The 139,894-nt window shown below is 49.5% G+C and overlaps 6 protein-coding genes and 1 long non-coding RNA gene across 38 annotated transcripts; 6 read left to right on the top strand and 1 right to left on the bottom strand.

The window, feature by feature from the left end:
• Window positions 1-31,485: 31,485 nt before the first annotated feature.
• On the top strand, window positions 31,486-33,901 carry LOC135982719 (maestro heat-like repeat family member 5). Its single transcript, XM_065590920.1, has 4 exons — window positions 31,486-31,659; window positions 32,049-32,144; window positions 32,850-32,954; window positions 33,280-33,901. The coding sequence occupies exons 1-4, from the start codon at window positions 31,624-31,626 to the stop codon at window positions 33,577-33,579; spliced, it is 537 nt and encodes a 178-aa protein (XP_065446992.1). The 5' UTR covers window positions 31,486-31,623; the 3' UTR covers window positions 33,580-33,901.
• A 960-nt stretch (window positions 33,902-34,861) lies between these two features.
• Window positions 34,862-38,866, top strand: LOC112061409 (uncharacterized). Its single transcript, XR_010600407.1, has 3 exons — window positions 34,862-36,047; window positions 36,419-36,581; window positions 37,195-38,866. It is a non-coding gene; the product is annotated as an uncharacterized LOC112061409 (long non-coding RNA).
• A 12,386-nt stretch (window positions 38,867-51,252) lies between these two features.
• LOC135982919 (kinesin-like protein KIF21B) lies at window positions 51,253-67,541 on the top strand. Of its 2 annotated transcripts, XM_065591642.1 has the most exons (7): window positions 51,253-51,956; window positions 53,255-53,323; window positions 54,036-54,264; window positions 54,549-54,696; window positions 54,827-55,016; window positions 57,346-57,447; window positions 67,413-67,541. In XM_065591642.1, the coding sequence occupies exons 1-5, from the start codon at window positions 51,512-51,514 to the stop codon at window positions 54,923-54,925; spliced, it is 990 nt and encodes a 329-aa protein (XP_065447714.1). In that variant the 5' UTR covers window positions 51,253-51,511; the 3' UTR covers window positions 54,926-55,016; window positions 57,346-57,447; window positions 67,413-67,541. The 2 variants fall into 2 exon arrangements, with proteins under 2 accessions (XP_065447714.1, XP_065447715.1); XM_065591643.1 differs by lacking the exons at window positions 54,827-55,016; window positions 57,346-57,447; window positions 67,413-67,541 and having other exon boundaries at window positions 51,253-51,706; window positions 51,849-51,956; window positions 54,549-54,687.
• Window positions 67,542-68,847: 1,306 nt separating this feature from the next.
• OARD1 (O-acyl-ADP-ribose deacylase 1) lies at window positions 68,848-116,248 on the bottom strand. Of its 12 annotated transcripts, none has more exons than XM_024110345.3 (7): window positions 116,111-116,241; window positions 115,380-115,448; window positions 113,603-113,747; window positions 112,256-112,314; window positions 97,233-97,345; window positions 80,153-80,273; window positions 68,848-71,038 (listed from the first exon to the last, which is right to left on the bottom strand). In XM_024110345.3, the coding sequence occupies exons 2-6, from the start codon at window positions 115,413-115,415 to the stop codon at window positions 80,159-80,161; spliced, it is 468 nt and encodes a 155-aa protein (XP_023966113.2). In that variant the 5' UTR covers window positions 115,416-115,448; window positions 116,111-116,241; the 3' UTR covers window positions 68,848-71,038; window positions 80,153-80,158. The 12 variants fall into 12 exon arrangements, with proteins under 12 accessions (XP_023966113.2, XP_005308377.2, XP_023966112.2 ...); XM_005308320.5 differs by having other exon boundaries at window positions 116,030-116,168; XM_024110344.3 differs by lacking the exon at window positions 116,111-116,241 and adding an exon at window positions 115,909-116,046.
• TSPO2 (translocator protein 2) lies at window positions 69,351-77,509 on the top strand. Its single transcript, XM_008173782.4, has 3 exons — window positions 69,351-69,523; window positions 70,246-70,384; window positions 70,885-77,509. Exons 1-3 carry the CDS (start codon window positions 69,351-69,353, stop codon window positions 71,065-71,067), a joined length of 495 nt encoding a protein of 164 aa, XP_008172004.1. The 3' UTR covers window positions 71,068-77,509.
• On the top strand, window positions 80,301-94,635 carry APOBEC2 (apolipoprotein B mRNA editing enzyme catalytic subunit 2). Its single transcript, XM_005308317.5, has 3 exons — window positions 80,301-82,358; window positions 90,636-91,184; window positions 91,767-94,635. The coding sequence occupies exons 1-2, from the start codon at window positions 82,234-82,236 to the stop codon at window positions 91,171-91,173; spliced, it is 663 nt and encodes a 220-aa protein (XP_005308374.2). The 5' UTR covers window positions 80,301-82,233; the 3' UTR covers window positions 91,174-91,184; window positions 91,767-94,635.
• A 22-nt stretch (window positions 116,249-116,270) lies between the features above and the next one.
• NFYA (nuclear transcription factor Y subunit alpha) lies at window positions 116,271-136,896 on the top strand. 20 transcript variants are annotated; one of them, XM_042849083.2, is made up of 10 exons: window positions 116,271-116,421; window positions 120,108-120,229; window positions 122,480-122,560; window positions 124,989-125,135; window positions 127,576-127,707; window positions 128,525-128,630; window positions 129,515-129,681; window positions 131,018-131,191; window positions 131,620-131,712; window positions 133,339-136,896. In XM_042849083.2, exons 2-10 carry the CDS (start codon window positions 120,155-120,157, stop codon window positions 133,390-133,392), a joined length of 1,029 nt encoding a protein of 342 aa, XP_042705017.1. In that variant the 5' UTR covers window positions 116,271-116,421; window positions 120,108-120,154; the 3' UTR covers window positions 133,393-136,896. The 20 variants fall into 20 exon arrangements, with proteins under 20 accessions (XP_042705017.1, XP_008171998.1, XP_008171997.1 ...); XM_008173776.4 differs by having other exon boundaries at window positions 122,480-122,563; XM_008173775.4 differs by having other exon boundaries at window positions 122,477-122,560.
• The last annotated feature ends 2,998 nt before the right edge of the window (window positions 136,897-139,894 follow it).

Raw genomic sequence — 139,894 nt, 5'->3', positions numbered from 1 at the left:
CATCCTACAAGCTTTGTGTCCTTCCCCTGTGGTCTCTGCTCCTACCCCTGCCCTCATGATGGGCTCTTTCCCTCCATGTCTCTCAATAGCTCTGTTCCTGTCCCCTCACGAGCTGGCTGCCCTGTGGGTGGGCTATTTCCCTGGGCTGGCGACAGAGCCGGGCTCTGAAATAAAGCAGCCAATTTCCCTGGCACTTTCACACTCATCTCCCTAATTCAGAGAGAGGGGAAGAGAAAGAGTCATCATCTAAGGTGGGATTGGTCTCAGAGGAGGGGGCTTCTTTCTGTAGGGTTCCATTGCCCAGCAGAGGGAGTCTCAAAGGAGGGGCCTTGTTACTATTGGGGTTCCTCTTCCCTGCTACAGTGGGTCTAAACAGAGAGGCCTTAGTCCTCTAGGCGTCCCAATGGCCAGCTGGAGCTAGTCTCCGAGAGGCTTGTTTCCATGGGGTCCCATTGCCCAGCTGGGTTCTTACCCCTCTTCTGCACCAGGAGCCTGTGCAGCCAATATATCCCACCCCTGGCTTGCCGGCTGATGTCCTCGGCTGGGTGGGCTACATGGAGACCCAGCTGCAGCACAAAGTCGCCTGCCATGGAGAAGTCGGAGGAGGTCTGGTGGAAGGAGGAGGAGAGGGGAATCCATCAACCTTCTCCCTTCAGCTCTCCAGTGCCCCTGGGCCAGAGCTCTGCTCCCACCCCTCTGTAGGAGGCGCTGGGCGAGAGGAGCGAGAGCTCTCTGCCCCCAAGGGAGCTTGGAGCAAAGGGACCAGGGCAAAGGCCCTCTATGAGCACTTACTGCCTAGCTGCTCCAGAATAGCAAGGGCCCTGAGGCCAGGCACAAATCTGCCAGCCCGTGGCCTATGGAACGCAGTCCCTTGCGGACCCAGGGGGGACCAATTAGCCACGGGATGAGGAACTTGACTCAAGCCCTGACTCTGCAGGATGCTGGGGTCAAAGGTCACTTACGTCAAATCCAGGCAGGGAGGTGGCGAATTCGAGCAGGGCAGCGCTGCTCTGTATGGCCCTAGCTCTCTCCAGGGCCCTTTTTGATTGGATCCAAACATGGATGTGCTGCGGGAGAAGGAGGCAGGGGAGGGTCAGTGGGCAGGCGTACATGCTCTACAAACGAGCCTCTCCCGGTCCCCATGGGGCTTACACCTTGCGCTCAGGGTGGAACAGCTGACCCCGGGTCGCAGAGCTTGAAAAGGGGGTCCATGACACTGCCCACGTCTTACTGAGCACAAGCTCATCGTCTCTCCAGGCTGGGACAATGGTCAGTCTTAGGGCTGGTCCGTTTGCCCTGAACCCCTGATCCATGAACAGCACGTCAGGATCAAGGCACATGCCCTGGACCCCAGACCCCAGCTGCAAGGGCCTTGGTAGGATGGATGGAACGGCCGTGAGGACAATCCCTCCGGGAACTGCAGTGTCCCTAGGACAGAAGAGCTGATTCCCTGAGGCTCCTCCTGTATCTCAGGGTCTCCCTAGAAAGGAGCCAGAGACTTTTCTCAGAGGCCCATGTCCTGCATCTCACAGGGGTTTCAGTCTCTCAGTCCCCAGCCAGGCCTGCTGCTCACTGTTAGTGCTTAATGCAATCGGGCAGAGCGCTGGCTGACAGTCCCAGCTCCTTCCCCCTGCACTGGCAGCTCTGGGAAAGTGTGGCCGGCTGGGTCCAAGCTGGAAGGACACAATGGAAATGTGGCTCTTCTAATCTCTCGTTTGCTGCCCTCCCACAGGGTTCAGGGGCAATTCCACCCCAGACCGTCCCATTCTACTCACCTCCAAGAGGTGCTGCAGCTTCTCCAAGCTGGGGGTCTCGCTCAGCAGGCCCCTGAGCATGCTGTCCAGGCTCTGCAAATAGCTCTTGTGGAGGGCCTGCAAGAGGAGGGAGCACCCGCCAGTCAAGGGACATGGGGCCACACCAGTCAGGGGACAATTAGGAGGATTCTCTAGGAGCCCTGGCAAGACTCAAAAGGCACATCCTGGCCTCTCCCATTCACATCACTCCAGAGAGACTAAGCAAAAGTTCATGGCCGGATGCCTGCTGCCTCTTCAATCCTTGCTCTTAGCAGTTCTCTGCACAGCGCCTGGTACCCAGCAGACTATGGAACAGCCAAACTGCAGTGGGTGGGAAGTAAGATCCCCGGGAGAGTCCAGGCAGCAGAGCACAGAATGAGGAGAGGAGGGAAGGCTGGGATCAGCCACAGAGGGGTAATGCAATCCCCTCTGGAGGGAAGGGGCCCCCACGGCCAGTTTCTTGCGGGCCTGTTCCCAGCTCTGCTCACCCCTCCCCTATTCTCAGCAGCTCTATCAAAGTGAGGGAGCAGGGACCAGAGCCTGCTCCTGCTCCGGGGACAGAGAAGTAGGATCAGGACCTACCTGGAAGTGGGTGGTGTCGTTCCCAGTGCCCATGGTGAAGATCTGGTGGAGGAGCGCGCTCAGGAGGCGAGATTCCAGCTCCAGGGACAGTGGTGGCTTCAGTTTGCTGGCAGAAGAGAGGACCCTGTCGTACACTTTGCAGCACCAGCATGGTGCTGGCACTGGCATGGACATCACCCCCTCCCCCACAGTGATCCCCTCCCCACGGCCACTGTAACGTTCCTGGAGTGAAATCCACCCCCCAGCCAGGAAAGAGGGGACGTTCCCGCCTCCTCTGCTGGGGGATGGGAACAGCCACAGCTGGGGGTAACCTAGGCTGAGGAGGATCTGTGACTCCCAGCTCTGGGCCCGATCAGCACCAGGGTTAGGGCAGCTGGACGGGAGGGTCCTGATACCTGAGGCTGCAAACCACGTCCATGGAGCTGGAAATGATGGAGCTCGGCTCTGACACCACAGGGAGAATTTCAATCAGCTCCTGGGAGACCCCAAGGAAACAAAACCATGTGTGAGACCAGGCCTCGCAGACCCAGAGGCACTTCCCAGGGTGGAGGCCAAAGTGCTCTGCAGAAACAGCCAGTGTCACCCCCACCCCCAACCAGCTGGGCCCCCCCATTCCTCCCATCCATCAAACTTCCTTCCCCCTCTCCCACCCAATTCCCCCCTCCCCTCCCCTCCTTTCCCCTCCGGGCTTACAATTCCCCACTGCCAGCTCCTGATCAGTGTCACAATTATCCCCTTCCCTGCTCCCCAGCCCTCACCCCAGGAACCCCTGTCCTCTGCTTCCCCCTCCAACCCAACTAACGCTTCCTCCCATGTCTGGCTCCCTCGCCCCAGGGGCCGGGCACGGGGTCCCACTCACCGCAATGCTCTCCACAAGGGCCGCTTTGGAAATATAGGGCTCCAGGGTGTCCCACCCCTGCTGCTGTGCCAAGACACACAGACTCAGCACAGCGTCGAGGAAGCGGAGCTGATGGGCCCTGTTCCCCATCAGCTAGGAGTGGGGTGGGGGGAGAGAGAGAGAGCCTGTTACATAGGGACCTCCCCGCCCAACCCAAACCAACTCCAGGGCTCAGGACCTCCATGGGGTTGGACAGGGAAAGCCGCCCCTTCCTGAAACCAGTGTTGCCCGGCACAGACCGGGGTTGTAACTTGGACAGTGTCTGCGGGGAGCGGAAACCTTGGCCTGTGTGGGACAAATGTCCCCACTTTGGGGTGCCAGAGAACAGAGGAGACGTGTCCCCCCATTGGGGGTGAGGGATTCTCTTCGACAAAACTCCCCTGCCTGGGTGGAGATGGAACAAGGGGCAGGACGGACTCGGTGGCAGTGCAGCTGGGGGATTTTTGTACCTTATCTCTGCCCTGGAGATACTGCTGGATCTCTGTGATGATGTCTTGTTCCAGGGACACATCTTCCTCCTCCTCCTCTTCCTCTTTCTCATGGGCACTGGGGGGCTCTGCACCAGGGAGGGAAGGAGAAAGTATAATCCCTTCTGCTGCTGGGGGGATGCAGTGGACAGAGAAGGCTCCATGTTTCCCCCTTCTCTGTAAGAAGCCCCATGGCAGCGCGGGCCCCACCCTGCCCCTGCGAGAGACGCCCTCAGCCCCATGAGCCTCAGGGCCCCGTGGCAGTCGCCCCCCCCCCAACATGATCAGGGGAGGCTGGAGATCCCCAATTCCACCCAGCATCCCCTGCCGCGGGGTGTGGCTGTGCCCCCCCCCACTAGTGTTAGTGGGGCTCACATGGGTCAGTCCCGGCACCTTGGCGAGCCGATGGGCACAGGGGGTTACTAGTCCCCCACCGCCCCAGTCCTCCTCCCTTTCCCCTGGGTCTCCCCTCACCTGCAAAGAGGGAGCATTCATCCGCACGCCTGTCAGACCATGCAGAGGAGCTGCTGGCCCCTCGGGAGTACGAGAAGCTGCTGGTGTTTGTCCCAGAGTCGCTCAGCTCCTCCTCCTGGCTGGCGGGGGGCTCCTCAGGGACCAGGGTGGGGCTGGCGCAGGGCTCCTCAGGGGCCAGGGTGGGGCTGGCGGGGGGCTCCTCAGTGGCCAGGGTGGGGCTGGCGCAGGGCTCCACAGTTGCCAGGGTGGTGGGTGGCTCCTGCTGGGCCCTGGGGTGCAGCTCCTGGCTCCTTGGCTTCCTGTGAAGGAAGCCCCAGAGCTGCCTTGCCCGGCTCCTGCCCTCTCCTGGCTCCCTCCTCCGTAGCTGTACCCGGGGCCACCTCCATTTGGGCCCAGAAGGTGCCTCAGGGTCAGCTAGGGGAGCTGGTGTCATCCACTTCCTGCAGCATGCCAGGCAGCTCCTCTGTTTATGCTGGCCACCAGCCTCTTCCCCGCCCGTGGGGCCAGAGGGGCCGCTTTCCTCCTCAGAAAGCCGGATGTTCTTTCCCTCTGGCTCTGGAGCCACCTGCCTGGCCTTCCTCCTGAGCATCTGCCTCAGCCGCTCCATCCTGGAACTGAGTGGGGAGCAGCCGTGAGTCTGGGTTCAAGGCAGCCTCTCATTAATGGGGCCTGCCTGCTCCCCTGCCCACCTCCCCTCCGCTGAGGCAATTCCTCCTCCCCACACATCCCACCCCAGGGCACAGGAACCCTCATCCTGGGGAACAAACTCTGCCAAGGGACGGGCTGGGAGCCCTATTGGTGGGATATTTCCACCACACTGGGGATGGCTCTAGAGAACTCCACTTACTTACTCTAGATGGGATGGAGCTGGATGGCAGATGCTTGCTGTTGGTCCTTCCTTTACCCTCCTCCTCGATCCTCTGCACCCAGGTGGCCTAGAAGGGGTGCTGCAGAATCCCCTGCCAGCAGGGCAGGGGGTAGAAGTGGGGAGATCGAAAGTGACTGTGAAAACAAGACAATGTTTTATTGCCAGGGGATGGATAAACTCAGGCGAGCAGCCAGGGATTCACAACACTGACCGACGAACAGAAGGACACCTCCCATCTCAAGGTCTCCTAGTATCTCACGCACATTCCTGAAATGTGAGGGCCCAAGGGCGCTAGGGGAGTGTCTCCAGCCCCACTGTTGGAAACAGAGGCCTTGGCAGGAAAAGCCACTGCCTCAGGGTTGCACTGGGAGTCAGGGATAGAGCCGAGGATGTAGCCCAGGAGTCCTTTGTCCAGGCTCCCGCACTAACCGCTAGAGGAACACTCCCTTCCAGAGCTGGGAAGTGCTAGTCTCCCTGGCTCCGAGGGTGACCTGTTGTAGTGACTGACGCATTTGCTACTTGTCCCCCATCCAAAGCCAATAACACATCTCTGTGTTGACAATCATGAGTTAGACCTTCTCAGCACCCCTCTGTCTCCCGCAGCTGTCAGGTATTCCTTGGATTATGGAGGCTTGGATGCTAACAGGACTGGAATTTGTTACTGGCTCCCTGGGTGGTTCTAGCCAATGAGGGTCTCAGTCTAGCCTCAGAGGCCCACACCCCAGACACTAAAGATCAAGGTGGATTGATTTCATTCCAAATGATTTGTATTTGTATTTTTGAGTGATTTTCCTAATGAAAGATTGATTCTCATGAAATTCTAAGTGGTGGCCGATGACAGAACAAGGAGCAATGGTCTCAAGTTGCAGTGGGGGAGGTCTAGGTTGGATATTAGGAAAAACTTTTTCACTAGGAGGGTGGTTAAGCACAGGAATGGGTTACCTAGGGAGGTGGTAGAATCTCCATCCTTACAAGTTTTTAAAGGTCAGCTTGACAAAGCCCTGGCTGGGATGATTAAGTTGGGGTTGGTCCTGCTTTGAGCCGGGGGGTTGGACTAGAGACCTCCTGAGGTCTGTTCCAGCCCTAGTCTTCTAGGATTCTATGAATAGGTAACCATTAAAACATGCTGGTTTTGCAGGATACATAAGAACAAAAAGGTTAACTGAAACATTTTTTTTCATTTCAAACACACTGAGGTAAAGAAGTATCTCTAGTTCGTGCATTGAGCTGATTGTTCCTGGTCATAAACCTCCTTCCAGATTTTAGAGGTAGTAGCTCACATCTCCTCCTCTCTAGCGTTTATTCATATATTACAAGAGGAAAAGAAGCCTTCATTCTTTTTCAACTCCCAATCAGTTTCTTAAATTGGAATGAAGTAGCTGCATCAACTGAAATGAAGAAAATAGTCTTTTTGCACCTGCAGAAGAGGCTATTGCTGCCGAAATCTGGCTGAGTATTTCAACAACTTCTGCACCCCCAGGTGCTTAGGCCATGACTTCCAACAGTTCAGTGGTTTGACTTCCTCTGAAACTTGGCAGCAAACATGGACTTCTTCATAGATGTATTTATTTAAATGACTTTCCTAGGCTAGAGCAACTATAGGCCTTAACATAGCTTGTCATAGTTTCAAATTTTATACTTGATAGGTTTGTTTAAAAAAAAAACCTTTTTAAATTTAAATTTAAAAAATCCAGTTTAAATTTCAAAAAAAAATCTCTTTGGGGGGGTTTTCGTTCTGAAAAAGCCATTGATTGGTATTCCCCTTGATTTTAGAAGAACTACGTCATTTGAGAGAATCATAAACTGCTCATATTCTCTTAAAGGAGAGGAGGCAACAAAATTCATCATATCATAATTTGTTGCACCTTATTTGCTCAGTCTTAAACAAACAAGTGTCCAAAACTCTAGTTAGTCTCTTTTATGTAGGCCCAGCTAAGAGGTGGTAGGGGGGCAGGAATGCTGTCTCCGTCCCTGAACCAGTATTAATTGCACAGGATATTGCCACAAAACCTCCATTTTACTGCCAAATTGTCTAAGCCATTCCTCTTCTGCGCTTCCTGGTTTATACGTTTCAAATCTACAAAACCTTCCCCTTGACCGTCCCTGCCCAGGCGGTGCAGCAGGCAGAGGAACCCGAGCAGTAACACTGTGACCCCACAGGTAACTCAGCCCCCCTGTCACTCACTGACTCCACTAACCCTGAGCATCAACCCGAAGCCTGCGGCCTGCCTTGAGCATCGCTCCCATGGAAACCTGCAGGCTCATTTACTGACTTATGCAAATCACCTGTGGAGAGTTAGCTCTGACTGTCTGAATTCACTCTAAAGCAGTGGTTCCCAAATTTTAACAGCCTGTGGACCCCTTTCACTAAAATGTCAAGTCTCATGAACCCCATCCCAAAAATGAATATTTCCAGGGATTTTCAACTTTACCTGAGTATAAATTAGAAAAGAAGTGATCTTGGAAATATACAATTTGTTTTTATGACATGCTTATTACACACTATTCATTATTAATTATTATTTATCATTACAGTATTCTTATTACATTATGAAAACGGCAACACTCTTCCAAGATCTCACTTTCGTAGCTTGTATCACTTGGAATAAGCCTGTTATAAGACAAGGCTCCTATGTTTCATCAAGGAGTATCAGATGTGAAACAAGCATAAAGGTATTTAAGAAGCCAACTTAAAGAGTTCCTCCTACACAAGCATTCAGGTCTTGAGCAGTCCAGGCAAACAACGCACATTACAACAAAGTTTAAACTTGTTCTTCATAATAATTGTAAAAACAATCCTAGCTGCCTATTTCATTTTAAAAACAGCCAAAAATATCTACCTCCCTTTCCATTTCTTATAAGGAGTCTTGAAATTTAAATCTCTTCAGTGTGATAGATATGCTTGCTTTGATCTGCTTACCTCTTGGAAGTCCAGGGGCTCTGGGCTGCTGGCCCCATGGTGCCTGGGGTCCCTAGGGGCAGCTCTGTCCGCCATTAGGGAATTTTTTCCCGAGAACCCCCTGTAACATTTCGCGAACCCCCAGGGGTTCATGAACCTCAGTTTGGGAACCACTGCTCTAAAGTCACAATGCCCTTCAGCTTACAACACCAATGTAAGGGACAAGAGGGAAGGAGGAAGAGGGAAGCAAAATGATCAAATTCCAAACACCCCCAGCGAGTCACAGATTCATAAATTCCAAGCCCAGAAGAAACCACTGCAGTCTGACTTTCTGTTTTGCTTCGGCCATAGAACATCCCTCAAAATAATTCCCATAGGAATTAGAGCAGATTTTTTAGTAAAACACCCAATCTTGATTTTAAAACAGGCAAGTTGTGGAAAATCCAGCACAAGCCTCAGTGAATTGCTCCAAACTCTGATGTTTAAAATGCTCGCCTTTTTTCCAGTGTGTATTGGTCTAGCTTCAACTTCCAGCCATTGTCTGCTCATAACCTTTATCTGGTAAAGTGAAGAGCCCATTAGTAAATATTTGTTCCCATAGGCTCACCGCTTAACCTTCTCTTAGATTGAGCTCCTGTAGTCTGTCACCACAGGGCAGGTTTTCTAATCCTTTCATCATTCTTGTGGCTCTTCTGTGAACCGTCTCTGATTTATCAGCATCTGTCTCAAATTGTGGACACCAGAAATGGACACAATATTCCAGGAGTGGTTGCACCAGTGCCCAGTACAGAGATATCGAACCTCTATACCTCTACTTGAGAATCTGCTAGGACAGAGTCCCCTATCTTGTCCTTAGAGCCTATATTTTTTCTTACCTTCTACACAGATGATGATTTCTTTCAAAAAAATCCACACCGATATGAAAAAAAATTCCTCAGAATGTCCTCCACAACAACCGTCTCTTGGTCCTCTGAGAGAACCGCGAGATGGAGACTTGCTGCAGCAAGGCTACAGGGGGTCTCTGAGGTCCCCCCTGCCCTGCATCCCTGTCCTGCCTGGCTGTTGTCAAGGGAGCTCTGTGAGGTCACAGACGCCTCATCATCTTTGCCCAATAGGCTGAGTTCCTGCCTAAGGCCTTTGTGAAGTCACTGCCACACTCACCATTCCCTGGCAGCCTGATGCCTGCCCCTGGCCAGCCTGGTTGGATGTTTGAGCTGCACCCTGGATCTCCCCACTTGCTCATTATTGATTCTGGGGAGCAACCAGGCCACCTGGTAAAACAGCAGAGTCTGTTCCTCACCCCACACTGAGTTTTTCATAGAGGCCCAGATTGTGAAACAATTCAATCTCCTAATCTGGCCTCTATATCACGGGCTATGAAATTTCAGACTCTCAGCACCCTATTAAGCCCAATTGCTTGTAATTAACTAAAAGGACCCTTCCAGAATGAAAGGCAGTTGTGATGTGAGGACACCAGGAAACAGAGACTTCACCTCTCCCCTGGGTAATTTGTTCCAGTGGCTTGTCTCCCTCGCTGTCAGAATTAAACGTGAAATTGACAACCTTTGATAAGGGCAAAATTTATGACAATCTTTTAAATAATTTAAATAGAAGAGAAAAAAGAACATTAAGTGGAATATGTTCACTGCCAAGTTTTTCAGACAGTCGCACCACTGATGTGGTAGCTAAGGCCCTGGAAGGAAAGTTAGCTGAAATGCTAGCCTAGCTTTGGACAGCAATAACTTCCTTGAAAGGTGCAGAAAATATTGTCTTCATTTCAGTTTATTCAAATAGTTCAGTTCAATCGACTAGTTCGTTGAAATTCAAGAAAGCCATTGGGAGTTCACAAAACAGGCAAACTTGTTTTCCTCCCTCAATCTATGGATAAAAACTACGTGTGAAGGGATGGATCTACTGGTTCATCAATCTAGAAACACGTGGAGACCAGAATGTATCATTTCAGTTCACTAACCACACATCAAATTTCCTTGGTTTAAGAAATCAGTTAGTTTTAAAAGCAAAACATTTTGATACAACTTTTTTCTTATGCTTCTCTTTCTAGCTCTGGCATAACCTTGATGTGTGACCAAAGAGAGGTCACTTCTTTTCTTTTTCCCTCTGTATCATGGGGATGGAGAAAATTCTCTAAGTCCTAGCAGGAGAGAGATTTGAGCATGTCAGGCGTGTTAGGGCCCTTGTGCTCTAAAGGACAATGGATGATTGTTGTTTGGGACAAGAATCCCGACGGATTTGATACTTGTCCCCCAACCAAAGTCAATAGCACATCTCTGTATTTTCAATCATGAGTTAGACATTCTCAGCACCCCTCTGTCTCCCGCAGCCCTCAGGTGTTCCTTGGATTATGGAGGCTAAGAGAACTGGAATTTTTTACTGGCTTCCTGGGTGTTACTAGCCAATGAGGGTCTCAGTCTGGCCTCCGAGGCCCACACCCCCAGCCACTAAAGATCAGGATGGATTGATTTCACTCAAAGTTTTTTGTATTTGTATTTTTGAATTATTTTCCTAATGAAAGATTGATTCTCATGGAATTCTTAGAGCTGGCAGATGACAGAACAAGGAGCAATGACCTCAAGTTGCAGTGTGGAAGGCTTGGATATTCGGAAAAACTTTTTCACTAGGAGGGTGGTGATGCCTTTGAATCTGCTAGGATAGAGTCCCCTATCTTGTACTTAGAGCCTATATTTTTTCTTACCTTCTACACAGATGACGATTTCTTTCAAAAAAATCCAGTCCGATATGAAAAAAAAAACGCACAGAATGTCCTCCACAACAACGGTCTCTTGGTACTCTGAGAGAACCACGAGATGGAGACTTGCTGCAGCAAGGCTACAGGGGGTCTCTGAGGTTCCCCCTGCCCTGCATCCCTGTCCTGCCTGGCTGTTGTCAAGGGAGCTCTGTGAGGTCACAGACGCCTCATCACCTTTGCCCAATAGGCTGAGTTCCTGCCAAAGGCCTTTGTGAAGTCACTGCCACACTCACCTTTCCCTTGCAGGCCTGATGCCTGCCCCTGGCCAGCCTGGTTGGATGTTTGAGCTGCACCCTGGATCTCCCCACTTGCTCATTATTGATTCTGGGGAGCAACCAGGCCACCTGGTAAAACAGCAGAGTCTGTTCCTCACCCCACACTGAGTTTTTCATAGAGGCCCAGATTGTGATACAATTCCATCTCCTAATGTGGTCTCTATTTCCAGGGCTATGAAATGTCACACACTTTGCACCATATTAAGCCCAATTCTTGTTGTGCCTTTCTTGGCTAGATCGAATTAGCCCTGCCCCATGATATCCGATCTCCCCGTCCTGCTGGGAGCCCCCGAGCCAGGAGCACCCCAGTAGGGGCCTCCTTGCTGTTTGTCTGCCGGGCTGGTGACAGGACTTCCTCTGCGTGGGAATATCAGATGCACCTCCAGAGGCAGTGCAGAAGTGAGTGCACTGCATCAGCCCAGCGTTGGGCTCAGGGCTTTGGCCTTGGCAGCTTCTGCTCCAGTCACGTCTCTGGGTGCCCGGACTCAGAGCTTCTGGCCCCCTGTGGCTGCAGCCAGTGCTGGGGAACTGGGCTCAGGACTTTCATGCCCCTCCCCACTCCTGCTGGCACTCTGGGTGTCCGGGCTCGGGTCTTCTGCCAGGCATCTGCAGCTGGGGCTCGGGGCTTCCCTTGCCGTTCCTTCTGGGGCTCAGGTGTCTATTTTTCTAGATGTCCCAAAAATGGTAGGAGCTGAGGTGCTCCCAAGTAGTAGGTAGGAGCTGAGGTGCTCCCAACAGCAGGAACCCTCCTGCACATCTGGGAACCTCCTCTAGCTTCAGAAAGGTTGCTGGCTGCTGCCCTTGGAGCCCAGGTCTGAAGGCACCACACACGTGAGGGTGGCCATGCTGTGACCCCTACAACAACCGCTGAACTCCCCTATTCTCCTATTTTGGTCAGGACCCCCATGGTTACAATACCATGACATTTCAGATGGAAACATTGGTCAATTTCAAGGCCAGAGGGTTTTTAAATTAGTCAAACTGAGCCCTGAATTTGGTAGGGACCTGGCTATTATGGAAGTCCTAGCAGGTTTGCACTCCCGGTTCTCCTGAAAGGCCATTGAGAATTCATGCTGCCTGAGAAACTTCCCAGAATAAGCTACCAGGACTGGGGGGGGATGAAGGAAACCAATACACACCTCACATCCACCTAGACAGTCACAATGAGACACATTGGGAAGTGCTGGTCAGACTGAAAAAGACTTTGGGGTCATGGGGGATAATCAGCTGACTATGAGCTCCCATCGTCTTGTTTTCACAGCCACTTTCGATCTCCTGGTTTCCACCTCCTGTCCTGCTGGTAGGGCATTGTGCAGCACCCTTTCCAGCCCACCTGGGTGCAGGAGATCGAGAAGGAGGACAAGGGACGGTCCATCAGTGAGCATCTGCCACCCAGCTCGATCCCATCTAGAGCAAGTGAGTGGCATGTGAGCATTTTCTCAGAGGCTTCCCTGTTCCGCTTGGGGAGGGGCAGAAATGGGGGGAATCTCCTCTTAATGAGACTAGATTTCCTAACACAGACCCCTGCAGCCCTTCGCTCAGCCTGGGCAGCCTGTTTCTTGCAGGGTGGTCTCCGGAGCCATCCCCAGTGTGGTGGGAATGGCCCAGCAATAGGGCTCCCAGCCCTTCCCTTGTAGGAGATTGTTCCTGACATCGAGAGTCTTTGGGGAGGGCAGAACCCGCCAAGTGCTGAACACCCACACCCCAATCAGTGAAATCAGTGGGAACTGAGGGCGACACCTCCCTCATAGGATTGGCACCTTGTGAACTTTCGCTGGGGACTATCCGGGTTCTGCTCTTTCTCTGGCCTGGGAGGAAGCGGGGCCTACTGGGCTGGAGGGAGCTGCTTGACCAAACTAACGGAGAGCACTGCTCTGAAAGCAAGAGATTCCCCTGGTGTCACAGGGCCCCGGTGGTGAGGGGGAACATTGGGAGCAGCCTGTGCTGTGAGTTGCTGACAGTGTGTGTGGACGGCAGCCTCCATGGCCTGGGGCGGGGTGTGCGATGTGGGGGAGTTGCCTCAGCGGAGGGGAGGTGGGCTGGGGAGCAGGCAGGCCCGTTAATGAGAGGCTGCCTTGAACCCAGACTCACGGCTGCTCCACACTCAGTTCCAGGATGGAGCGGCTGAAGCAGATGCTCAGGAGGAAGGCCGGGCAGGTGGCTCCAGAGCCAGAGGGAAGGAACATCCGGCTTGCCCAGAAGGAGAGCGGCCCCTCTGTCCCCACGGGCGGGGAAGAGGCTTGTGGCCTGGCAAACAGGAGGAGCTCCCTGGCATTCTGGAGGAGGAGGAAGACACCAGCTCCCAGAGGAGGCCCTGAGGCACCTTCTGGGCCCAAATGGAGGTGGCCCCGGGTACAGCTATGCAGGAGGGACACAGGAGAGGGCGGGAGCCGGGCAAGGCGGCTCTGGGGCTTCCTTTACAGGAAGCAGAGGAGCCAGGAGCCCAGCCTCAGGGCCCAGCAGGAGCCATCCACCAGCCTGGACACTGAGGAGCCCCCAGCCGGCCCAGAGCAGGAGATGGGCGACTCTGGCACCAGCACCAGCAGCTCCACCTACTCGCAAGGGGCCAGCAGCCCCTCAGTGGCGTCTGACAGCCCTGAGGCTGAAGGCTCCCTCTTTGCAGGTGAGGGGAGACCCAAGGGAAAGGGAGGAGGACTGGGGCAGTGGGGGACTAACAACACCCAGTGCCCATTGACTCGCCAAGGCGCCAGGACTGACCCACGTGAGCCCCACTAACACCAGTGTGGGTGGCACAGCAACGCCCTGCAGCAGGGGATGCTGGACGGAGTCAGGGGAGGTCCAGTCTCCCCTGATTGTGTGCGGAGGGGGGCTGACTGCCACAGGGCCCTGAGCCTGATGGGGCTGAGGGTGTCTCTGGGAGGGGCAGGGTGGGGCCCTCCCTGCCATGGGGCTCCTTGCAGAGGAGGGGGAACTTTAAGCCTTCTCTCTCCACTGCATCCCCCTAGCAGCAGGGGGAATTATCCTTTCTCCTTCTTTCCCTGGTGCAGAGCCCCCCAGTGCCCAGCTGGGGGGGGTGGAGGAGGCGGAGGATGTGCCCCCAGAACAAGCCACCATCAGGGTCATCCAGCAGCACCTCCAGGGCAGAGATGAGGTACAAAAATCCCCTAGCTGCGCTGCCACTGAGTCTGTCCTGCCCATTGTTCCATCGCCACCCATACAGGGGGGACTTGTCCCAGAGAATCCATCACCCCTAATGAGGGGCACTTCTCCTCTGTTATCTGGCACCCCAAAGTGGGGGTGTTTGTCCCACACAGGCCAAAGTGTCCTCTCCCCACAGACACTGTCCCAGTTACAACCTGTGTCTGTGCAGGGCGACACTCTGGTTTCAGGAAGTGGGGGGAGGCTTTCCCTGCCCAGCCCCATGAAGGTCCTGAGCCCTGGAGCTGTTTGGGTGGGGCAGGGAGGTCCCTACCTAACAGGCTCTCTCTTTCTCTTCCCCAACCCCCCTCCTAGTGGGTGGAGGACAGGGCCAAACAGCGCTGCTTCCTCCATGCTGTCCTAAGTCTGTGCTTCTCGGCACAGCAGCAGGGGCGGGACACCCTGGAGCCCCACTTCTCCAAAGCAGCCCTCGTGGAGATCATTGCGGTGAGTGGGACCCCGTGCCCGGCCCCTGGGGTGAGGGAGCCAGACATGGGAGGAAGAGTTCGTGGGGCTGGAGGGGGAAGAAAAGGACAGGGGTTCCTGGGGCTGGGGAACAGGGAAGGGAGAAATTCTGACACTGATGGGGAGCTGGCAGTTGGGGAATTGTAAGGCCGGAGGGGCAGCTGAGTCTGAGGGGAGGGGGGAATTGGGTGGGAGAGGGGGAAGGCAGGAGTAAATTTGATGGATGGGAGGAATGGGGGGGCCCAGCCGGCTGGGGTGGGAGTGACACTGGCTGTTTCTGAAGAACACTTTGGCCTCCTCCCTGGGAAGCGCCTGTGGGTCTGCGGGGCCTGTTCTCACACACGGTTTTGTTTCCTTGGGGTCTCCCAGGAGCTGATTGAAAATCTCCCTGAGGTGTCAGAGACAAACTCCATCGTGTCCAGCTCCATGGCCGCGGTTTACAATCTCAGGTATCAGGACCCTCCCGTCCAGCTGCCCTAACCCTGGTGCTGATCGGGCCCAGAGCCGGAAGTCACAGATCCTCCCCCGCCTAGGTTACCCCCAGCTGTGGCTGTTCCCATCCCCCAGCAGAGGAGGCAGGAACGTCCCCTCTTTCCTGGCTGGGGGGTGGATTTCACTCCAGGAACGTTACAGTGGCCGTAGGGAGGGGATCGCTGCGTGGGAGGAGGTGATGTCCATGCCAGTGCCAGCACCACGCTGGTGCTGCAAAGTGTACGACAGGCTCCTCTCTTCTGCCAGCAAACTGAAGCCACCACTGTCCCTGGAGCTGGAATCTCGCCTCCTGAGCGCGCTTCTGCATCAGATCTTCACCATGGGCACTGGGAACGACACCACCCACTTCCAGGTAGGTCCTGATCCTACTTCTCTGTCCCCGGAGCAGGCTCTGGTCCCTGCTCCCTCGCTTTGATAGAGCTGCTGAGAATAGGGGAGGGGTGAGCAGAGCTGGGAACAGGCCCTGGCTGGGACACAATCTGGCAGGGAGGCCCCCTTCCCTCCAGAGGGGATTGCGTTACCCCTCTGTGGTTGATCCCAGCCTTCCCTCCTCTCCTCATTCTGTGCTCTGCTGCCTGGACTCTCCCGGGGATCCTACTTCCCACCCACTGCAGTTTGGCTGTTCCATAGTCTGCTGGGTACTAGGCCCTGTGCAGAGAACTGCTAAGAGCAAGGATTGAAGAGGCAGCAGGTGTCCAGCCATGAATTCTTGCTAAGTGTCCCTGGAGTGATGTGAATGGGAGAGGCCAGGATGTGCCTTTTGGCTCTTGCCAGGGCTCCCTGGAGAACCCCCTAATTGTCCCCTGACTGGTGTAGCCCCATGTCCCATGACTGACGGGTGCTCCTTCTTCTTGCAGGCTTTGCACAAGAGCTATTCGCAGAGCCTGGACACCATGCTCAGGGGCCTGCTGACAGAGATCCCCACCACAGACAAGCTGCAGCACCTCTTGAAGGTGAGTAGAATGGGACGGTCTGGGGTGGAATTGCCCCTGAACCCTGGGGGAGGGCAGCAAAGGAGAGACTAGAAGAGCCAAGTTTCCATTGTGTCCTCCCAGCTTGGACCCAGCCGGCCACACTTTCCCAGAGCTGTCAGTGCAGGGGGAAGGAGCTGGGACTGTCAGCCAGAGCTCTGCACGTTTGCATTCAGCACTAACAGTGAGCACCAGGCCTGGCTGGGGACTTAGAGACTGAAACCCCTGTGAGATGCAGGACATGGGCCTCTGAGAAAAGTCTCTGGCTCCTTTCTAGGGAGACCCTGAGATACAGGAGCCTCAGGGAATCAGCTCTTCTGTCCTAGGGACACTGCAGTTCCCGGAGGGATTGTCCTCACGGCCGTTCCATCCATCCTACCAAGGCTCTTGCAGCTGGGGTCTGGGGTCCAGGGCATGAGCCTGGATCGTGATGTGGTGTTCATGGATCAGGGGTTCAGAGCAAATAGACCAGCCCCAAGACCGAACATTGTCCCAGCCTGGAGAGACCATGAGCTTGTGCCCAGCAAGACGTGGGCCGTGTCATGAGCCCCCTTTTCAAGCTCTGCGACCAGGGGTCAGCTATTCCACCTAAGCACAAGGTCTAAGCCCCATTGGGAGGGGGAGAGTCTCGTTTGTAGAGCATGTACGCCTGCCCACTAACCCTCACCTGCCTCCTTCTCCCACAGCACATCCATTTCTGGCTCCAATCTAAAAAGATCAAGGAGAGAGCAAGGGCCATACAGAGCAGCACTGCCCTGCTCGAATTTGCCACCATCCTGCCTGGATTTGACGTAAGTGACCTTTGACCCCAGCATCCTGCAGAGTCAGGGCTTGAGTCAAGTTCCTCATCCTCTGACTAATTGGTCCCCCGCTGGGTCCGCAAGGGACTGAGTTCCATAGGCCACTGGTTGGCAGATTTGTGCCTGGCCTCAGGGCCCGTGTTATTCTGGAGCAACTAGGCAGCGAGCGCTCACAGAGGGCCCTTGCCCTGGTCCCTTTGCTCCAAGGTCCCCCAGCGCCTCCTACAGAGGGGTGGGAGCAGAGCTCTGGCCCAGGGGCGCTAGAGAGCTGAAGGGAGAATGTTGATGGATTCCCCTCTCCTCCTCCTTCCAACAGACCTCCTCCGACTTCTCCATGGCAGGCGACTTTGTGCTGCAGCTGGGTCTCCATGTATCCCACCCAGCCGACGACATCAGCCGGCACGCCAGGGGTGGGATATATTGGCTGCACAGGCTCCTGCTCGTGCTGACATATTCCATCCTGGGGGAAGCCGGCCAGCTGATAGGGGACGAGGTAACCAAAGAGGGATCAACTGGGGAGGGAACCCCAGACCCTTTCACCTCCAGGCCATTGAAAATCACTCCCATCCCATCCCCATGCGCTGACCTGGGAGCAAGGAGAGGATGAACCCAGGCAGGTGCCATTGGTAGGTGCCAGCTTGTCCCCTGAGCAGCTCAAAGCAGGGCAGACCCAGCTCTCCAGCAAGGCTATTTCCTAACAGGCATCACATCAACACGACACGCTGCCATTGCTCATGCTAGGGGCTGCCAACTCCCCTAGCCACCTCTGTGAGCCTTTCATCCCCTCCGGGCCTCAGGCCGGTTCCTAGTGCTCTGGGATCATGTTATCCCAGCAACCACCTGCTCTGGGAGAGCTGGAGGAGTCAGTCAGCGGAGGCTGCTTAAGTGCCCCATTCCCCAGAGCTACTGTCCATGGCATCATGTTAAGGATGGGGGATCCCTTGGGGAAAGGTGTCCACTTCCTCTCACCCCCCGGCACTACTGCCCAAAGCCTCCCAGCCCCGCAGCTGGAGGGGGCGAGGGCAGCTGAGGGGATTCTGGGGAGCGGAGCTTTATCCCCAGCTGGGTTGGGAGGTAGAACAGCTCTCGGGGGGACTGAGAGGAGTGGGGGCAAGAGTTCATTCCCCAATGGTGGGAGAGGGGATGGGAGTCACTGGAGAAGAGACGAGATTTTGTCTCGGGGGTTGGGTGGGGGAATCCGTCCCTCAGACATGGGGGGGGGGTGTTTGCTGGCTCCCGGTGCCGTTAATCCCCTTTGTTCTTGTGGGTGTCCGAGTCTCTGATTGATCCTGGTTCCCTTGCAGCAGGAGGACGTTACTGCGAAGGTCATGGCCCAGCTATTTACCATCAGGTGCTTGCACCAGGTGTCCAAAGCACTGCAGGGGCTGCGCTCCGTGGGACACCCTTGAAGGGCCCCCCCTTCACATGACCAGAAACTCCCACGCCCTGCCGCAGGTACTGCTCTGTCTCACTGTGGCTGGGGGGCAAGGGCTGGGGGGGAGTGGCCATAGAGCCCACAGCACTGAGAGAACCCCAGGCTGAGCACCTCGTTCTCACCACCCTGCCCCACCCCGACCCTGGAGCTAGGGCCAGACCAGATACTGTCCCTGCCCTCAGGCCCAGAGGCCAGTATGTGTGGATGGCAGCCCCCGTGCCCTGGGGTGGGGGGTGGGAAAGTTGCCTCAGCAGAGGGGACGTGGGCAGGGGGGCAGGCAGGCCCGTTAATGAGAGGCTGCCTTGAACCCCGACTCACGGCTGCTCCCCACTCAGTTCCAGGATGGAGCGGCTGAAGCAGATGCTCAGGAGGAAGGCCGGGCAGGTGGCTCCGGAGCCAGTGGGAAGCAGCAGCCGGCTTGCACAGGAGGAGAGCGGCCCCTCTGTCCCCGCGGGCGGGGAAGAGGCTTGTGGCCTGGCAAACAGGAGGAGCTCCCTGAACTGCTGGAGGAAGAGGAAAACATCAGCTCCCATTGCAGGCCCTGAGACACCTTCTGGGCCCAAATGGACGTGGCCCAGGGTGATGCTATGTCAGAGGGAGCCAGGAGAGGGCGGGAGCCGGGCAAGGCAGCTCTGGGGCTTCCTTCACAGGAACCAGAGGAGCCAGGAGCCCAGCCCCAGGGCCCAGCAGGAGCCATCCACCAGCCTGGACACTGAGGAGCCCCCAGCCAACCCAGAGTAGGAAATAGGCGACTCTGGCACCAGCACCAGCAGCTCCTCCGCGGGGTCTGACAGGCCTGTGGATGAAGGCTCCCTCTTTGCAGGTGAGGGGAGACCCAGGGGAAAGGGAGGAGGACTGGGGCAGTGGGGGACTAACAACACCCAGTGCCCACTGACTCGCCAAGGCGCCAGGACTGACCCACGTGAGCCCCACTAACACCAGTGTGGGTGGCACAGCAACGCCCTGCAGCAGGGGATGCTGGATGGAGTCAGGGGAGGTCCAGTCTCCCCTGATTGTGTGCGGAGGGGGGCTGACTGCCACAGGGCCCTGAGGCTGATGGGGCTGAGGGCGTCTCTGGGAGGGGCAGAGTGGGGCCCTCCCTGCCATGGGGCTCCTTGCAGAGGAGGGGGGAACTTTAAGCCTTTGCTCTCCACTGCATCCCCCCAGTAGCAGCAGGAATTATCCTTTCTCCTTCCCTCCCTGGTGCAGAGCCCCCCAGTGCCCAGTTGGGGGGTGGGGCATGGAGGAGGAGGATGTGTCCCCAGAACAAGCCACCATCAGGGTCATCCAGTAGCACCTCCAGGGCAGAGATGAGGTACAAAAATCCCCTAGCTGCGCTGCCACCGTGTCTCTCCTATCCCTTGTTCCATCCCCACCCACGCTGGGGGGTCTTGTCCCAGAGAAACCACTACTCCTATTGGGGGGCACTTGGCACCCCAAAGTGGGAGTGTTTGACAAGCACAAGCCAAGGTGTCCTCCCCCCACAGACACTGTCCCAGTTACAACCCCTGTCTGTGCAGGGCGACACTGGTTTCAGGAAGGGGCAGCTTTCCCTGTCCAACCCCATGGAGGTCCTGAGCCCTGGAGGTGCTTTGGGTGGAGCAGGGAGGTCCCTTCCTAACACGCTCTCTCTCTCTCTCTCTCTCTCCTCCCACCCCACTCCTAGTGGGTGGAGGACAGGGCCAAACAACTCTGCTTCCTCCATGCTGTTCCGAGTCTGTGCTTCTCGGCACAGAAGCAGGTGCAGGACACCCTGGAGCCCCACTTCTCAAGAGTGGCCTTTGTGGAGAGCATTGCAGTGAGTGGGACCCCGTGCCGGGCCCCTTGGGTGAGGGATCCAAACATAGGAGGAAGAGTTAGTGGAGCCGGAGGAGGAAGCAGCAGACAGGGGTTCCTGGGGCTGACGGCTGGGGAGCAGGGAAGGGGGAAATTCTGACCCTTAATGGGGAGCTGGCAGTGGGGGAATTGTAAGGCCAGAGGGGCAGCTGAGTCTGAGGGGAGGGGGGAATTGGGTGGGAAAGGGGGAAGGAAGGAGTAAATTTGATGGATGGAAGGAATGGAGGGCCCAGCTGGTTGCGGGTAGGGGTGACACTGGCTGTTTCTGAAGAGCACTTTGGCCTCCTCCCTGAGAAGCACCTGTGGGTCTGTGGGGCCTGAATCTCACATGCGGTTTTGTCTCCTTGGGGTTTCCCAGAAGCTGATTGAAAATCTCCCCATGGTGTCCAAACCGAGCTCCATGGTGTCCAGCTCCATGGCCGCAGTTTGCAGCCTCAGGTACCAGGACCCTCCTGTCCAGCTGCCCTAACCCTGGTGCTGATCGGACCCAGAGCCGGGAGTCACAGATCCTCCTCCGTCTAGGTTACCCCCAGCTGTGGCTGTTCGCTTCCCCAGCAGAGGAGGCGGGAACGTCCCCTCTTTCCTGGCTGGGGGGTTGATTTCACTCCAGGAACGTTAGAGTGGCCGTAGGGAGGGGATCACTGTGGGGGAGGGGGTCATGTCCATGGCAGTGCCAACACCACTCCGGTGCTGCAAAGTGTAGCACGGGCTCCTCTCTGCTGCCAGCTTGTCCTGGAGCTGGAATCACGCCTCCTGCGGGTTCTTCTTTACACCATATTCACCATGGGCACTGGGCAGGACACCACCCACTTCCGGGTAGGTCCTGATCCTACTTCTTTGTAGCAGGAGCAGGAGCAAAGGGGAGAGGCTCGTTTGTACAGCATGTACTCCTGCCCGTTCACCCTCCCCTGCCTACGTCTCCCGCAGCACGTCCATTTCTGGCTCCGCTCCAGAGAGACCCAGGAGAGAGCTAGGGTAATACAGAGCAGCGCTAAGGCCTCTCCTTTTAGACCCACTGTAGCGGGGCAGAGGGACCCCAATAGAAACAAGGCCCCTGTTTTGGGGGCCTCCCTTGCTGGGCAATGGGACCCTACAGAATGAAGCCCCCTCCTCTGAGACGGACTCCAGCTTAGATGCTGATTCACACTCCTCTCCCTACTTCAGGGAGGGGGAAGAGAAAGTAAGTTCCAGGGCAATTGGCTGCTGTAGCCTGGCTCTGTCCTGCACCCCAGGGAAATCAGCCCACCCAGGGGGCAGCCAGCTAGTGAGGGGACGGGAATGGAGCTATTGAGACATGTGGAGAGAAAGAGCCCATCATGAGGACAGGGGCAGGAGCAGGGACCACAGGGGAAGGACACAAAGCTTGTAGGATGTCACCAGTTTGATAGCGAGGGCCAGATCCTAACTTCAGTGGGTGTGGAGGGTTCTCAGTATTAGACGCCACCGTCTGCTCCATCAGAGCTATTGGAGGCCTCAGTGCCTGCAACCTCTTACTGAAGGGGGTTCCTGGGTCCATGGGACCGCAAAAGTTGGTTCCCCCAGGACTCTTCTCCACCTTGTGAGCCACTACAGGGATTTGGAGCCTGGTTCTGGGCAATTGTCAAGGGCTCTGGTGCTGTTGGTTTTAGGTCTTTGGAGAGATCGTCACAGAAGGCCAAACAAGAACTTTCCTCCAGGTGGCGCTTCTGGCCATACACGACCCCCAGCTGCGTGTCAGCCAAGCTGGGCTGGTGCTGACATATTCCATCCTGGGGGAAGCCGGACAGCTGATGGGGGACAAGGTAACCAAAGAAGGATCAATTGGGGAGGGACCCCCAGGGCCTTTCACTTCCCAGCCATTGACAGTCACTCCCATCCCATCCCCATGTGCTGGGAGCAAGGTGAGGATGAACCAAGGCAGGTGCCATTGGTCGGTGCCACCTTGTCCCCTGAGCAGCTCAAAGCAGGGCTGACCCAGCTCTCCAGCAAGGCTATTGCCTACCAGGCATCACATCAACACGACACGCTGCCATTGCTCATGCTAGGGGCTGCCAACTCCCCAAGCCACTTCTGTGAGCTTCTCATACCCCTCTGGGCGCCAGGCCGGTTCCTAGTACTCTGGGATCATGTTATCTCAGCCCCCACCTGCTCTGGGAGAGCTGGAGGAGTCAGTCAGCAGAGGCTGCTTAAGTGCCCCATTCACCACAGATACTGTCCATGGCATCACCTTAAGGACGGAGGTGGTGGGGGGTGTCCCTTGCGGAAAGGTGTCCACTTCCTCTCACCCCCCGGTACTACTGCCCAAAGCCTCCCAGCCCCTCAGCTGGAGGGGGAAAGGGTGGCTGAGGGGATTCTGGGGAGCGGAGCTGAATCCCCAGCTGGGTTGGGAGGTAGAACAGCTCTCACGCGGGGACTGAGAGGAGTGGGGGCAGGAGTTCATTCCACAATGGTGGGAGAGGGTTTGGAGGTCATTAGCGAGGAGACGAGATTTCGTCTCGGGGGTTGGGTGGGGGAACCGTCCCCCAGACGTGGGGAGGGGGGAGGACATTTTGCTGGCTCCCGGTGCCATTAATCCCCTTCGTTACCATGGGTGTCCGAGTCTCTGACTGATCCTAGTTCCCGTGCAGCAGGTGGACGTTACAGCGAAGGTCATGGCCCAGCTATTTACCATCAGGTGCTTGCACCAGGTGCCCAAAGCACTGCAGGGGCTGCGCTCCGTGGGACACTCTTGAAGGGCCCCCCCTTCACATGACCAGAAACTCCCACTCCCTGCCACAGGTACTGCTCTGTCTCACTGTGCCTGGGGGGGGGAAGGGCTGGGGGGAGCAGCCATAGAGCCCACAGCACTGAGAGAACCCCAGGCTGAGCACCTCGTTCTCACCACCCTGCCCCACCCCGACCCCTGGAGCTAGGGCCAGGCCAGTTACTGTCCCTGCCCCCAGGCCCATAGGCCAGTGTGTATGGATGGCAGCCCCCGTGCCCTGGGGTGGGGAGTGGGGAAGTTGCCTCAGCAGAGGGGACATGGGCAGGAGGGAAGGCAGGCCCCTTAATGAGAGGCTGCCTTGAACCCCGACTCATGGCTGCTCCCCACTCAGTTCCAGGATGGAGCGGCTGAAGCAGATGCTCAGGAGGAAGGCCGGGCAGGTGGCTCCAGAGCCAGTGGGAAGCAGCAGCTGGCTTGCCCAGAAGGAGAGCGGCCCCTCTGTCCCCACGGGCGGGGAAGAGGCTTGTGGCCAGGCAAAGCAGAGAAGCTCCCTGGCATTCTGGAGGAGGAGGAAGACACCAGCTCCCATTGCAGGCCCTGAGGCACCTTCTGGGCCCAAATGGAGGTGGCCCCGGGTACAGCTATGCAGGAGGGACCCAGGAGAGGGCAGGAGCTGGGCAAGGCGGCTCTGGGGCTTCCTTTACAGGAAGCAGAGGAGCCAGGAGCCACGCCCCAGGGCCCAGCAGGAGCCATCCGCCACCCTGGCCACTGAGGAGCCCCCAACCGGCCCAGAGAGGACATGGGCAACTCTGGCACCAGCACCTGCAGCTCCACCTACTCCCGAGGGGCCAGCAGCTCCTCCATGGGGTCTGACAGACCTGGGGCCGAAGGGTCCCTCTTTGCAGGTGAGGGGAGACCCAGGGGAAAGGGAGGAGGACTTGGGCGGTGGGGGACTAGTAACACCCGGTGCCCATCGGCTCACCAAGGCGCCAGGACTGACCCACGTGAGCCCCACTGGCCCAGTGGGGATGGCACAGCCACGCCCTGCAGCAAGAGATGCTGGGCGGAGTCGGGGGAGGTCCAGCCTCCCCTGATTTTGTGCAGGGGGGGAGCTGACTACCATGGGGCCCTGAGGCTGATGGGGCTGAGGGCGTCTCTGGGAGGGGCAGGGTGGGGCCCTCTCTGCCATGGGGCTCCTTGCAGAGGAGGGGGGAACTTTAAGCCTTCGCTCTCCACTGCATCCCCCCAGCAGCAGCAGGAATTATCCTTTCTCCTTCTTTCCCAGGTGCAGAGCCCCCAGTGCCCAGCTGTGGGGGATGGAGGAGGAGGAGGATGTGTCCCCAGAACAAGCCACCATCAGGGTCATCCAGCAGCACCTCCAAGGCAGAGATGAGGTACAAAAATGCCCGAGCTGTGCTGCCACCAAATCTGTCCTGCCCCTTGATCCATCCCCACCCACGTAGGGGGGTCTTGTCCCAGAGAAATCATCACCCCTAATGGGGGCACTTGGCACCCCAAAGTGGGGGTGTTTGCCATGCACGGGCCAAGGTGTCCTCTCCCCGCAGACACTGTCCCAGTTACAACCCCTGTCTGTGCAGGGCGACACTGGTTTCAGGAAGCGGCGGCTTTCCGTGTCCAACCCCGTGAAGGTCCTGAGGTCTGGAGCTGTTTTGGGTTGGGCGGGTAGGTCCCAAAGTAACAGGTTCTCTCTCTCTCTCTCTCCCCCCCCACCCCACTCCTAGTGGGTGGAGGACAGGGCCAAACAGCTCCAATTCCTCCACGTTGTCCCGAGTCTGTGTTTCTCGGCACAGCAGCAGGGGCGGGACACTCTGGAGCCCCACTTCTCCAAAGCGGCCCTTGTGGAGAGCATTGCGGTGAGTGGGACCCCGTGCTGGGCCCCTGGGGTGAGGGATCCAAACATAGGAGGAAGAGTTAGTGGAGCCGGAGGAGGAAGCAGCAGACAGGGGTTCCTGGGGCTGACGGCTGGGGAGCAGGGAAGGGGGAAATTCTGACCCTTAATGGGGAGCTGGCAGTGGGGGAATTGTAAGGCCAGAGGGGCAGCTGAGTCTGAGGGGAGGGGGGAATTGGGTGGGAAAGGGGGAAGGAAGGAGTAAATTTGATGGATGGGAGGAATGGGGGGGCCCAGCTGGTTGCAGGTAGGGGTGACACTGGCTGTTTCTGAAGAGCACTTTGGCCTCCTCCCTGAGAAGCACCTGTGGGTCTGTGGGGCCTGAATCTCACATGCGGTTTTGTCTCCTTGGGGTTTCCCAGAAGCTGATTGAAAATCTCCCCATGGTGTCCGAACCGAGCTCCATGGTGTCCAGCTCCGTGGCTGCAGTTTGCAACCTCAGGTACCAGGACCCTCCTGTCCAGCTGCCCTAACCCTGGTGCTGATCGGACCCAGAGCCGGGAGTCACAGATCCTCCTCCGTCTAGGTTACCCCCAGCTGTGGCTGTTCGCTTCCCCAGCAGAGGAGGCGGGAACGTCCCCTCTTTCCTGGCTGGGGGGTTGATTTCACTCCAGGAACGTTAGAGTGGCCGTAGGGAGGGGATCACTGTGGGGGAGGGGGTCATGTCCATGGCAGTGCCAACACCACTCCGGTGCTGCAAAGTGTAGCACGGGCTCCTCTCTGCTGCCAGCTTGTCCTGGAGCTGGAATCACGCCTCCTGCGGGTTCTTCTTTACACCATATTCACCATGGGCACTGGGCAGGACACCACCCACTTCCGGGTAGGTCCTGATCCTACTTCTTTGTAGCAGGAGCAGGAGCGAAGGGGAGAGGCTCGTTTGTACAGCATGTACTCCTGCCCGTTCACCCTCCCCTGCCTACGTCTCCCGCAGCACGTCCATTTCTGGCTCCACTCCAGAGAGACCCAGGAGAGAGCTAGGGTAATACAGAGCAGCGCTAAGGCCTCTCCTTTTAGACCCACTGTAGCGGGGCAGAGGGACCCCAATAGAAACAAGGCCCCTGTTTTGGGGGCCTCCCTTGCTGGGCAATGGGACCCTACAGAATGAAGCCCCCTCCTCTGAGACGGACTCCAGCTTAGATGCTGATTCACACTCCTCTCCCTACTTCAGGGAGGGGGAAGAGAAAGTAAGTTCCAGGGCAATTGGCTGCTGTAGCCTGGCTCTGTCCTGCACCCCAGGGAAATCAGCCCACCCAGGGGGCAGCCAGCTAGTGAGGGGACAGGAATGGAGCTATTGAGACATGTGGAGAGAAAGAGCCCATCATGAGGACAGGGGCAATAGCAGGGACCACAGGGGAAGGACACAAAGCTTGTAGGATGTCACCAGTTGGGTAGCTAGGGCCAGATCCTGACTTCAGAGGGTGTGGAGGATTCTCAGTATTAGATGCCACCATCTGCTCCATCAGAGCTTTTTGAGGCCTCAGTGCCTGCAACCTTTCTGAAGGGGGTTCCTTGGTCCATGGGACCGCAAAGGTTGGCTCTCCCAGGACTCTTCTCCACCTTGTGAGCCACTAGAGGGATTTGGAGCCTGGTTCTGAGCCATTGCAAGGGCTCTGGTTCTGTTGGTTTTAGGTCTTTGGTGAGATATTCACTGAAGATCAGAAAAGAACTTTTGCTGCAGGCCAAACACCACCCCCTGCTCCATGTCAGCCAGGCTGGGCTGCTGCTCACCTACTCCATCCTGGGGGAAGCCGGACAGCTGCTAGGGGACGAGGTAACCAAAGAGGGATCAACTGGGGAGGGAACCCCAGACCCTTTCACCTCCAGGCCATTGACAGTCACTCCCATCCCATCCCCATGCGCTGACCTGGGAGCAAGGAGAGGATGAACCCAGGCAGGTGCCATTGGTAGGTGCCGGCTTGTCCCCTGAGCAGCTCAAAGCCGTGAAGGTCCTGAGCTCTGGAGCTGTTTTGGGTTGGGCAGGTAGGTCCCAAAGTAACAGGTTCTCTCTCTCGCTCTCTCTCTCTCCCCCCACCCCACTCCTAGTGGGTGGAGGACAGGGCCAAACAGCTCCAATTCCTCCATGTTGTCCCGAGTCTGTGTTTCTCGGCACAGCAGCAGGGGCGGGACACTCTGGAGCCCCGCTTCTCCAAAGCGACCCTTGTGGAGAGCATTGCGGTGAGTGGGACAGCTTTCCCTGTCCAACCCCATGGAGGTCCTGAGCCCTGGAGCTGCTTTGGGTGGAGCAGGGAGGTCCCTTCCTAACACGCTCTCTCTCTCTCTCTCTCCTCCCACCCCACTCCTGGTGGGTGGAGGACAGGGCCAAACAGCTGGTTGGGGGTGGATGGGAGGAATGGGGGGCCCAGCTGGTTGGGGGTGGGGGTGACACTGGCTGTTTCTGAAGGGCACTTTGGCCTCCTCTCTGGGAAGCGCCTGTGGGTCTGCAGGGCCTGAATCTCACATGCAGTTTTGTCTCCTTGGGGTTTCCCAGAAGCTGATTGAAAATCTCCCCATGTTGTCCAAGCCAAGCTCCATCGTTTCCAGCTCCATGGCCGCGGTTTGCAGCCTCAGGTACCAGGACCCTCCTGTCCAGCTGCCCGAACCCTGGTACTGATCGGACCCAGAGCTGGGAGTCACAGATCCTCCTCCAGCTAGGTTACCCCCAGCTGTGGCTGTTCCCATCCCCCAGCAGAGGAGGCGGGAACGTCCCCTCTTTCCTGGCTGGGGGGTTGATTTCACTCCAGGAACATTACAGTGGCCGTGGGGAGGGGATCACTGTCGGGGAGGACGGTCATGTCCGCGGCAGTGCTAGCACCACTCTGGTGCTGCAAAGTGTAGCACGGGCTCCTCTCTTCTGCCAGCAAACTGAAGCCGCTGCTTGCCCTGGAGCTGGAGTCACGCCTCCTGCGGGCGCTTCTTTACACCATATTCACCATGGGCACTGGGCAGGACACCACCCACTTCCGGGTAGGTCCTGATCCTACTACTCTGTCCCAGGAGGGAAGGGGAGAGGCTCGTTTGTACAGCATGTACTCCTGCCCGTTGACCCTCCCCTGCCTCCTTCTCCTGCAGCACGTCCATTTCTGGCTCCACTCCAGAGAGACCCAGGAGAGAGCTAGGGTAATACAGAGCAGCGCTAAGGCCTCTCCTTTTAGACCCACTGTAGCGGGGCAGAGGGACCCCAATAGAAACAAGGCCCCTGTTTTGGGGGCCTCCCTTGCTGGGCAATGGGACCCTACAGAATGAAGCCCCCTCCTCTGAGACGGACTCCAGCTTAGATGCTGATTCACACTCCTCTCCCTAATTCAGGGAGAGGGGAAGAGAAAGTAAGTTCCAGGGCAATTGGCTGCTGTAGCTCAGAGCCTGGCTCTGTCCCGCACCCCAGGGAAATCAGCCCACCCAGGGGGCAGCCAGCTAGTGAGGGGACAGGAATGGAGCTATTGAGACATGTGGAGAGAAAGAGCCCATCATGAGGACAGGGGCAATAGCAGGGACCACAGGGGAAGGACACAAAGCTTGTAGGATGTCACCAGTTGGGTAGCTAGGGCCAGATCCTGACTTCAGAGGGTGTGGAGGATTCTCAGTATTAGATGCCACCATCTGCTCCATCAGAGCTTTTTGAGGTCTCAGTGCCTGCAACCTTTCTGAAGGGGGTTCCTTGGTCCATGGGACCGCAAAGGTTGGCTCTCCCAGGACTCTTCTCCACCTTGTGAGCCACTAGAGGGATTTGGAGCCTGGTTCTGAGCCATTGCAAGGGCTCTGGTTCTGTTGGTTTTAGGTCTTTGGTGAGATATTCACTGAAGATCAGAAAAGAACTTCTCTTCAGGGGGCGCTGCAGGCCATACACCACCCCCTGCTCCATGTCAGCCAGGCTGGGCTGCTGCTCACCTACTCCATCCTGGGGGAAGCCGGCCAGCTGATAGGGGACGAGGTAACCAAAGAGGGATCAACTGGGGAGGGAACCCCAGACCCTTTCACCTCCAGACCATTGACAGTCACTCCCATCCCATCCCCATGCGCTGACCTGGGAGCAAGGAGAGGATGAACCCAGGCAGGTGCCATTGGTAGGTGCCGGCTTGTCCCCTGAGCAGCTCAAAGCAGGGCAGACCCAGCTCTCCAGCAAGGCTATTGCCTAACAGGCATCACATCAACATGACACGCTGCCATTGCTAATGCTAGGGGCTGCCAACTCCCCTAGTCACCTCTGTGAGCCTTTCATACCGCTCGAGTGCTCTGGGATCATGTTATCCCAGCCACCACCTGCTCTGGGAGAACTGGAGGGTTCAGTCAGCGGAGGCTGCTTAAGTGCCCCATTCACCACAGATACTGTCCATGGCATCACCTTAAGGACGGAGGTGGTGGGGGGTGTCCCTTGGGGAAAGGTGTCCACTTCCTCTCACCCCCCGGCACTACTGCCCAAAGCCTCCCAGCCCCTCAGCTGGAGGGGGCGAGGGCGGCTGAGGGGATTCTGGGGAGCGGAGCTGAATCCCCAGCTGAGTTGGGAGGTAGAACAGCTCTCACGGGGGGACTGAGAGGACTGGGGGCAGGAGTTCATTCCACAATGATGGGAGAGGGGACACTAGAGAGGAGACGAGATTTTGTCTCAGGGGTTGGGTGGGGAAACCGTCCCCCAGACGTGGGGAGGGGTGGGGTGGACATTTTGCTGACTCCCAATGCCTTTAATGTCCTTCTTTACCATGGGTGACCGAGTCTCTGACTGATCCTGGTTCCCTTGCAGCAGGAGGATGTTACAGCAACAATCATGGCGCACCTGTTCAACATCAGGTTCTTGCACCAGGTGCCCAAAGCACTGCAGGGGCTGCGCTCCCGTGGGACACACTTGAAGGGCCCCCCCTTCACATGACCAGAAACTCCCACTCCCTGCCGCAGGTACTGCTCTGTCTCACTGTGCCGGGGCGGGGGGAAGGGTTGGGGGGAGCAGCTATAGACCCCACAGTACTGAGAGAAACCCAGGCCGAGCACCTCGCTCTCACCACCCTGCCCCACCCCGACCCCTGGAGCTAGGGCCAGGCCCAATACTATCCCTGCTCCCAGGCCCAGAAGCCAGGTTCGGAAGCATCAGGCTGTCAGAGCCATGGGGCTGGCCCAGAATGAGAGCATCCGCAGAACCAGGGGTTATCCTCAGTAACCCATTGCGGTCTGGGAGTGGTGGCCTGACGTGGAGCCCCTCCCCTGTCCTCACTGCTCAGACCTTCCCATGGCGCGTGTCACCCCCGACACAGTGAATGTCTGACCGTCCCCCACCTCGGGCCCAATCCACCCACCTGGTATCTGAACCGTGTTATTCTGGAGCAACTAGGCAGCGAGTGCTCACAGAGGGCCCTTGCCCTGGTCCCTTTGCTCCAAGGTCCCCCAGCGCCTCCTACAGAGGGGTGGGAGCAGAGCTCTGGCCCAGGGGCGCTGGAGAGCTGAAGGGAGAATGTTGATGGATTCCCCTCTCCTCCTCCTTCCACCAGACCTCCTCCGACTTCTCCAAGGCAGGCGACTTTGTGCTGCAGCTGGGTCTCCATGTATCCCAGCCAGCCGACGACATCAGCCGGCAAGCCAGGGGTGGGATATATTGGACCGCATCCAAGGAGGTGCATGGGCGGCTGAGGGCAGTGGAAAGGATCACCTTCATGATGAAATTAATGGCTTGTCAACCTAAATGCAAGGTGAGCAGTCCTTGGAGACAGAATTATGGGGCTCGACCCAGGGCCCAGCAGGAGCCATCCACCAGCCTGGACACTGAGGAGCCCCCAGCCGACCCAGAGTAGGAAATAGGCGACTCTGGCACCAGCACCAGCAGCTCCTCCGCGGGGTCTGACAGGCCTGTGGATGAAGGCTCCCTCTTTGCAGGTGAGGGGAGACCCAGGGGAAAGGGAGGAGGCCTGGGGCGGTGGGGGTCTAGTAACACCCAGTGCCCATTGACTCGCCAAGGCACCAGGACTGACCCACGTGAGCCCCACTAACACCAGTGTGGGTGGCACAGCAACGCCCTGCAGCAGGGGATGCTGGACGGAGTCAGGGGAGGTCCAGTCTCCCCTGATTGTGTGCGGAGGGGGGCTGACTGCCACAGGGCCCTGAGGCTGATGGGGCTGAGGGCGTCTCTGGGAGGGGCAGGGTGGGGCCCTCCCTGCCATGGGGCTCCTTGCAGAGGAGGGGGGAACTTTAAGCCTTTGCTCTCCACTGCATCCCCCCAGCAGCAGCAGGAATTATCCTTTCTCCTTCCCTCCCTGGTGCAGAGCCCCCCAGTGCCCAGTTGGGGGGGGCATGGAGGAGGAGGATGTGTCCCCAGAACAAGCCACCATCAGGGTCATCCAGTAGCACCTCCAGGGCAGAGATGAGGTACAAAAATCCCCCAGCTGCGCTGCCACCGTGTCTCTCCTATCCCTTGTTCCATCCCCACCCACGCTGGGGGGTCTTGTCCCAGAGAATCCATCACCCCTAATGAGGGGCACTTCTCCTCTGTTATCTGGCACCCCAAAGTGGGGGTGTTTGTCCCACACAGGCCAAAGTGTCCTCTCCCCACAGACACTGTCCCAGTTACAACCTGTGTCTGTGCAGGGCGACACTCTGGTTACAGGAAGTGGGGGGAGGCTTTCCCTGCCCAGCCCCATGAAGGTCCTGAGCCCTGGAGCTGTTTGGGTGGGGCAGGGAGGTCCCTACCTAACAGGCTCTCTCTTTCTCTTCCCCAACCCCCCTCCTAGTGGGTGGAGGACAGGGCCAAACAGCTCTGCTTCCTCCATGCTATCCCAAGTCTGTGCTTCTCGGCACAGCAGCAGGGGCGGGACACCTGAATTCCATCGTCAACCTCGTCATAGACATTGTGGCATGGAGCCCAGAAATAAATATGGACCGCAAAGCCCTGCTAGTGGAGAAGATAGCGGTGAGTAAAACACACACTGGGGCTGTGTTACCTCCAGAGGGGATTGCGTTACCCCTCTGTGGCTGATCCCAGCCTTCCCTCCTCTCCTCATTCTGTGCTCTGCTGCCTGGACTCTCCCGGGGATCCTACTTCCCACCCACTGCAGTTTGGCTCTTCCATAGTATGCTGGGTACTAGGCCCTGTGCAGAGAACTGCTAAGAGCAAGGATTGAAGAGGCAGCAGGTGTCCAGCCATGAATTCTTGCTAAGTGTCCCTGGAGTGATGTGAATGGGAGAGGCCAGGATGTGCCTTTTGGCTCTTGCCAGGGCTCCCTGGAAAACCCCCCTAATTGTCCCCTGACTGGTGTAGCCCCATGTCCCATGACTGACGGGTGCTCCTTCTTCTTGCAGGCTTTTCACAAGAGCTATTCGCAGAGCCTGGATCCCATGCTCAGGGGCCTGCTGACAGAGACCCCCACCACAGACAAGCTGCAGCACCTCTTGGAGGTGAGTAGAATGGGACGGTCTGGGATGGAACTGCCCCTGAACCCCGTGGGAGGGCAGCAAAGGAGAGACTAGAAGAGCCAAGTTTCCATTGTGTCCTCCCAGCTTGGACCCAGCCGGCCACACTTTCCCAGAGCTGTCAGTGCAGGGGGAAGGAGCTGGGACTGTCAGCCAGAGCTCTGCACGTTTGCATTCAGCACTAACAGTGAGCACCAGGCCTGGCTGGGGACTAAGAGACTAAAACCCCTGTGAGATGCAGGACATGGGCCTCTGAGAAAAGTCTCTGGCTCCTTTCTAGGGAGACTCTGAGATACAGGAACCTCAGGGAATCAGCTCTTCTGTCCTAGGGACACTGCAGTTTCCGGAGGGATTGTCCTCACGGCCGTTCCATCCATCCTACCAAGGCCCTTGCAGCTGGGGTCTGGAGTCCAGGGCATGAGCCTGGATCGTGATGTGGTGTTCATGGATCAGGGGTTCAGAGCAAATAGACCAGCCCCAAGACCGAACATTGTCCCAGCCTGGAGAGACCATGAGCTTGTGCCCAGCAAGACATGGGCCGTGTCATGAGCCCCCTTTTCAAGCTCTGCGACCAGGAGTCAGCTATTCCACCCTGAGCACAAGGTCTAAGCCCCATGGGGAGGGGGAGAGTCTCGTTTGTAGAGCATGTACGCCTGCCCACTAAGCCTCGCCTGCCTCCTTCTCCCACAGCACATCCATTTCTGGATCCAATCTAAAAAGACCAAGGAGAGAGTAAGGGCCATACAGAGCAGCGCTGCCCTGCTCGAATTTGCCACCATCCTGCCTGGATTTGACGTAAGTGACCTTTGACCCCAGCATCCTGCAGAGTCAGGGCTTGAGTCAAGTTCCTCATCCTCTGGCTAATTGGTCCCCCGCTGGGTCTGCAAGGGACTGAGTTCCATAGGCCACTGGTTGGCAGATTTGTGCCTGGCCTCAGGGCCCGTGTTATTCTGGAGCAACTAGGCAGCGAGTGCTCACAGAGGGCCCTTGCCCTGGTCCCTTTGCTCCAAGGTCCCCCAGCGCCTCCTACAGAGGGGTGGGAGCAGAGCTCTGGCCCAGGGGCGCTGGAGAGCTGAAGGGAGAATGTTGATGGATTCCCCTCTCCTCCTCCTTCCACCAGACCTCCTCCGACTTCTCCAAGGCAGGCGACTTTGTGCTGCAGCTGGGTCTCCATGTATCCCAGCCAGCCGACGACATCAGCCGGCAAGCCAGGGGTGGGATATATTGGACCGCATCCAAGGAGGTGCATGGGCGGCTGAGGGCAGTGGAAAGGATCACCTTCCTGATGAAATTAATGGCTTGTCAACCTAAATGCAAGGTGAGCAGTCCTTGGAGACAGAATTATGGGGCTCGACCCAGGGCCCAGCAGGAGCCATCCACCAGCCTGGACACTGAGGAGCCCCCAGCCGACCCAGAGTAGGAAATAGGCGACTCTGGCACCAGCACCAGCAGCTCCTCCGCGGGGTCTGACAGGCCTGTGGATGAAGGCTCCCTCTTTGCAGGTGAGGGGAGACCCAGGGGAAAGGGAGGAGGCCTGGGGCGGTGGGGGTCTAGTAACACCCAGTGCCCATTGACTCGCCAAGGCACCAGGACTGACCCACGTGAGCCCCACTAACACCAGTGTGGGTGGCACAGCAACGCCCTGCAGCAGGGGATGCTGGACGGAGTCAGGGGAGGTCCAGTCTCCCCTGATTGTGTGCGGAGGGGGGCTGACTGCCACAGGGCCCTGAGGCTGATGGGGCTGAGGGCGTCTCTGGGAGGGGCAGGGTGGGGCCCTCCCTGCCATGGGGCTCCTTGCAGAGGAGGGGGGAACTTTAAGCCTTTGCTCTCCATTGCATCCCCCCAGCAGCAGCAGGAATTATCCTTTCTCCTTCCCTCCCTGGTGCAGAGCCCCCCAGTGCCCAGTTGGGGGGGGCATGGAGGAGGAGGATGTGTCCCCAGAACAAGCCACCATCAGGGTCATCCAGTAGCACCTCCAGGGCAGAGATGAGGTACAAAAATCCCCCAGCTGCGCTGCCACCGTGTCTCTCCTATCCCTTGTTCCATCCCCACCCACGCTGGGGGGTCTTGTCCCAGAGAATCCATCACCCCTAATGAGGGGCACTTCTCCTCTGTTATCTGGCACCCCAAAGTGGGGGTGTTTGTCCCACACAGGCCAAAGTGTCCTCTCCCCACAGACACTGTCCCAGTTACAACCTGTGTCTGTGCAGGGCGACACTCTGGTTTCAGGAAGTGGGGGGAGGCAGGTACTGCTCTGTCTCACTGTGCCGGGGGGGGGGAAGGGTTGGGGGGAGCAGCTATAGACCCCACAGTACTGAGAGAAACCCAGGCCGAGCACCTTGCTCTCACCACCCTGCCCCACCCCGACCCCTGGAGCTAGGGCCAGGCCCAATACTATCTCTGCTCCCAGGCCCAGAAGCCAGGTTCGGAAGCATCAGGCTGTCAGAGCCATGGGGCTGGCCCAGAATGAGAGCATCCGCAGAACCAGGGGTTATCCTCAGTAACCCATTGCGGTCTGGGAGTGGTGGCCTGACGTGGAGCCCCTCCCCTGTCCTCACTGCTCAGACCTTCCCATGGCGCGTGTCACCCCCGACACAGTGAATGTCTGACCCTTCCCAGCCAGGAATGAAACTCCCCCCTAGCACCCTGGGGCAGGGACGGATCCTCCACATCTGGCAGGTGAGGACTGAGACACAGAGGAAGGGCTGTGGTCCTGGGTATAGATCTGGGAAGTGGACTGGGTCCCAGCCTAGTGCCCTAGTGCAGGGATCAAGAGAAGGGACAGGGGCTGAAAGAAGGCAATGGTGAGGTACAAGGGGTGTCGGAGATGGGGGCAAGGCCTGATAAGTTCAGCTACTTTAGATCAGTTGTGCCAGAGAATCACCGGTTGAGGTGACTGAAAGCTCTGAACTGGGGCTGGCCAAAATCATCCTCCTCAGATGGGAACATCCCAAAAGTCTGCAGAAGCTCAGCCTCTGAGGTGAACGTTGTGGCCCAAACCTCTCTCTGCTCTGTACCTCGCAGGATTCCAGCCGGCTGTTCCAATCCAGGAGGAAAACTGTGCCACTGAAATCTCACAGCACCTGTGCAGTGAAGTGCCACTTAAACCCGCTGTGATGCACAGACCTTGCCCTGCTGTCTGCACAGGCCTGAGTTTCACCCCTTCAGAGTGTAAGGAAATAATTGGCTGAAGGCCTTTTTTTTCTTTTTGGATTTTGTTCTAGTGGGAAAGAACTATGGGGATTTTTAACCTGTATTGCTCCCGTGACTGGTGCTTTAATGATGCAAAGTGCTGATTCACTGGTTGATTTTTTTTCCCTTTTAAATCTACTCTCTTCTTCTTCTTTTAACAGGTATTCTAAGGGCACCCCGTGCTTCATATGGGCATTCTTGGGTGGGCAGATTGCATCAGACCTGCACCTTAATAAATAATAGTGAATGAAATATGCAGACACTAAAGTCCTGCAGACAAATTCGCAGAAACCTTCCTCTTCAATGTAGGACCAGGATTTTGTATTTAATTGATGTTTTTTAAAGTGCTGAGCAGATGCTACACTGTAAGGAGAGGAAATAGAAGCAAAAACTGAAAGAATGTTACTTAAACCGGTGAACAGATGCAGAGAGTGGAGACACAACAAAGCAAACAAATGAATACTGTGAGTAAATAACATGAAAGCATCATCTGGGTAATTGTGGCTCTTGGCACAAAGATCAGGTTCCTGGTACTAGCCTGGCTGAAAGCATCCCTTATCCCTGGATCCCAGACCTAGGATACAGATGTCATTCTCTGTTTGGTGTCCTTATTTTACTCCTAGGAAAAGGATCCCCAAAGGAGGTGTAAGGATCCTGGACTGTGGTACCTGTAAGCAGCTTCAGCCACCTTCACAGGTAAAAGTCACTGTCTTTCCTACAATGCCACTAGTGCCCTTTCTGCTCTCCAGGTCTGCTCCCTCCAGCAGGTCAGAGACACCCCTTAACTCCCCAAGTCCTGATTTCTTGCCATTCAAGGGGCTGAGGGCTTCCATTGCCCCCACCCCCACCATCAGATACTTTTCCTATGGGGAGAAATCTGTTCTTCTCTTAGAAGCAGTCTGCTCAGTAAATCCACCCACACGGACCTCATCTCAGCTGCTTTGTTTATCCGAGATTAGTGGTATCTTTGGAAAACGCTTAGGGTGCCGGGGTGTGAGGTGGAGCAGGTGAGACGGGAGCTCCAGCAGATTCCCCTGAAGAACACCACCCTGTCTTTCTCTGGTCAGGCTAGAGCTCACCATCCATTGTGGAGGTGAAGACCGGATGGGAGCTGCTGGATTGACTTTGATGTGCCATGTCCTTGTGTGGATGAAAGACCTACGTCTCAGAGATTGCCAGCAGCAGATGTAACACGTGTCCAGGAATAGGCTAAACAACCTACAGTGATAGGTAAGTAAAATGTGGGGGAACGATAGCTCAGTGGTTTGAGCATTGGCCTGCTAAACCCAGGGTTGTGAGTTCAATCCTTGAGGGGGCCATTTAGGGATCTGGGCCAAAAATCTGTCTGGGGATTGGTCCTGCTTTGAGCAGGGGGTTGGACTACATGACCTCCTGAGGTCCCTTCTAACCCTGATATTCTATGATTCTATGAAAATCATGGCCACATGTAGCCATCACAGGAGTTGGTGGGGATTGAACAGGGTCCTTCAGCACAAACCCCTCTCACTCAGTGTCAACCAATCCAGCTCCACCCACTAAATCACACCCCTTTCCAGAACTGCAGAACCCAGGAGCCCTGATTCTCAGACCCGGGCCTTACATCAGAAGGCCAAACTTCCTCCCGTTAAGGGAGCTATAGAAAGGACCATCTGCAGAGACCCCTCTACATCCCCCCGATCAGAGACTGCTGCCTTGCCTGATCAGTGAATGAGCAGAGATCTCCCCTGTGGGAATCCGAAGGGCTGCATATTTAGGTTTCACAGAGAAGGCCTCCGGCAGCCATTGACAGAGTGTTCCTGTGAGGAGATTTTCTGTCTCTAACAAAAGGTTTCTGTTCCCCCAGATCATCAGCTGCGCAGCAGAATGCAGGAGAGCTGAGTGCGGATGGGCTAGAGGGGTCACAGGAGTCACCGCACGGCTGTGCAGCAGGTGCAGTGTCTGCAGTCATCACAGGCCAAACCCTGCGCTCCAGACAACCCAGGCTCTTTCTCTGGATTGCGAAGGGGACTTTAGCTTTAGCCGTTTTCATGTTTGCAATTAAAGGAAGCCAGATATCTAGCTACTTGAGAGCTCCCTTGTTCCAGTCAGGCAGAAAATCAGAGCTAGCATGAGCACAAACCCTTACAGGGAAAAGATGGATTTTTAACCTAAAGCCATACCCGGTTCAGCCACATTTTCATGACTTTCCAGATGGGGCAGTGTAAGAAATGGCTGGGCCTTTGCTTAAGATTTGACTCACTGTGGAATGGCACGTCACATTACCCAGTGCTGGATAACTATGGACTGAAGGGCCTATGGAACTGCAAAATGACCAGCAAATTAAACCGGAGGTGATCTTTTAAAAATAAAGTGTTTACAAACTCTGCCCAAACCCAGGTCTGCTTTGTGTTTAAACCCTCGGTAAAACCCAATGCATTCAGGCCAGCATGGAGCTGCTGTTTGAAGCATCTAATCTGGGCTTTTCAAAAGAATATACGAAAGTTAGATGTACTGATCCATTTGAAATTAAGGGAGAGCTGGGCATCCACCTATCCATGGCATTCACCTGCTCCTCAGTATCATGGCAACTGCACCGCTCACAACCTGTAATGTATTTAGCCTCACTACACGCCTGTGAGGTCGGGAATTACGACCGCCTCCATTTCACAGTTGGGGAACTGAGGCACAAGGAGATACCTTCAGAACTTGCGTTAACTCAGGAAGTCTTTGGCAGAACAAGTAGTTGAATCTGGGTCTACCAAGTCCAGGATTAGCACCTCAGCTATGGGAACATCCTTATGCCTGACTCCCTTACCCTCCTCTGAATATCCCTGTCCTAGTTTAGGCTTTTTCCACTGCAGTTTCCTGTGCCTCACATACGTTATTCATTGTCTTTAGACTTTAAAGACCTAAAAGACGTCTGTGCTAGCATGACCAGATGTCCCGATTTTATAGGGACAGTCCTGATATTTGGGTCTTTTTCTTATATAGGCTCCTATTACTCCCTACCCTGTCTCGATTTTTCACACTTGCTGTCTGGTCACCCTAGTCTGTGCCAGCTTTAGTTGCCTTAATAGACGAGTAGAAACACAATCCACAACAAAACAGCAAAAGCAAGTGCAGTGGCCAACTCAGAACACATCCGGACACAAATGTACCCTCCCCTGATCTCCTGCAAAAGATGTAGATCTCTTGTAATCAGACGTTGTGGAGCTAGAGCCTGAGATGGTATAAACTGGAATAGCTTGAGGATCTGTAAATTAAGCCCTTTAATACTGAGTCCATTTTTGTTTTAAGTCTTTGACAAGTAAAAAAAATACATGATGAGCAACATGTCCATGCCCAGTGTTCATTCATCTGACCTATGGGGCTATTTGAGTGGGGGGAATGAAGTATCAGTTTCACCATACTGTGTTACCCTGGCACATTTACAAATGGTTCTGAACCAATGTGAAGCAATTCATAGGCTAAAGGAGTGGCAGAGTGCAATTTTCAATGTTTTGGTTTTTTGTTTTTTTTACTTGGACCTGGTCAGAAAACGGCTTTCCATTCTGCAGGAAATTCTGACATTTCTGGGGTGGGAAATTTTGGAATTTACACCAAAATGAATATTCAAAAAATGTTTGATTCATTACCAGTTCCTTTTGAAAACAGCAAATAACTTTGTTTTATTTTGTTATAACAATTACTTTTGTTTCAACTGTTATAACATATTAAACATTATAATATTTTAAATAGCACAACTTTTCTTCTGATGTCTGTCTGTCTGCTCTAGGAAGTACGCTTCCAGATGCAGCCTACGCGTACCTCAATTCCATTTTTCAAGAAATATAATTTCAATATCCTTTCTACCATCCCTCTTCCCTAATGCTTATCAGGCAATGACTTCTCCCCAGGAAGGGGAATAAACTCACAGCACCTTAGGTGTGGTCTACACCAGAAATCCACATCCCTGAGTGATGTAGTTAAGCTAACCTAAGTGCCTATGTAGACAGTGCTAGGTCAAAGGAAGAATTCTTCTGTCAACCTCGCTACTACCTCTTGGGGAGGGGGATTGCTTACGCCAACAGGAGACTCCCTCCCATCAGTGCAGGTCGTGTTTACACTGTAGTGTTTTAAGAGTAAATCAGCCCTTACATTAAGTGGACCTAGCCTTAAGCCACACAGGCTGTTTCTATACTGCGGCTGGGAGCTTGCCTGCAAGCCTGCTTAGGCAGACTCACTTTAGCTCCTCTAGATCTAGTGTGCTAAAACTTTCCATTTAACGATTGCGGCACAGGCAGTGGCTCTAGTTAGCCGCATGAGTTCAGCCTCAGGGGTCGTGGAGGCTTGGAGACAGCCAGCTAGTTTGAGCTGCCACTGGTGCAGCAATGTCCACATGACTATGTGTAGCATGCTAGCTTGAGTGCACAATTGAGCAGCCGTACAGACACACCCACAGGTGCTGTAACAATGGGCTGCTTGGAAATTCTCTTGGTTCAACAGAGACCTAGCACTGAAAATATAATCCAGAGACGCAATCCGATGTTTAAGCATATAGAAGAGAGGACCTTTAACCAAAAAGTGCTGCTCAATATTAATTGTAATATATAATTATAATAATGGTCCCTTCTGGCCTTAAAATCTGCAAATCTATCTTATCCCTTACGCCCTCTGACATTTTGGTTTTGCTTTCCTGACTAGCACTGCACATAGGAACATAGGCCCTGATCCTCAACAGTATTTAGGCACCTAACTCCCAAGGATTTGGGCCATAAGAAATTAGCTTAATGGATCAGATTACAGTGGTGCCCAACCCTATTACACAGGAGGGCCACATGAACCAAACAGTGGGGGGCAAGCAGATTTTACACATTTTAATAAGATTTAAAGTTGCTGATATTGATTTATATTTTAAGTTCAGCTTGTTTTGTACGTCTTTGGGTTGTTTCTATGCACAGGATTTTCTATTTACACACTTGTGCAAACTAAAATGATGTAAAGATGGTGTCAAAACACTAATGAATTGGCCCCCAGGTGCTGGATGTAGGGGTGCTGCTGCTGCACTCCCTGGCTTGAAGTGGTTTCCATCATACACAGGGTTTACAGTTTGGTTCAACGGCTTCCAGCAGCCCCACTATAAAAACTGTTCCAGTGCCCCTGAATTGGCCATCAGTAGATTGTGTTGAAGTGGGCTGCAGACCTTACAAAATCCTCTAGTGGTTCATATATGGACTGCAGGCCGTAGGCTGGGCACCCCGGGATCAGAACAATGGGAGATACAGTCCTGCCAGACACCCCGGCTCTGTGAGGAGAATTGCCACATGAGACACCCAAACAATAACTCCCCTAAGAACACAGGGAATCATTTGCAAAAAGACATTTTTGGTTTTCAGACAAAAGTTTTAGGCTGAACATTTCTGGAGTTTAATATTTTCTTTAAAAAAAGACAAATTTGCTGTGTAAAAACTCCCCTGTTTTGTGACAAGCACCAGTATTTCCATGTTCAGGTCTGAATTTGCCAACTTTCCATTTCCCTGGGGAGAAGTTGTCATTCAGCTCTTCCTGGTAACACCAGAGAATGTTTCACTGGCAGTTACTGACCTTAGAACACAGAATTTTGCGTGAGCTGTTCAAATTCTTTGTCAACAGTTAATTTCACCTGCCACTGAGCTGCCCATTCCCACAACGTTCAGCTAGGTCCCTCTGAAGTTTTCACTCTCATTCCCCAGCCTGGACTCACCAAAGCAATTCCATGTCATCTGCAAACTTTGCCACCTCCCAGCCCAGTTAGGCAGACTCACTTTAGCTCCTCTAGAGCTAATGTGTAAAACTTGGTGTTTAGACATTGCGGCACTGGCAGTGTCTTTGGTTAGCCGCATGAGCTCAGACTCAGGGGTCGTGCAGGCCTGGAGACAGCCAACTAGTTTGAGCTGCCACGGGTGCAGCAATGTCCACATGACTACGTGTAGCATGCTAGCTTGAGTGAACGCTCTGAGCGGCCGTACAGACACACCCACAGGTGCTGTAACAACGGGCTGCTTGGAAATTCTCTTGGTTCAACAGAGACCTAGCACTGAAAATATAATCCAGAGAAGCAATCCGATGTTTAAGCATATAGAAGAGAGGACCTTTAAACAAAAAGTGCTGCTCAATATTAATTGTAATATATAATTATAATAATGGTCCCTTCTGGCCTTAAAATCTGCAAATCTATCTTATCCCTTACGCCCTCTGACGTTTTGGTTTTGCTTTCCTGACTAGCGCTGCACATAGGAACATAGGCCCTGATCCTCAACTGTATTTAAACACCTAACTCCCAAGAATTTGGGCCATAAGAAATTGTCTTAATGGATCAGATTACAGTGGTGCCCAACCCTATTACACAGGAGGGCCACATGAACCAAACATTGGGGGGCAAGCAGATTCTACACATTTTAATAAGATTTAAAGTCACCTGTATTGATTTATATTTTAAGTTCACCTTGTTTTGTACGTCTTTGGGTTGTTTCTATGTACAGGACTGTCAATTTACACACTTGTGCAAACTAAAATGATGTAAACATGGTGACAAACACTAATGAATTGGCCCCTAAGTACTGGACCTAGGGGTGCTGCTGCTGTACCCCCTGGCTTGAAGTGGTTTCCATCATACACAGGGTTTACAGTTTGGTTCAATGGCTTCCAGCAGCCCCACTATAAAAACTGTTCCAGCGCCCCTGAATTGGCCGTCAGTAGATTGTGTTGAAGTGGGCTGCAGACCTTACAAAATGCTCTAGTGGTCCATATATGGACTGCAGGCCGTAGGCTGAGCACCCCGGGATCCAAACAATGGGAGATATAGTCCTGCCAGACACCCCAGCCTTTTTAGGAGAATTGCCACACGAGACACCCAAACAATAACTCCCCTAAGGCCACAGGGAAACATTTCCAAAGAGAAATTTTTGGTTTTCAGCCAAAAGTTTTAGCCTGAACATTTCTGGGGTTTAATATTTTCTTTAAAAAAAAAATTTGCTGTGTAAAATCTCCCCTGTTTTGTGACAAGCACCAATATTTCCATTGTTCAGGTCTGAATTTGCCAACTTTCCATTTCCCTGGGGAGAAGTTGTCATTCAGCTCTTCCTGGTAACACCAGAGAATGTTTCACTGGCAGTTACTGACCTTAGAACACAGAATTTTGTGTGAGCTGTTCAAATTCTTTGTCAACAGTTAACTTCACCTGTCACTGAGCTGCCCATTCCCACAACTTTCAGCTAGGTCCCTCTGAAGTTTTCACTCTCATTCCCCAGCCTGGACTCACCAAAGCAATTCCATGTCATCTGCAAATGTTGCCACCTCACTTCTCGCCCCCTGTACCAGATCATTAATAAATATTTGAAACACCACCAGTCCTAATGTGGAACATTGTGTCAACCCATATTTTACCTGTTGCTGTGTTGAAATTGACTGTTTATTCTCCCTTTGGCCCAAATGCTCAAAGGTAGGTAGGCTCCTAACTTCCATTGAAATCAACGGACGTTAGGAGTCTAGACAACTCTGAGGATCTGGGCATTTGTTTTCTGTTGCGTAACCAGTTTCTCATTCATGACCGCATTTTGCCTCATATTCCATAACTACATAACTTCCTTAATAGCCTCATGTGAGGGACTTTGTCAAAGAAAGTCCAAGTATATTATGTCAGGTGGTTCCCCCATATTCGCTCTATTGTTGACAAAATGAAAGAATTATAGTAGATCAATAAGGAATGATTTTCCATAGTAGAATCACAAGTCGTTAGTCCCTATCATGACATGCTCATCTTGGTATTTTTTAATTCCATTTCATCATCACTGGTAGAGAGACACACACACATTATTGCTTATATAGGGTGAGATATGCCCCCAGCTATGCCCTTCATCCCATTACTCTATGCATCACTCTATGCTATTCCAGCCCTTTCTGACCCCCTGAGTCTACCAGTGCCCCTCAATCCTGATCTTCAGCCATTTTTGCTACTCCAATCCCAGGTCACTGGTACCCATGTTCAGTGGAGGTGGTTGAATTTATTTTAACCAAATCATATTTTTATGAAAAATGTTTTTTTTGCAGAAAATTTTCAGTATAGTCCAACTTCTTCTGATGTTTCAGGGGGAAAAAAGGAAACCAAACCCCAAATATTTGGGGTGGGACATTTTCAATGTGTTGTGAAATTTGGAACCTAAAACCCTACAGATTTTAATAACAAAAATCTGCAGGGGAGGGACAACTATGTGGTTTGAGCATTGGCCTGCTAAACCTATTACCTATTACTGTGGTGGATGTTTCATCACGTAACATCTTAAAATCAAGGCAATATATCTTCCTAAATAATATGCAATCACTTGAACAGAATTCATGGACTCAGTGGACAAATTACTGGATGAGGGTCTTGTGCCTGTGATATGAAGGAAGATCAGCTAGATAAAGATATTGGTCCTTTCAGCATGTTTAAGTCACTTTAAAAAAATCTAGGAATCTATGAGTCTCTTTATGTCTTCCCAACACATCTTGATCACTGACTTATGAGGATATGTAACAATAACCCTGATATCTCTGTTCAGAATATGACGTTTATTTCAGCAGCTATTCACATCTTCCATATGTAAGGGGACCGTTTGGCCCTTTACTAAAACGCAGTGAGGGTGTTTTGGTGGCTAGCTCCCAGTACCAAAAGGAAGGGGAAGGGTCGGTGGGAAAGCAAGACCCTGAGACTGACGGTCCCCAGGGGCAATGGGGAGCATTTTGACGGGGCAGACAGGCTAATGACGGAGTCAGGGGGTCAGAAAGGTCCCGTCCTCTGTGTGAGCTGGAATCAGAGGCTCCACTCGGCCTCCCACCCCCTGGGCTGTTTCTCTGGCCCCTCTGGCTCCGGGGCTGCAGCCCTGCTCCCAGCACAGGTCTGCCCTCTCCTTAGCTCGGCCCCACTCTGCCTGTCAGACCCAGGGCGAGTCCAGCTCACACGGAGGACGGGACCTTTCTGACCCCCCCTGACTCCCTGATTGGCCTGCCTGTCCTGTCAATCAGGCTGACCTGGAGCATTGGCCTCTCCCCATTGGCCCTGGGGACTGTCAGTCTCAGGGTCCTGGTTTCTCACCGACCCTTCCCCTTCCTTTTGGCACTGGGACCTAGCCAACCGAAACACCCTCACTGAGTTGTAGTAAGGGGCCAACAGTCCCCTGACACACACAAGTGTGGAAGTGGAGCCACTGAGCCAAAGCCTGTGCTTACCAGCGCACACATAAATCTGGAACAACTTCCTAGATTTCACTGGCTTTACCAATGGCATAAAAGCCTGATCCAAAGGTGCTGAACTCCATGACAGCTTTGCCATTGACTCCAGTGGGCTATAGCTCAAGGCATAGAATTTGGTGCACTACTTAACTAGGGTTACCATATTTCAGCAAGCAAAAAAGAGGACGGGAGGAGCCCCGCCCTAGCCCCGCCTCATCCCTCCTACTCCCCCCCTCAGGACCCCCAACGGTCCCCCCGCTCCTTGTCCCCTGACTGCCCCCTCCTGGGACCCCTGCCCCTAACTGCCCCCCAGGACTCCACCCCCTACTAGGGTGACCAGACAGCAAATGTGAAAAATCGGGACAGGGGTGGGGGGTAATAGCAGCCTATATAAGAAAAAGACCCAAAAATCAGGACTGTCCCTATAAAATCGGGACATCTGGTCACCCTACCCCCTACCTAAGCCTCCCTGCCTCTTGTCCCCTGACTACCCCCTCCTGAGACCCTCCCCCCCATCCTAACTGGCCCCCTAGGACTCTACCCCCTACCTGTCCCCTGACTGCCCCAACCCTTATCCACACCCCCACCCCCACACAGACCCCTGGGACTCCCATGCCCCATCCAACCATTCTCCACCCCCTGACAGCCCCCCCCAGAACTCCCGACCCATCTAAACCCCTCTGCTCCCTGTCCCGACTGCTCCGATCCCTCTCCTCACCCCTGCCACCTGACAGCCCCCCGCAGAACTCCCAAACACCCCCCCCCCCGCTCCTTGTCCCCTGACTGCCCCCTCCTGGGACCCCTGCTCTTAACTGCACTCCAGAACCCCACCCCCTACCTAAGCCTCCCTGCTCCTTGTCCCCTAACTACCCCCTCCTAAGACCCCCCCCAAATGCCCCCCAGGACCCTACCCCCTACCCGTACCCTGACTGCCCAAAATCTTATCCATACCCCCACCCCAGAAAGCCCCCCCCCGAACTCCCAACCCCCCCCGTCTCTTGACTGCCCCCTCCAGAACCTCCCTGCCCCTTCTCCGACCCCCTGCCTCCCCTGTTGTTGGCCTTCGCCTAATGTCTCTGTGAGCTTTGCTCAGGAACGGCCGGAGCCGTTCGTCCCGGCATGCTGGGCAGCAATGGGGGAGGAGCGGGGGAGGAGCTGCAGACTGCCGGCAGCGATCTGCGAATGCAGGGAGGGAGGGAGTGATCTCTGCTGCAGGGGGGAGGAGGGGCTCTCTCTGGCTGTCAGAGCCCCATGTAAGTGGCACCATCTGGCCAGCTGCTCTGTTAGCCGCGCGCGCTCTGCATGGGGGGGAAGTCCGGACATTTACAAATTCCCCCCGGACGCTATTTTTAGCTCAAAAAGCCGGACATGTCCGGGGGAATCCGGACAAATGGTAACCCTAACTTAACTCTTTCTTGTTGGGAAGAGTCATCTCTCTATATCCCCTCCCACCCTGAGCCGGGAATTGGGTGTCTTGCCAAGATGCTCTGATGCAATGCAAGGCTCTCTCTGGACTGGAGTGGCGGTCTCACTGGCTGCAAGAAAAGAGTTCCCAAAGAACATTGTACCCTGAGAAATGTAACGATGGGAGAAAAGTTTCCGCCCTCATCTGGTTTCGTCAGCAGATACTCCTTCCCTGATCTAAATACTATGTAAACATAAGTTTAAAATCACTGGGCTGGATTCTGCTCTTAGTGACCTTGGTGTAAATCCAGAATGACCTCACTTATGTGAATGGAGTCAGGGTCGGTCATACTGGTTTATATCCACAGTAATCCTTTTGGGTTTACTGCGGTCACTCCGCATTTATTCTAGTATGAGATCAGAATCGGGTCCTTTGAATTACTGTGTTTATATGTGAGAAACCCACTGTTACAGGATTGAGAGTAACTCAGTAGCAGCCTGGATTAAAAATATAGTTCAAAACCTTTGTGTGTTATCCACAATCTGAACATGGCTCTAGATCTTAAAGGAACAAACAACGACCAACACGCTCAAGCCTATTTGCTAATAAGAACAACCAGAATGCAACCCTGATGTCAGGGGAATCACCCTGGATTTACACCAGAGTCATGAAGAATAGAATCTGCCCCTACTGCTGATGCAATCAGGGGTTACAGAAATTAAGCTCTATTAAAGACTCCCCATCATTTTCTTTCAGAGTAGCAGCCGTGTTAGTCTGTATCCACAAAAAGAAGAACAGGAATACTTGTGGCACCTTAGAGACTAACAAATTTATTAGAGCATAAGCTTTCATGGACTACAGCCCACTTCTTCGGATGCATATATGCATATATGATGATATGCATCCGAAGAAGTGGGCTGTAGTCCACGAAAGCTTATGCTCTAATAAATTTGTTAGTCTCTAAGGTGCCACAAGTACTCCTGCATCATTTTCTTTGTTTCCCTTTAATCTTTTCCAAGAACCAGAGCACCCCCCAGCATGACTGAGAGATACAGAATGTTCCACCTATTACCCTGAAAAACTGGCTTTGGGGAACCTCTTGACTAACCTGCCTATCTCATTTTTTATGTCTGTGTGTGGAATTAATTTTGTTATGTGCACCGGTATGGAAGTAATGTGTGACACATCACCTTCATATTATCAGCGGGGTGGCCGTGTTAGTCTGAATCTGTAAAAAGCAACAGAGAGTCCTGTGGCACCTTAAAGACTAACAGATGCATTGGAGCATAAGCTTGTGAACACCCACTTCGTCAGATGCATGTAATGGAAATTTCCAGAGGCAGCTATAAATATGCAGGCAAGAATCAGTCTGGAGATAACAAGGTTATTTCAATCAGGAGGGTGAGGCCCTCTTCTAGCAGTTGAGGTGTGAACACCAAGGGAGGAGAAACTGCTTTTGTAGTTGGCTACCCATTCACAGTCTTTGTTTAATCCTGAGCTGATGGTGTCAAATTTGCAAATGAACTGAAGCTCAGCAGTTTCTCTTTGAAGTCTGGTTGTGAAGTTTTTTTTGCTGCAGGATGGCTACCTTTAAACCTAGTATTGTGTGTCCAAGGGGTTCGGAGTGTGGGAGGGGGCTCAGGGCTGGGGCAGAGGGTTGAGGTGTGGGGGGATGAGGGCTCTGGCTAAGGGTGCAGACTCTGGGGTAGGGCAAGGGATGAAGGATTTGGTGTGCGGGAGGGGGCTCAGGGCTGGGGCAGAGCATTGGGGTGCAGGGGTTGGAGCCAGGGATGAGGGATTTGGGGTGCAGGCTTCCCCAGGGCTGCGGTCAGGAGAGAGGACTCCCCCCAGCTCTCTCTCGCCGCAACAGCTCTGGGCGAGGCACCACTCCCCAACCACGGCAGCTCCAGCGGAGCTGGGCCGGGCCAAGGGAGGGGCTTCTCTCCCCCAGCCGCAGCAAGTCCAGGGGGGCCTCTCCCTGCCACGGCAGGTCCATGCTGAGGCATCTCTCCCCGCCGTAGCCCTGGGCCCCCCTGCGCTGGACTTAACAGTCGGCTGCGCAGCTTAGAGGGAATTTAGATTGTGGGTCTTCCCCAGGTATCCTGATCTAAATGTGCCACTAAGCCAGTAGGATCATATGCTGACACTGGAGAAACCAGAGGTGCCCAGCCTCCCTCTGCTTGGGGATGTGGGGGAGCTGTAGGTACAGTTTCCTCATACTTTAGTAACCTTCAAAGCAGCTCTGCAGCAGGTAACCTATCCGTCTGGTCTCTGCTCTCATATTGTAACAGCCACTTCCACACTAAGTTTCTCCAGAATTTCTGCTGTTCTTTGTGAGGATTCCTATTAATTTCCCCATTCTGGCTACTTCGGGGGCCCCCTTTTCCCAGTTGCTGGTCTCCTAATTCCTCTCTCAATCATTCTAGCTGCCTTTTAAACTGTCCTGTCAGCTAGCAGATCTTTACTACACATGCTGATCGCGAGTTGTTTACCACACAGTTATGCTGCACCTGTTTCTGCCAGTTCTGTGGTTTTTTCTGTTCTCCTTTTCCCCCCCAGCTGAACTTTCAACCTGCAGAGTTTTCGACCTTTTGGACTCCTTTTTTTTCCTTCAGCTGAACTGTTGACTTCTTGGCCTATTTTCAGCAATGATGTATCACAGGGGTAGGCAACCTATGGCACGCGTGCCGAAGGCAGCACGCGAGCTGATTTTCAGTGGCACTCACACTGCCTGAGTCCCGACCACCCGTCCAAGGGGCTCTGCATTTTAATTGAATTTTAAATGAAGCTTCTTAAACATTTTAAAAACCTTATTTACTTTACATACAACAATAGTTTAGTTATATATTATAGACTTATAGAAAGAGACCTTCTGAAAACGTTAAATTGTATTACTGGCACCCGAAACCTTAAATTAGAGTGAATAAATGAAGACTTGGCACACCACTTCTGAAAGGTTGCTGACCCCTGATGTATCATGTGACCTGCAACTTCTAATGGTGGAATAACCTCTGCGCATTCAAAATGCAAGCTAGGGACACCAAACGGAGCCTGGAGAATCTCTCCGGTATCACACCATCTCTTACCCTGCAATCCAGGCACTGGGATTCAAATCCTTCACACAGGCCTCTGAACTCCCACCCTCCACTTCCTGTGACCCCTCTTAGCTCAGTTCACCCACACAGAATCCCTACCCCCCAGACTTCTTATTTCCACACAGCTGTGATTTTCTGGATTCCACAGATCACAAAGGAAAAACACACACACAAACCCCATCTTTCAGATCCAAATATTTATTTTCACCTCTTAGGTCTAACTACCGGAAGCTCAATACGTGGATAGAAAAATATCACTAGTTTAAAAAAAAAATGGATAAAGAATTAATATAAGTATTTATAAAACAGCCAATGAGGGAAGTTTTCTCAACAAGTCTCCAAAAAGAGTTTTTATCAGGGTATTTGGTGTAATGTTTTTTCTCCCTGGTTCTTCCCAGGCAAGCCAGCTTCAGAGCTGCCAGGCCGATCCCCTGAAAATAGGAGACTTTAAAATCTCAGCAAAAGCAGCTGTTTTGCCAAGCAAAGCTGCAGGTCATTTTGTTAGCAGTACATTTCTCTTTGTTGATTCCCGTGTAACAGCAGAATTTTAGGTGTGTGTATATGAAATTACGACTAATTGATCTGATTTGGGTTGTGTGGATGCTGGGGTGGCGCTGATGGCCTGTGAGCTACAGAGGTCAGACTGGCTCATGGTCTCTTCTGGCCTTCAGCACTGTGATTTAGAAGGTAATCAAGAACTTGAGAGTGAGTACTGAAAAGACCCTTAGCAGAGCTCTTCCCTTCCTGGCTCAGATTGGGTTGATTTTCATCTCTGGCTTCCCCGGTCTCGCTCATGTGGAGTTTGTATTGTCTCTTTCCCTTGTCTGTTTTGATTAGCAATATTCGAATTACCCCGGGGTTTATTTTTAATGACTCTTTTTGGGCAAAAATGTTTAAGCCTCGAATTTGTACCTCAGCCAAGACGCCTTGCAGGCCAGACTTGGAGGGGGATCATAACCCCGACCAGGCGGGGGTGACGCTGGGAAGAAGGGTCCTGCCACCTAGAGCCTGAGAGCGTGTGGCCACCGCCAGAGCAAGTGTCCGACCCGCAGCGTCTCTGCAGCACAGCCAGGGCCTGAGAAGGAGCCTGGGACCTACAAGGAACAGACGGTGACCTGCCCTGACGTTCCAGAGACACTGTTTGTGATATTCCCTGCCACAGAGCGGGGTGATGTGTTTTCCTTTAACCTTTCCCACTTTTCCTTATTCTTTTTTAAAATTAATTGTTAATTAAACAACTTGTATTTACTTTAAATTGTATGAAATGATCAGTGGGTCAGGGAGGTGCCCAGTGCAGACAGAGTACCCCGGAGTGGGGACACCCTAGCCCCTGTCCTGGGTGACCACAGCAGGGTTGGGGGTCGAGCCCCCCAGGAATCCTGGGCCCAACCTTGTCGGGGTTTACGAGGACTCTGCCAGACAGGAGAGTGGAAGGGGAGTCCTGAAGGGCAGGGAGGCCTCTGGGTAAAGGAAGTGGAGGCGAGGACTCGGATACTTTCGCTAGCCCACTTCACCAGGGTAGTGCAGAAGCCAGGAAAGTTCCCCACAGTAGCGGGACCATTCCCCCGCTAACACCTGCATTCCATGCCCCTCTTGCGGTCCCCAGAGATTCCCGCTGGCTGCTCCGTGTCTGGCTTCCCAGCTCCTGGGATCGATCCTTCTCCTCTGCTGTGTGCCACTTGTCCCGCCTCTTAATCAGGGCTGGGCCTGGTGACCCCGTGACCTCCCAGCTGTGCAGCCCGCTGGCTGTGGGGAGACAGTGGGTGTAGGGCCCAGGGAAAGTCCCTTCCCTCGGAGGAGCTCCAAGTTCTGACACGCGTCAGGGAGACAGGGCCAGGCAAAGAGGCAAAGCCGCCTGGCATCTGCGGCCAAGCTCCCAGCTGCTCCCGACTTCCTCCCAGCGAGGAAACTGTGGCTCTCCAATGCAGGAGCAGCAGCGTAGCCTGCCCATGCAGAGAGCTCCAACTCCAGGGCTTTTCAGTCCTGGGCATCTTCCCCGAGTGGGGCAGCTGATGCTATAACTGAGACTTTAGTGATTGAGACACCTGCCCCCAGCTGAGTCCCACCAAACTCATCTCAGCAGAATCCCCCTCTGGGCTGAACAGCAATGGCTGCCTGGAGGAGAACAGTGTGCACCCAGTCCCTGGAGCGGTGCGGTCCCTGGCACACGCCTGGCACTGCTCTGCTGCTGGGGTTATTGGTCTAAAATAGGCCCATGGTTCTGGCTTGCAGGCAATGACTGGTCTGGGCTACTCGGCCATTGAACATCTCCTGAGCTGCTGGACCAGGCAGGCTTGTCCCTGGAGGCCAAGAGTTAATCTAAAGTGCCCCCCACTGAGGGTGCTTTCCCTGGGGGCCTGGTGGGTCCAGGGGGCAGCTGGGTGGGATGGAGCGTGATGGGCTCGGCCTAGCCTGGCACTCTGAGCGTCTCTGCGCCACCCCCTTCAGGCACCATGGAATGCTACACGGAGGAGAAGGCCAACAAGATCAAGGCGGACTACGAGAAGCGGCTGAAGGAGATGAATCGGGACCTGCAGAAGCTGCAGGCAGCCCAGAAGGAACGTGCTCGCCTGCTCAAGAACCAGTCGCGCTATGAGCGGGAGCTCAAGAAGCTGCAGGCTGAGGTGGCAGAGATGAAGAAGGCGAAGGTACCTGGCTGGGCAGAGGAGGAGGGGGCTGGAGGGGCATGGCCTGCTTGTGCTAGCTCTTCAAACTGGGGAGGGACGGTGGATGGGCACAGCCCCTTGTGCACACTCCTTATGCTGGGTGTGGCTGTCGGGGGGCCCGCAGGTGGCACTGATGAAGCAGATGCAGGAGGAGCAGCAGCGGAGGCGGCTGGTGGAGACCAAGCGGAATCGGGAGATCGCCCAGCTGAAGAAGGAGCAGCGCAGGCAGGAGGTGAGAACCCAGCTCCTCGCCAGGGCTCTGCAGATAGGGCAGCTCTGGCTGGGGCCTGTGCCCCTCACTCGGCTCTGAGCTCCCACACCAGCTGGCCAGGGTGCAGCGGGGAGTGCAGGTTCTCCAATGGGTCTGGGCCTTTCCTGGGGAGATGCCCCAAGCCAGGCTCCTTGGAACCAGATGGGGAGGGTGCTGGAGAGCCTTCGCTGATGCATGATGTGTCAGGTCCCCTCCCCTGTGCACAGGTGAGCAGTTACCTGGGTGAGCCAGCCTGCACCCAGAGTCCCTGACGCAGGGTGGGGCAGGGGCAGGGGAGCCCCTGTGACGGGGCAGGGCTGAGACAGGGAGTGGGGCCATTCAGGATATGGGGCAGCAGGGGAGCCCTGCAAAGCTGGGGCTGAGCCGCAGGGATGGCTGAGCAAGGCGATGGGAAATCTGGAGCAAGCGCTGCACCAACAGAGGACCGGATTCCACTCTCTATTACGCTCGTTGTAAATCTGGAGTAACTGCATTGACATTAGCGGAGTCGCTCCAGATTTACACTGCTGCTGCTGTGATGTGAATCCAGCCGTCGCCTGCATCGAGAACATTCCACGTTCAGTCCTGCCCTACCTCTGCTCGACAGTGTGTTAGAGCTCTTCCGGGTGCCCGGCCGCTGGGATCAGTGCCTGGCTTGGCCCCCAGGCCCCCTCCTCTCAGAGCCCGTGTTGGGCCACTGGCCGGCCAAGGCCTGCAGGTCCCGTGAAGCCAGGAATGGGGCCGGCAGCATAGAACAGCGTAAAACCCTGCCTGGTTGGGGAGCTGTGTGCTGGGCACCCTGTGCGGAAACCAGCCACCCCACCGACTGTCTGGGGACTCCTCCCCCTGCTGAAGGCGCAGCACGTCCCCTCTCCCAACCACGTGTCCATCTGTCTGTCCATCCCTTGAGATCAGCACCTGGTGGGGTGGCAGGTTCCGCCTTCCCCAGGTCAGAGGAGGTGATTGCTTCCTCCTGCATCTCTGGTTGCTGCTCAGGGCAGGTACAAATGCCACAGTGCTGCCATCGGTTACAGCAGAATAAATCCCGATTAGCCCCAGTTGCTCCAGGTTTTATACCGCTGCTGGTGAGATCAAAATCTGGCCCATGGCCTGCACTGAGAACATGCCATGTGCTGGCCCCAGGCAAGGGGGTGGGGGAGCCCTGGGTCCCCTCCCCTTCCCCCATTGCTGCCATGGGTTCTACCCCAGACCCTGGGTTCCTCTTTAGCGGCTCACGCCCGCTCAGGATTCGACTGAGACTCGGCTTCTCTCCCGCGCAGTTTCAGATCCGGGCGCTGGAGTCTCAGAAGCGGCAGCAGGAAATCGTGCTGCGAAGGAAAACCCAGGAGGTGAGTGCCAGCCCCTGCACCTGCGGGGGTCTGGAGAGCCGCTCACAGGGCCGTGACTGGGTGGGCGCTGAGGCCTGGCTCCTGGATCGGGCCGTTGGCAGGGTAGGGCCCTGGGGCCTCTCCAGACGGAATAGTCCCCTCTGCTGTCCCAGTGGGTCGTGCTCCGCCAATGCTGGGTTGTTCCCATGGCGCTGGCCCTGGGTGGGGTGGATTTCCCACAGAGCCTGGTGGTTTTATGGCCAGGAGTAACCAGGCAGGAGATGACAGTGATTGCGAGGGAGGAAACGCCTGCCTCCGGGGGCAGCTGATCTTCTGGGGTCAGGAAGGAGGAATTCTCTGCATGCCATGTGCAACCGTGCACAACAGGCTGTGTCCCCCTCCCTCCTTCCTGGAGCTGGGTCCTGGCAGCTGAGTTGGTCACGTGACTCGTCCAGGCTGCCTCCTGCCACAGCACCCGTACAGCTCGCAGGACGGTGCGGTGCTTCGATCCCAGCCCCTTCCCAGCCCCTCCTGATGCATTCTGGGAAACTGCTATCCAAGGGTACCGGACCTTCACCCAGCCCAGATAGGCTCAGCTCTCTTGAAAGGTGCTCAGCTGCTCCCGGGCTCACTTTGCCACCTGAGAAGCGTTGGAGTCGCTCTGCGGCTGGGGGGCGATGCCCCCTGCGGGTGTTCCCAGGAGGCCCAGCCCTCAGGCACTGCTCTGACCCAGGTCTCTGCTCTGCGCCGCCTGGCCAAGCCCATGTCGGACCGGGTCTCTGGGAGGCTGAGTCAGAAGCCAGCCATGCTGGACTCTGGTGCGGAGGGTCCACCAGCACCACCTCCTTGGAACCGGAGTCCGGCTCTCGCTCGGTCTCCAGCATCGTGCGCCAGTGGAACCGGAAAATTGACCACTTCCTGGAAGACCCTTTGCCCTCCGTGAATGGGGCTCGGCCCATCAGGTCAGACCAGTGCTTCCGAATCTGTGTCCCCCGCGGCCTTGTTCCCTGCTTGGCCCTCAGGCCCCGGGCTCCTGGGTGTTAGATGGGAGCGGAGTTCTGTGGGAACACGGGAAACGATCGCTCTATCATCGTGGGCGACTCTGCCATGTGGTTTGACATGTGAGACTCTCCACATTGGCTGGAGACCTGATGTGTAAATGCCCCTCTGTCCTGAGCACTAGCGGGTGTGATGGCCGAGCGCCCGCCTGGTGGAAGCCCCCTGACCATGTCCCATCCCACTGCAGGAAGAAGTTCCCAAAGAAGGGGATGAGCCAGACCTTCAGCAAGGCAGCCCGGCTCAAGTGGCAGTTGCTGGAGCGGCGCATCTTTGACGTTGTCATGCAGAGGATGACCATCGTCAACCTGGAGGCGGACATGGAGCGGCTGATCAAGGTGAGGTGTGGGGGGCAGTGCCCTGGTGGGGATTGGGTGGCCTGAGCATGACCGAGGGCCAGGAGTGCTGGGAGGCTGCTGGCACCTGGACAGCGCCGGCTGAGGCGTTTCCTTCCCACCCACCCCCCAGAAACGCGAGGAGCTGGCGCTGCTGCATGAGGCGCTGCAGGGGAAGAGGGGAAAGCTGCAGGCGGAGAGCCCGGGGGAGCAGAAGGGCCTGCAGAGCTGAACGAGATCAGGTGCTGACCGCCAACATTGACTACATCACCGACAGCATCGCCGACTGCCAGGCCACCATCATGCAGCTGGAGGAGACCAAGGTGCCGGGGGAGGGGGCCTGCGGGCGGGGGTGAGGTGCAGGGGGTCAGTATATGGGGAGTTGGTCTCACGGGAGGGGGAGCGGGGGAGATCACCCCAGGGCATTGTATGCTGTAAGGGAAAGGGGGTGCTCTGGGGGCTGGTTGATAGTTGGGGTGGGGACTGGGCGTGAGCAGGAGGCTGGCTGGCTGGACTCTTCCTCTAGGCAGTTTAAGCATAAGGGGTGCAGGAGGCAGATTTGCAGGGTCCTCTTGCTTTCTAAGCTCCAACTTCTGGGCTGAAACGTTCTGTCGTGGGTCACGCAGGGAGTCAGGGCCGAGCTGGCTCCCTGCTCTTAGCCCCCAGAGCTCGCCCCCTCCCTACAGAAACGTTACAGAGCAGCTGTTGCAGTCTGGCTGCTTTCTCTGCTTGTTTGCTGATGACGGCTGTATAAGGCCCAGTTCAGCAGGTGCCTGAGCACTCACGGGGCTGGTGCGATAGGCAGCCGTGGGCGCCAGGCTAACGGACATGGCTGTGGCTTGGCTTGGACCAGCAGAGGCCAAGAATCAGCCCTCTTCCGCTGCACGGTCTGCAAGGTCGGGGCCAGGATTGAGGAAGCCCCTTATATGTTGGTCCACCAGGGTCTCCATCGGTGCTGGATGGTTTATTTGTGGAAGGGGCGGCTGCGGAGAGCATGATGTCCACCACCAGCTGCTAGGCCCAACAGCCCTGATGGGAGTTCTGCACATGCTGGAGTCAGTGGAAGCCCTGTCCGTACCATGGGACAAATGTACCCATGGTGTATCCAGTGCTGCGGGCAAGGCGTGGTCTAGCCACGCTCAATCCTGCCTGTGTGCACAGAAAAACCCATATCAGCACCAGGCTCCAGCCTGGGTCGCCGCCAGGCTCCAAACATGTTTAGAACATGGGCTTTCTCCATTCCTTGCGTATACGGCAACACAACCTCCTGTGAGAAACTGCCTCGACCCAGCCCAGTTCCACAGTGGCGTTCCTGTAGCCTAGACCGAAGCCAAGCCCGGGGGGCAGCCCGGTATTCAGAGCCAACTCCAGGTGTAGCCGTGGGAGAGGGTTGAAGATGCTGTTTGCTTTTGTAGGAAATCTCAAACCCTTTTAGTTTTTCTCTTGAAATTTCCCAGGGGGAAGAAAAAATCAGTCCTGTCACCCCCCCCCCCCCCCCTGAGAAACTGGAATTTTTGTGGTTTTTGAAAATCAGTTTTGATGGTTTAAGGCAAAAAAATTGGGGGTCTTGGGAAAGAGTTTCCCTTTTCTGAAACCGCGAACTTGTGCTGAAAGCTGTTGTCAAACATTGAGTCTCTTTTCTGATGTCAGATTTTTGTAAAGGGAGGGTGGGATTTGGACCAAAAAGGAAATTTGTGTTTAATCAAATATTTCCACAGAGAAACAGGCCTCATTATTAGGCTATTTTCTCCCTGGCACCTGTCGGGTGTCTGTGCTGCAAGGCAAACCCCACAGCACAAGTCTCAGAGCCTGGATCCATTGCCTTGGCTCGCAGGGCTACGGGGCTAAAACGAAGAGTGTAGACATTCACACAAGGGCTGGAGCCTGGGCTCTGGAGGGTCCAGCCCATGAGCGGGAATGTCTACACTGCTACTTTTAGCCCCGTAGTGCAAGCCCGAATCCTTTGGCCAGAGGCTCGCTGCTGTGGGTTTTTCTTTGCTGTGGACGCACCGTTAATGACATAGGGGGTTTGACCCAGGTTCATCACAGTGTAGCTCTCTGCTCTCATCCTAGCAGCTGGAGGTTGTAAACAGGTTTTTAGTATATGTCTACGCTTAATCTGCTACAGCTGCAAGGCTTTAGGTGTAGATGCTCCCCGTCGGAGTAGGTAATCCACCTCCCAAGGAGGTGGCTGTTTAGTTCGGTCGGCAGAGCTACACTCTCTGGGATGGGGGGGGGGGCAGGATTTTCACACCCTGGAGAGACATAGCTATGCTGGTATAAGTTCCCAGTGTAAACCTGCCCTTGGTCTGCTCTGGTCACCTGGCTAGCAAGCAGCTCCTGCCGTCCAGGCGGTAGAAGCTCCTCTTCTTTAAATCCGCAGGTGTGTGGTTCGGTCCCCATAGATGGCCCAATCAGGGGCCTGGCTCCAGGCACACGTCCAGTGTGAGTGCTCATGCACAGTATTGGCATGCAAGTCGTCTTCCCCGCCGCCTGCTCGCAGAGCACCTGCGTCACTGCCGGCGTCAGCCAGTCAAGGAAACCCCCCCGGTTCCGTGGCGCTGGTGTCTCTGCTGGCCCTCTGCTTTCTGCCCTTCACCGCCCTCAGCGCCGTTCTAATTCCCCTCCCTCGGGGTCTCTCTTGCACCGTAGGAGGAGCTGGACTCCACCGACACCTCCGTGGTGATCAGCTCCTGCTCCTTGGCCGAGGCGCGCCTCCTGCTGGACAACTTCCTCAAGGCATCCATCTATAAGGTCAGGCAAAGGGCCTTCAAGTGGGGGTGCAGCTCTGTGGGGTGGGTCGCAGAACATGGGATCCCAGGAGGCCCCCTGTTAGCGTGGGATCACAATTGCTGCAGGTCAGGTTTGGAGCCAGGGCTATTTGGCTGCGCCTGGGGCATCCTTTGTGCGTGGGTGAGGGAGACTGAGAGGCCTGCCTGGCCTGTGTGCTGCTGGACCCAGAGAGGGGAATGGGTTTGTGACGTTATTGATATCCTCTGGGACCATATAGATCATTGTTGCAACCAAGGTCCTGTAGTGGCACCCAGATCTTGTATAAAGGGGGTCAAATGGGGTGTCTAAGACAAGGTTATGGTTTACTGGTTATAATTATGCTGTCTATATGTGTGTATCAATTTTGTAGTTGAAGTTATGAATATTGGCTCTATACTGTCTGTATTTCAAACTTCTGCTATGCTGCTGGGTGACATCCCAGACAAAATGGTGTTAGCTCTGCCTAGCCTGCTTGATGGCCCATTAAGGACCATCAGCTATACAATGGACCCATTGAGAGAAGGCAGATACACCTTGTAACTCAGCATAGTATGCAGGGACTGGCCCATGTGACTCCAGACTCCATTTTGCTGTAATTTTCCACAGTAAGAACAAAGGTGTTCTTACACCTGGAAAAGACTATATAAGGCGGATGCCTCATCTCCATCTGACAGGTTTCAGAGTAGCAGACGTGTTAGTCTGTATCCGCAACCAAAACCCCAGCAGAGGAATACAAGGGGCAAACATTACCAGCCGGTGCTCCATCTTATTTTAAGCTAGCCTCACGCAGGGCTGAGGGGCTGGCAGGCCAGCTATAGGCTTCTGCCGTTGGGATCCTCAGTGGAGTCTCGAATGGCAGCACCCAAGGCCATCCGTATTTGTACTGGAGTCTAGAGCCACACACTAAAGGAGCTTAACAAAAAATTATATTATATATATATATATATATATATATATACACACATATACACACACACACACCAACACATCCCTGCAGAAAGAATCACACTGACGTGCCCTTTGCAGCTCCTCTCCGATGGCTTGGCTTGTCTGTTTCAGCCCTCTCCTGCAGCCAAGTGGCAGCTTGTCTCTTACTGTGTGTTTGTACAGCCCCTAGCACAATGGGGCACTGGTCCCTAGGCACTGCTGAACACAAATTCTGGCCTCTACTGGGTATTTCTACCCTCCCAGAGACGGGTGGAGTTCTGATCCGGAGCCGCCCTCCACGCCCTTCGGGGAGATTCTGGGCCCCCATCCCTACCAGCCCCTGAAATATCTGTGCGAAAGCAGAGGCTGGTCCATGCTCTGTTATACCAGTGACACTGCAGAGGAACTCCACTGCCACCTGCAGAACTGGCAGCAGCTCCTATTTCCTTCCAGCCCCATACCTGTCCCGCAGGCGCAAGGCTTTCTCCTCCCTGACCCCTGCCTTCAAATGGGCCGTGGGCACATGGCCGGCTGACTTATCCCGTGCACAAGCCAGAGGAGCTTGGAGTATCTCAAGTCCTTGCCAAAATTGGAGCGGCTTATTACATGAAGTGTCAGTTCCTTGGGGGGTCTTTTGGTCAGTGTTTATCCAGGACCTACACAATGGGGACCCGGTCCATGACTGGGGTGGTAGGTAGGCACTATTACTACTACTACTGACTGATGGGGGACGGGTGCCAGGCAGATCCAGAGGGAAAAGCACCTCCTACTGGATCGCCAGCACCCTCTCCTGCAGCGCCTCGGCATTCCGCTCAGTGTCCCATCCGGGGTGGGGGGGGGCAGGAAGGGTGGGAGCAGGTGAGGGTAAGGCAGTGCAGCACCCAGGGAAGGGTGGGAGAAGGGGTTGTGCGAAAGCAGAGGTTGGTGCAGCAGCCAGGGGGGGCAGGGAAGGGTGGGAGCAGGGGAGGGCAAGGCAGTGCAGCACCCAGGGGGGCGGGAAGGGTGGGAGCAGGGGAGGGCAAGGCAGTGCAGCACCCAGGGGGGCGGGAAGGGTGGGAGAAGGGTTTGCTGGATTTTTTGCTTTTCCACAGCGTGAAGCTTTGAAGGCTTCCCAAGTTCTCAGAGTGCCTGGCTCTTGGAGAGCTAGTTCCCATCTCCAGGCTCCACGCAGGGACACCAGAGCAGAGCAGGAGGGCAGGGCTGGGCAGAGACGAATACACACGGGATGCTTTATTGAGGCTACCGGACACAGACCGACCTGGTGGTCTCCCAGAATCCTGGCCTGGAACCCGAACCCATGGACGGGGTCGACCCCACTGCACCCATGGGTCGAAACAAGACCCTGCCCCAGCGCTGGGAACGGGTCCTTTGTGCAGTGGGTCAGAATCTCAAGGCACCGTGTAACCCACACACCTCCGGGGTGTGGTGCTCTGTCCCATGTAGTGGCACCGAGCCCACTTAGAGATGAATGAGTCGGCTCCAGCCTTAGTGGGGGCCATGTAGCTTTTAGCTCATGCAGCAGAGGCTCATGCATTAAGCTCCAGAGGTCCCAGGTTCGATCCCACTCGCTGACAACAGGGGTCTGTCGGGGTTACAGCAGCTCCTGGCTACTGGCTGTCCCGGAATAAATCAATGCAGGATGGAGCAAGGAAGCCATCGGGGGATATTACCATGAAATAGAGATTGTGCAGAGACTCCAGCAACGATGGTCCAGAGGGGCCCATTTGTCATAACAAACCAGCTCTGCTCAGCCGCAGGCACAGGGGGGAGCTGGGGCCATCGGAGCCCGAGCATCTCACCACGTAGAAGGTGGGGGTGCCCTCTGCTCCCCTATTTTCTGGACTGACCTCCCCCATCCACTCTTCCCCCAAGGGGATGGGAAGAGCTCTCACTCTGTTGTGAACAGGATAAGAGATTAAAAACTCCACTCACGGCCCCGCCCCCTACATCGGCATTTCCAGCCATGCAATACAAGTGCAAATGGCATTCTCCTCTCGTGCCCGTGCAAGCCAAGTCGCACTATTAGAATGTATTACTATTTATATCACAGTAGTACCTCTGAGCCCCAGTCTCGGACTAGGACCCCACTGTGCTAGGCGCTGGACAAACAACACAGACATGGTCCAGGCCCCAAAGAGCTTCCCGTCTAAGCAGCATTTCACGCCGCGTGTGGCTGTGATACAGGAGACAATGTAAGAAGTGACCCTAACGAGCTTGTAAGTCACACACTCCCATTCCAGCCAAGCAAGGCAAGAGACAGGCCATCGAGGCAGGGAACATTTACCCTGCTGCCAGGAGGGAGTGACTCTCCCAGCCCAGGTGGGCGGACAAGACTCGTGCTATCACGCTAAAAATAGCGGCGTGGCCATTTCGGCACAAACTCTCCAGCCTAGGGGGTCAGGGAGGCTTCGGAGCCTGAGTCGCAACAGCAGCATTGCTGTTTTTAGTGCGCTGGCGCACGGCTGTCTGCCTAGGCCGGAGCCTGGCTCCCAGCCGCAGCAGAGACTACCCTCAGTCCAAGTGCCTGCCACTCCCAGCAGAGAGGGAGGAGCGGAGAGAGAGCGCTGATCTGCATTGAGAGCATTAACATTCCCCCCCAGTACAGACCCATGGGCAGACATCAACAACCCACATACACTTTGAGCAAGCCCCCACCCCCACCCCCACCCCCGAGCTGCAGGTCAGTAGTTCTGTGAAAGCCCCCAGCACTGGAGGTTCATACACACAGCTCACGGCCAAGGTATTTCATTAGCAAGAAGCAGAGTGCACTGCTAGGGGCTGGTATTTGGCTGGTCGCAGCCTGGTCCAATTTGCACTGCTGAGCCCCTGATGTTACCCCAGATTAGGCCCTCCTGGATTCTGAGCCTGTTCCGCACATTTTACTACAGCTGATGTGCAGGAACCCCCAGCCGTAGGGCAAGTATCCGCCAGCTTTTTAACACCCCACTCCCCCCAATCTGATTCATGCAGAAATCTGCCAAGACAATGAAGCGCATTATCCCCATTGCCTTTGCTACATGCCATGCTGCCGTTCTCAGCTGCCATGCTAACCTGCCCATCCCATTCGCAGCGCTGTGGTGAGGGACGGCAGCTGGGCATCATCCCAATCCCTCTCCACTTCTTTGAGCCCATGCTAAGAACTCCAGCTGCTGCAGTTCTAGCCCCGGCTCCCGTCCCGGTGCCCTGGCTGACCTGACCCTTTCTGGATGGTGTTTCCTCGCTGGTCAATAGAAGGCGCTGGGCCGGCCACAGGAGAAACAAGGTCGAACCAAAAGTCCTGTAGCCAGCTGCCTTCTCAGCCACATATGAGGCCAAGGCTACGTGCTCCGGGGTCTCACTCCCTTAGTGACTACAGCACCCTGCACACATGCTTTGCTTGATGGGGCAGCAGGTTTGCAAGAGCCCTTTGGCTGCCCCCAGAGGGAGGAAGGAAGCATGTCATATTAATCCACAGCCACAGGGGCACTGCAGGGCACGAGGCTCTGAGGCCAGCCTGCCCAGCTGCCAGGGAAGGGAACTCCAATGGAGTAGGGCATTGGGTAGGGAAATAGCAGCTCATTTGACTGTAAATATATTGCAGAAAAGGGATTTAAACACTCCCGCAAGGGCCATAGGAGCAGGGGCAGGAATACAGCCGGTTAAGCGCTTCAGAGGGACCCCTCATTCCCTCCTTGTCACCCAGCATCATGTCCCAGTGCACTGTCAAACAGCTGCTACCTCCCACCCCAGAGGTAGCTGCACTTCACCGTTTGGGCAAGGCGACTGCCATGTGTACGACACGCTGTCTTGGCTTTCACAAATGCCTGCTTCACTTCCGGGTGAATCCCGCCGAGCGCCGCCGCCGTTCTGTTTCACCGAAAGCACCCCCTGGTCGCAGGCTTTGGGCTGGAAAGGCTTCTATCAGTCAGTGACTTCGACAGCAAGCTCGTTGGAGCAGGGCCCTGCTTTTTGTTATGCAAGCGTGCAGTGCCCAGCACAAAGGGGCCACGTCTGTCCATCTAAGGCCCCCCTCAGCAGAATCTGAGCACCTCCCAGTCTTCATTGTATTTATCCTCACCTCCCCCCCTGGAGATAGGGCAGTGCTGCCATCTCCATTGCACAGATGGAGCCCCAGAGACACTAAGGGGTTTGCTTGCTCAAGGTCAGGCAGGACGTCAGGGTATCAAACCCGGGTCTCTGGCGAGTGCCCTAACCACTGAGCCATCCTTCCACCCTGGAGCTGTGGTGGCTTCTCCATCCCTAGCAATTTTTAAATCCAGAGGGGAGGTTTTTTCTGAGCGATCTGCTGTTGGGTTTATGGTGGGGGGTGCGCTATGCAGGGAGTCAGACTGGATGGTCACTGCTCCCTTCCGGCCATGGACTCTGTGAAAAACTGTAATACACGCAAGCGCCACCTGGCAAAAGGTTCAGCTCGATTCAGACTAAGGAACGGCTCTGGAGATGGATTGGCACCTTCCCATTTGAATGACGGGTCTATGGAGGTAGCACCTAATAGCCTGGCCTCCCTGTGGTAGGCGCTGTACAGACACGGAATAGTTCACTGACCCTGCCCTGCAGGGCTCACACCTTACGCACAGACTTACATGGCCGTGATCACCACCAGGGTGATGCCTGCACAAGCCAAGGAGGAATGGGGGAGTTAGAGCTTTGGCAGGGGCCCTTTAAAAACGGTCACTCACGGTTCTGTTGGACAGGACACACGTGCCTAAGGGATATGAACCTTCATGTTTCAGGGCATGCACCAAACATTGACTGACAGGGGTCAGGAGGAAGCTTCCCCCGTGGGCAGGTTATTCCATATTTGTCCACTAGGGGGCATTTCTTGTTCCTCACTCTGAAGTACCTAAATACCAATCCCTCGGATAGAGACAAGCACCTACAAGATCTCTATCAAGCATTCTTAAAACTACAATACCCACCTGCTGAAGTGAAAAAACAGATTGACAGAGCCAGACGAGTACCCAGAAGTCACCTCCTACAAGACAGGCCCAACAAAGAAAATAACAGAACACCACTAGCTGTCACCTTCAGCCCCCAACTAAAACCTCTCCAGCGCATCATCAGAGATCTACAACCTATCCTGAAAGATGATCCTTTACTCTCACAGATCTTGGGAGACAGACCTGTCCTCGCTTACAGACAACCCCCGAACCTAAAGCAAATACTCACCAGCAACCACACATCACTGAACAAAACCACTAACCCAGGAACCTATCCTTGTAACAAACCCCGATGCCAACTCTGTCCACATATCTATTCCAGTGACATCATCATAGGACCTAATCACATCAGCCATACCATCAGGGGCTCGTTCACCTGCACATCTACCAATGTGATATATGCCATCATGTGCCAGCAATGCCCCTCTGCCATGTACATTGGCCAAACCGGACAGTCTCTACGCAAAAGAATTAATGGACACAAATTTGACATCAGGAATCAAAATACTCAAAAACCAGTGGGAGAACACTTTAACCTGTCTGGTCATTCAGTGACAGACCTGCGGGTGGCTATATTACAACAGAAAATCTTCAAAAACAGACTCCAACGAGAAACTGCTGAGCTAGAATTGATATGCAAACTAGACACAATCAACTCCGGTTTGAATAAGGACTGGGAATGGCTGAGCCATTACAAACATTGAATCTATCTCCCCTTGTAAGTATTCTCACACTTGTTATCTAACTGTCTGTACTGGGCTAGCTTGATTATCACTTCAAAAGTTTGTTTTCTCTTAATTAATTGGCCTCTCAGAGGTGGTAAGACAACTCCCACCTGTTTATGCTCTCTGTATGTGTGTATATATATCTCCTCAATATATGTTCCATTCTATATGCATCCGAAGAAGTGGGCTGTAGTCCACGAAAGCTTATGCTCTAATAAATTTGTTAGTCTCTAAGGTGCCACAAGTCCTCCTGTTCTTCTTTTTGCTAAATACCTTTGAGGGCCAGAGCACTAGGATGGCTAATACAGACACAAGCCCCGAGTGCGGGGGTGTTTGATCACACCCCCGGGGGCGAGAGTTAAGAGCTTTCTCTCATCACCCAGGCTCCCCTCCAGCCAGCCTTTCCCGCTGCCACCACCAGCATCGCACAGCTGGCTCGGGGAGGGGGCTGGCCCGGGCGCTCTGTGCTCAGACACACACGGGCGGATTCTTTCTGTGCCCGCCAGACCCAGACGCGGGCCTCAGACCTGAGGCTGCTCCAGCTGAGAAAGCAGAAGGGGCACAGTGGGAGCCACAAGGGGAGGCTTTGTCCCTTGGTGGTAAAGGTCAGGACATTGAGGGATAACGCTCCCTCGGGAACCTCTTTCCAAGGGAGGAGGGAGGTGCCCACGGCTCCTTCCTCCGTCCCGCCACTTGCTGCAGCAAAGCCCCGGCTGCAAGAGAGGCCGGGGGTCCTTCACTCATCGAGCAGCTCGGGACTCGGGGCTGGAGTTTGCAGTCGCTGTCCCATGTCTACACATGACCCACACTGGAGCGGCTTTGAAAGCGACGCCACCCCAGGCTTGTGGCCGGAGCCTTTCCCGAGAGGAAGATCAGTTAATTTCATGGGCCCTTCCCTCCATTCATGGGGAGAGAGGTCAGGGAGGGACAGGGGATGCCGCCAGCAAGCCCTGGCAAGGGGATACGGAGCACCATGCTGCCCTACCATGGCCTTGGGAGAGCAGCACTTAGGGTGACCAGACAGCAAGTGTGAAAAATCAGGACGGGGTGGGGTGTAATAGGAGCCTATATAAGAAAAAGACCCAAAAATCAGGACTGTTCCTGTAAAATCGGGACATCTGGTCACCCTATCAGCACTGCAAGCCAGTGAAAAACCGCTGTGGCCCATGCGGACCTACCCGATGGCCCCTGGGTTTCCTTCAGGGAGACTCTCCTGGACTAGGCCAGCCCCATGGCAGGGACCCGCTGGATGGCCAGGCAGGCAGCAGTGCCACACTGAAGAGAGCCAGGCCACCGGCAGGCGAGCGGGAGGTGCCAGTGCAGGGTTAGCCAGAGCGCGCGGGTCAGAGCGAGCCGAGCAGGGAGAGAACCACAGGGCCTGATCTCAGCCAAGGCACCTGTGACGTCCGTGGGCGCTTTGCCCCTTGAGGACCACAGCAGAGCTGGGGGAAGAACTGAACGTTTGGTTTGGCAGCAGCTTTCCCCCTTACCCCCCTCAAAAAATAATAATAATAATAATAATATTCCGTTCACATTGAACAGACTCTGAAGCTTTTTGGACTTTTCAGTGAGTTGAAAACGTCCATTTGGGGTCTGTTCCAGAGCAGGGATTTGAACCTGGGTCTCCCACACCCCAGCTGGCTAAAGGTTAGTAAGGGCAGGGTGGTGGGGAGGAGAAGGGGCGTGGGGGTGGCCCCTTCTCCTTTGGCCATCTTGTGAAGGGCCAAAATTATTCATTCAAATACGCTCATCGTCTTGTTGGCCGAAACCGCATTGGTCAGCAAACTGTCTGTTTCGAAACATTTCACCGCGCTCTGGCCCACAAGGCAAGGCTTGGAAACGGGCCACGTCCCCGGAAAAGTCTGATCCAGAAGAGTCTCCTGCCAACACGTTCTTGTGTCATAGGGCGAGGGGCAGATGGGAAGCGCGGCGTGACAGACTCAGTGCTGTATCAGAGGTGGGCAAAGCTGGGTACTGCCATTGCACAAAGACCAGCCGACCCAGCCCAAATGACCTTCCCTTGGGTCAAGAGGGAACAAAATGAGAAAAAGGGAGGAAGGATGGCCCAGGGTCAGGGCACTGGCCTGGAACTCCTGAGACGCAGGTTCAGCTTCCTGCTCCACCTCCGACTCCCTGTGCGACTTTGGGCAAGTCACTCAGGGCTTGTCTACACAGGGAACTTAATCCAGATTAAATTCACACCCTGCCTTAAACCAGAAAAAGGCACTCTTATTCCAGAACCATAGTGTCCACATGGGAGCTGTTCTGGCCAATTTCTCTATGTGGACAAACCCTTTAGTCTCTCTGTGCCTCAGTTTCCCCCACTGTAAAATGGAAACAATGAAACTTGACCTCCTTTGTCAAGTGCTTCGAGATCTATGGACGACAAGTGCTAGAGAAGAGCTAGGTGTTGTTATCTGTGCAATGGGGATAACAGCACCGCCCTACCTTGCAGGGCTGTCTGAGGATAAAGACAGTAAAAGCCCTGCTGTGCTCAGATACTACGCAACTGAGGGCCAGGGACGTGCAAGAGACAGATCACAGCCTGCACTCGCAATGACTATCCGTAGAGATAAGCAGCCGAGTCCTTGCAGGTTTAAAGGGACAGCCCGCGGAAAACAAAAGCATCATGGATACAAAGGGGACGGCGTCCCCTGGGTCAGCACCCCAATTCATGCACAGCCTGGCCGATAAGCGGCTGGGTCTGAGCCCCACCTTCTCAGGCAGCAGAGAGAAACAGCAGGGCTTGATTTTTTTCTCCCAACATATTAACTCTGGTTAAAGCAGGTTGCTGGGAATAAACCCACTGTGTGCAGAAGGGAAGCCCGACAGACAGCGGCAGATCTGCTCAATGGGCCGTGCGCCCACATAGCCAACCCATTTGAGTCATGGAAAATGAGCTGTCCCGGGAAAGCGACCCCCTGCTAAGAGAATCACCAGGGTACGGCAGGTCACATGCTTAACCTCCAACTGAAACTGTGGCTAGGGGGAAACCTGCTAGCACTTAACATAGGTGGAAACAGCCCAGCTGCACACAGTTCTCCCCCCACTGCGCACCTCCCAACAGGGAGACCTCTGCGGCCGAGTCCTGCGTGACCTCCCATTGCAATCAAGCAGGTCCCAAGCCTCTCGGCTGTTTAATCTAACAACATGGTCGTATTTTGACAGCCTCTGGTAGGGGATATCCCCTCCGGGACCAAAAGGGCCTGCCTGACAAGTGGGGGAAGGGCTGGGCAAAACAAGGAGCTTGCCTGCTTTTCAATTAGCACCAGGGTCCACTGGGAAAAGTGCCCTCCCCCCCACAACAGATGTGTCAGATTCTTATTTTGAGCAGGGTGGTATTTTCTTTTTCCAGACTACAGGCTCCACACACACGCCCCTTTCTCTGCTACTTCAGCGTAACTCAGATGACAATTTCTTCATTGTGTAGAAGCAGGAACAGAGCCAGAGGCTGGCCTCAGAAATCCATCTGTTTGCTTGTTGTGTTTTCCTGGTGACGGGGGAAAATCAACTGGGAGAAGGTGAGTGAAGGCTGCTGTTCCTATAGATTTAGCCTTGTCGGTATCAGCAGCTGTGTTCCAAATTAGAATGTTATGACAGCGAAGTGTCTGTTTCACCCCTTAGTTACTTCAGCAATCTGTAACAAACTAGCCTCCCATTTCCAGTGTTTGTTTGTTTGTTTTTGCAAACCCTGGCAGTAACAATTTGCTCTGCTGAGTAGAAACTGAAATGCAGCCTGTGCCATTATATAATTTTAAATTAGGATCGACTCTCCTTATTTTGCTCAGCGCAAGGCTGGTTTTCTGGCCCATAGATGCGTCAATAGTGCCATAAACTGTCTGGTAAAGGACTTGTTTATTTGCTATCACGCCTGTGTGTATTTGGTCTTTACTGATGCATACCTTTGCTTGTGTTCTGCTGGCTCCGGGTTTCTAAAGATGACCTTTTCTTGCATAATATTAATAATTAGCATGGGCTGTCAGCGTTAGTTCTGGATCAAAATCCAAAACACAGAAGACTATTCGGGTCAGTTCTTTTCTCCTGATCTATGTCCCCCGACAAGTGCAAAGTAACAGAATAGATGGATTCCCAGGGACAGTGGTTCTGCAACTACGGGTGCAAGGGGTGCTGCTGCACCCTCTGTCTTGAAGTAGTAATAAACACCAAATACATGGTTTCCATCACCAGCACCCCCACTATAGAAATTGTTCCAGCACCCCTGCCCAGGGACCTTTTTTTCTGAAAGACGTATTCTGAACCTCTCCCCTTTCATTGCCAAAGACAACTACCTTTTTGAAGTCTTTTGCTCAGACTCCCACAGTGATGCCGAGCATGATCAGTATGATCTTTTACTGCCAGGAAGAACAGCCCATGTGTGTTCCTGCAGATTAATGAGATTGGGTTTAAAGTTATAAATGGATCCAAAAAGAAAGGGTTGGTCCACTGAGAGGCTAGACAGGCACATCTCAATCTGCCCCTGAGGGTGAGAAGCATGTTGAGGACTGGGGGACACTCAGCCCTGATACGACTTGCCCATAGTCCTGTAAAGACTGTGCGACTGTCTTTAAAAAGGGAGGGGGTATGTAATGGCTAGGATAGGTGATTGAGACTCGGCATTCCTTGGTTCTGTGCCTGGATCTGGAAGGGAATCACTGTATGACCTAGACAAGTCAATAAACCCCTCTGTGCCTCAGTTTACCCCTTTATGAAATGGGGGAGAATAATCCCTTTCTGCCTTCCAGGAGTGCAGGGAGGTTTAAATAATGTTAGTAAGGCACTTTGAAATATTATGATGAAAAAATGCTCACTACAGATGTTTATTTAAAATATAAATATATGGTGAGAGATAAGCTGAAGAGAGAAGAAAATGGGGGTCCCACGACAAACTGCCTGTTTTTCCCTACTGAGAGGAGCATGCAGCAGAGAGATAATAGCTACATTGAGAGGTCTAGCAGCATACGTGTAGGAGAGATTGTGCGCTCTGTGAGCTGTGGCATTTGGACAAGCACTGAGAAAAGTGACTTCAGTCCTGTCTTCTAAGGATGGTTTCAATGCAGCCACGTTAGGTAAATAATGAAATTGCAGCAGCCAGTGCAATGACAGGGAGTGGGGATGGGGGGTAGCCACTTTGCCAAAAAGACCTCCAGGCAATTAGAGTAAGGCAAAGACCTGGAAGATCTTGGTCAATATGGAAATAACCAATGTCCTTTGTAAATGATGCTCACTTATTGCTTTTTAGTCACAAAACGCCAGGACCAGCCACCCCAAGTCCAGTTAAATCCAGTAAGGAGGGATGTGGGCTCATGCTTTTGGGTTCTCTGCCTTGCCTCATATCGGGGGAATTCTCGGCTGGCTCTTGACACGGAAGGAAGTGCCTACTTGGTTCGAAAGCCTGAAGAAACCCTCTTGGCGTCCACCCAACAAAATGTTCCCCGTCGTGTGGACTACCCTGTACACAGGCATGGGGTAAGGTTCCGTGTACTACCCCTTCTCTGTTTCTGTAGGTCTTTATCTCTAGGGGAGACTTCACTCTCCTCCACTGCTCAGTTTGGAGCTTTCCTTCTCAAGGACCAAGTGGGCAGGAAAGGGACGTTTATATTCAGAAGATGAACATAACATCCCACTGGATACTGAGCTGAGTTCATCAGCTCCACCTGGAACTTTTTTTTTTTTGCCGGGGACTTTGTCTACACTGGGTTTATTTTGCACTGAGGCTCACGATGACAACTGTAGAACTTTGAGAACCCAGCTAAGATCAGGGGCCCATTGTGCTAGGCGCTGTATCCATAGCCAGAGACATTCCCTGCCAGATGAACTTACTGCCTAAATAGACAAGAGAGATCATGAGTTTGATGTGATGGCAGGCCACAGATGTAAGTGCACCAATGCTGCGCTGGTGCAAACCCACTACCGCAAGTCACTTTTGCACGAGTGCGGTATGTTTAGACTAGGAGCTGCATCAGTGTAGCTACATCGGTGCAAACCCCACCCTCAAAACCCAGTGTAGACAAGTCATAAGAGCTGCCTTTGGCTAGGGTGGGATCTGCCCTTGGAGCTGTGTTCCAATAATAAGAATTATATGGAGCAAAAACCGGTGCCTCCTGGTAGAATAGTGCCTGATCCCACAGCATCTTGGAGAGAAGCCAGGTGGGACAGCAAAATGTTAATTGTGATTTTCCTCTTCACAGCTACGCTTCATATTTGGTGTGGAATGACTTAGGGGGCTTCAACAGCAAAGCTGTCATCCCGCTGGGCCTCTACGGGGCTCAGCTTGCCTTGAACTGGGCTTGGACTCCCCTATTCTTTGGCGCTCATAAGCTAAAACTGGTAACGTGTCTGTGCATATTTGTCTTGTGTTGTCTGTGTCTCTGCGCCACCAGTTTGGCGCCTTTCGGAGGGTCTACAGCGAGCACCAGGTAGTGCTGTACCCTGTGTCAACTGTAAAGGCATATTAGCAGAGCTCAGTGTCTGCTCACACCACACTTGATTCTAACCAGTGTTATCAGTCCCTCGCATTCCTGACCGAAAAGCGGGGCGGTTAGGGAGCCAGTGTTCTGGCTGCTGCATCTTTCCGTTAAGAAGTTACGTCGAGAGATAAGCCTCCTTGAGTGTCACACCCTGGTCCAACCAGAGGCAGGGCCGTGAACTTTAAGGGGCCACACTATTTGTGGATGGCTTATCAGGCTATAAAATACACTGTCAACAGGAGAGCCCATAACAGTCCTACTCTCGTTGGACTGCCTTCGATAAGAGTTACTCTTACAATGCATAGGGAGAATACGATCCCAGCAGTAGATGCCTCAATCATTTCGCTCTCTCTTCTTCAGGCTCTGGTGGACATCTTGTGCCTATATGGCCTGGTGCTTGGCACTATGTACTCTTGGTACCCCATTAACAAGATGGCAACAATGCTGATGGTGCCTTATCTGGCCTGGCTGACCTTGGCTTCTTCTCTCACCTTCTGCATCTGGAGGGACAATCCTGAGGAGGAAAAAGGAAAGAGTGACTAAGACAAAAAGAGGAGCTGGTGAAATAAGGTCATTCTATGAAACCAACCCATCCTGATGTGATGTGGTGAACCAAGAGCTGATAGCCTGGGGGTAGTTAATTTTATTAAGATGGACACCTGAACATACATATTATTTGCATAGGGCGGATGGGGAAAATTTTGCACAATGCAATGGGATGTCCCTTTAAGGCTACCATATACCTTTAACCTGAGAACCCCTGCCTCTCTCTTTCTCCAACAATGCTGGGGTTTTGGGGTTACAGCTGTATGGTGGTCTTATAGGGACACTAACAGGTTAAATCTCATACGCCAATTTCTGCTCTGTTATGCCACTATAAATTCAGAGTCACTCCACTGAAGACAATGGAGTTATTCTGGATTTATATCAGTGCAACTGAGATCAGAATTTGCTCGCATACATTAAACAAAATTCTCACCTGTGTGACAAAAAACACCTGAGATGATTAAAACAGGACGATTTTTACAAACCTAATGGCTTTTTGCCTTTTCTGCTGTTTAATTTTTGCATAAGACTCAGTTTGGACTTTTTACCATTAGCCATTAACTTCTCACCATCTAGGTTGCTTGCTCATTACTTGCCATTCTCTCTGCCTGCGAAATGAAAATGGTCAGGTTCATTTTCTGCTTTTAGTCTATTGTGCTTCTTGGTTCTCATGCCCCTGTGCAATGCTGCAATGACTGGAGTGCAAATAACTGTACTGAAGGGAAATCTTTATCTGTCCCACCTCTAAAATACCCCTCCCCACAAACCCTCCCCCCCCCCGCATTCACTGAAATAAAACATCCCCCAAAACATGTACTGACACATTTATAATATGCTTTGTAAAACCTTCAAACCAACCCCTCTAAATGTTGTGCCTTAAACTACCAGACAACAGCTGGGATTTTCAAAGGTGCACAAGGGAGTTAGATGCCTAAATTCCATTGAAATTCAGTGGGAATTGGGCACCTGACTTAGGGTGACCAGATGTCCCGATTTTATAGGGACACTCCTGATTTTTGGGTCTTTTTTCTTATATAGGCTCCTATTACCTCCTTACCCCATCCCGATTTTTCACACTTGCTGTCTGGTCACCCTAACCTGACTCCTTTAAAATCCCAGGCAGTATCACTTTACCCAATACCACTTTGGCATTTTCCAGGTTAGTGGAAGCGGTGCCTGATTCATGTAAAAAACAGGCCCATAAGGACTGCTCATGTGAGAGAGTGCTTGCAGGCCGGGGCCCGTAATGCTGAGGAGGTTGTGCCTCCTTAGACTCACCAAGAGGGTCCTGGACAAATCGACTGTCTAAAGTGCTTACCAGACCCCCATTGCCATAGCATGTGAGCCCCACGCACTTTTTATGCTCACAAACTCCCTGTGAAGTAGGACAATGCTATTATCCCTATTGTACAGACAAGGAGACTGAGGCACAGAGAGACTTAGGCCAGGTCTACACTAGAAAGTTTTGATGGTAAAGCAATCTGAGTTAGGGGTGTGATTTTTCTTTTTTTAAACAACATTTCTATATTGGCAAAAGCCCTAATGTGGATGTAGTTATCCCAACAAAAAAGCTTTTGCTGATTGACGTTTTTTGCTTTGGGAATCAAGCTATACCAACAAAAGCATTCCTTCGCAAGTATAAACAGCATCTACACTACAAGAATTTGGCAGGATAGCAATACTAGTGAGTGGTTTCTAGTGCAGACTAGGCCAAAGTGATGTGCCCAAGGTCACAAAAGCAGTCGGTGGCAGAGCAAAGACAATTCTAACCTCCTGGGCCAATGCTCTAACCACTGGACAATTCTTCCTCTCCAGAAGATAAGAAATTCAAAATGTTCAGGCTTCAACCTCCATCTGGCCAGGGCCGGGCTCTAGGATTTTGGCCGCCCCAAGCAAAAAAATTATTTTTGGCCACCCCCCTTTTTTTCATGCCCCTCCCGCCCCTGGCCTCGCCCCAGCTCTGCCCCTTCCAAACCCGTTCCCCAAATCCCTGGCCCCGCCTCCTCCCCCGGGGGTGCTGCATTTCCCCCCCGCATTGCTTCCTGCGCTCCCCCCCCCCCCGACCTCCCACCCTAGCTCACCTCCACTCTGCCTGCTCCCCTGGGCATGCTACTGCTCTCAGGCGAGGGAGGGGGGAGAAGCAGAGCGGCAGTGCATTCATGGGAGCAGGCGGAGCGGAGGTGAGCTGGGGGGGGCCGCAGGAAGTAACGGGGGTAGAGGAACCGCTCCCCGCTCCAGCTCACCTCCGCTCCACCACCGCCTCCCCCGAGCGCCCGCCGCTCGGCTTCTCCTCCCTCCCTCCCAGCCTTGCTGCGCGAAACGGAGAAGCAGTGCGGCGGCGGTGCACTCAGGGGAGCAGGCGGAGGCGAGCTGGGGCAGTAAGGGCACTTTTTCCCCATGCCCCGGAGTCAGTGCCTAGGATGGCCGGCGCCAGAATGCTGCCCCTAGAAATGTGCCGCCCCAAGCACCTACTTATTTTGTTGGTGCCTACAGCCGGCCCTGCATCTGGCCCTGATTCAGGACTTCAACGGGACTTCAGCATGTGCTTAAAGCTAAGCAGGTACTTAACAAGTTACTGAATAAGGATGTTTTCCTGAATGCTGCCACACTGTCTCCTTTCACACATTATGGTGAATTATGGACGTAGCCTATATTTGTTTTAATCCAAGGAAGAGGGGAGGTAAGGGGTTGCTTTGTTTTTTAAAGGGGGCAAAATAGGCAGGGAAGATGACAATGTACTTAATATTCCAGAGCAATGATACACAGTAATCGGTGCATCTAAGAGTGTGTCTACACTGCAATTCAACACCCCAAGCTGGCCTGTGCCAGCTGACTCAGCCTCGCAGAGCTCGGACTAAGGGGCTGTTTAACTGCGGTGTAGACATTTGGCCATGGGCTAGAGCCTGGGCTCTAGGACCCAGCGAGGTGCGAAGGGGGAATGAACCACACTGCAATTAAACAGCCCCTTGGCCTAAGCCCTGTGAGCCCAAATCAGCTGGCACGGGCCAGCCGTGGGGGTCCAATTGCAGTGTAGACACACCCGTAGAGCATAGGGTTGCCTATTTTGGTTGGATGTATTCCTGGAGGTTTCATCGCATGACATCATCTTTAACTGAAGATTAATCTTTAATTCCTGGAGAACCCAGAACAATCCTGGAGGGCTGGCAACCCTATGAGAGGAAGGTCCATTCCAACCTCCCCCATTCTGATCCTTCCTTCTGCTGTCTAGGCATTAGATATTCCCTGTTTAGAGAGAGGATTTACTATTTTTTTATTAAATAAAAACAATGTATGTATCTCTTTAATGGATCTTTTTACTGGCAGCTAATTGTAGAGGTGAAGGGCGTTATTTTGGGTAGTGTAGTCTGAACTGCGGATGTAGAGACATTGCATTTGCTTTTAATAAAACCAAGATTTTTTGTTTGCAAAAAGAAATCCGTTGTTTGTGGTTCTGGGTTTGCGGAAGGGCTGGGAAAGGTTCCAGGCACCCTGGCTAGAGCCCGCGGCTTTTGCATGGAACTCAGATGGAAGGGGAAACGGCATTAGGCACTAGTTCTGTGAAAAGCTCCAAGGAACCCACTGAACCTCATGGAAAAAAGCTCCTCAATGCGCAGGTTAGAGCAGTGGATGGACTTGATACAGTTCTCGATTTTCAAGCCAGAAGGGCCTATTCGGATCATCTAGTCCAGTGGTTCTCAACCAGGGGTACGCAGAAGTCTTCCAGGGGGTACATCAACTCATCTAGATATTTGCAGGGCCGGCTCCAGGCACCAGCTTGGCAAGCAGGTGCTTGGGGTGGCCACTCCGGAGAGGGGCGGCAGGTCCAGCTATTCGGCGGCAATTCGGTGGACGGTTCCTCACTCCCCCTCAGAACGAAGGACCTTCTGCCGAATTGCCGCTGCAGATCGCGATCGCGGCTTTTTTTTTTTTTTTTTTTTTTTTGGCTGCTTGCGGCGGCCACATAACCCTGGAGCCGGCCCTGGATATTTGCCTTGTTTAACAACAGGTTACATAAAAAGCACTAGCAAAGTCAGTACAAACTAACATTTCATACAGACAATGACTTGTTTATACTGCACTGAAACGTAAGTACAATATTTGTATTCAACCTGATTTGTTTTATAATTATATGGTAAAAATGAAAAAGTCAGCAATTTTTCAGTAATAATGGCTGTGGCACTTATTTTTATGTCTGATTTTGTAAGCAAGTAGTTTTTAAGTGAGGTGAAACTTGGGGGTACACAAGACAAATCAGAGTCCTAAAAAGGGGTACTGTAGTCTGGAAAGGTTGAGAGCCACTGATGTAGTCTGACCTCCTGCATAACACAGGCCAGAGAATTCCATTCAGTGAATCCTGCATCGAGACCAACATTGGGTTTCTTGGTGACTATTTTTTTTCATAGCTTTACTGTAATCTAGCAAGTCAGTTCCTTCTGGGGCAAAACCTCTGGGAGCAGATGTTTTATGGAGCTAGCACACAGAGAGCAAATGAAACTGCTTACCCCCTGCTCAAACTGATATGGTAATCTTGCCTTCCACAGGGAGGGAAAGAGGTGATATGCCAATAGGATGGGGCCTGATGGCTGGCCGTGAGATGCTTATGGAGGAGGCCACACCTCAAATACTGCAGGGACTGTCTTTTCCTCCCTGGGAGACACTGGGATGAGTTTCTACGCCTTTAATTCACTATGGCCCAAAGTTTCCAAAGGGCCCTCTAATTTTGGGTACCTCTGGGCCTGATTTTCAGAGGTACTGAGCTCCCACAACACCAACTAAAGTGAGTGGGAGCTGCAGGTGTTCAGCACCTCTGAAAGCCAGGCCCACAGTGAAATGAGCATCTACAAATCAAGGCACCTGAAATCAGTGGCAATTTTTGAAAATCTGGCCCTGTACTTTGTTTCCTCACGTTGATCCAACCTTGCCATCCCTCCTTTCCACTGGTGAAAGGTATTAAATGACACAGCGGCACTCTGCCATAAGGGTAAAGCTTGCTGGGCAGAAGAAAGAGCTTTCTTGAGGACTGTAACCAGGTGGCTCACTCTTGAAGGGCTGGAAGGCTGGGGCTAGCCACCCCTGATTACAGAGTGAGCCACACCTGGGTGACTGTCCTATAAAGAGTAGCAAAAGGCTGCAACGAAGGGGGCAATCTCAGGGATTAGAAATTGCTAGGCGTGAGCATCAGAACTGAGATGCCAGCCAGGGAGAGCCTGGAAGTGGCCTGCCAAAGCAGGAAAGACCCCAGGCAGGAAGGCCTAGGAAGAGGAATCATAAGAAACTTTTGTTAGTATGGACTTTGAAACTTTATTTTAATGTTTGTTAATTTAATAAAGCACAACCTGAGAAGGGATGGAAATGGACAAAAGTGGTTTTCAGTTTCTTGAACAGTCTAAGAGGGAAAACTGAGGTAGGATGTTTGTAGAAGGATCCTAGGCCAGGAGAGGACACATGAGAGACAGCTGGGCTCACTAGAGGGACCAACCCAAGACTGAGGGCTAGCCTGGTGAAGACGCTCTATGCTGTTGGGAGAGAGCTCTCCCGTCAGCATAATTACTCCACCTCTGTGAGAGGCAGAAGCTATATCAGCGAGAGAGGGTCTCCCACCAACATAGCACTGGTCTGGACAGCGCTTAGGCTGGCGTCGCTCATAGGGGTGGCTTTTTCACGCCCCTGAGCGACATAAGTTATAGTGACATAGTGTAGACCTGCCCTGTGGAATGAACTCCCATAGGAACTAAGGACCAAGACAAACCCTGTCAGCTTCTCCTCCAAGTGCAAGGAGCACTTCTTTGACCTTGACTTCTCTAAACACAGAGTAACACGTGTGTATGTGTATTTTATATATATAAAAAATTCTCCATCCATTGCACACACTTCTTCCCCTGGGAGAGGACAAAAGAACATGAGAGATGGTAGTCGCACTGTTCAGTGCCCTGCTAGACGATGCTCACGTACACAATGATGATTGCGATATAAAACCTATACATAGGCTTGACCGAACATTTATTTTATTGTTTTATAATTTTTATGGGATAATATCAATGTTTATTTCAAAGCATTTTTTTTCCAATTTTTATCAATTTACATTTTCACAGCTGAACAAATGTCTGGGTTTTAAGCATTTTTAAAATGTTTATGAATTTCAATTTTCACAGTTGGGGGAAATTATTGGGGAAGTCAGAAAATGGGGGGTGGTCAGACAATAATTATTTAATGGCTGTATACAAGATTCAGAAAGTTAAAGCTTTATAGCCATTAAAACACAAATTGTCACCGTCACATGTCAATACGTACAAATATCCTTAAACTAATAAGATCTCAAGCAGCATTTTTCTTACTCTGTTGATCTGTAAATTTCAATGATTATTGATGGCAATTTTTTCATTGGTTTGTGTATGTATAGTGAAATTGGTGTTAACCAATAAAAAATTAATCCTTCCAAGCCTGCAATGGAATAGACATCCCTGGAGATTGAAGTGCTCTATCTGTGCATCTGTAGAAAGGATCAAATTCTGCTCTCAGCTACATGGGTGCAACTTCTTTGAAACTACAGGGAGTTGCATCTTCCTACCTGAGAGCAGAACATGGTCCAACAAGTACAGCATTGACAACACCAGTGCTATCTATCTATCTATCTATCTATCTATCTATCTATCTATCTATCTATCTATCTATCTATCTATCTATCTATCTATCTATCTAAGGTTTTTATATAATGCCTAGATAACATGGTGATAGGCACAATATCAAAATGACAATAGATAAGATTAGATTCAAATCTTGGCTTCTCTCCTGAGACTCTCAACCAGGGAGACAATTACCACCAGTTGTCTGATGTGGAGACAAAGAAATGCACTGGGACCAGCTTCTTGCACAAAGCTAAAAGGTTTTATAGGGGGAAACACTTCCTCCTCTTTCCTCCCAATCTCTCTACCTATCCCTACCTTTCGACTATATCTATGGCAAGGACCCCTCGGAAATCGTTGCAGTATGAGACATGGTCCCACAGAGGGGAGGGAACAGAGGCTGATGGGCCAAGGGGGCTGAGAGAAGGAAAGCTGGCTCTGCACATCACTGTCGGTGGGGGGGTTATTTATTTATCGGGTAACAGTAGTTACAGCTGGAAAAATAGGAGGAGGATCACTGCCAAACAATGTATCCAGGGAGATGTTTTGTTACTGCCATCAGCTGTCACCTTGGAATAAAGAGCACGTCCCAGCTATGACTAATACAGCCAGTGTCTTATTTCACTCTTGGATCTGGCCAAAAAATGTTTCTCTGGCCTAGGAATACAATGAACTCCCTAGCAAGATTCTTCTTTGTAGCTAGGTCTCTTCTACTCCATTCCCAGACTCCTGAATCCCCCTTCAAAATGCTGGATAATGTTATGATCAGATTAAAAATAGATTTGTAATTATGCAACTAAAATTCTAGCAACTAAATCTCATGCTTCAGGGCATAAGCTGATCCCTGGCTTGAAGTCAGGAAGGAAGTTGCGTGGCATTGCACAACTGGCCAGCTGCATTGTGTGTGTGGAGGGGGAAGCTGTTTACCTCTTAAACATCAGATGTTGGCCACCGCCAGAAATAGGATACTGGAGTTAGGGACCAATGGTCTGATCTGACATATGGCTCCTTTGCTCTCTCGCATTTCTTGCAAATATGACACAAAACCCTTAGCACCTGACTCCTATTAATGCAAATGGATAACCCTCTGCTCACTGATAGGTGAATTGGCCCTTTGCGAGTATCCCTCTGGAATGGAGGCTTCAGCATTGGTAGCTGATGCCCCCTGTGTGCTCATCACAGGATAAAAGCCACGTGCACACATTTTAACCTCAGAAAATAAATGTTCACGATTAGAAGGCTACTGACAAAGGATCTGAATGGGAGAAAAGTCAAAGGGTTTGGGTGTGTTTTATTATATTTTTCCCCACATGAGATATTAATACACCGGAAAAAAAGACAAAGAATTTTGTTTGTCACAGATGAATTTAAGGGACTGATCCTGCTCCCATTGAAGTTAATGGTAAAGCTCTAAAAGTCTGAGACAAAACCCACAAAAGCTAAAAGGATCAAATCTCTAATTGCTATCCAGAACTGGATGTCACCTTAGTGTCCCCTCTTCCAGCAACCATTCCCTGTCCTGGCCTCTACTCCCCACAGCTCTGCCTGTGTGCCTCCTCCTTGACCTGCAGTGTTCCCTGTTACTCCAGACTGTAATGACAATAACTGCACATCCGGCACCTCTGCTGGACCCAGGCCCAAGTCTCCCTCTCTTGACTAGCTGAAGGAAAAATAAATTGCTGTGCAGAGCACGACATTACTATGTGCAGTCACTAGGCACACACCCATACACACGTACACACACATGCTTTTGGGGAGCTATCCATTGGTCAAAAAAGCCTGGACCAGACCGATGGATGCTTTCCCCCCTACAGTTCTAATGCAAATGTCAGACTGACAGCATCTCTCTGGCATTCCTTTACATATTTGGCCCAAGCACAGACTGGTGGGGGTTGTGACTACTTAGTGCACTGCCCTAGATGGAACTGCGCAGCAGCTGGGGAAAGGCTGGATGGAACCAGACTCTCAGCAGCACATTCCGGAGATTAGATGAGAGCTCGCATTGATCTTTGCAGTTTGGCTGGGCCAGTGAAAGCTAACGGCTGCAAGAGTAGTGGCACCATGAGTAATCTAGCTGTTGAGAGCTTCCAGAAATAGAGACAGTGGGTCGGGGATACAAGAGAAGATGGGATTATTTGTTTTAGAGGGTGGGAGGAGAAAAGGAAAGAGCAGTCACTCATCAGCTGAGGATTCCCATCCCCAAAATCACTCCCCAAAATGTCAAAGGTGAGAATGACTGGACAAGGGATCTGGAATTTGAACATAGTTACCAGTCAAGAGGAAAAACAATACTCTATCCTCTAGCCAAGGAAAGTATTCCAAGCTTTAAAAGCATAGGAAAAATTATATATATCCCTTGGACAGACTGTCACAGAACTTCTCAAATCCCTTACTGTCCTGTTGTCACAATACAATCCACCCCAGAAGTGTTAGTCATCAAATAAACAACTACTACTCACCAGGTTTCAGCAAACAGTGTTGGTGCAGCAGGGTGGTTGCTGTTTTCTGGCCCAGAAGTAGCTGCATTTCAGTGGTGCAGCATGGGGGGAGTTGGGAAGACCCTTGGGATTCTTTGAGATGCTATAGAAAGGAAAGATCATTGTTAGTAAAGGGACAAAAACTGAACAATGTGCAATAAGAAAAAATAACTGTACAACTGAACAAGTGTGAATGGTCCAAATCCGTCATGATGCGGGGCACTATCAAATTATAGAGGCGCTGAATGCAACACTGTAGTTAAAGCTGAATTAAGTTTTGCACTGAAAACAGAAATTCAGACTCTTTGATATATATGAAGAATATAATGTATCCTCCCCAAATTTACAGTACTTACTCCTTGAATACAGAGCTAATATTTAATAGCTTGGTTGACTGAATCTCAGTCATCATGGGTTCTACCTTTAGCACAGCAGTCAAGATGCTGGAGGTTTGATTTCCAATTGGCTTTGGAGGAGTAAAATGTGAATTCAGAGCAGCTACATGCTTCTTATTTATTTTTAACCTAGAGGCACGGCAGGAAACTCCATTAAGTTAGAAGCACCTAGGATTTGCATCAATTTTCCCTTTAAATTCAGAATGAGATGTTTTTGTGAAATTTGGATACATTTCACGCCATCCTCAAAAAAAAAAAAAAAACCTTTCTAGAGGTCATAAGAAACCCAAACAAGCCCTGGGTTCCCCACTTTTGCAGAGCAATACGCACATCCCAAACTTTTATCAATAAAAACTTTATAGACCCCCTAATGCTATTCTATATGGTCTTTTTAGGATAGCTGGATTCCATGCTAACTTGGTTCAGGCAAAATACAGTAAACACCACCTCAGAACTTCTCTTGAACAATCCCATACTCTACCTCCCACACACTGCACATGTCAGTCCTAGACCCCACTTCCCAATCCCACTGCTGCTTACTCCTGATCCTCGTACTGTACAACCTCCTGGGCCCACACACAAACTCCAACCTGATCCTCAACCCCACCATAGGCTCCCACTTCCAGTCTCTAGACTGCCTTCCACCTGATGCAATTACTGATCCAGTGTTTGCACCCAAGGCGACCGCAAAGGTGGTGTAAACAAACCAAGGAATAACTGAGAAGCAGGAGTCTTTTAATTATTATTTATCATTTGTTTGCAGTGTGATTTCCACGCATCCAAGAAGGAATGGTCCCTGCCCCAAGTTGTTTACAGTCTAAGGAGAGAGAAATGTAGGGAACAAGGACCAGATCCCTGAGCTGGTGTAATCTGGCACAGTCCCACACCCCAAATATTTCCTTGCTGTGTAACTGTACACGGCTGATTTTAATACAGCTGGGATGAAATTCTGGATCCTTTGACATCGGTGGGGATTGTGCCGTTGGTTTTGATGGGACTAGGATTTCGCTCCTGTTGGATTCCCGTCTTTCAGTGCCCGCTCCACAGAAGTATGGTTTGCAAAGGGTGTAATTTTCAGTTTCTTGTGAGGGCTCCAGCTGTAATGTCTGCAGGGGGCCTCATTGAAGCATGGCTCAGCCCCATCCATTATCCAGGGTGATTGTTAAATAAAACAAATCGGGGACACTTCCTGCTCCTTCCTGCCCACTCTAGAAGCGTGTTTTCTCAAGGGCAGGATGATAGAATGTGGGCAAATCAGGGCAGGCGGGGAAGTGGCCAGTCCTGCAGCCTGCCAGGTTTCTGTCCTGCCTGGGGATAAATAGGTGACTTCTGCTTCCTGGGTTTTCCATCCATGCCCTAACCCGCCCACAGTGAATTCCTCACTTTGTTTTAAAGGCAAAAGGGGAGTGAGAGAGATTGATAAAAGGCCTTCGCAAAAGTGAGGGAGGGTGATGATATCTGAGAGTTGTCGGATCCTTCTACCACCCCATCCAGTCAGTGTCACTGCAGCGTTGTTCCATATTTAGCTCCCGACAACTGCGTCTAGGACTGGAACTCCCAACTCCCTTTTTTCTCTCTCTTTCCCGTCTCTTCTCCCTGCACTGGTCTCAAAATATTGCTCCCTCTCTTTCCTTGTGGTCTGAACCCGGTGCACCAGCACCCAAGAGGATGGCTGAAAACCAGGAGGAGCCCAGCGACACCCAGACCGGTGAGGAGCAGCCTGAAAATGCAGAGGAGTCTAAGGAGAAGAAGAAGGAGCTGGAGAAACTGCCGCCCTTTGAAATCGTGGGAGGGTAAGAGAGATCAGTGCACAGAGTTTAGTTTTAAAGAGGCAGCGAGTAAAGAAAGCCAGGATGACTCATTTCCACTTAGCTTCTCACACAGTCTGTCCAGGGTGAGGTCTCTGCCAGAAGTTTTAATGTTGGTTAAATAAGGATGAAATCTGGGGCCAGTGCAAGTCTGGAAAGGGATTTTTTGAACTTTGTTTATATTGTGCAGGTTGCAATTCTTCCTACAGCTGAACTTGTAGCTAGGGTGAAGTTGCTTGGTGAAGAGAGTTTCGCTGCCTAGGTGTAGGATGGATTCAAATCAGCTTGTAACTCACTGGATCCATTTATGGGCCTGATTCTACCAATTCTCTCTTGCCAATGCTGACAAGTCACTTAACATGCAAGTAGTCCCACTGGTTTCAGAGGGATCACTTGTCAAGTAAGGTACTACTTGGTGTAAGGGTGGAAGAACTGGGCCCTTGAAGAATACTGAAATATTGATTTCTTGAAGGGGTCTTGTTTGCAAGTTCCTCTGTTGCTGGGTTAGGAAAAATACCAGCCCCAGTGCTAATGTTGTGGGTAGAGAAGGGCAAGCAAAGGAGACTATTTACTTCAGCAGAGTAGCATGGTTGTTACGGAGGCCCAGTCAGAGGTGCTGGATTGCCCTTCTTGGGGACTATCCTCTGTCCATTAGTATCCCCAGGAGTGGTAGATTCTGGACAACAGTGGTGAGAGCTTCCCCAACACCCACCCTCCCCAAACAATCTTCAAGGGCTCCACATTATTGTCAGAAAGGCCAAAATATGCACAAAGTTATCCAGGGTTAAGCAGTGGAACAGTCACAGATTGGAGAGCCTTCATCCTTTATATAAATTATAAATCACAGCAAAATACTGGCCCGGCAGCCAAATTTTACTTTTTAGACTCTTAAAATCCACCGAGCCCCATGACTCCCGGAAGGTTGTTTGTTTTTTAAATAGGGACCCAGAATACCCACGTTTTCCCCCCCGATAATGGGACTCTAGAATCAGCCCTGAAAAATACTCACTGCTGTGTTGTGCCCGCGCTACGGATCATACGGGCTAGATTTTCACATGAGCTCAGGGGTCAGATTTTCTAGGGCTCAGCACCCACCCCTGGGGCCAGACTGTCAAACAAGCCCAGCCCACATTTAGCTACCAGATCATCAGTCAGTTTTCAAAAGTACTCAGCACAGTGCTTAATTTGTAATGAAAGAGGTGCCGGGACTCAAGCCATTTTTTTACATTCATAACTGATGCAGCAAGCCCAGAGGTGGCAGGATTATGAACTGCCCAGCCTGGCACAAATTAAAGCACTGACTCAGAAACACCCACTGGGACACTGAGGGCCAGATTTTCCGAACAGCTCAGCATGTTGGACGTGGCGGTCTTTTAGAAATCTGGCCACTTATTTAGGAGTCTAAATGGGTGATGAGCTCTATGGGAAATCTGGCTCACGTTCTGAGTGTTGAGCCCTTCTGAAAAGCACAGCCTACAAGAGGATCCTTATAAGATCCCAATACAATAAACCATACAGCTAATACAAGCATGGAATGATGATTAATCAATGGACAAATGATTATACATTAATAATATATGAGGGAAAGGCGTGGATAGGAAAATCTGTCTGTCTAATCTACCATCCCTAAGCATTTCTAATATGCCAGTCACTGTACTATCTAGATGTAACCATACATAATTTAAAGTGTGGCTTAACCAGAAACATGCCATTATAAAAATGTTATGGTCAAGCTCTGTATTTATTGTCTCCCAAAGTTGCCAAATCTATGTGCTCAATTAATAAACCAAACTGTGATTATTTTCCAGCAGCCTTTAACACAGACTTCAATCCAGGAACTGAAAATCTAGCTGTGGCCTTTCTTTCTGATTAGTGATGATGTAACAGGCAGATTCTACAATCAGAACTCAGCTGGCAATTCTGATGATGATGCATAAGGCAGGATATACTCCAGCTCTCTCCCCCCAGCTGTATTGCCTCCACATAGGCCTAAAGCAAGTGAAAGCATTTGGTTCAAAAAATCAGCAGATGTGATTCAAAGATACACAGCGAACAAACATGTTGAGTAACAAGATGCCATTTTGACTTGTCACTTTGCTGCCTATAATGGATATTCTGATAAAAATAATTACATTAAATTGTTCCATCCCCAAATTCTAATACTTGTTTTTCTCTCTGGATTTCACCTGAGAATAATTTTGTTTTCTGTTCTCACAATCTCTTTTAAAAGCCTTCTGTCATTTTTGATTTTTAAAAATAGTGCGCCACATCTGGGACCCGATTCTCCACTGTCTTGCCCTTGGTAGGATTTTCAAGTCAATACCATTGTTTTCAATGAAAGCAGAGTTGGGCCAATGTGAAGTGTTTCTGAAAATCCTACCCAGGGTCATGGTATTCACCTGCACAAAGTGAATGCTGAGTGGGCGTACAATGCTACCATTCGATTTACACCCATTTTGCACTGGTGAACTTATTGTGCAAAGTGTGTGGCAAGGCAGAATCTGGCCCTGTGGCCTCAACAACACTTTTTTATTTCTGTGATGTTGCATGGTTGTTACAGAGGCACAGTCAGAGGTGCTGGATTTAGGTTTACCAACTCTGACTGAAGCTATTCTGGGAGATTCCCTCCTCCTCCCCCCACAACATGATATAATGTCATTTTCTTAAAATATCCTACTAAAATCTCCTGGATTGCTTTCAATAGTCACCGGGAGATGGATGAGGATTCCGGGAGACTCCAGGCCAATCCTGCAGGGTTGGCAACCCTAGCCGGATTGCCCTTCTTGGGGACTATCCTCTGTCCATTACTATCCACAGGAGGGGTAAAATTTGGACAAGAATGGTGAAAGTTTCCCCAACACCCCTCCACCAGTGGGTCTCATCTCTGTTCTGGAGACCAGCTCTCAGGGTGAGATCATGAGACCAAAGGTCTTTCACTCCTTGGCCTCTGTACTGAGACTGACAACAAATGGAACAATTGGTGCCAGCTGTTATAGTGGCTTTTATGATGTGGACGGGGAACTGGGCATCCACTAGGAACTGAGCTAAGACCATAAAACTCAAGGTATTTATAGGTTTCAGAGTAGCATCACTGTGCTATTTGAGGATTGCTCCCAAAGATCTACCTTTTGCTGTCCAACGAGGTCCAGCAGAAGATATGTCTACCTGGGATTATTATTGATGTGCTGGGCTCCTAAGGGTGAGAAGTGGAAAAGCAAAGGAAAAAAACAGGAGATCACAGAGGATGCTCAAGAAGAAACTGAAAAATCCAGCAAATTTACCCTAATGTTTAAGCAGTGCCCATATTAAGATATTGTATTTGGAAGTCCTGGGACTGCCGATGGGAATCTCTTTCTCTGTTTCTTTGTTGGATGTGATCCCAGTTTGAATTTTCTAGTTATTTATAAAATTTCAGCAGAAAGCGCCAGTTATCCGGCTAATGAGAGAATTTACAACTCCAAATGCCCCAACGTGTGTGCTCAATTACACTGTGTACAGTTCAAGCATTTCAGTTGTTGACCTTGGATTAGGGACATTTTATGATCCTTGCCAAGTGTTTGATGCTGCTGCCTGCAGCCCCAAGAAGTCTGTGCTTTGCAAATGGGGCTGGCAACCTGATTTGCTCTTTACACTTAAGAACATTAAAACCCTTTTCTCAATGTTACAGCCAGATTCAGCCCAGCTGTGTAAACTTCATGGGATTCAAAATGATCTATTAATTTACACTACATTCCTCTGGGGAGAAAATGAGAATCCCTATAGCACAGAAATGCAGTGGCAAATTCTTCCCCCTTTCCTTGGTTGTGGTAGGCTCCAGTCATGACAGAGCAGTATCTGAGAGTCCTTGCACCGTTGTCATCAATGAGCCCCACACAGTTGTTTGTTACTGAATGGCTGCTACAGAGCCAGTGAAGGGAGCATGAAACATTGCTTTTGTGTAGGCCCTACATAACCAGAGACCATAGCTCCTAGGTTCTAGTGGTTGGTTCAGCCACTGACATTCTATGTGACCTTGAAGCAAGAGCCCTTCGCTTTCCCCATCTGTAAAATGGGCATAACCACATTTATACCACACCTTTCATTCAAAAATGGATACATAGGATCATCCTCATTTTACACACGGGGAAACTGATGCCTAGAGAGGTTTAATAACTTGTTCATTGTCACACAGCAACTTAGTATCATGGCTAGAACTAGAACCCAGGTCTCCTGAGAACCAGCCACTTCTTTACCATTAGGCCCCTTTACTTAGGTACTTCAGAGATGAATTGTGAGGCTTAACAAATTGTTTGTAAAGTGCTGTAACCTCCTCAGATGAATGATGCTATAGAAATGCAAAGTATCATTATTACTTATTATTATTATGAGTGTCTGAAATGCTCAAAGGTCAGACCACGCACAGGCACAGGTCCAAAGCATGTGCAATCTTTTGGTACATGCGGTTTTCTCTTTTCCTGCTGAATCACTTGCTAATAGATATCACAGCCATAGGGGGTCAGAGACACCTGGTACAGTTTTTGATTGCTGAGAACAGGGACTGCAAGTCCTGTGACAAGCACTTAAGTTCTCCCACTGCAGATGTTTAAATGATATATTTGTGCTGGAATATCCACACCGCTCTGACCGAGATGGGCTTAAACCAATCCCTTTTCATTAATTAGTACTCTCCGCACCCATGATGAGCAAGGGTTTCCGAGATCTCAGCCAACCATGAACAATCTTGGATAGTCTCTTTAGGTTTGTTCACAGGCTTCTTTACTGGAAATAAAGTGATCTAGTGTATATTCCACATTGCCAGGAAAACAGATTTGCTTTAACATCCCAGGTAATCCCAGCCAGCCTAGTATGTGATAGGGAAGAGATTTTCTGTAAGGTCTGGTTGGAGGCCCTGATTTAATGCACTCTGAAGTCAACAGGAGTCTTTGCATTGACTTTAAGAGCTTTTGGATCTGTCCCTCACAGATTAAATGACTCATTAAAAGATAAAGAGATAATTCACCCCTCCTGTAACTCCACTGAAGTCCGCAGAATTACATCAGGGATGAATGTGTAGGTGACGATTATATCTGTTATATATTTATTTTAAAATGCAATAATTTCTTGTGGCTTTGCAAACCTGCCTTTGAAACAAGTGCTGGGTGGAACCTTTTGATTTTTAAAAGGCGTGACTAATTCTCTCAGAGGTAAAGTCATGAAGTTGGCTGTTACCAAACAAATGTCAATTTCTTAGACTCAAGAAATGAGAGAGTAGGACTTTCACCTAGTCCATGCGAGGGAAGCACAATGGACTGCTCCTGCTCCTAATGAAGTCAGTGGGAGTTTTGCCATTCACTTACAAAGGTACCTTTAAATCTTCTTAGGGGGAAAGAAAGAGAAAGTATTGCCAAGAGGAGAAATGTTGATGGTCACTTTGCTTGGTCTGTTAGGGCTTGCTTAGATTATGGAAATTTGCAATGATATGTATTAGTGAAAACTCCTAATGCAGACACATTGCAACAGGGCACAACAGAACTTGCACTTGGGCAGTGTATCTACATTAGACATCTGAACTGGTATAACTGCATCAGTGCAAATTTCTAGACAAGCCCTTGATCCTTTTGGCCCTTTCTTTTGGATTGCACATGAAAATAGGCAATGAAGGCCTAATTCAAAGTCTACTGAAGTCAGAGGGAGCCTTTCTATTGACTCCAAGAGGCACTGGACTTAAGTGTTCTTCCTTTTTATTCATATTTTGAATGAAAATATGTTCACCAGTTTTCAATACTAGAATCAAAGCCCTGTGTGTTCTACACATTTCTCAGCTTGTGCTTGGCCTCGTACTATTCGGCAGTACTATATTTATAATACTCTATGATTGCCCTGTCACCAAAGCATCTTCAACACAGTAGGAAGTGTTTGCTCCTCAGTCAAAAGGGAGAGGCCTTGTCTACCTGACTATTTTTCTTCACGCTGAGGCAGTACCACCAGCGCTTGCAACAGACACCTCATTGGCAGCCACCACCATTTTAACCACTGTGTTGCGCAGACTGGCTCTGAGCAGGATTCGAGGACACAGTGCCCTAACCCCCTGCAGCCGGTATATAGCAGAGTTCACACTGTTGCTAACCCTGCGGAGCAGCACCATTGGGAAATGTGAACCACACTATTTGAACCGCAGCCCTAGAACTTTAAGTTACATTATAAAACATTCAGGGTTTGGGCTGTCATTTGACTAGGTCAGTGGTTCCCAAACTTTAACAACCTGTCAACCCCTTTCACTAAAATGTCAAGTCTTGCGAACCCCCGCCTAAAAATGAATATTTCCAGGGATTTTCTCCTTCAGAGTATAAATAATAAAAGTAGTGATCTTGGAAATATAAAATTTGTTTTTATGTCATGTTTATTACACACTATTATTAATCATTACAGTATTTGTATTACGTTATGAAAATGGCAACTCTCTTCCAAGATCTCACTTTTGTAGCTTGTATCACTTTGAATAAGCCTGTTATAAGACAAGGCTCCTATGTTTCATCAAGAAGTATCAGATGTGAAACAGCAGGAAGGTATTTAAGAAGCCAACTCCTACACAAGCATTCAGGTCTTGAGCAGTCCACGCAAAAACCCACGTTACAACAAACCTTAAACTTGTTCTTGATAATTTTAAAAACAATACTAGCTGCCTATTTAATTTTAAAAACAGCAAAAAATATCCACCTTTCTTTCCATTTCTTATAAGGAGTCTTGAAGTTTAAATCTCCTCAGTGTGATAGATATGTTTGCTTTGATCTGGTTAGCTCTTGGAAGTCCAGGGGCTCTGGGCTGCTGGCAAAGTGCTGCTTGGGATCCCTAGGGACAGCTCTGTCCGCCATTAGGGAATTTTTTCCTGAGAACCCCCTGTAACATTTCGTGAACCCCCAGGGGTTCACAAACCCCAGTTTGGGAACCACTGGACTAGATGTATGTAAGCCCTTAGCAAAATGGGGTCCCAAGCAGGAGGTCACAGTCACATCTTGAATGTCATCCCTCCCCTCTTAAATGGTAAGTGTCAGAGGTACCAGGGCTGCAGTGTTTTAGGGAACTAAATATAACTCCCCTAAACAATTCCAGGGAACATCCCGATCTGAAAAAAGACCACAAGCAAATTCATCTCAGAGGTGACAAATCACTGAGATTAGATTCATTTGGAAACCAGGGGAGGAACAGTTCACAATGACTGCAGCGGGAGATACACTGATTTATACCAGGGCTAGATTTAGTCTCCTATATCCGCATTCAACAAAACCACAACACAATTGATGTTAGAGGACCAGAACTAGAACAGCAGGCTAACCGCCAGGACTGAAGTACGCTTGCATCAGTGTGTGCACAAGCTTGCCATTTATATGCTAGTACTAGCCAGTCATCTGCCGCTGTTCAGAAGAGCGTTAATGTAGATGGAGGAGAGTTAATAGACCAGAGTTCTGGACACTAAGGGTACTGTAGACTACCATTAAAGGGCACTGGCAGAGCTGTGGAGGGGCTTCACATTGGAATGGGACGTGTGCAGCTCAGATCTGAAGTGCTCTAGCAGACCTGTGTCCAGGGAAGTCATTTTCCTGCTTCCTGCAGCAGTAAAAAATAGACATATTCAAATAACACGCCGAAGTAGCTTAAAGAAAGTCACTCCTTGTGCCAAGCAGTCTTGAAATACTCTAATAGCGAATATACCGAGATTTGCAGTGTGGATAGATGCAGCAAACATAACCCAAAGAAGCCAGGCAGAGACAATATGGGGTTGGGAGCCAAAACTCCAAGCTTCTATTCCTATCTATGTAATTATATGGCCTTAATGACTAAACTATCTGAGCACCTCACAACCATTAAATTGTTAATCTTTACAGCACCCAGGGAGGTAGGAGGTATAGTCCCTAGTTTGCAGGTGAAGAACCAAGGCACGCAGTAGATTAAGTGAGTTGCCCAAGATCACACAGGAAGTCTGTGGCTGAGCTGAGGAACTGAACCCAGGACTTCTGAGTTCCTGTCCAGTGCCCTAATTCTCCATTCCATTTCTGCTACTGACTGGTTGGGAGTCTTGCGCAAGTCACAAGGTCTTTGACTTGTTTTCCCCCATCAGTAAAATATGGTACTTATATTTCCACTCTCAGGGTGGCAGGGAGGGTGTGAGGCTTGACTAACATTTGTAAAGATCTCTGGTTGAGAGCTGCTGTTGAAAGGCTATGTGTTATTATAGGATACATTGCAACACTAAGGCATTTCTCTTGCTCTTCCCCCTCTCCATAGGGAGCGCTTCCCAGCCTTCTTTTTCAAATTCCAGTTCAGAAACGTGGAATACAGCTCGGGCAGGAACAAGACCTTCCTATGTTATGTTGTGGAGACCCAAGGCAAAGAGTCGGGGAGCTTTCGGGGTTATCTGGAGGATGAGCATGCAGCAGCCCATGCTGAAGATGCTTTCTTCAATAACATCTTGCCCACATGCGATCCCAACCTACGCTACAACGTCACCTGGTATGTCTCCTCCAGCCCCTGCGTGCCCTGTGCTGACCGGATAGCACAGATACTGCAGAAGAACAAGAACCTGCGCCTCTCCATCCTGGTAAGCCGCCTCTTCATGTGGGAGGAGCCGGAGATGCAGGCTGCCCTGAAGAAACTGAAGGCATCTGGATGCAAACTGAAGATTATGAAGCCTCAAGACTTTGAGTATATCTGGCAGAACTTTGCGGAGCAGGAAGAAGGAGAGGCAAAGGCCTTCGAGCCCTGGGAGGACATTCAAGAGAACTTCCTGTATTACGAAGAGAAGTTATCAGAGGTTTTGCACTGAGGCCCATGCCAGTGAGGATTTCAGTTTGCTCATTTAGCTTCTTGCTTTAATGGTGGACAGACTCATCTCTGTTTCTGTATGTCTTAAGGCAGAAAGAGAGGCTTTTAAGGGGACTGTCACTGCCATCTGTGACTCCAGCTCTGCCTAGGTCTGACAGTACATGAGCATCGTGAACTTCGCCTTAGTAGTACCTTACCCACTGCAGCTAGCAATCCATTAGTGTGATCTTCCCCACTATAGGGCATGTAGAGGCATACTGAGCTCTCTTCCTCGCAGGGACTTGTCAGTACCTCTAGGAATGTCACCCCTCCACCCCAAATCACTTTTCATTAGGAAACAAAGGGGAGGGTCATTAGATATAGTAAGAACGTTCCATTCTTATCTAGGTGGATGATGTTTGCACATTTAATGGAACTGGAAAGAAGAGGCGGTAGTGGTTCTAGTCCCCTAGAAAAATATCAAAGGAGGTATATTATAGTATATCTTCCCTTCTGCCATACACAAAGATTGAGGAGTCCATAACTAATTTTGAGCAACAAAGCCCGGAAACATCAGAAGCTGGTAACATGTCTCTCTCTCTCTCATCTCTCCAGGGCCAGCTTGTAAGAGATCTGTCAACCAGTGGAGAGACAGGCATGACAGACTTGGACATCTGACACGCCTTCAGCTTTTCAGAGCTGCTTTGAGTCAGGCAGGATGCAACAAAAACCTTTAGCAGACATGGCCCTGATGGACTCAAACTACATTTACCATGTAGCATTTAGACATTGTTTAATTTTTAAAATAAACTTGTACTCTCTTTGTTAACAGGACAGGAAAAGGCTGTGCTTAACGACATGAGTGCAATGGACTTCAGTGGATCGAGAGGAGAGAGAGCAAGCCCCACATATTGGGGCAGCTTTAGAGTAAAAAAACCTCAGCTTAGATCAAGGCTGCAAATTTGATAAGTGTCTTATAAATGCTGAGGACCTTTTTCAAAGACAAAAAACACATAGGTATATAGAAAATAAAATTATTCATTTTCCACCATGTATAGATAATCCAAAGATCAATGTGGGGGCTGGGGCTAACAGTTCTAGACAGTTACAGGCAATATGCTGGAGCCTTCTGGTGACATTCTGAGTGCCTCAAGTATTTGTCTTCTCCCCTTAGCCTATGAGATGCTCATGCTATAAAACTGAGAAGGGCAAAGGAGTTAAATAAATTGGTAGCCACTGCAGAAACTCACAGCAGCCGTGATTCCACCCCCATCTCCTTCTCCACACAGGGGCTACTACATTTAATCTGACAGGGAAGTACCATGGCCTTACAACCCATCCATGAAATGTTTCACACTTGAGAAAGTACAGTGCAATAGGAAGGGGGAATTCCCAGGTACAAAGAAATTTCAAGAACCAGCATGAGTGTGAGGTGAACAGAGAAAAATCTGGGCATGTGACGTCTCAGATAAAGCCTACACAGAATGAGTGGAAAGTCCACAGGGAGGCTGGTCAGCCAAGATGCTGAATCACATGGGGATCACACTTCCAGCTAAATTTCTGACTCACCGTCGTTTCTGTATCAACAGCACCAAGCAATATCAAAAGGAACAGCAGACCATAGGAAGGTAAGAGAGGAGGAAAATACAAGTACGGCCAACAGTTTTACATGTCAGTGTCCCACTGGCACCAAACCCTAGCCAAAACCTTCAATACAAAGAACATGAATAGTGATAAGAAACCATCACCTTTCAGAGCAGACAAAAATAGTTGCTATTGATTTACTGTTTGTGTTTGTTACCAGATTTAGACAAGCTACAAAAACCTAAATCCATGCACATATTTTTGGTACATTTATGCTTGTTTACAGATCCAATATTCCAAGCTTCTATTTGTTGAACTCAATCCTTTAAAAAGTTATTTCCTTGTTTGGCTACAGCAATTATACACCAAAAACAACTTTACAAGGGACAAAAGGGCAGTCAACAAATCATGTGGGCGTTGCGTTTTTAAGGTGTTACAAATACACACAAGAGTGGAAGGACAGAATCACCCAGTTGCGACCCCTCTAACAAATTAAAGAGCGATATTCATGATCTGCAAAGATTCAATCATTTTCAACTGAAAAGGAGGAGAGTAACAACATGAGGCCTTTAAAGATTAGAGAAGGGGATTTGCAGAGCTCCATCAATTATGCAAAGGATCCCACACAACACAAGCAGTTAGTAGCTTCTGAATAGAGAAGGATTTACATATATTACATGGATAAAAAGAAAATATTAGGGATTCTACTTTAAGCTAGAATTCCTATACTCCGGCACTCAGTTACTATAGTAATGGGCATCCTAAAAATAAATCAGATTAGTCACTGTGGACAAGATTGGAAGTAAAACATACAACAAGTACTAAGAGTATATGGTAGAGCACTTCAGCACAAGGTTCTAAAATCAGCAGAATTATAACCTTTGAACCAAATGCTGCAGAAAGAGACCTGGTAAGTTATTGTAAGGATGTGAAGGGGGAAGAAAAAAAAAAAAAAAATATGTTCCATCTGAAGTTTACTGACCACCACAAAGTAATGGACTACCTTTTGCTGGCCTGCTAGATTCAATATGCTATTTATTAATGATTTGTTCATTGCTGTTTAGCAATACCAGATGTAGAAACAGAATGACACTTAGACCCCACAATGACTAGCAGTCTATAAATACCTTAGATGAAAAGTAAAGATGAAAACCTATACATGCATTTAATGCTAAGCCCACTTTATATCGTACTAGCCCATTCATATGTGGTCTCTCAGAACACTTGCATGCTGATACTTGTACCAACTATGTGGGGCAAAATGAACCTCCTAGGAATCTTTGCCCCATACACTTATGATCCCTTGAGAGGTTCAGCCTTCATATAGAAGGCAGAGAGAAACGTGAACATAGTTGGGTTTACACAGGGGTTGCACTCTGGTTCAATAGCAAGAGTTAAAAAAGTATGTACTTGAGACTTTATAGCATGATGCTTAAGAGACACACTCCTGACAAAAGCAGGAAACCTCACTTATGTTTTGAAAAGATAATACTTTAATTTTTAATAACTAAAAGAACAAAGGAAATCTGCATGTCTGAGCTGAACACTGTACTGTTTTAAATTAAATAGCAGATCTCCACAATTATTCACTTCATTATCTGAAACAACACAATAAACAGATACATATAACTCTTACATTCAAAGATTTGGAATATTTTAAAAAGTGCCAAACTACCTCAAACTTCCACACACACAAACCACCACAGTAAGAAAAGATTTCTTTACAAGCAGATGGGTATTCTGAAGGGTGGAGGAACAGTGACATCTGGTGGTTGGCTATGTGACTCACAGGCAAGGATCCCTGAGGGATATATATAACCCTGAAGGTTTATACTAGATACTTCATTCTGGAACTCTGATCAACACATTCCAAACCAGCCGGTTCTCTGGAAGCAACTGCCTGCCATTTGGAAAAACCTAATGGTAAATTATTCCTCAAAGAGGAGATGGGCTCTGCTTCACACACAGCTTTTTCTCTAAATCAATTCCCAAGCCACCTGAATCTACAGCAAGGGAAATCAACAATCATCTCCATAAGGCATCTTTGTTCAGAGAGCATAAACTGTGATCTTAATGTCTGTGTCCTCAAACACTTCCTCAAGTAGCGCTGAAACCTTATCCCATTCCAGACGGTCAAGTCCACATCCGATCCTGGAAAATAAAGACACCAAAGTGGCTGTGATGAGCTGTTTCTGACTGAGTATGTTGTAAAGCTCACAAACAAGTGCACAAAAAGATTGAGAAAGGACTTGATTAGAGGGTGCAAGTACCTTCTCAAGGGAAAAATACTCGGTACTTTTTAAGGCATAGCAAGAACCAACGGAAGTTAAAACCACAGAAGCTGGAGTTAGAAATAAGGTGTTAAAAAAAAAAAAAAAAAAAGTGACAGTGGTCATTCACTGGAATAAACTTACAAGAGAAGTGGTGGATTTTCCATCTCTTCATGGCTTCCAGTCAAGACTGGATGCCTTTCTGCAAGATATGCTTTAGTCAAACAAGTTACTGGGCACAACAGATGACTAATTGGGTGACATTCTTTTGGCCTGTGTTATACAGGTCAGGCTAGATGATGGAATGGTCTCTTATTAAAATCTATGAAAAGAATGTGAAAGTGAAATTACTCCGATTACAACTCATTGGCCCGAGTGAAGGGGGGAAAACAAACAAACAAACACTTCTCTCAGATGGGCAGAGAGTCATAGGACTGGAAGGGACCTCAAGAGGTCATCTAGTCCAGCCCCCTGCACTCATGGCAGGACTAAGTATTATATAGACCATCCCTGACAAGTGTTTGTCTAACCTGCTCTTAAAAATCTTCAGTGATGGAGATTCCACAACCTTCCTAGGCAATTTATTCCAGTGCATAATCACCCTGGCAGTTAAAAGGTTTTTCTTAATGTCCAATCTAAACCTCCCTTGCTGCAATTTAAGCCTATTGCTTCTTGTCCTATCCTCAGAGGTTAAGAACAATTTCTCCTTCCTCCTCATAACATTCTATGTACTTGAAAACTTATGTCCCCTCTCAGTCTTCTCTTTTCCAGACTAAACAAACCCAATTTTTTTTTCAATCTTCCCTCATAGGTCATGTTTTCTAGACTTTTAATCATTTTTGTTGCTCTGGACTTTCTCCAATTTGTCCACATCTTCCCTGAAATGTTGTGCCCATAACTGGACACAATACTCCAGTTGAGGCTTAGTCAGCGCAGAGTGGAGTGGAAGAATTACTTGTGTCTTGCTTACAATGCTCCTGCTAATACATCCCAGAATGATGTTCACTTTTTTTGCAACAATGTTACACTGTTGACTTGCTTGTGGTCCACTAATACCTCCCCGATCCCTTTCTGCAGTACTCTTTCGTAGGCAGTCATTTCCCATCTTGTATGCGTGCAACTGATTGTTCCTTCCTAAGTGGAGTACTTTGCATTTGTCCTTGTTGAGAAGGTATCTGATGACCTGTTTCTCTGTGGGACAACCAACTTACAACATGAACAGTTCCTGGGCACTGCACATCTTCAAAATGCTGTACCAAAGGTTAACTAAAAGAGAGTAAATTACTGCCTAGAACCTTGTGTATGTAACTACGATTTTAAGGTCCCTTTGAAAGTAAGATCTCACAAGACCGGTGTGAAAAAGCAGCAAATTTGGTGCTAAAAAGAAGGATAAGATGTAAGCTATGAATACAACTACTGGTGAGCCAGTGATCTGAGTAAGTCACAAGACCAAACATGCAGTGATAATCTGCTTGGGGGCCTAGACTTATCAAGCATTTCCTCAATAGGATTCAGCACTTCAGTAAGTTATAGATGCTCTGCTTCAGAATACTACAAATTCATTCTCCATTATATCTTTATGTACCAAACGAACCTAAATACAGCATATGCTGTCCCAACGGCATAGTGCTCTCCAGCAGTCTCTACACACTGCAGAAGTAAAAAAGGGACAGAGTTCCAGATTCCCTTAAAAGAGCTTGGAATCTCTATGCATTGTCCTGCAGCCTTTACAAACAATCTACCATTAAATTAGTGTAAAGTGTATGTGCAGGAGAACTGGGCCCTAATTAAAGCTGAAATAAGCTCCTCTCTCTCCATCCTAGTTTAGTCCCAGGCTTGTTTTAAATTAACGACGGGACTGGGTCCTAACTAGACATATACAGGCACTCAATATGTTGCTGAATAAGGTGCGGTAAGCCATTCCCCATTATGTTGCAACTTTGATATTTCAGCAATTTTAAACAGCTACAGTTTGGCACAGCACTAACTAATTTTATCTGAAATTAACTTAATGCAGACAAAAGTACAGAAATAACTAGGCCTATGTGCTGGCCACAGAACTCACTTCATTTGTGATCAGATTTCAACTGTACAACCCAAACAGAATATAACAATATTAAGAGTAGGCATTTAACCCTTTATTTCATAGTAAATGGTCACTTCCTAAAATATCCATTCTGCCCAAGGGACAATAAAATGTTTACTTTCTAGTCTCCGATTCCCTTACCTAGGCATGGAAATGTCAGTAACCCCGTTGTTCAAACAATGAGTTTTCATGGCTTCTAAACTCTTTTGCATATTCTCATATGTTGGTTTGTGGGAGACTTTCTTCTTCGTAATCTGTGTACAAATTAAAAAGTTCAACAGTGCATTAGCAACAATGGCACAAGCTATTTTCTCCTTAACTCTACCAAAACCCAGGCCACAATTTACTAATCAACTACCTCTTAGTATATGGTGACTGGACTCAAATAGTTATTTCAATATAAGATGTACAACTATTACCATTTAGATATTTAGTTGCAATTGTGCCACATGACACAGCAGGTCAGGGCACTAAATACTGCATTTCTAAAAGGCAATAATCTGGTTTGGAGAAAAACACTGTTTTCCTTAAACATTTTCCTGTCAAAAGATAAACTGCAATCTCTCTCATTACCAAATGCTGGGATTATGCTTACATCTGTCTCACACAGTTGAGCAATATTTTGAATAATTCTTTCAGGGAAGCTGTTGAAAAAAAAAAGACGGTTACTCACCGTTGTAACTGTTGTTCTTCGAGATGTGTTGCTCATATCCATTCCATTAGGTGTGTGCGCGCCGCGTGCACGATCGTCGGAAGATTTTTACCCTAGCAACACCGGCGGGTCGGCTGTGGAGCCCCCTAGAGTGGCGCCTTCATGGCGCTGAATATATACCCCAGCCGACCCGGCGCCCCCTCAGTTCCTTCTTGCCGGCTACTCCGACAGTGGGGACGGAGGGCGGGTTTGGAATGGATATGAGCAACACATCTCGAAGAACAACAGTTACAACGGTGAGTAACCGTCTTTTCTTCTTCGAGTGCTTGCTCATATCCATTCCATTAGGTGACTCCCAAGCCCAACTTAGGTGGTGGGGTCGGAGTGAGACATTGCTGTGTGCAAAACTGCTGATCCGAAGGCAGCATCGTCCCTGGACTGCTGCACTAGTGCATAGTGTTCTGTAAACGTGTGGACTGACGACCAAACCGCAGCTCTACAAATGTCCTGGATCGGAACTTGCGCCAGGAAAGCCGTCGAGGAAGCTTGGGCCCTCGTGGAGTGAGCGGTGAGGTGTGGTACTGAGACACCTGCCAGGTCGTAGCAAGTCCGGATGCAAGACGTAATCCAGGAGGATAGGCGTTGTGAGGAGACCGGTGATCCTTTCATTCGGTCGGCCACTGCAACGAAGAGTTGCGTCGTCTTTCTAAAGTGCTTTGTGCGGTCAATATAGAAGGCCAGGGCCCTTCGCACGTCCAGGGAATGCAAACGTTGATCCTGGCGAGTAGCATGTGGTTTAGGGTGAAAAACCGGGAGAAATATATCCTGGTTGATATGAAATGGAGAAACCGCTTTAGGGAGAAAGGCAGGATGTGGACGAAGCTGCACTTTATCCTTGTGGAAAACTGTGTAAGGGGGCTCGGATGTAAGCGCCCTGAGTTCAGAAACGCGCCTTGCTGAGGTGATGGCTACGAGGAAGGCTGTCTTCCAGGACAGGTAAAGAAGTGAACAGGTGGCCAGTGGCTCGAATGGAGGACCTGTGAGCTTGGAGAGAACCAGGTTGAGGTCCCACGTCGGAACGGGCTGACGTTGTTGTGGGTACATCCGGTCTAAGCCCTTGAGGAATCTAACGACCATCGGGTTAGAGAATACCGAGGACGCGAGTTCCCCTGGGTGAAAGGCCGATATAGCGGCCAGGTGAACTCTAATTGAAGATATCGCCAACCCTTGCTGTTTTAGGGAGAGGAGATATTCCAAAATAAGAGGAATAGGTGCGTGCAATGGGGACGTGGCTCGTTGTTCGCACCAACAGGAGAACCGCTTCCACTTGGCCAAGTATGTGGTCCGTGTTGAAGGCTTCCTACTGCTCAGCAGAATCTGTTGGACAGAGTGTGAACACTGTTGCTCTGCCTGGGTGAACCATGGAGCAGCCACGCCGTGAGGTGGAGTGATTGCAGGTCGGGGTGACGCAGCCGGCCGTGGTTCTGCGTGATGAGATCCGGATACAACGGAAGCGGGATCGGTGTCTGAACCGAGAGTTCCAGCAGCGTGGTGTACCAATGTTGTCTCGGCCACGCTGGAGCGACCAGAATTACCTGTGCCTGGTCTCTGCGCAATTTGAGCAGTACCTTGTGGACCAGAGGAAACGGAGGGAAGGCATAAAACAGGTGGTCTTTCCAGGGAAGGAGAAACGCATCCGAGAGGGAGCCTGGGGCTCGACCTTGCAGGGAGCAGAACACGTGGCACTTCCTGTTGTCTCGAGATGCAAACAGGTCTATCTGGGGAAACCCCCACTTCTGGAAGACGGAATGTATGATGTCCGGACGGATAGACCACTCGTGCGTTTGAAAGGACCTGCTGAGTCGGTCCGCTAAAGTGTTCTGGACTCCAGGGAGGAACGATGCCGTGAGATGGATTGAGTGGGCGATGCAGAAGTCCCACAGGCGAATGGCCTCTTGGCATAGAATTGACGAACGTGCTCCTCCTTGCTTGTTGATGTAAAACATGGCCGTGGTGTTGTCGGTGAGAACTAACACACAGCGGCCCCGTAGGAGATTGAGAAATGCCTGGCACGCCAGGCGCACCGCCATCAGTTCCCGAACATTGATGTGTAGGGCTAGCTGAGGTGCAGTCCACAGGCCCTGGGTATGGTGCTCGTTGAGATGGGCGCCCCAACCCAGAGATGAAGCGTCTGTGACCAGGTGCAGAGAGGGTTGTGGGGCGTGAAACGGCATCCCTTCGCAAACCACATTGTGATCTAGCCACCATGTGAGGGAGGTCAGGACCGAGTTCGGGATTGTGACCACCATATTCAGGCTGTCCCGATGTGGGCGGTATATTGATGACACCCAGGTCTGGAGTGGGCGAAGCCGAAGTCTGGCATGCCTGGTTACGTACGTGCAGGAAGCCATGTGACCCAGCAGGGTAAGGCACGACCTCACCGTGGTAGTTGGGAAGGCCTTGAGTCCTTGGATGAGGCTCGTGATGGTGCAAAAGCGATTGTCTGGCAGGATGGCTTGTGCGCGTCTGGAGTCTAGAACCGCACCGATGAATTCTATTCTCTGGGTAGGTTCTAGAGTGGATTTGTCCTTGTTGAGTAGGATACCCAACTTGTTGAATGTGCGCACTATTATGTGGACGTGATCGCGAACTTGTTCCTTGGTGCGACCGCGTACCAGCCAGTCGTCTAGGTACGGGAACACCTGTATCCCTTGCCGACGAAGGTACGCTGCCACGACAGCCATACATTTCGTGAAGACCCGTGGGGCCGAAGATAGGCCGAAGGGAAGGACTGCAAATTGGTAGTGCACCCTGTTTACCACGAATCGGAGGAAGCGTCTGTGAGGCGGGTAAATAGCAATGTGAAAGTATGCGTCTTTCATGTCGAGGGCGGCAAACCAGTCTCCAGGATCGAGGGAAGGGATAATGGCCCCCAGAGAGACCATGCGGAACTTCAACTTTACTACGAATTTGTTGAGTCCGCGCAAGTCCAAGATGGGTCGCAGACCTCCTTTGGACTTGGGGATGAGGAAGTAACGGGAATAGAATCCCCTGCCCCTTAAATCCACCGGAACCTCCTCTATGGCCCCCATGGCGAGGAGCGTAGAGACTTCCTGTATAAGAAGTTGCTCGTGAGAAGGGTCCCTGAAGAGGGACGGGGAAGGGGGGGAGGAGGGGGGAAATGAAGGAAACTGGATAGCGTATCCCCTCTCCACCGTGCGGAGGACCCAACGGTCCGAAGTTATAAGGGACCAAGCACGGTGGAAGTGGGAGAGGCGATCCCGAAAGGAGGGGGCTGGATCCTGGGGGATGACTGGGGCGCCGTCCTCGACCGCACCTTCAAAAGTTCTGCCTGGGGCCTGAAGGTGGTCTAGGTGGCCCCTGGTTCTGGCCAGGTTGAGGGCCGGTCCACCTTCTTCTACCACCTCGCCCTCGCCTCCGGGCCGAGTCCTGTCTCTGACGAGGCGGGGGGGGGTAGAAGCGCTGAGGCTGCGGCCTAAACGGCCTGCGCTGGGGGCCCACAACATGCATCCCCAGGGAGCGCATGATTGTTCTCGAGTCCTTGAGGCTCTGCAGGCGAGAGTCCGTCTTATCTGAGAACAATCCATGACCCTCAAAAGGCAGATCTTGTAGGGTTTGCTGCAGCTCCGGAGGCAAACCCGAAACCTGAAGCCAGGAGATCCTGCGCATAGCGACACCCGAAGCCAGGGTCCTCGCCGCTGAGTCTGCAATGTCCAAGGAGGCTTGCAAGGAGGTCCGAGCCACCTTCTTGCCCTCCTCTACCATGGCTCCAAACTCCTCCCTGGACTCTTGGGAAATCAACTCCTTAAACTTCCCCATAGAGTTCCAGGAGTTGAAATTGTAGCGGCTCAGTAGCGCCTGTTGGTTCGCCGCTCTAAGTTGTAGCCCTCCGGCTGAGTAAACCTTGCGGCCAAACAGATCGAGCCGCTTAGCCTCTTTTGATTTAGGCGCTGCAGCCTGCTGGCCGTGGCGCTCTCGTGCATTCACTGATTCCACCACCAGTGAACACGGTTGGGGGTGGGTATACAAGTACCCACAGTCCTTAGACGGGACAAAGTATTTTCTTTCCACCCCTCTCGCTGTGGGTGGAATGGAGGCAGGAGTTTGCCATATCGTATCCGCATTTGTTTGGATCGTGCGGATCAGAGGTAACGCCACCCTCGATGGGGCATCTGCTCCAAGGATATTCACGATCGGGTCGTGAACCTCCACTATCTCCTCCACCTGTAGGTCCATATTACGGGCCATCCTACGCAGGAGATCCTGGTGAGCCCGAAGATCTATCGGAGGGGGACCCGTACAGGAAGTGCCCGCCACTGCCTCATCCGGAGAGGAGGAAGAGGATGCCTCCGGTGGCACTGGATCCAAGGGGGGGTCCTGATCCCCCTGCTCTTGGGCCGGGGCATCACCTGCACTTGGGTCCATGGTGTCGGGTGGTGTGGACACTGAAGCCTCCATGCCCCCTGGCGGAGGCCGAGAGATGGTGGACTCCGGGGCCCTTCTAACGGAGTGACCCGAGCGAGAGGTCGAAGCTATTGGAGCCCCTTGCGCCTGATGGTACGCCCACGGGGTCCAAAACGACCAGTGAGATGGTCCATGAGAGTGGTCCTCTGCCATCTCCTGCCAATGGCCCAAGTTTCGTTCCTCGGCTTGCCCTTGAGGGGGATATGCCGATCTCGACAGGTCCTCCGAGGAGCGAGACACCGATCTTGACGGCCATGGCGGTGCCGAGAGAGATGAAACGATCCCCGTGGGCTGTGGTGCCGCACGGTGCCGGTCTGGAGATGACCTATCTCTGCGCGGTGCCGGCGATCGGTGCCGGGACCGCGATCGGTGCCGATGACCTCGTCGGTGCCGGGAGTCGGATCTGGACCTCGACGAGGACCTGGAGTATGCCCGGTGCCGGGAGCGGCCCCTCGACGTCGAGCGTCGACCGTGGCGGTGCCGAGAACTACGTCTCGACGTTGATCGGTGCCGACGATCATAGCGGTGCCGAGACGTAGAGCGGTGCCGCGAAGAAGATCTTGGCCGCGAGTACGACCGGTGCCGAGACGGTACTCGGTGCCGGGACTGCGAGCGGCGTGGGGACCTGCTTCGGGACCTGGATCGGTGCCGAGGTTCCAGCCCTTGTGATGGAGGGCGCATCAAGGCAGGTTTCCCCCTCGACTGGACCGGGCGAGTCAACGGTGCCGTCGGTGCCGGTGGTTGAGGCGGTGCCGGCTCCGTGAGAGCTATTAAGTCTCTCGCCGCCGCGAAGGTCTCTGGCGTCGACGGGAGGCACTGTATCACCGCCGGCCTCGGTGGAGACGCCGTCTGCACCGGACTCAACGGCCTCGGCGCCGGAGTCGACGGTGCTGGAGGCACCTGTTTCCGGTGCTCCACCGGCGTACGCGGCTCTACCCCCGGCACTGGGGGAGCCAGCGTCTTCGGCACGGAGGTCCCCGTCTTATGGGCTTTCTTATGCCCTGGGGATAATGACCGGCGCCGAGGCACTTGCTGTGCTTTCGGTGCCGACGAGGTCCGGTGCCGGGAAGGCTCATCTGACGCCACTCGCGTGGTCGTCATGGCCGGTGCCGCCGGGGCACTGCGCACCGAGGCGCAAGGTGCCGGGGCTTGACTTGTGGATGGAGCGTCCGGAGTAAGTGCCGCCTCCATCAGGAGTTGCCGGAGCCGAAAGTCCCGCTCCTTCTTGGTCCTTGGTCTGAAGGCCTTACAGATCTTGCACTTATCTGTTTGATGGGACTCTCCCAGGCACTTCAGACAGGAGTCGTGCGGGTCGCTCGTGGGCATAGGCTTAGCGCAGGAGGCGCACAGCTTGAAGCCGGGAGCGTTGGGCATGAGCCCGGCCCCGCGGCCGGGGGAGAAAGGGGGAGACGACCCCCTTAATCCCCTGAACTATTAAAACAACTAGACAACTTTTAAAACTACAACACTAGGACTATAACTATAACTATAACTACGAATAATGAAGTAAGCTAGGGCGAGTGGAGAACAGCTAAGCAGCGCTCCACAGTTCCAACGACCGTCAGGGGCGGTAAGAAGGAACTGAGGGGGCGCCGGGTCGGCTGGGGTATATATTCAGCGCCATGAAGGCGCCACTCTAGGGGGCTCCACAGCCGACCCGCCGGTGTTGCTAGGGTAAAAATCTTCCGACGATCGTGCACGCGGCGCGCACACACCTAATGGAATGGATATGAGCAAGCACTCGAAGAAGAACAAGCAGCTCCTGTTTCAAACAAACTGTTTAAAGCATAAACACCACACTTCAGGCAGGGAGTGGAAAAGCAGACTTTTCCCATTGCAGCATGCTAGAGAGGCTTTTTCAGCACAACTGTAACAACCAGAGGCCCAGTTTTCACATGACCAGCAGGATATGGGTCAATGGGAATTACCTATAGTTTGAGAGAGTGAGAGAGAGAGAAGGTGGTGTGGAAGCAGAGAAAAGAACTGACAGAAAGAAACTGCAATGCATGACGTTTGTTAGCAAGAGTCAGGCTAACTGTAACCCTGTTAACGCGAGATTTGTAGAAGCGAGGATTGTGTGAGGCGGGTGAGAAAGAACTGTGTAAGAAGTCATGATGACCTCAGCATAGATAAAGTGTAGAAGACCTTGTGTAGATAAGGAATAGAAAATAATTGTATGTTGGCAAGAGTCAAAACAACTGAGGAAATGAGATATCAAGATGGCCTATGTATAAACAAAAATGCTGCTGTCCCTCATTATTTTTGTAATGAAAGGTATAAATGCTTGCTGTAATTAGTAACCGGAGAGAGACCTGTTTGCTCTCCCTCTGCACATGTGAGAGTTAATAAAACATCTGACTTGTTGCACCTAACAAAATAGTGAGAACTCAGTTTTTCTCCGACAATTTGGGGGCTCGTCCGGGATGGCAACGCCCACTGAGGCAACGGCAGCTGCTACGGATCGTTCCCCTTCGAACCCCATGGCGCCACAATAGAGGTAAGAGACCTTTTGAAATCTCTATTGGGGTGTCGGAGGAGGACTGTCCGTGGGGCCGTCTGCCCCTGTTGGGCTCACGCCATCCGAACTTATTGACTGTGCAGCAAGGTCAGATGCTGAGCGGCGTAATAGGGGAATTGTTTGCCGCCCCCTGTAAGCATATGCTAGGTGCATAGGGTTTGCACCTGTGTTGAGGGGTTGTTACCGCCTCAAGAGGGGTTTTTACCGCCTCAAGTGATGCATCGAGGTACTTGGGAATAGTACCTGGAGGTACTCAGGAGTAGTACCTGGTATAAGGCCTTGGTGTGTGCGTGGTCTGTGTGTGTGTGTGTGTGTGTACACAGTGTGAATTGAGTGTTACCGGAAGACGCCCAGAGTACTCTGCGAAGTCTTTTGGCTCGTGACCAGAACTACTCTAACGCAAGCCCGGTAACTAGAGGATCTTTTAGGAGATCCGACCCATGTAGGTTGACTCGGCCTGGCATCGTCCGGCGAGGAGGCTACCTGGGTCTAGGAGTGTGTGCACCCATCTTCCCTCCCCTTTTCCTCTCCGTGTGAGCCACTGACAGTCTGACCATCTCACTGGATGCAACAGAGTAAGCGGCGCTTTCTCTCTGAGATTAGCCGACGCTCTTTGCTGAAGGGAGGTGTAAGGGGTCATGGCTATCCTCGTTAGTCACTCCTGTGTGAATACCCTGTAGGGAGAGTCCTTAGTTTATGAACCGCTAGCGCGGACAGGGCATCCTTCCCCTTTTGAGTGTATGATTGGAAAAATGGGTGGGGGACAGTCTAAGTCTTCCCTTTCACCCCCTAAGGGTACCCCAGCTTATTTCATGTACGTACATTATGGCCCGAAAACCTGCAGGTATTTAGATAGTTGGAATCTTTACACGCGTGCAAATCCATCTAAACAATGCCCACTAGAAGGTACCTTCAATCTAGATAAGATCATACATCTCAGAGGAGCTTTTAATCACCAAAAAGCCTCTGACACACAATGGGAGCAATTTGTCTATTGAGGAAAGGAACGGGTTAATTTGAAATTCAGCTTGGTCCAGAGATAAAGAGAAAGTTAATCTGCGTTCAAGGTCAAGAATCAATGCAGACCAGGCTAAGTACAAAGAAAAACTGCTTTCGGCCCCAGCTGACTGTGAAAAAATATAGACATAGTCAAACCAAAGGCAATACAAGTTACAGTGCTGAGATTACATTTGCAAAGCTTAACTGTCCAGTGAGATCCAACAGTCTGCCTTTGCAACCCTGGAGCCGGCGTGGTTTGGGGATGCTGAAGAAGCCACAGGCAGCCGGCCTGGACTGGAATCACTGAAAAGACGCCCAGGAGACCTCAGGGTGTAAAAGAACTGCCCTCCCAAGAGAGGAAGCAAGTTGGAGATTGCACAGCACCTTCTCTGAACGTTATACACAGACGTGGCCAGTCTGGACGTACGTGTGTGAGTATGAAAGTGTGCCTACTCTCAGCCGCAGTAAGTCTGAGAACCGGAGAGGGATTTAGCATTCCTCTTTCCACCCCGGCTGACCGGGAAGGGTGTCAGGTGGATCTACCCCAGTCGTAGCAGGACTGGGCAATAGAGAAGTTGGAGAAAAGGGAAGAGTTGTTTACTTGATAACTAGAATTGAGCAATTAAGAGCATAGATCATGAACCAGGCAGCAACTCAAACCTACGCCCAGGGCAAGTTGCAAGCCTTGAGACAGGACTTCCAGGCAGAAAAGGAAGCACTGGCTAAGCAAGTACCGGTCCTTCAGGGACTTGTCAGAATTTAACCATTTGTGTTTGCATATGCTGTAAGAGCAGTGTGATTGCCACAAGAGAAAATTGAATAGTTAAATGCCAATGGGTCATGCGTTTTGCCCAAGTGGCAAGCCTCACGAGGGAGGACTCGGGTAGCCTTGTGAGTAAGAATGTTTAAGAGAAGAGACCAGGAAGGGTGGGGGCTAGTTGAGAAGCCCACCCTCCTATCTAAATTGGTAGTGAAAAAGCTGGTGCCCATGGAAGGGACGGTTCAGCGAGAAAAGCAGGATCGGGCCCAAGCGGGCAGGCAATAGATAGAGAGATTGGAGAACAGGTTGGAAACTTTGAGGGCATAGTGGAAGGAAAGGAGTAAGTAATTATAAGCATGGGGGATTTCAAATCCCCAGGATAATAATTGAAATGGTAAAATGTGTGTAAGACAGAGTCTTTGTACCAAGGTGCAAGGCTCTCCTTTCTTCTGCTGAATAAAGCAACTCTTCCTTATCCCTGTCTGGCTGTTATTGGCTCTCAGCTAGGTGGACCCGATATTTTGGTGACAGTTACTGGCGACTCCGGTTAATGAATTTCTGTCTTATACATTTAGGTGTTAGGTGTGTGGACGGAACTGAGCCTCTCATTTGTAATTCCTCAGAGTGGAAGCCATCGCGTGCAATGAAGCTCTGAGGTTGAATTGGGATCCTTCTGTCCCGTCCCCTGTAGCGGTCAGTATTAGTAGAAATTCCTGTAATAGGATCCTATTAGGCCATAATTCCCTCTGTTCTCTGTGTAATTCTCTGTTAGAGTGTCAGCAGGCAGATGGGTGGGTCTCTGGTAAAACCCTCTAAGGATAGCCCTTTGAATTATATGTTAAGTAAATGGCTTTTACCCATTGTTCAGGAAAGAATAAAGATTTGAATTTGTTTTGGGGTAACAAAATAGCAGATAAAAGATCTGGTAAAAAGAGAGAGAAGGACAGTGCCCCTGGCTCTGTGTGGTCGAGCTGTCACTTTACTAGGGGTGCATGGAGATTTTGTAAGCACAAAAGAAACAGTTACACCTTGTGTAGAAATTGATGTGGCTAGTGTTGTGGAAATTGAATTGTGGATAGGATGTGCATTTTCCCCAGAACATGTGCAGTGTATATTGTAGCAGAGGTAAAAGAAATGCAAACCTACCAATATAGGTTGTGTTTTCTCTTTTCAGATCACTGGGTGTTTGAAAGCAGGAGTTAGAAGTAAAAGGCAATCAAAAGTCTGGGAAAGTTAATTGTGTCCCTTTTTACATAAGAATTTTTAAGCTGTGGATAGCTTTGAATCTGGAAGCAAGCCAGAAAGCATCTGTATTAATGCAATTTTCTAACTAATAAGGTAGAAGCCACTGAAACCTGGGCTGCCTATGAAACAAATACAAGGAAATATGGGATAATTCCTCTGTTTTGTCTAAAATCAACAAGAGTACGTGTATATAAAGGAAATATTTTAAGCAATGACTGACTACCCAGAAGGGGTAGACCTCTGTTCTTTTGTCTTTCAGATCATCAGAGAAAACGGATGCCAGCTGAACAGCATTCAATGTACCATGCATTTACTGGTACAATAGGAATTATTTTTGTGTTCTTTGTCCTGTCTTGTGGTGTTTGTCTTGTGGCCAAAATTGTTGGGTTTAATATTTTCATAAGACCGTCTAGTTCAAAATTAAATAGAAGGGTTAAATCAAAAAGCAGATACTTGTTTTTATTCAACTTGGAATACAAAAAGTGTTTGGATAAATCAGGAAAATGTGATATACTAAAGTCTAATACAGTTGCTTAAGTAAGAAAAAGAAACTTCATTGGCCAGATTTTTTTTTTTTTTTTAATTGAAAAAATTGTTGTTAAAATTTGCATACCAACAGTCTTTGGAAGCAAGGACATGGAAGGTTAACCCACTCCCCATATTGCCCATGGGATCCTTCTGGCTACTTCAGATTTCTAGCCAGAGGGCTGGGGAGGGAGGAAAGCTATTGGACACCTGAGGTTGTACCGAGTGGACTCCTCAAAAGTGGGTGTGCTTGTCCTGGTTTGTTGCTCCAAAGCTCTGTAATAAAGTTATTTTACTGGAAGGGTGTACATGGCATACATTGAATAATAAGACTAATGTACTGTATAATGGCAATGTGTATGTGTTCATTGTTGGGAAAAGGTGTATGAGTGAAAAGTGGAAGTTTCCTTTGTAGGTTAAAAGAAGCCAAGAAGGGGAGAAGGAAAAAGAACAGAATGAGTTAACTGAGGAAAAATAGCTAGCAAGCTCAGTCCAAAGATAAGATGCTGGCACCATCCAAGGACACTGCCCACAGCTAAGACTTGGCTGATAGCCAAGAAAAGGGGGGCCTGAATGTGCCCAAGCAACTATGAGATCTGCAAAACACTGCCAGGCATTAATGAAATGTGTTAGGTTTCTTTTCTCACAGATAAAAGAAGTGCTACCCAAAGACCCTAGCAGCCCTGCCATTCATTGAAACAAGGAGACTGAGTCTACGTAAAGTCTATCAACGAAAGACTGCTTTGGCTCCACACTGGAAAGGCCCTTTCCAAGTCCTGTTAACCACCACCACCACTGTGAAGTGCCAAGGACTACCTGCCTGGACCCATGCTTCTCACTGTAAAAAGACCCCTCCACCTCGGGAGGACTCTCCGACTGATGATAAGCCTATTTCTCCTTCTAGCTCTGCTGTGTCTTCTGGACAGCAGGAAAAAGAAAGAAAGAAAAAAAGACAAGGTGAAGTGCTAGTAACCTCTCCCTTGTCCACTGACAGACCTACTGTGCCTCTGGATTTTTCTAGAAGAAGCAAAACCATTACAGGGTGATGTGCTAGTAACCTCTCCCCTGTATGATGCTAAACTACACTGTTTCAGGAAAAGAGAAGAAGGAACACTTGCTTAATTGAAACCACAAAGTCCAGGGATTCCTGACTACAAGAGACATTAAGAACTGACCCTGGTGAAGAAACAAAGAATTATACACTGGCAGGAAGAAATTTGTGGGACCCATGCTTGGGAACGTGGTATTGATTGGATTTTGGGGTTTATTCTACAGGCTGCGCCCTGTGTTTTGGATAAGTCCTTCAGCATGTATTGCCCTCCCTAATTGGATTTTAAATGATAAGTACCAAAGGCACCTTGTTGCCATTGCCCCTGCCATCTCCTCCATTACACTATTACCCCTGTAACACATCCAAATACAGACAATGCCATATATTTGATAAAACCAATGACTAAGGCCTTCACACTTCAGTGATTTATTTAAATATTGTTTGAAAAAATATATTTTTAAGGTTCAGGATATCCCATATAAGCGAACAATTGAATGGATCAGTGGAGATAAAAGTATATGATATCACTACCAGTGAACCCCAAGAATTTATAATTGCTCACAGGGGGCTGCCATTAGATTAGCACAACAGAGGGCTTGGGTTATTTCCTCTAGAAAGAAGAGAGACTTGACCGGATCCCTTTGGGATGGGGCCAGTAATGCAGCAGCAGTTTGGAATATTTTTAAGAACCAAGAACATGATGAGAAATTGGGGCAACTAGAGAAGGCCATTGGCCTTGTTTCTGGAGCACAACTAACCCAGGTACAGGCTGGAGTTGATGAGTTACATGTTATTTCCGCCCTTAGTTCAATGACCCAGAAGTTGCTGACAGAGATGGTATTGAATATCACTGAGGCTGGGAAGGCATTGCAGTGGGATCTAGCATGCTCAGAGATTCAGGATTTCTTGAATGACCAGCTAATGGCCATTCGGAATGATCTAGAGCACCAGGCTTGGCCCACTGCCCTTACAGACACGTCAGGAGTACCATCTGATCTGTGGCCATGGAGACATACTTGGAAACTTTCTGGGTGGAAGTGTGGACGTTCTCAGTGCTCCTTCCAAGCATATGGACCGGTACAGGGGGTGTGGGCTCCCACATACCGTATCCTGCCGGGTCCATGGGGAGGATGCATATGGGATTGGGTAATTCATCGAGACATCTGGGAAATTAGACCACCTGGTATGCCCAATCGATTTTTAGTTAGTGCTCCTAGGATTACACCTGACATTTGGATGGGGTTAGGTAACCTGTGGACATTCTGGCCATTAGAACCCCCACAGCTTCAGTGTACCCGTAAACTGAAGCCAGGAGAAGTTGTCACTGTCTATGACTACGTTTGCTGGGAGGGTAGGGGACAAGGAACTACCCTGACAGGACACTTACTCTTCCAAGCTAATGATAGCTGTGTGTATGTTAATGACACCATATCACAAGACATACATTTTAATCTCACTACCACTGCAGGCAATCATATCATTTACTGGCCTGCAGAGAGAGTTTTTCAAGTAGCCCTTAGGTTCCAGATACCCTTTAATTGGACTAGCCTACTATCTGATAGATTTCAAAATTTGCTTTCATTGTTACCTGAGATCCAGAAAATCTCTGAGGTACAAGGGCAAATTCACATGCTTCAAAATGTATATCAAGTAGAAAAGTATGCCTTTCACACTGCTTATAGAGTATCTATCTTATGTACTAAATATGATGTATTGTGCTTTATGACAAAGGCTGTACAACAACCCCATTATAGTATTGCTATGGGAATGTTATTGCTTGTATTGTTATTAGTTAGTTTAGGATTATGTTATTGTTGTTGTAAAAGATGTAATAATAGTAATACCTTTCATGTTCATGCTAATCATGCATTGTCATTGCATCCAATCAAAACCCCTAAGGTTGAAGCATCTGATTTAGAATCAGAAGTCCAGGACTTGATGCAAATAGAGATTTGAGAATGTTTGTTGTACTAGAAGTACAAAAGGGGGGGTTGTGGAAGCAGAGAAAAGAACTGACAGAAAGAAACTGCAATGCATGACGTTTGTTAGCAAGAGTCAGGCTAACTGTAACCCTGTTAACGCGAGATTTGTAGAAGCGAGGATTGTGTGAGGCGGGTGAGAAAGAACTGTGTAAGAAGTCATGATGACCTCAGCATAGATAAAGTGTAGAAGACCTTGTGTAGATAAGGAATAGAAAATAATTGTATGTTGGCAAGAGTCAAAACAACTGAGGAAATGAGATATCAAGATGGCCTATGTATAAACAAAAATGCTGCTGTCCCTCATTATTTTTGTAATGAAAGGTATAAATGCTTGCTGTAATTAGTAACCGGAGAGAGACCTGTTTGCTCTCCCTCTGCACATGTGAGAGTTAATAAAACATCTGACTTGTTGCACCTAACAAAATAGTGAGAACTCAGTTTTTCTCCGACAATTCACATCCCAGGATTTAGAGAGTAAGTTTTAGCAGTTAGTTCAGTGATCTAAAAAAAAAAGTATCAAAATGCGTGTGCATTTGTATTTGTATGCTTTTACATTTTAAAGCAAATTATGAAGGTGACCAGATCAACATTCCTGAGACTGAGACATTCAACCACTGAACTGCAGGATGGCAGCAGCACAAGAATCTCCCCACTACCCTGCCAGCACACCTCAACACAGCACATAAAGGCTACTGAACAATTGTCAGACAGTAACTTCCACAAATGAAATGTGCTATTCAAATGTACTTCAATTACTTGTTGGTAGGAAGCTGTACTGAGTTTAGTTCTGAAAGAAAAATCTAGCTTGGCTTGTCCTCATAATCTGTGTCTTTATTTAAAAGGCTAAAATGTCTGTTGAGAATCTAGAGAAAAACCTCTCTTCCAATCAATGCAAACTGAGGTGGGGCTCAGTTATAACAAACCCCTGACTCTCATCCCTCTCTTACCAGGTAATATATATATCTGTCATCTCTTTTCAGAACGGCCACCTCTCCAGACTTCTTCTCTAAAACAAAAGTGAAACACAGCATTGACATTAATTTTGTTTAAAATTTTACAATTCACTGCTGATTCTCCCAACTCCTGCTGAATAGATTAGAGATGAATTAACAGATGTTAAAGAATTTTCTAAAACAAAACTATTTTTACAAATAATTAAAAGATCAGAGACATTGTCATTCAGTGTGTGAAAATATCTCTGAGCACTATAATTAGATCGACCTAATGCTCAGCATCTTTGGTCTACCTCTTGGGAGAGGTGGATTAGGTATAGTGACAGAAATCCCCCTTCCATCGCTGTAGGAAGTATCTACGTTACAGTGCTACAGTTGCAGCTGTAGCGCCATAGTGTGGATAAGCCCCCAGTTTTTAGCTTTTTCTGTTGTTGCTGCTGCCCTCATGTTGCTTTTTCAAATGTGTTGCAGCTGGGCTAACCCAATCTTGCAGTTAACTGACTACTGCTAAACCAGGGCTGCAGCAGATGCATGAACTATAGTAGAACCTCCGAGTTATGAACCCCTTGGGAAGCGAGGTTGTTTGCAACTCTGAAACGTTCGTAACTCTGAACAAAATGTTACAGGTGTGTTTTCAAAAGTTTACAACTGAACATTGACTTAAAACAACTTTGAAACTTTACTAAGCAGAAGAAAAATGCTGCTTTCCCTCTATTTTTTAGTAGTTTGCGTTTAACACAGTACTATACTTGCCCTTTTCCCGCTCTGGTCTCCGTTACTGCCTGATTGGGTACTTCTGGTTCCAAATGAGGTGTGTGGTTGACTGGGCAGTTCTTAACTCTGGCGTTCGTAACGCTGAGGTTCTACGGTAACTTATTTATATCAGTGAGTTGTGAACTCTATCCCACTGGAATCCCATTAATTAGTGAGATGGAAACAGGTCAAATTTAAATACCAACATACACGGGCAGTTGGCTTTTCTGTCTGGTCTCCTCTTTAACTGGAAGTTAAGTACCAAAAATTCTCCCTGTAAACAACACCAGGGAGCATAAAAGTTGAGAGTCTCATTATTATTTATACTATGGCAGCCCAGAAACCATGGTCAGGCTCAGGGGCTTGCTGTGCTAGGCACTGTACAAATGCACAAGTGGATCACATCCCTGCCTCAAAATAGTTCACAGCAAATGTATAAAGATCCAGTATGGCCAGTCCTAGAATCAGTGCCTAGATACTACTGTGACTGGTGTTATATAAATACCTTAGGGAAACATGGACTACTGCTAGAGGCTCAGGCTTGCACATGGACTATAGTAGCCTCCCCTCCCCACAGACATCACTCACGCTGATCCAACAGCTCCTGTATGCCACCAAACTTTTTCTTAAATAGGACAGCTATCCCAGCGCCCATGCGACAGTCCTCACTGATGCAGTGAGCCAATGAGTCCGTTTTGGGGCAGGTAAAAAGGTCCCCTTTTATGTACCTGATCTGAAAAAGAACAAACAAATAGGAGCTGAATGAGAGAAATCAACTTTGGTCCACCGTCAATGTTCAGAATCACATAAGGAAGAAAGAAAAATGGAGCTAACCAAGGCAGGATGGTATAGTGGACAGGAGACTAGACTGAGACACTGTTTACAAATGAATGAATGTGTTGCACAGCCTTTCCTATAGGTCATTTGCAAAACCTACATGATTTGTGATCAGTTCATTTTATGAAAAAACAGTCTAAATTAAAGAAAACTGGACTGGTATGGTTGAATTAGTGCAAACATATTGAATGGGGCAGTAATTTATTAAAGTAAACAGCATTGGGCTAAACTGTGCTTTGGGTTGATGTACACAGGGGTTCTCAAATGTCATTGAACAGTGACCCCCTTTTGACAACAAAAATTACTACATGACCCTAGGAGGGGGAACCGAAGCCTGAGCCCCGGGGGGAGTTCCCTGTTCCCTGCCAATGGGAGCTGCAGGGGTGGTGCCTGCAGGCAGGAGTAGTGCACAGAGACCCCTGCCTCCTCGCCGCCCAGGGCCACAGAGGTGTGCTGGCTGCTTCTGGGAGCGGCGTGGGCCCGGAGCAGGCAGGAAGCCTGCCTTAGCCCTGCTGTGCCACTGGACTTTTAGCAGCCGGAGATCGCAATCTACTGTCAAACGCTACAGAATTGACCAGTCGATTGGAATCCACCAGTTGTTGACCACTGATGTAGTCAGATTGCCACTTCCCAAAAATAACCATGCCCCAGAACCAAATATTCTTACATCACAACTCTAGAGCATATGCTAATTGGAAAACTTTATGAGGAGGAAAATGTCACTCCTTGAGTTAGGATAAAAACTGGGAAAAAAGAACAGGAGTACTTGTGGCACCTTAGAGACTAACAAATTTATTTCAGCATAAGCTTTTGTGGGCTACAGCTCACTTCTTTAGATGCATAGAGTGAAACACACAGACAGAAGATATTTATACATACAGAGAACATGAAAAGGTGGAAGTACGCATACCAATTGTAAGAGGCCAGTCAATTGAGATGAGCTATCAGTAGCAGCAGAAGAAAAAACTTTTGAAGTGATAATCAAGATAGCCCAGTACAGACAGTTTGATAAGTGTGGGTGGCTATCTTACAACAGAAAAATTTCAAAAACAGACTCCAACGAGAGACTGCTGAGCTGGAATTGATATGCAAACTAGATACACTCAATTTAGGATTGAATAAAGACTGGGAATGGCTGAGCCATTACAAACATTTAATCTATCTCCCCTTGTAAGTATTCTCACACTTCTTATCAAACTGTCTGTACTGGGCTATCTTGATTATCACTTCAAAAGTTTTTTTCCCCCCACTTATTTAATTGGCCTCTCAGAGTTGGTAAGACAACTCCCACCTGTTCATGCTCTCTGTGTGTATACATATCTTCTCAACATATGTTCCATTCTATATGCATCCGAAGAAGTGGGCTGTAGCCCACGAAAGCTTATGCTCTAATAAATTTGTTAGTCTCTAAGGTGCCACAAGTACTCCTGTTCTTTTTGCGGATACGGACTAACACGGCTGCTCCTTTGATAAAAACTGGGGTATTTAATAGCAGGAACCTGCATTAAACAGTTCATTTTCTACGTACTCGGTCTGCCTGATCCCTGGAGGGGGGACTGGCCATGGTAACGTGAGGCTATTTCCAGGATTTCTTCTGCTGCAAGGTTAAAGAAAAGAAACATGATTATTAAGCCTTTCAAGATAAGCGATACTAAGTATACAGAACTAGGCTGGACAACCAGGAGTGAAAGAAGCAAACCTCCCCCAGGAGATGTGCCACTAGGCAGGAGCAAGCAGGTATTTCCCGAGGGAATAACGCCCCCCCCCCCAATCAGTCTGCATCAAGCAGGCTCAAGGTACAAGGGCCCCAGGGTTCCAGGCTGGTGGCACTGGGGTGCAGGGCAGAGAGTCCCACACAGCTACCATGCTCAAGGCCCACCGCAGGAGCCTGCCTACAGAGCCACTGGGGGAAGGAGTGTGTGTGGGGGGCCACTCCACGCTCCCCCTCAGGACCGCTACCTCCTGCGCGGGTCCCCACCACAGAGCCCCCTCAACGCGGGCCCCACGCCCTCGGGGGACCCCACCAGCACGGACCGCCCCCCCCGCACCTGACACGCCTCTGCAAGTTGAGTCCAAACGACAGGCTACGACGTGGGTACACCCCGTTCCTAAACAGCCCCCTCCCTGCCTTGGTACAGTCTAGTAGGACATCAAAGATGGCAACCTCCATCTATTTACCTATCTAGGCTGAGTGGCGGAGCACCGTCTCTATGGTAACAGCCCAGAACATTCGGCGGTGGAAAGTAGACCACGACTTACCTATCAATGTGCGCATGCACAGAAGACCTAGCGAAGGGGGTCTATCAGCGCATGCGCATTATTGGCGGCCTCGACTGGGGGAGCATTTTTAGCGCATGCGTAAGAGCTTAGGCTAGGTCGGGCCGGGTGGGCGTGTCCTGCAGAGCTGCGGCGGGCGGAACTATTCGGCGCATGCGCCCTGCGTTCCGTCCTCTCTTTGTTCAGGGTTGGGCGCCATTTTGCGCGGCGGCTGAGTGGAGGCGCTGATTGGGTTTCGGGGGCCGGTGGCGGAGCCAATCAGAGCGGGACCCGAACCGGGGGAGCGAGGCACGGTGAGTGCGAGCAGCCAATATGGAGCCCCCGAGCGCCGGCCCTAGCGCCGGGATTGGCGGGGCCGAGTGACCAGTCAGGAGGCCGCTCGCAGGGCCGGCTGGCCGGGCACTGGGGGAGCGGAGGGACGGGGCTCGTGCTGCTGGGCCTGGGACGGGCGCGCCGCGTGCGGAGAGGCCACCGGGGGAGCAGCAGAGGCGGGAGCAGGGCCTGGGGTCGCCGCCCGGGCTGGAGGGGGCGGCCGGGGTCTGCCCTCGGGGGAGAGGGAGGGGCCCGGCTCTGGGCCATTGCCCGGGTGGGGACTCTGCCCCGGGGAGCTCTGTGCAGAGAGAAGGGGCCGCCATGAAGGGAGCCGCCACTGCGCGGGCCCCGCCCTCGGCGAACCGGGGAGGGGGCTCGAGCCCCGCTGGCTTTTCTGGCCCATGGGCCTCGCGGTGTGCGCGGGCCCGGGCCACCCGTCCTCCCCCTTCGCGGAGCGGAGACCAGCTGCGTGTGGCCCCGCGGGGGAGAGCTACTGAGCAGGCTGCAGCCCGCGCCTGGGCGGGGGGAGCGGTCAGCCCCCCCTCCCCCCGTGGGTCCACCCCCCGTGCAGCTGTGGCCAGTATGAGAGGCACGACCCTGTGTGCATCCCGCCTCCCCCAGGGATTAGGACCCTTTATGCACCTCATCCCCGACCCCACAGTACAGAGCAGCCCGGCCCACGGTCCCCGAGGAGAGCTGTGCAGTTAAAAACGCTCTGGTGAGCAGTTAGGAATTTGTCTCTCCCTTCCCCATAGAGGGGCTGCCTGCCATTTCCTTCCCCTCATCAGCACTGAGTGCTCTGTGGGCTAAGAAAATCCTGCTGTCAGCAGCTCACCACAAACGTACATTCTAGACAAATGGCACATAATGCTCAACTGGACTGAAAATCTCTAGATGCATACACGGACTCGCAGGTTCCAGATGAGGTTAATAATGAAAACTGGCCTCCGCGTCTCTATTGCTGCTGAATAACACAATATGACTCTCCTGAGCTGTTATTTTTGGCTGAATTCTTTCTTTGACTTTCACTGATGCACTTTGGGGAGAGTGGATGTGATTAGTCATGTATGTTCTTACTGAAGTACAGGATGAGGTATAACTGCTTTCATTTTTATACTTAAACCATGTTGACGCTAGAAACTTTTGCTGGTATGGTAATGTCGCTTAGGTGTGGTGGGGTTTTTATAAGCAACATTTTTATATGGGCAAATGTCATAGTGTAGATGCGGTTATACTATCAAAAGAACTTTTTGCCAGTATAGCTTATTTCACTCAGAGAACTGGCATATAAACTATACCAGCAAAAGCGTGCTTTTGCCAGCATAAACTGCATCTACACTGGGAGGTTCTGTTGGTATAGTTATACCAACCAACTATTTCTAGTGTAGAAAGTACCTTAGTTTCAAGTTATACAGGATTTGTGACCAGTCAGACCAGCAGTTTGAAGGAGGGGCATGCAGCATAGTACAGAATCATTAATTTTTAAAAATTCTGGTTTGAGAAAATTCTCTCCGTGTCTTCTTATGAGGCAACAAAATGTTAAATGATTGTCTATGGACAAATAAGCTGTATTTAAAAAACAAAAAAAAGTAGTCTTTTCCCCCCTACTGCTTCCCCTCCTCAGTATATCTTCTGTCCTTGCCATCGATGGAGTCATGATCCTGCATGTCTAAAATCTCATTCTCTTCTCTTATTCTGACCCCCCAAAAAGCTGGATTGAGAAGAAATTTCCCAGAACTTCAGGTGTGGAAGAAGGGGCGCCTGGCATTTGGGTCTTAGAGTATTCATGACTAATAGGTCTCTGCTTAAAGGTTGTTGAGTAGAGGAAATCAAGGAACTTTTTGCTAGTATGTGCTTGGCTTACATGCTATATAATAGGCTGGCACCCTGCACTCACTGCTGAAATGCTGCCTTGAAGGATGGAATGTGGGAGCTGTTTCATGTGATACTGCACAAGCATTTAGGACAGAAGTGAAGAATACTGTATGCGGTTGAAACTAGAGGGAGAACTTTTGGTAGGCAGAATGTAACTAACAACTAGAAATTATTTTTATCAGTATTAATGATTATACTCTTGCAAAATGGGATGGGAATTTTTCCTGGCCATGTAATCAGGATTTCAGCATTACATTTTAAGCAGAAGACCGGTCTCCTAAACGGACTTTGAAGTCACAGTGCCACTGGTCATGTTGCCACCACCACTTCTTGCAATGTCCTGGATTTTCCTTAGTTTCCTATCCAAGATACTGATCAAGCCAAACCCTGTTTAGTTCATGAGATCAGAAAAGCACACGGCCTGAGGTGGTCTGACTTGGCACCATAAAAGATATTACCTCACCCACCTTGTCTCTCTAAATGGGCCAAGGACAGATAAAGTTACAGTTGCAGCACAATGTTGTATCTTTCTGTGCTATGACTCACATTTTTGCTCTGATCAGAGCGGGTAGTTGTACTTCTTAATTCCAAACAAAGCTTTTGGCAGAGGGAATAAGCAAATGGTTACCACATTTAGGCCAGGTAGTCTGTCTGCTGCATACTGCGCATTGTTTTTTTGTTGGCCTGATGCATGTTGATTACATTCATTTGACTGAGCTAACAATCTTCGAAGTAATCAATGTATTTTGAAAGATGAGTAAATCAATTAAAAGCCTTTTTGCAATGATCTTTATGATAAATACAAAACAATTCATGCATATTAGGTTGCAAAGATAAACATAAAGGCCAGGAATTACAATGTTTTAAGTCTTCGTTGCAATGTTAACTGACTCACGTTACACAGGTTGTAGCGACATCTGTCCTAGGATATTAGTGAGACAAGGTGGGTGAGTTAAACTTCTGTTTGGTGAAAGCGGTGAGCTTTTGAGCTTAGAGCTCCTTCTTCAGGTCTGGAATCTAACTGAAGGTAGAGCTCTGGGTAGCTCAAAAGCTTGTTTCTCTCGCCAACAGAAGTTGGTCCAATAAAAGATATTACCTCACCCACCTTGTCTCTTACATTACACAGCCAGTTGAAGTCAGTGGGTGTTGTGACTAAATCCTGTGCAGATATCAAATCTAATTCCTTTATTTTTCTTTTTAAAGTTGATGAAAAATTTAGGCTGGCTTTGAACCTGGATAGCAGTGACTTGTTCAATGGTAGAGTAGAACAAATGCTTCATTACAGGTGAAGATCAGAATTCCTCATTTGCTAATCAACTAGGAAAGGAAGAAATGGAGATAAGAATAAAGAGAGCTGTGGAATGAATGGTTTTACTTCAGCCTTTTCTCCCCTGTGCATTGGAGTGAGGGATCAATCTAAACTAACAAGACAGACAAATGGTAGTAGGGGAAACAGGCACGGGAGAGGTGGAATAATTTGCCCAAGATCAGCAGCAGAACTGGGAATAGAACCCTGTTCTGAATCCCAGTCTTCTGCCCAAGCTGTTGGACGATGCTGCCTCTTTTTACACATGAGTGTTAGGAAAATACTTAATTTTCACATTAAAATATGTTGTCTCTTACTACAAATGCAAATGACACAGGGTAGGTCCTTTACTTGAAACAATGGTGTTCTGACTGTTAAGGCGTGTCATCTAAATGTCATTAGATGGCTTGTTTTCCTGCTACTGTAAACTGATCCTGATCTTGAGCCATTGAGGCAGTAATGATGCATTTTTTATTGTCTTGTCAGATATCCAGACTGAGGTGCATTGGGCACAAGATTGGAACTGAGACACTATGGAGCAGTACACAGCAAACAGCAACAGTTCCACAGAACAGATCGTCGTGCAAGCTGGACAGATTCAGCAGCAGGTATGGAAAAATTATCTTAGAGTGAGCTAGAGGTCCCGATATTTGGTCATAAGGCATGTCATGCTCTCTACAGTTCGACCAGGCCATCAAGTTGCTGAGTGAGAGTGACTGGATGCATGGCTGGTTGACTCTCTTATCCCTTGATCAGCAGTTTCATTCTGTCATTGACGTGTGCTTGAATATTAGCATTTCTAATCTATATTAAATAAAATAATAGAAACAACTGATACATACGATGCAAAGTTGAATTAGATTAGGGACTTTACCCTTTAATTCTGACACGAACAAAAATAATAAAAATTTAGTGAAGATCTTAGATGAAACAAAATGTAAATTTGAGCACTTAATGTTCACAAACAGTTGTTTATCTTCAAGGGTTGAAACAGGATGGTCTCAAGCAAATTTTGAGAATTTCTCCAGCTTTCCTTTAACAATCATGTTCATGTGAATCACTTTTTCTGCTCCCACTGAAAGATCCGGGCGAATGCAATAACAAAGTAATTGCAACAAAGGCCTTTTGCTTTGTACTGATCAGTCTGTCATTTGTTGGACTGTTTGTCTGAATCATTCCTCCAAAAACTAACTTCTGGCTTGGGTACAATAATGTTCAGGCATGTAGAATTGCTTTTATGAAAGTGTTAGACATGCTTTTAAAATATTATCTTTACCTAGCCTCATATTGTGATGAATTTTCAAGCTGGTTATGTGGATTAGCTGTGTTCATTAAGCCTTATTTGCTTTTGTTTGGGACAGTGGAAGTGAGCTCTTTAGTTTGTTTCTGCTATGCACATGAGTGAGACAATATGAATCACACTTTCAATTTAAAATACACCTCTGCCTCGATATAACGCTGTTCTCAGGAGCCAAAAAATCTTACTGCGTTATAGGTGAAACTGTGTTATATTGACAGTTTTCAGAGTAGCAGCCGTGTTAGTCTGTATCCGCAAAAAGAACAGGAGTACTTGTGGCACCTTAGAGACTAACATTTATTAGAGCATAAGCTTTCGTGGACTACAGCCCACTTCTTCGGATGCATCAGAAGTGGGCTGTAGTCCACGAAAGCTTATGCTCTAATAAATTTGTTAGTCTCTAAGGTGCCACAAGTCCTCCTGTTCTTTTTGTGTTATATTGAACTTGCTTTGATCCACCGGAGTGCGCAGCCCCCCCTCACTCCCCTCCCGGAGCACTGCTTTCCCGCGTTGTATCTGAATTCATGTTATATCGAGTAGTGTTATATTGAGGTAGAGGCGTAGCACTTTGTTGCTGGTTGTCAAGCAGTGTAAATACCAGACACATCAGGCTGGGCCCTACTTCCACTGTGGAAATTGACTTTGTCTTCAGTGGGAACAGCATGTGGCCCTTACAGAGACCATCACTAAGTTATAAAGAAAATAAATTGTGGATAATTGAGAACCATGAACCTGATGCTGATAGATGACTAAAATCAACACTTTTGATTGGTAGATTGACATTTTGTAATCCTGTAACACTTTAAAGGGACTCTGCAAAAGGCAGTAGGACCAAACCTTGACCTAGTTTTAATTTCTTGAATTGGTTTTCAAAGTTAATGTAGTACTGCATATGTGGTGGTGGTTTTGAAAAGGAATCCTTGAATGCTGTTTTTAACAAAATGTGAATGGTCCAATCTTAGTCTAATTCTCTGGGGATGGATGTCCAAGTCTCACAAACCACTACTGCATTTGGTACTGATTATTTTTGGGAATCTCTCCTAAGAGGTTAGAGAGAGGATGGGTCATTAGAGATTAAACTATTCTCTTCAGATTGCCCCTCAAGCATATGGGCTGGGTATGTAAAACTTACTTTGCTGCTGTCCATGCTATACCTTTTCTGTTGGATAAAGGACTTTGGAGCCATTTATTTGGGAGTCGGGGTCTGACCGAGCAACCGCACCTCTGTAATAACAAGTATGTGCAATTAAAGAGAAAACACTTAAATAAACATGGGATCATTTAAAAAACAATAGGAACTTCAAATTCTGAAAAATACCTTGACAGTGTTGTCTGCGTTATGTTTTGTTTGTTGCTGACTCCTGTCAGTGAGCCTACATCGGGTTTGCTGGTATTCCTTTCCTAAGATTATGTGAGCATGTTCAGCATTCCTGTGTTCCAAGAACAAGTGATAAGAGAACTTTAAGTTCTCTCTGTCACATCAGTAAGGTTCTCTCTTGCCTTGAGCTCTACATTTCCTTGTTGTTAAGTTTCAAGCTATTCCTGTTCCTGTTCCCAGCAGCAGGGTGGTGTCACTGCTGTCCAGTTGCAGACAGAGGCCCAGGTGGCAACCGCCTCAGGCCAGCAAGTCCAGACCCTCCAGGTAGTGGTGATCTCTCTAATTGTGTCTATGTGAGCACTGCATGAACTTCCCCATCGTCTCATCTCTAATGCTGTGTTTCTACCAGGGTTTGAAATAGGGACAGGATTAGTAGCAGTTTCATTGGTCTGTAGCAGCTGGGACATGTTAATTGCAGTTTCATTCAATAAAACGAATGAAGCGGTTAGAGCTGTTTGTTGGATCTAAAATGCATGCAGCCAAACCCTGATCCACTCATGAAAACTCTCTGCTGGTGTGATTATGAAGATGAATTTTGGTGGAAATAGGAATGAAGCAGGAGAAAATTACAACTTGCAGGCAAGAGATCAAACAAACCCCAGGACCTAGCTCAGAGATTCAGACCTCTCAGATCCAGTGCTGAGTGGGACTTTTTGTGTGTTTTCTCTGTGGAAAGAAGCCAAAGTGGGGTTGAGGAGAGAATTTTTTTTCTGACTAGAAACAAAAACTGAGGATTTTCTCGCCTACTATAGGATTGAGATAATTACTGACCACATATTTCTACTGTGACAACACAAGCAGATCCATAAATTGCATCTTAATTACTACCAAAACTCACTACCAGTTGGGAAGGGATGCAGGTTATTTCAAACCCTGATTTCTGTTCATGTGCAATGTTCCACATCTTAAAAGCTTCATTTCATTGGTTTGTCTGGCAGCTCTTTAAAGGGATGGAAAACCCCCTTCATGGTAGATATTACAAGATTGATACAGCTTTTTCTACCCATGTCTGGGGTCTTTGTGGGGGTGGGGGGCCTTCCTCTGTTCTTTGGAGAGAAAAACAGTTCTAGATGGTCAGAATGGTCCTGCAAATAATGAAGTATGTGCAGTGGTTTCCTGATGTGAGCTAAAATGTGAAAGAGGGTGAGCTGGTAGAATTGGAGGCAATTGCTTGGAGCTCGATTGTATCACAGTCCTATTGCTGAAAAGTTTGCTTTTCATCTCTCCTTTCTTGCTTGCGTTTTAAAAATACATTAACAAAAATCCTGGATTTATATTATCATTTTATTTCAATTTAAGCATATCATGCTAATTACTTTTTGCTGCTTTGTAGCTGATGTATGCATGCTTGCATCTTTTTCACTATATTGTAATGCATACTGTTCACTTCTCATTAATGAAAGTGGTTTTTATATGGCGGGAAGAGTGGGTGGAAGGTAGGACTATCAGATGACTTAATGAAGCCAGGAAATCCTATCTGGGAGCTTGACAGCTGATACATAGGGTTGCTGATGTGTGTGTCATTGTATAAGCCACTAATGCATTTCAACATATAGAAATCGGAGCTTTTTCCTTTAAGGGACCTTATTATTTTAGATAATTTCATAAATTCTGAAAGTTTTTTACTGATGATAATTCAGTCACGGATTGTTTCTCCTGCACTGTAATTAGTTGAAAGGTAGGGGAAGAAGTGTCAAAAATGAGAGATCTGGAGATGGAAGTCAGAGGTGATGGTCATTTGCCTTTGAAAGTCCTTGAAGTTTCCATGATAACTGAAATTGGAGTTCAGTGATTGCCCTATTATGCTCTTTCTTCACTTCTATGAAATGTGTTAAGTGCAGTGAAGAAATAATCCTGTTGTCAATTGCCTCCCACTCCAAGTTTAAGACCTAAAGATGTGGCTTTTATTGAGCTCTTCGACTGGCATATTATTTTGGTGCAGATGGCTCTCTTCCTTGCTAGATAAGCATAACTGAATGGAGTTTTCTGTTGCCTTCCTTTCTCCCCCAGGCCTCTTCCCAAAGAATATTTGTAAGGGCTCTCTTGTCTGATCTAGAAACCTTCACCATTCCAAGACTTGTTGGTGCACTTCATCCACTCCTCCTTTCTGAGCCATACTTTGTGCTGTTACAAGCACAACTTCCCTTTATGATCACAAGAAGATGCTCCAAGAACAATTCATGCCATAGCCATCTGGAAATTAAGATGCTATGAGAACATAATTTCTTGAACCCCACCTGCCAAGGTAGCTTTATATTGGAGCCTTTACTCATCTGCATTGGACTTCTTAATGAAATACAAAGACTTGTTGTGGATTGTGAGCTCTTTTTTGAAAGGTTCCAGTTCTCAGGCTGTATATAGAGGTAATCCCTGTCTACGTTAGTGTATGGACAATTTAGCCATATGTACTATGTAAATATTGTACATGCTTTATTGTATCTGGACTTTGTGGTTTTGATTAGGCAGTAGCAGAAAAGGACAACTTACTAAATTCAGCCACACAAAATGGAGACATTTTTAGACATCTTGTTTGTTGGAAGTTGTGCATAAAAACAATTTAGAGACTATTTAGTTTTCATGGCCCTTCCACTGAAATAAACATTTAGCCCTTAATATTTATCAATTTCACTTGAGATTTTTTATCATCTGACTTTGTTTCATTGTTCTGTTTGTTGTTTCTTCTGTTCTCTAGGTCCAGGGTCAGCCATTAATGGTACAAGTAAGTGGAGGTCAGCTGATCACATCAACCGGCCAGCCAATCATGGTGCAAGCTGTGCCTGGGGGTCAGGGTCAGACCATCATGCAAGTCCCAGTTTCTGGATCGCAAGGATTGCAGCAGGTCAGTATACTCTGATTTCATTAATCATAATGGTCCAGGAATGAACTATGACTGTCCTAGGGAAGATCATAAGCTAGTGTAAATTGTCATTGCTTCTTTGAAGTCAAGGGAGCCATGACAATTTATACCAGCTGAGGATCTGCCCCAGTGAGCATTGTATGAACTACCGTGACAGTTCTTGAGGTGCCCAGGACTGAGTGTCACCTTGTTATCTCTCCCTCCCTCCAGCGAGAGGAAGAATTGAATGTGCTTAACCTGTGCCAGCTACCTGAGGCCTCCAGTTTGTTAGCCTCTAAATATTTTCCTCAGGGCTAGGCCAGCCCTTACTTTGCCTTGCAGGTTAACCATAGGTGCACCCCAATCTCTGAGCCACTTTGAAGTGTTCCCCCTATAGTGTGCAGCCCCTTATCCACTGAAACCTGATAGTCGTGCCAGGTAAGCTGTCCCCCGAAGGCAGTTGTGTACGGCTTGAATGATTCGACCCAGTGTCAGCTCTTTGTATAATACTACAGCATGGAGTTGCATTGTCATCACTATAAATGCATGAATTTATTGTCAAGGATTGAATTTTAAGAGATAGTGAGTAAACATCATGGAAACAGGTTATGTATAAAACCAAGTCATCACTCACTTACTAGAGATTAAACTTAATTTAGCAAGCTAAGGTTCTGTCTAAGGAAGTTTCTCACCCCAAATGTCTTCTGCAGCATTTCAGCCAAGCCTGGTTGAGATCCCATTTTCATGAATGTAGATGCACTGTCTGTTTACTTCCTCAGGTGCCAGATAAAGTCTTTTTGCCTTCCTTTGTATGCTCCAAAGTTCATTGTCTGCTCCCAGAGACAGGACAGCCCCCTGTGGTTCTGTCTCCAGTGTCTTGTGTCCCTGTTAACGTCCCATTCCCCTGTTGACTTCGTATATAAAAGGCATTTCCATTGTGTTGGCTTCCAATGGTTAATTTATATTTGACAGAGAGATATACTCTTACCTTCTGTCTTGAAGAAACCTATTTTTCTCTTTGATCAATGACAGACTTCAAAATATATTTTCAATGTGTATACACAACTCCTTAAATATCATTCGTAACTCCTTAAATATCATTCGTACTTATGTCATGCAATGATTATGAGGATGAGTATGACATAAACTTTTTATTTGAGACCTCACATGCCATTCTTTATGGATACATACTGTGAAAGCAGGGGCTAGGTATAGTGCATTTGTCAGGCGTTGCTGTTACATGATAGTGAACTCTTTGCCAACTGTAGCCCATGAGCCTCTGTGTCACAACCAAATATTTAAAGTGAAGCTTCTTCTGTATTTCAAAGTATATTTCCAATGGATGCTGCAAATATACTCCGCACAATCCCCTGAAATGCAGCCAGAGCTTTTTCTGGTTCTTGGCAGCTGTAACACACAGCAGTTCCATGCCTACTCATGTTCTTGTCCCATAAAAATATAGAATTCCTTGAAAATGCTTCAGGGCTAACATGAAGTTCACTTATTCCAATGTATGAAGGCTGGAGAAGAATTTAAAACCCCTGGCTTCAAAGAGCGTAAAAGTGCTGGATGGGATAGGATTATTTTTCAGTAATACACATTGGATAGAACTGTCTATTTAAAAGATAGTATTTGGTTTTAGGCAAGGCCTTGATAAGTGTTCCTCAAGAACAAAGGGTGGAAATTTAAGCAACTTAGAGCATGGGGATTGTGTCTGGTGTCACAGAACTTTTGTCTGTGCTGTGCCACTAACTTGCTGTGTTGATGGGCTTTTTTAGTGACTTGTGAAATACTTCAGTATACTTGGCTGAAAGGCACTATATATTAGGAAAACACTATTATCATTCCTCAGTGTAACATACTCTATACAGCCTGTATATTAGAAGAAAGTGTGTAATTGGAATTTTCAGCAATGGGGGCTGACAGTATTCCAGTTTATCCTGAGAGGTGCACCAAGCGGGGTTGGAAAGTATCTCTTCTCTGCAAGGTTAGTCTTAGGCTTTTGTAAATACCAGGCTACTTTTTATGTGCTTGATAATTAGCACTTGTGATACTTTACAGCTATCTTAATTAACCCTTAAAGTCCCATTCCTCCTGTGATTTAGGTAAGTATTATCCCTGGTCTCATGCTCAAGGCTAGTGTATTTCTCTCTCTGATCATGCTGTATTTGGTAAACAGTGGAAAACTGATGGGGCATGATGACATGAGCATGTATATTTGCTCCTTTCTGCTTAGTCTTATCCTCCCTTGCATTGGTGATTACTATGTCACGGGGCAGGAATAAATTAAAACAAACTGTCTCCATTAAAAGAGGGAAGTTAGTGGGGGTTTTCCTAATGGCCGCAGTAGATGACTGTTGGAAGATGCTTTGATAATGCTGAGACCAAAGGGAAAAATCGAACAGGTTTAGTTAATGTTCCTTTCTGACTCTTTCTTCCACAGATTCAGTTGGTCCAGCCAGGCCAGATTCAGATTCAAGGTGGGCAGGCTGTGCAGGTACAGGGTCAACAGGGCCAGACCCAGCAGATCATTATTCAGCAGCCACAGACTGCAGTTACCGCTGGCCAGACACAGGTAACTGCACCAGCATGAAAGGGATTGTAATGGGCTTACAATAAGGGAGAAGATGTTAGAAAGTTAGTATCCAGAACCATCTGATATTGAAATAAATAGATTTGTAACACATCAGCTTTTATGCTATTTTCTTTTTTGCAAATCGCTTTGCTGGGACAGAATAACTGTATTTGTCACTGTTTTACCAACTGGTTCTTATCTGTACATTATTGATTTGGGATTCCCTGAATGGGAATGTTTAAAATGAAAAATACTGTTGAATTTAACATTCCCCACCCCCCCAAAATTGTAAACAGTTATAGTTACATTTGACTTTTGTGAAATCTTTTTTATTTAGGAAAAATTTGTTTTGTTACTGTTACTTGAGTATCTGTTTAACATGTCGATCATGAAATATGAGACCTAGATCTTAAAAAAAAAAAAAAAAAAAAAAAAAAAAATCCCAGTATATTAAACATATTTGTGTATGTAGAACTGCCCTTTTTAAACTCTGAGATGTCTCCCATGAAGAACTTCTGTAAAACTTGTAGTTGCTACTAATATTACGCAATAATATTACAAGAAGTTCTTGATGCATCTCAGATTTGGTCGGTTAATTTAGTTCCCCAGTTCTCTTGTTCCTTACAACAAGTTTAAGTAAAAGTTTTGTATATATTTTAAGTATCTTTTAATCTCCAGTTGAAATTGGCGTGTAAATACACAATTCTATTCTGAGTATGGAGACTCCTGTCCTCGGGTTCAATATGGACATTAATAGGGATGGAAATCTTTAACTTCTCAGCAGTTTGTAATTTGTGATGTTCTTTGTTCCATTTAGACCCAGCAGCAGATAGCAGTTCAAGGGCAGCAGGTGGCACAGACAGCAGAAGGCCAGACCATTGTCTATCAGCCTGTTAATGCTGATGGAACCATTCTTCAACAAGGTGTGAACTTTGGCATATAAAGGACAGCACATTCTCTTAAGTTATAGTTGAAAGTTTCCAGAGAGACGCCTACCATTTCATTTCTTCTTGGCTCCTTAGTGTCGAGGAACACCATGACGATTGGAAGAGCAAAAGTTTTTGTTCCTCTTCCTTCTGTCTGTCTTTAGAGTTGGAATTGTAGGTTTTTACTACTCTTGACATCCATAAGATTTTTTTCTGATATGCCTTATATTGTTAGTAACAGAATGTGCTGTAACAGCTGTACAGATACAAAGAGTTTGAAATGTACAAATAAGTGCAGGAGATTTTTTTCACATTGATAATATAGAGTCACATTTGTAGAACTAACTTTTTAAATAGCTACAGCAGTCTTTTTCCCAGACCACAGTGAAGCAGATAAATTAATCCCCTGCCCCCCTTTTGCAGGGCTGGTTACTAGGAATCTGCAAATATAACTGTGCCTGCAAATAGGACAAGAGCTCTTTGGTGTGGAAAGTGCAAATGGGATTACGGAATAAGAATCAGTTCTTCACTTTCAGGTTTAATGTTTAAATAAAATATGAGCTTTGGGTTCCTGACAAATTGTCAATGGAGAGTGCAAGCATTTACATTTCATTTTTGAGGTTTTTGGAGAAATGGCTTCACATTTGGGCTGTGATTCCCATGTCTATGACAAATGAACACTTTGAAAAGTTGAGTGCATTTGTGTATTAAGGACAGATGATGGGATTTGGTTAATGGTTGCTTGTAACATTTTTTTTGCCATCCTCTTGTACGTTATCCAAGAGTGAGTGAATGAAAATAGAAGTGGGACTAATGGTGTTCCCTTCGTTCTTTCTGTGTGCGTGTTTTTGTTTTTTGTTTTGTGTTTTATTTTCTTAAAGTTACAGTCCCTGTTACAGGCATGATCACCATCCCAGCAGCCAGTTTGGCAGGAGCACAAATTGTCCAGGCAGGAGCCAACACCAATACAACTAGCAGTGGGCAAGGGACTGTAACTGTGACGCTACCAGTTGCTGGAAATGTGGTCAATTCAGGTGGAATGGTTATGGTACGTATGGAATTTCCAAGTTCTTTTTCACTTTTTGTCATTTTACAAGTTAAATTTTAAGTTTACTATCTTCAAACTGTGGTTTGAGATTCATATTAGTTTCACCTAATATGCTCAGTCTTCTCAGAAATTAGTTGTAATTAGGACTTCCTATTGGTTTAATATGGATTTAAAATTGGAGTAAATAATTGTACTGTTGAATTTGTGTGGCAAATTATTAGATAGATCATGCTTCCTCTTCTGATAACTCTCTTTAAAAAACTGGAATAAATAAATTGTAATGTTTAATCCAGGAGTAGTCCTAGTCATTTTGCTGGCCACGGCAGAAAACATTTTCATTGCCCCCACCTGCCTGAGTGGCTGAACAAGAAAATACAAACCCCAAAGCCAACCCCAAGAAACCTGCCAGCCAGCCAATCAGAAGATAGCACGCATGCACGCGTGCACACACACAGAAGAGGTATGGGGTCCCCTGGAAGTTGGCCACCTTACTCATCTGGCTGTAGAACCAGCCCTGGTTTAATCTCTGGGGAGTTATTACATAGGTCATGCTTCCTCTCCCCCATAATTTTATCATCAAATTCAAAGAAGTTCAAAATTTTAATTTAAAGGAACTTTTATTAGAGATACTTATAAATTTGAAGAGTTCAAGCAAAAACTTGCTATTCTTCAGTATCCCGCAGATGTTTTTTTCTAGTAAATAAGGGCTTTGTTCTGCTCATGTTCATACTACATTTGTGCTGAGATTCCCTCTTGGCTTGTGTTTTACTGTTCAGCTCCATTAGATGGCAGCAGACATTTTATGAATAACACTTGTTTAATAAATATACAGAAATTGTTAGACAAGTAGAACATGCACTAATAAAATACCAATAGAAGAGATGAGTATATACTACATTACATTGTACAGGAAAATGAATTGCTTGGAGCGCTAGGTATTGTGCAGCTTTTTTTTTTTTTTTTTTTTTTTTTAATCGGGTTATTTAGGAATTTTAACAGGTTTTCATATCCTTGTCATGTAAATGTCCGATACAAAACAATCAGTACAAAAGTGAAAATTTGTTTAGAGAAACTTCACACAGTAATAGAATTTATTTACATTTAGCTTTTTATACAAACAAAATATCAAAAACATTGGCAATATGTAACTGACAGTTTGTTGAATTGTGTGCAGTTGACTTTGATACTCCATCACTTTGAAGTAGACACAGTTGTTCAGACAATACATCTTTTCAGTTACTTCCGCATTAATATTTTTGGACTGATGGTATCTCCTTTTGTGTATGTAGCATCTGCTGTGAACCATATGCGTCTGTGTGTGTGCTTCTTTACACAGATGGTACCAGGGGCTGGATCAGTACCAGCTATTCAGAGGATTCCATTGCCAGGGGCAGAGATGCTTGAAGAGGAGCCCCTCTATGTAAATGCCAAGCAGTACCACCGAATCCTGAAGAGGAGGCAGGCACGAGCCAAGCTGGAAGCTGAGGGGAAAATCCCCAAAGAGAGGAGGGTGAGTATATAACCCAAGGTTACTTTTTAGGCATCGTGTGGAGGAATGACATTGCATTATAATGATATAGAAGACATTTTGGGTGACATGGAGACACTTGGAATTGATTCTAATAGACTTCTTCCTGCCTTGTGCAACATACATATGTCTGTCTCACTGATGGATATTGCTCATCACATTTTGTCTTTTGACAGATATCAGAGCCGTTTTTGAGACCATGTGTTGAAATCCTACTTACTTCCTTGGCTCTTAATTGATGAAAGTATATGTGGTTGTATTGTAACTGGCGAGTACACTGACTTTCCTCAAAGGCATTCTTTGTCTTTCATTAGAAGGAATTGGTTCTGAGTGCTCAGTTAGCTGCAGTAATAATACTGAGCTAGAAAGTATTGAATGACTCGTGACCATTCTTTTTCTTATTGTTGCAGAAATACTTGCATGAGTCTAGACATCGTCATGCCATGGCTAGGAAACGGGGAGAAGGTGGGCGTTTTTTCTCACCGAAGGAAAAGGATATGCAGGTGAGCAAAACCTTTGCTTCCGGCTATGTTCTTTGTATGGCTGAATTTGCACACGCCTTCCGAGTAGCCCTCAGAAAAACACTTTTAAGGGCTCTAATTTTTCTGCAGCTTTCCTGACCTTGTTGGGCTAAGCCCCTGGTCTTTGTCCTCTTTCCCCAATCAAGTAGCTAGGCCATAGTAATCTTAATATAAACCTGTATTCAACTTTGTTTTATAAATGGAGAGAAATGTAATTGCTCTATTTGTTTGCCTGTACAGAAAGGTGCAGTCAGCTGCTCGTCTTTGTTTACTGCCTCAAGATGGTAGTGAAAGATGGATGAAAGTCAATGAGCATGCAGTTTGAAATTCAGAAGTGGGCATCCTTGGATCTTTTTATTTTTAAAAGTAGCTTTAATATTTCACACTGTTTTAAATGAAGTGAAAGGAGCCAGGAGAGGCTTTCAGAGAATATAATGGGATAGAAAACACCATTGCCTTTTACAGAATTGAGATAGCAGTGTATCTTTAACCTAAGAGATCCATTCTCTTTAGAGATACGATACTTCTTTCTTTAGTCCATACCAACTCCTCCCAAGTAAATATTCCCAACTATGTCTAGTATATGATTGGCTTGAGTTGTGAGCTGTTGTCAAAGAACAGAGCTGGTTTGCTTGAAATTCATCTAATTTAGTGATGTAGTCTGGAATATACTGTTTAAAACTCATAATTCGCTATGATGTGTGATACAGCATTCTTGTCTTCTGTAAATTTGTACCTCTTCTATCCTAGTGTCCCTTGCAAATGTGGGGGAAATGTTTGTAGTAGAGAGAGGATAAATTTTCTGGGGATGGAATGAGTAATGCTGTCAACATTTTAAACTTAAAGGGATGTAGCTGTTACTCCTTAAGGGAGAGGAGAGACATGATGTAAACTGTTATTCCTTAAGGAAGGAGAGCCTTAAATTATCTCTTTACTCCCAGGAACTAAAACTTCACTCGTTCCTCTGAATTAGAATCCCACATTCTAACTCCGTGGATTTCAACCTGTGGTCTGTGGACCCCTGGGAGTCTTCAGACTAAGATTTCCAAAGGGTTCTGCACCTCCATTTGACATTTTTTAGGGGTCCACAAATGGAAAAAGTTTGAAAATCACAGTTCTAACTGCATGCTGCATTTGTGTTCACCAGCTTTCTAAAGCAGTTTGAAGGTACAGCATCACTTGGCTTTGAATATTGAAGATATTGGCAGCTCTCACACCTGTCTAACTATGGCAATAAAAGGTTGTTTGGCAAAGCTACTTTTGTCTTCTAAGGTTACTTATCTTTTCCCAATCATGTAGTCTTGCATTTACTACCGGAGGTGTGCTGTTTGATTGGAAGAGTCTTGCAGAGTTAGTTTCTTAACCTGCAGGTTTCATGTACCAGCACCTCAGCTGGTGTAAACTGGGATAGCTCCATTGAAGTCAGTGAAACGACACTGGTTTATGCTAAGCTGAGTTTCTGGCTCAATAACTCTTTTTGTATATAATTTTTTTTCTTTTGGACAAAGGGAGATATTTGCCGTCAAGGATTGGCTGCTGTAGTAGAAGTACTTTGCTGTAAGGAAAATACTTCAGGGTCACAGTATTGTTTGTCTTTTGTATCTACAGGATCCAACTCAGGCAAATGAAGACGCAATGACACAGATGATCAGAGTATCCTAACCACTGTCTGAAGGAAAAAGTAACTGAACAAATTTCCTGTCCCTCTTCAAGCGTGTCCTATCTTACCAATGTATCAAGCAAACCTTCCAATGGGACAATGGACAATCACCATATCTTAGCCTACCCTTTTCTATACAACAAAAACCACCTTTCCAGTAAGTGGTTTGTTTGAGATTTTAACTGCAATGGACTCAGCAAATAGAAATTGTAAGGACCTTCTTGGTATACCCGTGTAATTCAATGCAGGGGTTTGAAAGTCTGACAACTCATGCCTTTTACATTTCTTGAATTAAGGTTGGCCAACTGACACAGTGATTAGCAATAACTCTGGCATGCTGAAGCAGGGCTAACAGACCATAGAGAGCCATGGCCCTTCTGCGGAGGAGTAATCCAGTTTGTAGCAACCAGAGCTAACATGACTACACCACAGTGCTTTGTTTTCCCAGTGGAGTTTTGTTGTTTATAGCCAGTCCTCACAGCTTTGGACTTCATTTATTGACAGCTGAACTGTTCATTTGTAGTTGCATTTGCCCTTCTGGAACTGTGTAAGAGAACAGAAAGAGGTTCTCTAAGCTCCATCCTGTAAAAGTAAACAGCAAGCTCTTTCTGGGAAAAGTTCAACCATCTTGTCAAGTTGTTGTGAATATTGCAAGACCTTTACAAGAATTGAAATATTGTATATCTGTTCCAAGGAGTAAGATGGGAGTGGCTCATTGACATAGAGCTAAGTAGGGAAAACAAACTTGGCGCTGGTGGCATGTTGCTAGCAATGGATGCGTTGAAAGGTGAAATCCAGCTTCTGGGATAAAAATGATAAAAAAAAGTTTGAGATTCTCTTCTAAAAGAAGTTCAGTGTCTATTTTTACTCTGCCAGTGCAGAACTTGGTTGCTCCAAAAGAGATGAAATCTGGAACCTCAGAATGGAGGGATTGACTATCTCCCAGTGTGGCTGTCTGAGTGTGTTTTAAATTGCAGATGGTTCTGTACAGAGCTTTGACCTTATTCAGGGTGAAGGATGGCTGCATCACAACTGGAGCAGAGGCCAGCTCAATTTGGTGCATCCTGGTCTAGCTCAAAGACTATGTAGTGAGGGCAAACATTGATAATCCCTTCAAGCTTTTTATGAAATGTCCTCTTGTATAAACATGGCACTTAGAGAATGAAGGAGGAATGTTTGCTTTTTTTTTTTTTTTTTTTTAGTTGGCTCCCTTTTTTGTGACTTCTTTCTGTGGGCATCTGTTGAATACCTTGTGATTAGTCAATTTCGGATTTTGAACTTGGTCCATCATCCCGGCTTTGAAATTTGGCAATGGGATCTGAGGTTTCTATAGCCTTCTAGCAAGTCATATTTAGTTACCTATTTCCACCCTTACCTCATCCACACTTAAGCTGATCCCCTTTACACATCTAAGGTGCTGCTGCTGTTTCCAACTTTTGCGTGCTCTGTGTTTTAAATCTTAAGACTCTATTGGGTCACCAGAATTAAGTGTGATGGGTGAGCCTGAATGATGAAAGCAGTGGAGAGGAGAGTCTTCATGGGTGAAGTAGTGAAGAAGGTGATTTGGAAAGACTAGTTAAATTTTAGAGGGGTCTGTCTTAAGGTAGCACAGCAAACACAGTTGTTTGGAGAATATGCCCTACACCATCTCCTCAAATCATGAACAGGAGGAACACTCAAAGTAACAATTTAGTTGTGTAAACTGGAGGAAGAAAATTGGGTGGCAAACAGAGGTGAGGGAGGGGTGAACAATGCCACCAGAAGGCCCCTTTCCTTTGGATAAAAAGATACTAAACCTAAAGTAGTAAAAACATGTGAGAGAGGATCAAAGAGAGAAACAGAAAAGGTGAAAATGATTTATTTCAATTTGACAGCAGTCAGCCTGGAGTGATGCCAAGAGAACTGGACTTCTTGGCCCAGCCACCTAGGAAGGTTCCCAAATTTCAGCCAATGAAAATACAGGAAGGGAATTGCTACTTTGGGATTTGTCCTTTGGCATGTAGACTATATTCTGTAATTAAAGATGATTATCTTTCCTGCCTAGTTCAATGTCTCCCCCTTCCCTCCCCCCCCCCCCCCCCATGGTTGACATGATCTAAAATTTGCAAGGAGCTGTGTTCTAGTTTGTTGGTGACATTCACAGTTAAGGGGTGACATGGAACCCTAGTTTCAATTCATGACTTGCAAATAAAGGAATACATTATTTTTGTATTTTGTCTTAGGTTGTATTTGTTACCTATAATTTTGCATTTTAATTTTTTTATTATTATTCAAAAAGCATTAGTTTACCCCTTACATCGTTGGCATCTCTAGTTGGTTGCTCAGTCTTAAAATATTTTGGGCAATTAGAGTATGGTGCTTTTTTCTTCACATGAAACCCTTGCTTAACATTTTTTGTCGTGTCCCCTATTTCAGGAAATATCAAACTCTTTCCTAGTGAAGGAACAGTAAATATTTTGCTTTGTTTGAATGAACACATTATTGTAAATACTTTTTAAGAGCATTTGTACATTTTGTCAATCTGGGTTACCAATGCACGCTGGGGGGTGGGAAGAGTAGTGCCATTCTGGATTAAGGGAGCCTCTCAGTCTTTCTACTTTCATTTTACAACCAATTTCTATCCCAGAGAATCTTCTCTGAAAGTTGGGAAGTTAGGGGAATGGAGGTTGTTGGTCTGACATCTTGTATCTGAGTAATTGGCCCCAGTGTTTGTTTTCTTTAAGAACTTATACAACTCTTCACAAAACATCTAGAACTTCTTCCAGATAGCCCCTCCCCCAAATAAATTCTCTGAGCCATAGTTGTAGAAGGTGTATAAAGACCTATGCATTTGTGCTACATAGAGAGTTCTTGTAGGTAAATTTTATACAGTGGTGTGAAAGCCTGGGTGTTAGTGTCATACCTTTTCTTTGTTTTGGTTTTCCTGTATTCAGTGACACACTTCTGAAGGCCTTTATTTGCTCAGTGAGATTGAAGATCTCAGCACCATGTTACAAAAAGATTCAAAGCTCTTTTTACAAATAATTTATAAAACTGGAGATGCTGTGAGATAAGTGGATGTGAGAACTCTAGCTTGCGTATTGGCTAGATTTGGACATAAATTCCAGATTGGGAGCACAGTACAGTAGGACAGATCAGGATAAAAGAAATAATGATGGGTATGAGGAGAACTTGATGCTTGGTCATTTGACCCCTAAAGCACTGGAGCATTGAACCTATCAAAACCAGTTTTATACAAGTGTAGAATGGGGTGTGGGAAATGATCCCTAAGTGATGCTAAATAGTTTTTCAAAGGCTTTTGCATGTTAAAAAGTCAATTTCTTACTTTGTGAATGGGGGGGCGGGGTATTGAGATTTGTGTAACGTAAGGCAACGTTTGTAAATAGTTCAAAAGTTTATAATTTTTTTTATATGATGCATTTTTTTCAAGTGTATTTTGTCTTTAATAGATGCAATTGTAAGTACTGTGTACACTATCCAGCAAATAAAAAATTTATAAACTCTGAGCTCCTGGTTTATGCTTTCTTTCTTATCTTTAAACTTTTCTGTTGAGCAGTTGCAGGGCAGTTGGAAGGACTTTCCTCTGCACTGCACATCCCCCCAAAAAGTTCTGGCCCTGTTCACAGCATCTATAAACAGGTGGCCTTCCTGTAGGGTGGCATGCCATATTGATGAAGGTCAGACTGTACACCAGGTGGCCTGTGAGCAAGCTGCAGGTGACGGCACCTTCAGGCAGCCAGTCTCCCTGTAGCATGGCCTGCAGCCGTGGAGGATAATTGGACTGTGCCCGTAGGGTCTTGTTTGATTAATTTTGTGTGTGTGTGTGTGGGGGGGGCCACCTGAGAGGGATGTCTCTGTGTTGGGAGCTTCCTGCAGGATGGGGCAGACCATGAGGGAGCAGGAAACAGAGGACATTCCCTTATTCTTCCCTCGCCCCATTCTCTAGCAGAATAAGGACTTTCAGCTGACGAGGGTGGTGCCTTGTAGAGGGTCTTGATTGGGTGATGGACTAATCTGTACAAGTCCTAACGGTTAAACAGCTACTTGCAGCTAACCGGTCATGAGCTGGGGAAACTCTGGCCGAAGTTGGGGGTGTGGCCCTGCAGTGGAGAGTTCTGATTGGCCCTGAGAGGGGGCCTGGCTTCCCAGTGGGGAATTCTGATTGGCTGACGAAGGGTGACTCACCTCAGAACTTTTGAGTGTTTGAAGCTGCTTCTGGCACCAAGATGGCAGCTTATGGGAGGGAAGCCTTGGTGGGCAACACCCAGGATGGATCCCTTCCGAGAGGAGCTGGGGATATGGGGACAATGGCAGGGTCCTCTCACAGAGGGAAGATGGAGGAGTCAGTCGGGGATTGGGGCAGTGGGGGAAGATGGGTATGTCAAGTGGGCCTTTTCAGATGGTAGTGAAGGTCATGGCAGCATCTGATGAATCCCTCCGGACAACGGGGGCATCACATAGTTCCCCTCAGAGAGGAGCAGGGGATGTGGAGGGCGAGAACTGGTCTCTGCAGGAGTGGAAGGAAATGTCTGTGCCGAGCAGATTCCCTCAGTGGGGCGAAGGGGACAGGGGAAGCTTCAGCTGGTTCCCTCAAGGTGGGAAGGGTGACATATGAATCCCTGCGGAGAGTACAGGAGGAGTCAATGGCTCAGACCCCACAGCTGGTAGAGGTGGCATTGGTTTCCTGTGGGCCTCCTCAGGAAGTGGGGAGGATGGTGGTTGCCCTTCTCCCAGACCTGCTGGTGTATAACAATCACTCCCTCCTGCGGATGCTGCCTTCCGTGGAGACCTTCAATGGAGTCTTGCTCTGCGTGGATATTACAGGTGAGGAGCAGGGCTGCCTGTGGCAAATCTCTGTCTGTGCTCCCTTTGTGGATGGGGCAACCATTTGAGCTTATCAGTTGGTCAGCATCTGCCTTTAAGGGGTTTCTGCACTTATTTATCTAGGTTCTTCAGTGCTATATGAGTGTCCTTGAAAAGAACCCATTTTGTTTACTATCCCCTCTGCCAGCTGCGTAAGTGAGCTCCCAGCCTTGAAGGCTTCATCCCTTTTCGCTTTCCTTTAGACAAAGTGGGCATTTGACCTTGTGAAATTCTAGCAGAAAGTGGTCTCGGGGGGGTAGGGGGGAAAGCTTCTTTTCTTCTCCCCCCCCCCCATTGAACCAGTCTGTGTACCTGTCCCCCGCCCTGATCCCTGCTACATCCTGAGGCAGCTTTGCTTCACTGAGCAGATGGGAAGGTTTCAATTTGTCCAACATCATTAGAAGTGAGTCTGATAACTTCAGTCTAGGACAGTGGTTCTCAAAGTTTTGTACTGGTGACCCCTTTCACATAGCAAGCCTCTGAGTGAGACCCCCCTCTTATAAATTAAAAACACTTTTTTTATATATTTAACACTATTATAAATGCTGTAGACCAAGCAGGATTTGGGGTGGAGGCTGACAGCTTGATACCCCCTCTCCATGTAATAACCTTGCGACCCCCTGAGGGGTCCTGACCCCCAGTTTGAGAACTCCTGGTCTAGGACTTGGTGGATGTTAATCCTTCCACTGGGCGTGCTCATAAAGTTCAACACGAATAATAGAGCTCTTCAAAGAATCCCATGACTTGGAATAGCAGGTGCATGCATGTCTCTCGAAAGCACTATGTCACTTATTTCATAAGTACCAAACTCGCCACAAACCCTACATTATTCTTTTATAATTTGTAATGGAAAGTGTATTTGATTGCAATAGCTGAGACCTGCCACTATTCAACTTCTAGCCCTTCCCTAGTTAAGTCTGCTATCCTTTAGGACAATATTGAAAGCTCCCTCGGGATGACAGTTTGGCCTTCCGTCTTTGCTTGTGTCACAGGATTAACTGCTCTCCTTGAAAAGCTATACACAAACAATGACCTGAACTGTGGCCCAGAACAGCTAACCCAGATGCTCAACGATTACATAGAAGGGATAATGGTGCGTAAGTACTTCACCTCTCCACCTATAGGGAGAGGTAGTATCTGTTCAGGGCTATATGAACCTCAGAATTGGAGATTGGCTTGGTTCTGCCAAAATGCTGTTCTTTCTGAGACATTTGGTCCTTTATTTTCTTGGTGGTCTTCCAGGAGTATCGCCTAACTATTCACTGCCCCCTCCAGGTATCATAAAGCAATCGTCATCCTGATCAAATGTAACTAGATGGATACCCCTTACTATTTGTCGCTTTTGTGGCACAGAAGAAAGTTTCTCTTGAAAGGGTTGGAGGAGGCTTTCAAAGGGGCAGTTAAGATGCCCACCTCTTGGAGTCAATAGGAGTTGGGTGCCACTCTTCCCTTAATGCCTTTGAAGGGGCATTAGTTTTATTGTGTGTCACCACCTGGCTGTTTCTCTGTCATAGGGAGGTTTCAGATCTTTTCTTTGGAGGGGGAATCTGTGTATTATAAATAAACACAGCACAAACAGAAAAGCCTAACTTACCAATTCTGGAGTACCAGGCTGCACTGGGTCAAGGTGGGCTATTACCT

This window comes from Chrysemys picta, chromosome 4 (assembly GCF_011386835.1).
Source record: "Chrysemys picta bellii isolate R12L10 chromosome 4, ASM1138683v2, whole genome shotgun sequence".
NCBI lineage: Eukaryota > Metazoa > Chordata > Testudines > Emydidae > Chrysemys > Chrysemys picta.
Note: the sequence above shows the minus strand (reverse complement) of the source record. Positions and strands in the feature narration are given on the sequence as shown.

Bases quoted from the DNA above. Each gene is read 5' to 3' on its own strand.
- OARD1 (XM_024110345.3), bottom strand. From the start codon at position 115,415: ATGGCCAGTCCCCCCTCCAGGGATCAGGCAGACCGA. The intron at 113,748-115,379 runs GTACGTAGAAAA...GTTCTTTTTCAG, and splicing joins CCAGGGATCAGGCAGACCGA to ATCAGGTACATAAAAGGGGA. The intron at 112,315-113,602 runs GTGAGTGATGTC...CTTTTGTTTTAG, and splicing joins ACAGGAGCTGTTGGATCAGC to AGAAGAAGTCTGGAGAGGTG.
- NFYA (XM_005308307.4), top strand. From the start codon at position 120,155: ATGGAGCAGTACACAGCAAACAGCAACAGTTCCACAGAACAGATCGTC. The intron at 129,682-131,017 runs GTACGTATGGAA...TTCTTTACACAG, and splicing joins ATTCAGGTGGAATGGTTATG to ATGGTACCAGGGGCTGGATC. The intron at 131,192-131,619 runs GTGAGTATATAA...TTATTGTTGCAG, and splicing joins AAATCCCCAAAGAGAGGAGG to AAATACTTGCATGAGTCTAG.
- LOC135982719 (XM_065590920.1), top strand. From the start codon at position 31,624: ATGGACCGCAAAGCCCTGCTAGTGGAGAAGATAGCG. The intron at 31,660-32,048 runs GTGAGTAAAACA...TTCTTCTTGCAG, and splicing joins TGCTAGTGGAGAAGATAGCG to GCTTTTCACAAGAGCTATTC. The intron at 32,145-32,849 runs GTGAGTAGAATG...CTTCTCCCACAG, and splicing joins AGCTGCAGCACCTCTTGGAG to CACATCCATTTCTGGATCCA.
- TSPO2 (XM_008173782.4), top strand. From the start codon at position 69,351: ATGTGGGCTCATGCTTTTGGGTTCTCTGCCTTGCCTCATATCGGGGGA. The intron at 69,524-70,245 runs GTAAGGTTCCGT...TCCTCTTCACAG, and splicing joins ACCCTGTACACAGGCATGGG to CTACGCTTCATATTTGGTGT. The intron at 70,385-70,884 runs GTAACGTGTCTG...TCTCTTCTTCAG, and splicing joins GCGCTCATAAGCTAAAACTG to GCTCTGGTGGACATCTTGTG.
- APOBEC2 (XM_005308317.5), top strand. From the start codon at position 82,234: ATGGCTGAAAACCAGGAGGAGCCCAGCGACACCCAGACCGGTGAGGAG. The intron at 82,359-90,635 runs GTAAGAGAGATC...CCCTCTCCATAG, and splicing joins CCCTTTGAAATCGTGGGAGG to GGAGCGCTTCCCAGCCTTCT.
- LOC135982919 (XM_065591642.1), top strand. From the start codon at position 51,512: ATGGAATGCTACACGGAGGAGAAGGCCAACAAGATCAAGGCGGACTAC. The intron at 53,324-54,035 runs GTGAGTGCCAGC...GCTCTGACCCAG, and splicing joins TGCGAAGGAAAACCCAGGAG to GTCTCTGCTCTGCGCCGCCT. The intron at 54,697-54,826 runs GTGAGGTGTGGG...CCCACCCCCCAG, and splicing joins ACATGGAGCGGCTGATCAAG to AAACGCGAGGAGCTGGCGCT.